At 42.2% G+C, this 144,179-nt stretch overlaps 5 protein-coding genes across 16 annotated transcripts in view; 1 reads left to right on the top strand and 4 right to left on the bottom strand.

Annotated features, from left to right (window-relative positions):
• Positions 1-4,222: 4,222 nt before the first annotated feature.
• LOC137433957 (calcitonin gene-related peptide type 1 receptor) lies at positions 4,223-76,657 on the bottom strand. The gene is made up of 13 exons (XM_068126476.2): positions 76,591-76,657; positions 76,275-76,335; positions 64,760-64,847; positions 63,905-64,018; positions 60,705-60,817; positions 60,367-60,458; positions 45,079-45,205; positions 37,073-37,226; positions 29,679-29,739; positions 25,225-25,291; positions 13,298-13,516; positions 6,830-6,871; positions 4,223-4,792 (listed from the first exon to the last, which is right to left on the bottom strand). The coding sequence occupies exons 1-13, from the start codon at positions 76,593-76,595 to the stop codon at positions 4,607-4,609; spliced, it is 1,329 nt and encodes a 442-aa protein (XP_067982577.1). The 5' UTR covers positions 76,596-76,657; the 3' UTR covers positions 4,223-4,606.
• On the bottom strand, positions 55,832-57,546 carry LOC137416109 (uncharacterized). The gene is made up of 2 exons (XM_078786200.1): positions 57,022-57,546; positions 55,832-56,883 (listed from the first exon to the last, which is right to left on the bottom strand). Exons 1-2 carry the CDS (start codon positions 57,544-57,546, stop codon positions 56,035-56,037), a joined length of 1,374 nt encoding a protein of 457 aa, XP_078642326.1. The 3' UTR covers positions 55,832-56,034.
• A 9,903-nt stretch (positions 76,658-86,560) lies between the features above and the next one.
• On the bottom strand, positions 86,561-115,057 carry LOC137433956 (syntaxin-17). 11 transcript variants are annotated; one of them, XM_078785907.1, is made up of 9 exons: positions 114,905-115,057; positions 114,524-114,717; positions 107,684-107,817; positions 106,386-106,451; positions 103,433-103,664; positions 98,814-98,938; positions 96,917-96,967; positions 96,608-96,694; positions 86,561-87,556 (listed from the first exon to the last, which is right to left on the bottom strand). In XM_078785907.1, the coding sequence occupies exons 3-9, from the start codon at positions 107,804-107,806 to the stop codon at positions 87,317-87,319; spliced, it is 924 nt and encodes a 307-aa protein (XP_078642033.1). In that variant the 5' UTR covers positions 107,807-107,817; positions 114,524-114,717; positions 114,905-115,057; the 3' UTR covers positions 86,561-87,316. The 11 variants fall into 11 exon arrangements, with proteins under 11 accessions (XP_078642033.1, XP_078642034.1, XP_078642032.1 ...); XM_078785908.1 differs by having other exon boundaries at positions 114,524-114,586; positions 114,905-114,928; XM_078785906.1 differs by having other exon boundaries at positions 114,862-114,919.
• A 6,166-nt stretch (positions 115,058-121,223) lies between these two features.
• SEC61B (SEC61 translocon subunit beta) lies at positions 121,224-128,260 on the bottom strand. Of its 2 annotated transcripts, none has more exons than XM_068126470.2 (4): positions 128,134-128,260; positions 124,397-124,497; positions 123,374-123,466; positions 121,224-122,231 (listed from the first exon to the last, which is right to left on the bottom strand). In XM_068126470.2, the coding sequence occupies exons 1-4, from the start codon at positions 128,134-128,136 to the stop codon at positions 122,141-122,143; spliced, it is 288 nt and encodes a 95-aa protein (XP_067982571.1). In that variant the 5' UTR covers positions 128,137-128,260; the 3' UTR covers positions 121,224-122,140. The 2 variants fall into 2 exon arrangements, with proteins under 2 accessions (XP_067982571.1, XP_078642038.1); XM_078785912.1 differs by having other exon boundaries at positions 124,397-124,493; positions 128,134-128,219.
• Positions 128,261-128,309: 49 nt separating this feature from the next.
• Positions 128,310-144,179, top strand: part of LMLN (leishmanolysin like peptidase) — a 64,248-nt gene continuing 48,378 nt past the window's right edge. The window contains exon 1 of the mRNA XM_068126460.2: positions 128,310-128,385. The gene's annotated coding sequence lies outside the window, so the exon portion shown is untranslated. The remainder of the gene's footprint in view (positions 128,386-144,179) is intronic.

Genomic DNA, 144,179 nt, shown 5'->3' on the forward strand with positions numbered 1-144,179 from the left:
TCGGAGGCAACTGCAGTGGTGGAGGTGTGCAGGTGGGTAGACCCACTGGGAGAGGTACACGCCGCAGCCCTGAAATTGTGCGAGGGCACCGAGAGATGAATCGGGGGAGTGAGACCCCAAATTGAAGAGCACCACAGTTTGGCCAATGGGAATTGGTTTTTAGAACCCATAGTGTAAGAGGGCCAATGGTTTGGCCGGAGAGAGACCGCGGGTAGTGTAAAGTTGTTAAAGTCATTTAGGAAATAGTTAGGATTAATGAACCTGTCGCACCATACGCAGCCACTTACCTGTGGTGATGATGATGACTCCACACCTGTGTTTTCTTTGTTTTGTTGCAGGAGATGAATCGCTGTGTGGATTTGTGAGACGCATCACGACGTGGATGAGACATTGGGGTGATTCCATCTCTCCCTCCCTAGGAGGGACTGATGATGAATTGGTAATGGCAAATTATGATGTTGAGTTGGAGATGGCAAATTTTGATGAGAGTTGAAAATGGCAAATTTGATTGGTTAGGAGGGAGAGAAGACGAATTTGGTTTATGGGAGGAACGGGGAAGACAGTAGGGATGTTTGTTGATTTGTAAAGTAGATGTTTATGGGTAGTGTTGTGTTTTGTGGATACAGTAAGGGGTAAGGGAGGGGCCATGTAGGTTACCTGGTGGGGGGGGGGCGTACGATAGGAACGTACCTGTCTCACCTGGTTCCCATGTGCCCCCAGTGTGCATTACCTTATATTGCGTGCACTTTTGCGCCCTTACCACCTTACTCACTTGTTTCTTCTTTTGTCTCCCACCTCCGAGGATCTGGCTTTGGGGTAGAGAGAGAGGAGAGAGAGGTGCTGGCTACGCAGTTGTGGGCCTGCACTTTCGCTGTTCGCTGCCTGGATCGGTACACCATATGGACCGCAATGTTTGTGGCCACCCACAATGGACCGCAGTTCGTTTGCGGCCAAGCACCACCCGGGGATGGACCTATGGGTCAACGTGGCACCTATGCCATAAAGGTGAACCACTGTTAATTAACACCACCAAGTGCACCACAAGAAGAGCAAGAGACACCTGCAGGGTTAGGGGTTGTCGAATTTATTTTTATTCCAATGAACAATGGTGACTGCACCGATTGGTGGTGGGGTGGTGCTGTTGATGCTCGGGAAGGGTGCTCTGCACGTTATTAAAGGCCGTCGGCCACAGAGCACTCGTGGGTTGGTGTATCGATGTTGGCAAGCGCGCTCTCTCTATGCATAACATCTGCATGTGTTCCTCCAAAGACAGGTCCTGGATCGTAGTGTAGATATCAGCGTAATCTTGTAAATAATGCTCCCTACCGGCTGTATGTGTAGTTTGCGAATTCTTTCCGGATTCGGTTATCCTGTGGGTGTGTTTCTGTGAGGAGAAGGGTGCAACGTCGCAGGGGGACATATTTACTCATTTGTGAATATCTGTAAAACTGTCGCACTCAGGGTAGAGTTAATAGTAGAGGGAACTACATTGCGTGCCACACTAAAGTAGGTAAAAATTTATCGGGTCGGGACGCCCCGAGGGTAGAGAAGGGTGCAATGTTGCGAATATGGAATTTGGCCTCCATATCCGCTTGTAAATATTCCCCTATTTTTTCCAATACTCCCCAACTTTCCCCAGTCCCCCATTCCCTAGTCCCATTGCATGTAAATAACAATCAGTAGAGCCGACCTTCCCCTTATTCCCCCATTAAATGTCGTGCCCAGGTCCACCGCACCACACGTAGACAACTTTCGGACATCTTCCTAGTTATTCTTAATCTATGTCAGTTAAGGCCTCGTTTCCATTAATTATGACTCTTCGTTGCACCAGAATGTGATTATATGGCATCAGTAGTGAGTTTAGGACCTTTTCCATACCTCCTTCCATCTTCTTCCCCAACCAACTATGGCTGCAGCAACGGAGGGGATGGGGGCGGCGCGGCGGCGCGGGGGGGAGGATGCGTCCTCACACCGGCTCGATTAGCGCCATTGACCACGCGCTCCACGGGGTTACCACGGAGGGGCTGGCTGTCAGCTCCTCCTCAAGGGCGGAGCCTGGTAACCCCCCGCACCCAATCAGAAGGGCGGACCGATTCCATCTGGGGCGGCGCTAGCGAGCCGAGGGCGTGTCACTCCCCGCCGGATATACGCGGCCCCGCGCCGGATGTGACGTGAGATTCGCCCCCAGCTGGAGAAAGACGGACCTGCGAGCGCTGAAACAGATGCGCCTGAGTTTGGAGAGGCCTGAGAAAGAACGTCACCTCTGAGCGCTGCGACGAGACCTCCCCGCATCTCTGGACCGAACCGTGTACCCTGCTTTGAGCCAAGAGTGCACCTTGAGCCATCGCTATCTGCCTTTCCTAGCCATCAAACCCCGTGTGAGTCAGCGTTGTCCCGTTTATCTGTGGTCTGTCTAGGGTTAATATAAGAGTGTGTCTAAGTGCCTGTCTTCCTGTAATATACCTCTAGCCCTTGTAATCTAACCTTTTTCCGTACGAATATACTTGAGAACTGAACCCCTGGTGTCGTATTGTGTCATTATAACCCAGCCGGGTGTCTTCTCTTTCCTATTGAGCCAGCATAGCGCGATTAGTCAACCCCGGGTGCAATCGGGGTAACTTGTACGGATACGGCGGCCATCCCGCTCGGCCCACCATACCATCAAAGTCGTATCTGTAACAATATATATATATATATATATATATACACATACATACATACATATATATATATATATATATATATATACACATACATACATACATACATACATACATATATATATCAGTATTTTAGTTTTGTCATGGAGTTGCAACAACTACTGAATTTACAAAGAATATAAACTTTCACAATTTTAATTTTAATATTAAACTTGCACTACGCTTTAAGATGATCGTATTAAAATGAATGGTAAATGATGCACGAACATGCAAATTAATTCATCTTTACAGTGACTTCCCATATAATCTGAAAACATTCAGTGCAACGGATGCATTGATATTTAAACTGCGTACACTACAGTTATTAAAACTCAAATACACTACGGTAAAAATATTCACTAATATATGTTAGTAAAAATCTTGAATGCAAGTGTTAATAAATCCTTATTCTTTTAAACAATGAGTAGTAATCGAGGGAAAGTTATAGGCACTTTCAGGAAGGTTATTTTGAGTGAAATCTTACTTTCATTATGGGATGTGTGTGATACGGAATCAAAATGTTGACATCGAGTTCATACATCCACCAGTCGGTGCTCAAAAGATGGGCAGTTTAACCTACCATGCAAAGACGTACCACAGTGTGCTAAAAGAAGCTCAACATGCAGTGATCAGGTGGATTTGAAAAGATTATTTTTTCATCTTCGCAGGTATGGAAAGCCCTATTTTCCACGTTATATCCTCATCAGCAATACAATGCTAAAGAAGCCTAATGCGTGAGCTTTAAAATGACACGTGAAGGTACAAAAATGTTTTTACAGGCCATATACGAGTTCTAACAACTATCTTACTATAATTCACCAAATGTCCGTCTGTCTGTCTGTCCGTTCCCAGGTACCGCAAAAACGGCTGAACCGATCGCAACGAAATTTTGGGTGGGTAATCCTGGGACCCCTGGAGTAAAATAGGCTATATTGTTTTTCCAAGTTTTCAAATTTACCAGTTTTTCCAAACACGATGGAATAATATTTACCGATATGAACAGTGATGTGGCTTTTATTGAAATTCTACAAATACTGTTTAGATTTGATGATTTGCGTGTGATATTTAACGGATGTTTATATAAATCGTTTAAAATAAAAAAAAGCCTTCAATTTCTGATATTTTGCCTTTTCATTTGGGCCTCCCAATTTAAGCCCCGCCAATAGGGCGGGTACCGTTGCTAGTTAAGAAAATTAGAAGATAGAATACCAGACAGGGTGTAATGGTTAGAGCGTCTGAGTCTGGGAGATCAGTGATTCAAACCCCGGCAGAGTCATACGGAAGACTAAAATGAAGATTGGCATCCATGGGGAGGAGAAAATTCATCATTCGGAAATGCTCCGCTGAGGGTGTGGAGACTGGCGGTGCCATTGTTGTGACGTCGCTGGTACCCTGAGTGGCCCGGAAGTGACGGCACGTTCCCCAAGCTCAGTGGCTGCGTTTATCTCATCTAACAGTCATGTGTGTGTGTCCACTATGAGCCGTAAATCCTTTAAAAATACAGAGGAGAAATGGATAAGGAATAAAGGCCAGAAAGTTAAATGTATTTTACAGCCCTTTCATGTTATTGGAATCATTAATAAATGAAGCATTCACATGGAAGGGTGAATTAAAATGGGAGAAGCCTTGACCAAAATGAATAATAAATCTAGAAAAAGATCTCTACAGGGCAGTACCACAGGCATATAGCTTAGGACACAGTATGGCATCTTATGGTCCACTAAGTTGCAGTCAGAGGTAAATGTTCAATACAGAGAACGGGTTTATCAAGAACACCTGCGAAGTGCAATTACATGTAATGTTGCCAGCAACATCATGATCAGTGAGACTATGCATGGCCCTTTTCCGAGAGAGAGGGAGCAAAGGATGGCCAGTTGGGAGTACATTGTTATGCGAGAATGGCTGCGCTACTCGTGGAAAGATACCTCTTCATAAGCATTCCCATTAATGTGCCCCCCATTGCAATGGTGCATCCCTAAACTCGGCATATCGCTGATTGAGGTAGCGGTGCAGGAGGGTGAGCGGCAAGAGTCCTTGGAAGTGCGCGTCCGGTGTTGGCTCTGCAACCAATGTCTCTTGAGCACCATCTGCACCTGTTGGACATCCGGTGAGAACAATACATGTTAAGGTAGAGCAATGGTGAATGTGGAGCTTCGCAGCCATTGAAACGTGCTATATTGTTCCTGTTGAACGTTCACGATTAACCATAATGAGAAAACAAATGACATCATCAATGCAAAGAAAAATAAATTTCACGAGTATTATTATTACCTCTGCTACCGTAGGTGGACAGAGGTTGTGTTTTCACCCCTGTCTGTCTGTCTGTCTGTCATTGAGCAGGTTCTCTCAAAAACGTATGGATGTATTCGGTCTAAATTTGGTGCACAGGCTGGGTGAGTGACAACAGCAAATTGATTATATTCTAGTTTTTTTTAGTGATTAGTGATTTTAGTGATTTAATTACGATAATTTTAAAGGATTTTTCACCTTTGAGAGATAAGGCCAAAAATTATATAGCACAATATCTCAAAAAGTTATGTACGGATTCAGACGAAACTTGGTGGACGAGTTGGTTAGGTGACAAGAACAAGCTGATTAGACTTTGGTTCAGGTCCGAATCCAGATCCTGCCTTTCAGTGGGATACAAAACATAGTGTTCAGCCTGCAGGACGTATGCGCTCTACTGGGTGCCGTTCTAGTTATCGATGCAAACAAAATTCAAAAGTTTCTTTTTATACTGATATAATACTTCCAAAGTTTGCCCAATCTTCAACTTTTACATTCACTACATGGCCAAAAGGATGCGGACACCGCTTCTAATTATGGGATTCGGCTGTTTCAGCCACACCCATTGTTGAGAGGTATATATAATCATTAATCAAGCACACAGCCATGCAATCTCCAAAGACAAACATTGGCAGTCGAATGGGCCGTACTGAAGAGCTCAGTGACTTTCAGCATGGCACCGTCATAGGATGTTCCCTTTCCAACAAGTCAGTTCGTCAAATTTCTGCCCTGCTAGAGCTGCCCCAGTCAACTGTAAATGCTGTTCTTCTGAAGTGGAAACGTCTAGGAGCAACAACAGCTCAGCCGCAAAGTGGTAGGCCACACAAGCTCACAGAACTGGACCGCCGAGTGCTGAAGCGCGTAATAATTGTCTATCCTTGGTTGCAACACTCACTGTTCCAAACTGCCTCTGGAAGCAACGTCAGCACAACAACTGTTCGTCGGGAGCTTCATGAAATGGATTTCCAGGGCCGAACAGCCACACACAAGCCTAAGATCAACATGCACAATGCCAAGCATCGGCTGGACTGGTGTAAAGCTCGCCGCCATTGGACTCTGGAGCAGCGGAAACGCGTTCTCTGGAGTGATGAATTTCGCTTCACCATCTGGCAGTCCAACGGACGAATCTGGGTTTGGCAGATGCCAGGAGAACGCTACCAGCCAAAATGCATAGTGCCAACTGTAAAGTTTGGTGGAGGAGGAATAATGGTCTTGGGGATGTTTTTAATGGTTCGGGCTAGGCCCCTTAGTTCCAGTGAAGAGAAATCTTAATGCTACAGCATACAATGACATTCTAGACAATTGTGTGCTTCCAACTTTGTGGCAACAGTTTGGGGAAGGCCCTTTCCTGTTTCAGCATGACAATGCCCCCATGCACAAAGCGAAGTCCATACAGAATTGGTTTGTCGAGATCGGTGTGGAAGAACTTGACTGTCCTGCACAGAGCCCTGACTTCAACCCCATCAAACACCTTTGGGATTAATTTGAACGCCGACTGCGAGCCAGGCCTAATCACCCAACATCAGTGCCCGACCTCAATAATGCTCTTGTGGCTGAATGGAAGCAAATCCCCACAGCAATGTTCCAACATCGAGTGGAAAGCCTTCCCAGAAGAGTGGAGGCTGTTATAGCAGCAAAGGGGGACAACTCCATATTAATGCCCATGATTTTGGAATGAGATGTTCGACGAGCACATACAGATGTGATGTTGGGGTGTCCACATACTTTTGGCCATGCAGTGTGTATTCACAACACTGTATAGTACCAGTCAAATTAATATGTAATAAATTTATTACAGTAAATAATCATTTATCTGATGAGATATTAGAGATGTGGGTACGTACCTCCCCATTGAAGAAGCAGAATAAGGTTGCCACGAGTAATCCCTGCAAGATGAAAGCAACCTGGTTACTTTGTTTCTGTATTGCTGGTTAACTGAGTAAAGGAAGTTTGAAAGTATAAATAAATAATCAAACTCTGTTTTGGATTTAAACTAAGTCACAATACTATACAAAAAAATTATCAGTCCCGATATTTCAATATATTCAATCATTAAACTCATCACAGAGCTTGAGATAACACAGATGAAACAAAAATAAATAAATCCAGACAGGTTAATACAGGTACAGACGTGAAGTACAGTACAGTAACTAATACAGGAACAGTCCAGCTTTGAAAAGGTCAGAAGCCGAGGGAAACAGGTATTGCTTATTTGAGAAATCAAATTAAGGTGACCTCTATGTAATCAGTATACCTCGGCAGGAGGCCAAGTCCCAGGCTCTGTTTCTCACAATGCGGGCAGTTTGATGGACAGGTGACCCCTCTATGTAATCGGTATATCTCGGCAGGAGGCCAAGTCCCAGGCTCTGTTTCTCACAATGCGGGCAGTTTGAGGAACAGGTAACCCCTCCTCTATGTAATCGGTATATGTCGGCAGGAGGCCAAGTCCCAGGCTCTATTTCTCACAATGCGGGCAGTTTGAGGAACAGGTAACCCCTCCTCTATGTAATCGGTATATCTCGGCAGGAGGCCAAGTCCCAGGCTCTGTTTCTCACAATGCGGGCAGTTTGAGGAACAGGTAACCCCTCCTCTATGTAATCGGTATATCTCGGCAGGAGGCCGAGTCCCAGGCTCTGTTTCTCACAATGCGGGAAGTTTGAGGAACAGGTAACCCCTCCTCTATGTAATCAGTATACCTCGGCAGGAGGCCGAGTCTCGAGCTGTTTCTCATGCCGCACACAGGCAGGTTGACTGACTCTGGATTTTATGCCTCACTCCTCTCACCCTCTCCTTTGTCCATCCACCCCCATCGTGCCAGGTCACACATGTTCTACCAACATCCCACCCCTGGTTACTGTCCCCAATTCGAAGCTGAATGCTCATCTCCATTCCTTCACCCGTCTGTGAAACGGACCCTGTGCCTGTTGTCTTCCCCCACCCCCCATCCAGTCTTTCAAGAGCGTTTTTCCCAATTGTTAACTCGTGCTTTCTCCTATACCCACCTGTGGTCTCTCCTATTCTCACTGACCCCTTCCACCACCCCTTTCCTTTCTGCCACTCGTACAATGTCATCGTCTCCCTGTTCAGTATGTGAACTGCTGCGCTCTGTCATTTAGCTCTTCTGTTGAGCCCATGTTTCTGTACAAATATACCAATAAATAAATAAATAAAACCATTCTTGCACGACAAGTGCAAATCGACATCAGCTATGATACACAAAAGACCGTGGCAGCGAGTTTCATTATTCTTGTTTTGGTAAAAGTGATAAATAAAACGCACCCAACACACAAACTTGAACACACATCAGTCAGTGTTTATACTTTGAAAAAGACAAGTAAACACATTATGGTGGAAGTGCAGATAAGAATATTTTTCCAAGCCTGGAATTAAGCGGAAATGCACCAGGCCCAAGCCTTGGGGAACGAGTAGACAGGAAAGCAGGAAATGGCCCCTAAGGTCCTGAGGTCCTCATATCTGATCAAAGAAAGAAAAGAAAAACGATAGACCACTGGTCCATTCGCTGCTTCAGTTTGTATCTTTCACTTGGGGGCTGATTTTATAAAGACCTGAGTCTTTAAGACCACATGTCATGACCTCACGCATGGGACGTATGAAGCAGCAGCCATATTTCATTCAAGAAGAAAAAGGATTTCACAAAGTTTCATGATCCTTTGTCTTTTTCAGACAACTTATTCCATCCCACGGGAGCCTATCACGTGTTAGACATTTAATACATCTGGCTCAAGGAAGGATTCCTTCCCTCGAACTGCCTTGCACACATCCTGGTTCATTTCATTTTGACCTTCCTCACCATTGCTTTGTTGATTCACCCAGTCCAACGAATTGCGAATAAATAAACAAGATGACGTCATGCGGAGCACGATACTTGCTAAATACGCCCCCCCCCCCCCCTCCCCAAGAAAAAGAAATCCATTGATACAGCAAATTGTCCATTTCATCAAGATTAAAATTGACAATCTTGATCAAAGCTCGGGACAATAGGAAGAAAATTGACGATTTTTCAGATGAAAATGATGATTTTGGAAGGTTGACCTTTGACCTTTTGACCTCAAAAATAGTTGGTTTCCCTATTTATTGACTCAGTGTGAAAATGCAGTTCAATTTTCAAGTCAATCAGATGAAAATTGACGGGTTTTTCAGATAAAAAGTGATGATTTTGGAAGTTTGACCTTGAGTTGACCTTTGACCTTTTGATCTCAAAAATCGTATGTTTCCCAATGTCGTGACTCGATATGCAAATGCTGTTCAATTTTTTTTTATATACTGAATCGAGGCTCGTGAAAGAGCTAACATTTACTTCACAAACAAATCAACCAGACAAACAAAATATATATAAAAAAGGGAGCGGAAGGCAAGATGGGGAGAGAAGGGGAGGCACACAAACACAACATTTGAGAGCAGGGAGATGTGTGGGAGGGAGAGGGCTTGGGGGGAGGAGGCGTGGGAAGGGGGGGCGGGGGTGGGTGGGAGAAGTATAAAACACAAGGACACCAAGGACTTCCAGGACAGAAGTTGGTATTTTAAAGTTGGTATTTTCAAGTCAATCGGTTGAGAATCGACGGCTTTTTAGATGAAAATTGATGATTTTTAAAATTTGACCTTAAGTTGACCTTTGACCTTTTGACCTCAGAAATAGTTCATTTCCCAATTTAGTGACTCGATATACAAATGCTATTCAATTTTCAAGTCAATCAGATTTAAAATGGCGATTTTAGAAATTTGACCTCCAGATGACCTTTGACCTCAAAATCAATAGGCTTCTCAATTGGGACGACTTATACAACTTGGTGAAGTTTCGTGACGATCGATTTAGAATTGTGACGTGTAGGCTGGTGACAAACAGACAAACAAACAAACAAACAGACAGAACCACAAACGGAACCCACCAATATACGTGAAAAATCTTCGATTTTGCAAATAATAAATTAATAATGTGATGATCAATCGATGCTTGTTCAGTTCATGTTTTGAAAACAAAATTTCCCCTACAGTGGCCATGGTTCAGGAAGGAGTTTGGACATATATTCATATGTAGGACAAGGATACGAGCGGGCTCGTCATGGCTAGCCTTTCACCAGGCCCAGATCTGCTTGGGCCACGGCGAGGATTATACGGTCATTATTATTATTATTGCCAAATGATACTACTATTATTATTGTTGTTAATATTATTATTATTATTATTATTATTAACTAGGGCATGCCCGTACTATATATAAGCTAGGACGTGCCCGTACGTGGGTGCCCGTTCCTTGCCAAAAAATAAAAAATAAAAAAAAATTTGTGTAGGGGTGTGTGTGTGTAAACATCCTAGGGCGTGCCCGTACGTGGGTGCAAAAAAACATGCGTGCAAACAACAACAACAAAAAAAAACTTTGAAACCACGTGGCAGTAACGACCACAGAACCCCCCCCCCTCTATTTACATGAATGGTTTGGTCCATTCGCAACGACCACAGAACCCCCCCCTCTATTTACATGCAATGGTTTGGTCCATTCGCAACGCCAAAGCGAACGGCGAACGGCTAAATCGCCATAGCTCGGTAAGTACTTGTCCGATTAATTTCAAACCTTGAAAAGGCACATCCTCGGGTCCCCAGCAATATACCTGGCAAGTTGCAAGTATATCGGACCCGTGGTTGTCGAGAAACAGCGGTCACAGACAAACAAACAAACGTACAAACGTACAAACGTACAAACAAACACACAGAGATTACTGGAATTATAGATAGATTAGTATATGCTTTGGAACAATGTTATTGCTTTTGTTATTACTTGCAAAATCGAAGATTTTTCAAGTATATTGGTCGGTTGCATTTGTGGTTCTGGCTGTCTGTTTGTCTGTCTGTTTGTCACCGGCCTACAGGTCACAATTTTCAACCGATCGTCACGAAACTTCACCAAGTTGTAGAAGTCGTCCCAATTGAGAAGCCGGTTGATGTTGAGGTGAAAGGTCATCTGGAGGTCAAATTTCTAAAATCGCCATTTTAAATCCGATTGACTTGAAAATTGAATAGCATTTGTATATCGTCACTAAATTTGGAAATTAACTATTTTTGAGGTCAAAAGGTCAAAGGCCAACTCAAGGTCAAACTTCCAAAATCATCACTTTTCATCTGAAAAACCCATCAATTTTCATCCGATTGACTTGAAAATAGAACAGCATTTGTGTATTGCCTCACTGAATTGGGAAGCCAACTATTTTTGACGTCAAAAGGTCAAAGGTCAACTCAAGGTCAAACTTCTAAAATCATCATTTTTCATCTGAAAAATCGTCACTTTTCATCCTGTTGACCCGAGCTTTGATCAAGATCGTAAATTTTAATCTTCATGAAATGAACAATTTGCTGTATCAATGGAAGGGGGGTTGGGGGGCGGATTTTGCAAGTATGGTGCTCCGCATGACGTCTTCTTTTTTATTTTGTGATTAGAATGCCATGTCGTGGAAGGACGTGTTAAGCTGCTGTATACACCTTAACATGGCGTGCATTTAAAAAATGGGAATTCTTTTTGGATTTTTGTCGTTAACTTGGCTTAATCAACTCAGGAGATCATGAGGATCATTTGGTATGTCACACTCCATATCAGAAATCTCCAGTAGAATTCCACAAAAAAACATGCCACACACACACACACACATGACTCATATATTTAGAGTGGATTTTAAGGACATTAATGGAGGATGGACAGATTAACAAAATATAAGATTTGAGCCTGGGACCTCAGACTTATGAGCGAGCTGATCAGATCAGAGCTGATCAATCAAATCTTTTAAACATCCCAACAATTTGTTCACTATTCATAAGGCCGACAGGATAGTACAGAGCATACACTTACCTTTTGCTTGTCTTGTATGGATTTGACTCCTAACCCCACGATAAACTGTCAGATTGGTGTTTCGCTAGTAGGACGTTGCATCGCACAATAATGTGCCATCCCTCATATATGGACTGTAGGACGGGAACCCATCTGCTGGTGGATGTAAAATATCCCTCGGTGTCTTTCGCAAAGAGCAGGCAAGTTATTGCCGGCACCCTGACCAAATTCCAAATTCCTACCTCGACTGACTGCTGGGAAGGCATTTTTAAACCATCCAGCATAGCCCTTACCAAGAGACCATGACCACCTCCACACGAGGCTTGTACACACTCGAGTAATACATCTCTTGATCTGTTGTAAAGTGAAAAGGTCTTCAGGTTCTTGTATTTTACTGAAGCAAACTTTGCAGTAACGTTAGGACAAGGGACAACCTCCCCTTGAAATTTCAACCATAAACGATTCACATATAAATCAATGTAAATGTACCGGTACTTACAATTATGTGTAATTATTGTATGAATTTGTAGAATGTTCTAGAAGGGAGGCATCATGCAATATTGTACCATGCAACAAGTACAGAGCCACGATGAACAGCAGGGAAATAACAACTGTTCAACAAATCTCTTTATCTTGTTCTTGCATGATAATAATACTGGGATAAAACAAGGATTCCTTGAACATTTTCTGAGGAACACAGATGATCAACGTAGTCTTATTGAGAAATTGTAGCTTTCAGCCTCAGCCCCACTGCTGACGATGTTTTTGTTAATGCAGGTATCGATGCTCATGGAAGAGCAGAATGAGAGGTGGAGGGGGAAATGGATCAACAGACAAAATGTGGGCAAGTTGCTTATTTTCTCCAGATCAGCAGAGAGGAATGCTATCGGAGCCTGCCTAGCGCAGGGGTGCGGAACGGTTTCCTCTTTACCCCTCTACCGTTATTACCATGACCGTTGCTCTGTAGAGCCATCAGCTGCCGCTCCCCTACCCACGATGTCCTCGCTCCACTCCATTAGCTTCAGTGACCCACCCTTACTGTGTGTCGCTTCAGAAATACAGAACCAATGAACAGACATCTTCTTTCTTTCCTCACACCACTTAACTCTGGAATCAGCAGCCTCAATATGCTTTCCCCATTTCTTACAATCCTCAGCTGTTTAAGACCTGTACCAACAATCTGAACTGATATTGATCCTCCTCATTCCTATCTCACTCCCTTCCCCTATTATAGCAGGTCAATATAATGCCTATTAAGGTCTCTGTTAACGATTTCTCACATCACGAGCAGTTGATTGGCGAAAAGCCAGTGAAAGTTTTTCACGAGGGTCGTTTACAAACCGGTTAAGGGAGTTACGACCCTGTTTTCCACGTGGACCATCTCAACATGGCCTGACAGAACATGATGCTTAAATGAACCAAGTTAAAACATCCCACTGTTTACAAATGGGGTTGTTTGAGCTTTCACTTGATGTACCTGATAATGCGTAAAAATGTTCATGATGGACATGTAGATGTCTCCAGCATCACGATCCTCTGGGCGCCAAGGAACCAGCACAAACTGAATTCCGAGTAATGGCACGAGGATGAGGGTAGCGCGTGCAGCCTTCATGTACATATGGGACTCAGCATGATGTGTGTCCTTCAGTTTTGTCACTAATACTCGCACAATGTTCAGCACAAAGAACAGGTTCACCTGCAGGGAGATGCCAGTCACCATTGTCAGAACTACAGCATATGAGACCTGAACCAACAGACCTGATTAAGTGTTTCACAAGTAGGTTGTCTTTCATCATCCTTTTCATACAACAGTGGTTTGCCAAATTCCCCCAGTTTATCTCATGTTTACCAATACAGCAAACCCCACATTTACAGGGTGTGTATACATGTGAACACAGCGATACTGTGTTCAAAAAGTATCTGACCTTTATTTTTCGTGCGTAAAAAAAAGAAGCTAGGGAGGCGTTGATTGGTGCACGTATGTAGGCGATCCTAATGCGCACGCGTGAATTTTTTCCCACCTGCAGAAGCTGTCATTCGACGGCAGACCGCCGATGAGTGAGGACATGTAAGTGAGCGCCGTCGGATTTTCGTTTTTGACAAAATGACGGAAAAACTTGAACAACGCTACTGCATCAAAGTAAAATACAAGAACCTGCAGTAGCATCAAATTTTCTTTCCCAACCCGAGCACATGTTCAATGGTGGTTTTGGAGGGGATGTAATATTGGCAATCGAGGCTTGGCCATGACGAAAGGGGAAATGGAGGTTTTGGGAATGGGAATGAAGAATGAAGGGAATCTATCTTATTTCACTTGGTGCAATGGAGTGTCATTTTAATGGAAGACAACGCCTTAACCTAATACACAGAATAGGGAAATAAACTACTGAACAGGGATATTATAGTGTCCTTCATGTATGCTTTATGGAACTAACTACGGGAACGCCCTTTGACCTTTATACACACTGGAGGCAGGAGGGTCCAGACTAAAGCAATAATAATAACAACACAATAAAAAAAACTCAATCCTCATATCCGCAACAATATATATATATATATATATATATATATATATATATATATATATATATATATATATATATATATATATATATATATATATACACATACATGCATAGTCGAGTGAAAATGAGTAAGAAAAGTGTATGATGTTTGTTTGCAAGAAAGAAAGGTTGAAACTAGCCCGGTAGCTATAGTTTGAGTGAGACAGAAAGTAAGACCAGCAATCCTGCCACGGAGAGTGCAAGATGGTTCCGGGCACCACTTTAACGCTCCAAACCTATATATACAGTCACGTGAAAAAGTAAGTACACCCCATGTAAAGTTTTGACTTTTTCAACATATTTCAAGATACAGCTATTTGATCTTCATTTCAACAATATTGAAAGATAAAGGTGATATAATACAACAAATATCATGAAACATTTACATTTTGTAGTCCATTGTATAATTTAAATAAACATAAATGCAAATTTCGCGTGTGGAAAAAGTAAGTACACCCCTACATTTATCAAGACTTCAAATACCTAAAATTAGAATCCAGTGCACCAGCTCAGGTGCAAATGATTAGAACATCGCCAGAGAGGATCTTGGAGGAACCTGTCTTATTTAAACCTCAGACATTTAGTTTGGTTTGCTCTTTGTTGTTGAAGTGTGTGGCGTCACCATGCCTAGATCAAAAGAAGGTTATAGATGTCTACGAGTTTGGGAAGGGATTCAAAAAGATCTCCAAACAATTTGAAATCAATCATTCGACTGTCCAGAAGATCATCTACAAGTGGAGAAGATTCCAAACAACTGCCAACTTGTTCAGGCCAGGCCGCCCCAGCAAGTTCACCCCGAGAGCAGACCGCAAGATGCTGAAAGAAGTCTCCAAGAACCCCAGAATGTCATCACGGGACCCACAGGTAGCTCTTGCCACTGTTGATGTCAAAGCGCACGAGTCTACCATTAGAAAGAGGCTGCACAAATTTGATGTACATGGGAGGTGTGCCACGAGGAAACCTTTGCTGTCCAGAAAGAACATCAGGGCAAGACTAAAGTTTGCCAATGAACACCTAGTCAAAGACCAGCACTTCTGGAACAATGTGCTCTGGACAGATGAGTCAACGGTAGAGCTATTTGGCCACAGTACCAGAAGACGTGTTTGGCGAAAACCAAAGACAGCATTTGACAACAAGAACCTGATACCAACTGCAAAGCATGGTGGTGGAAATATTATGGTTTGGGGCAGCTTTGCTGCATCAGGGCCTGGGCAGCTCACCATCATAGAATACACGATGAATTCTTCATTGTACCAGAGGGTGCTTGAGGATAATGTGAGGCCTGAGCTCCTCACCACATACAAGGCTTTCATCCTCAGCTCAATGGAATACTGTTCTCCCCTATGGGCTGGTGCTCCTGCCTCACACCTAGCTCGGCTTCACGCTGTTGAAACCAAAGCTTTCAGAATCATTGGAATCTCCCACGATGAAGCTATCTCCGAGGGCCTTTCACTCACTCACTGCAGGCAGGTAGGTGGTCTTTCTGTCTTCTACCGACTCCTCTCCGGCCTTGCTCCCCCAGCTCTCTCTGTGCTCTGTCCCCCAAATATTCCTACAGGTCGCACAAGATCTGCCAGCAACCTTCTGATGGTTAAACTGCCAAAAGCTCGGCTCTCTGCTCACCTTCACTCTTTCATTCCTCTTTTCTCCCGCCTCTGGAACAAACTCCCACACCCCCTTCAATCCAACTCCTCCCTCTAGGTCTTTAAAACAGCTGTTCACCACCATCTCTTGTCTTCCCCCATCCAAAACCTTGATCTTTTATACCCCCCCTAATTCACCCCAGATCCATTTTGTTTGAAATTCCAACTTCTTTCCTGAAAGGCCTGGCAGTGTCCATATGTTTTATACCTCTCCCACTCCCCCCCTTCCCATGCCTCCCCCCCAAAACCCTCTCCCTCCCACAGATCTCTCGATGTCCCTGCTCTCAAATGTTGTGTTTGTGTCCTTCCCCCTCTCTCCCCATCTTGTCTACCGCTCCCCATGTTATATGTTTTATGTGTCGGTTTGTCTTTCTATGTGATTAATGTTCGCTCTTTCACGAGCCTCGATCTTGTATATAAAAAAAAAGAAAAAAAAAAGGCCATCTGTTGGAAAGTTTAAGCTCAACCGAAGGTGGACCTTGCAACATAACAATGACCCTAAACATACTAGTAAATCCACCAAGGAACGGCTGAAAAGAAAGAAATGTAGGGTTCTGGAATGGCCAAGTCAAAGCCCAGATCTAAATCCCATCGAGATGTTGTGGGGGGATTTGAAACGAGCTGTTTTTGTTTTTCATGCAAGAAACCCCTCAAACATTGCACAACTGAAAGAATTCTGCATGGAGGAGTGGGCAAAAATTTCTCCCAGTCGATGTCAGAGACTGGTAGACAGTTATAAGAAATGCCTACTTGAGGTTGTTTCTGCCAAAGGGGGCAATACCACCTATTCGAGCCAAGGATGTACTTACTTTTTCCACATGCGAAATTTGCATTCATGTTTATTGAAATTATACAATGGACTACAAAATGTAAATGTTTCATGATATTTGTTATATTATATCACCTTTATCTATCAATATTGTTGAAATGAAGATCAAATAGCTGTATGTTGAAATGTGTCGAAAAAGTCAAAACTTTACATCGGGTGTACTTACTTTTTCACGTGACTGTATATATAAATATAAATGTTTAAATAGTATATATATAAATCTTTTTCAATAAATATTTTCTAATTTCTAATAAATCTACATACAGACTTGGCATTTAATATGGGATTTTTTTTTTCTTGACTTGGGTTTACTTTCTGAACTCAGTATATCAATCTGGTGAGTTAATTTTACCCTTCGGTGATGTCTTTGTTGAAAGAACCATGTCACTGATTGTCTTTCGCAGCAAGAAGTCAATAACAGGATTATATCACAGGTGGCGTGACAAAATGTAAGGACAGGTACATTTGACGATTGGCTTCACAATCGGGTATATAAGGGTTGTTGCGTTCTGTATTAGTGGAAAACAACTGCTGCACGTCTACAAAAGTTATTGCCGCTTCCTCTGGAGATGGTTCGTCAACTTGACAATGCTGTTTGTCATGGAGTGGTGGCTTTATGAAATTCTGGCATGAAACAGCGTGCTATTGCTCGGCAGTATGGCATCACTCAAGGTCAGGTGTCAAAGATCCTGAAACGAAATGCTCAGAGGGGTGTCCCTACTCCAATACCAAGGCCAGGACGTCCACGCAGAACCACAAGGAGAGATGATCGCCAGCTGCACCGGTTAGTCTGCAATGGCCGTACCAAGTCAGCTAATTGGCTTAGGGCTGAGTGGCAGCAACTGACAAATGTGCCTGTATTCAGAAGGCTAGTCAACCAACGACTGGTTCAAGCAGGCGATCGTGCCAGGCGTCCCCTGAGAAAGCCACGCCTGACCAGACAACACCACCAGCGCCAATTGCAGTGGGCCAGAGAGCACCGTCAATGGCAGCCAGGACACTGGAATCATGTGACCTTCAGTGACGTCTAGATTTCTGGTCTATCGTCAAGATGGCCGCGTCCGAGTGCGCAGACAAGTGCATGAAGTCCACAACGAAGATTGTATAGTGCCAAGAGTCCAAGCTGGAGGTGGTGGGGTGACCGTTTGGGCTGCTTTTCATGCAGGGGGCAAAACTGACCTGGTTGTTCTGAATGGAAACCTGAACCAGTTCAAGTACAGGGTCATTCTGGAAGAAACATTGCTTCCATTTGCTCGTGCAGCCTTTCGAGGAAACTTTGTCTTCCAAGATGACAATGCACGGCCTCATCGTGCTCGCATGATCCAACACCTTCTTGCTGACCGTGGTATAGAGCATATGGAGTGGCCTGCCATGTCCTTGGATATGAATCCGATAGAGAACGTGTGGGCAGAATTAACGCATCAAATCGACAACTTGGACCAGCAGCCTGCGTCTGTGCGTGAATTGCAGCAGACTATTGTCACTGCATGGCAAGCGATTCCTGTCCAAACCTTGGCAAATCTCGTGAACAGCATGCCTCGACGTGTACGTGCTCTCCTGAATGCTCGTGGGGGTTACACGAAGTACTGAACTGTAATTTTACTGTCCGTAATCCCAGTCATAATTTAGCTTTTGTTTTTGTTGAGAAAAAATTTGGCTAATGTGCAAAATAAAGAGATACGTCTGGAAAACGTACAGAAGTTTAAACCAGTACTGTCCGTGAATTGAGTTCGATATCAGTTTACATCACTTTCAAGGATCAATTTATTTGCTTCGAAATGTCAAATGTGGTTTTTGTTTCTTTTAAAGGTCACATAAACAAAATCTAGAATAATTTCAACATAATTCCAATGAACTTTTGGTTCTAAGTCATCTTGAAAAGTAAGTTCACCCCCACAAAAAAAATATTCCATATTAAATGCCAAGTCTGTATATATAAATTAATATGATTTCATGTGTATAGACTGTGTGTGTGTGACCTGAACATTTCAGAAAGCACATGCATAGGGCAAGGTGGGGCAATATCTCTCCACTACTGCAAAATATGTTACCCCCCTTGGTCTTGGTTATATGTTCAGTATCCTGGGTGTCTACATCAGAGGGCTTTCTCGCTGTCAGTATAATCATATACTGAACTAGAACAGCACTCGGTAGAGAGAATACCTCCGCCAGGCTGAATAGTGTTATGTCTGGCAGGGTAGTGATATGTAGAGCAGATAGATCTGAATAGGTAACGTGCTTCGTCTGTCGCGGTAAGGAATCTGACCTTGTAATAAGTTCATGTGTCGGCGTTTTGTCGGTAAGGAGTATACTTGTGAACCTACCAGGAGGTTCGTTAGTTAAGTAGAGTTAGGGATTAAAGAGTAGCGCCCCTGTGTGTCTCACCTGGTCAGCCAAACCTTTGTCCCTTTTGGCACCGCAACCACTTAGACACTTAGTTATGATCTTTATTGCAACACTAAATAACGCCCTTCCCTGACATGACTGTGAAAGAGAACCGGCAAAAGGAAACCAGGCCAGGACACCGCCGATAATGGCCGCCACCACCTACACCTCCGGCGGGCCTATCCACCTCGAATAGCATGACCTCGGAGTATGACCTATGAATAGCATGACCTATGACCACGGAGTAGGGAGCGAGGTTAGGAGGCACGGTGGGCGTGGGCCTGAGCGAAGCTGGGAGGTTCGGTGGAAGGGACTGATTGGTTGGCAGCGTGCCAAGGCTGACGTCACTGGCCAGCAGATATTAGAAAGCGCCGAACGCCATTTTGGCAGTTGGTTCTTGAGACGGAGTTGGTTGGAGAGAGTTGGTTCAAGAGAGTGAGTCTTGAGACGCAGTTGGTTCTTGAGACAGAGTTGGTTGGAGAGAGTTGCTTCTAGCAGTGAGTCTTGAGACACAGTGGATTGAGTGAGTTGGCGAGTAGTTCAGTTCGCACAGGCAGAGAGTTGAGAGTTGCTTCGTTGGCTTGGACTTGGCTCGAAGCGGCACTTGGCGTGCAGTGGACTTGCGCTCTCTTCCCCTTTTTGCCGTTCTTCGTCGTTCTGTGTTCGTGCTCGAGTTGAGGGTCGACCTTGTGTGGAGCTCGCGGGCCTGCGTTGGACGCGTGGTGCTTGGTGCACGGACCTCGTAGGCGGCGAATCGATCGGAGCTTGGAGCGAGGCCTGGTGGTGCTCGGAGGCGGTCGGAGAGGGCCGCGTGGGACGCAGAACGGAGCCGTATTGGACGGCAAACCATACAAGACTACAGACAGATAAGGCCGAGCTCCGCGTTTACACTGTACACGACGAGACGTGTTATTTTCGTATTCATATTCCCTCGTCTGTGGTTGAGATCTGTCATGTGGGGACGTCCCAACTTAGGCCATTAGTTGATTATTATCATCGCGGTTTTCCTGTCCCACCCTCCTTGTTAATAAACCCTTATATTATTTTTACTAGCGGGGTCACCCTTGGGAATCCCACGAGCATGGATGTGTGTGACATTTCGACATATTGTGTTAGATGCTGCACATTCATTTTTACATAATGGTTACTGGCAAGTCATCAGATCCAGAAATGGTGTAATGAACACAATTTATTTATTTCACATAATATGTGACCCCTCACTCCTCTCCACCCGACACTCTCCTCTCTCCACCTGACACTCTCCTCTCTCCACCTGACACTCTCCTCTCTCCACCTCGCACTCTCCTCTCTCCACCTCGCACTCTCCTCTCTCCACCCTCATGCATCTCCAATCCCACTACTCCTCACACTCCTCTCCAACCCCACTCCTCCTCACACTCCTCTCCAATACCTCCTCACACTCCTCTCAAATACCTCCTCACACTCCTCTCCAATCCCTCACAATCCTCTCCAATCGCCCGTCACTCTCCTCTCCAAATGCTCCTCACTCTCCTCTCCAATCGCTCCTCACTCGCCTCTCCAATCGCTCCTCACTCGCCTCTCCAATCGCTCCTCACTCACCTCTCCAATCGCTCCTCACTCTCTCCAATCGGTCCTCACTCTCCAATCCCTCGCTCCTCTCCAACCCCTCGCTCCTCTCCAACCCCTCGCTCCTCTCCAACCCCTCGCTCCTCTCCAACCCCTCGCTCCACTACAACCCCTCGCTCCTCTACAACCCCTCGCTCCTCTACAACCCCTCGCTCCTTTCCAACCCCTCGCTCCTCTCCAACCCCTCGCTCCTCTCCAACCCCTCGCTCCTCTCCAATACCCCCTCACACTCCTCTCCAATACCTCCTCACACTCCTCTCCAATACCTCCTCACACTCCTCTCCAATACCTCCTCACTCCTCTCCAATACCTCCTCCACTCCTCTCCAATACCTCCTCACACTCCTCTCCAATACCTCCTCACACTCCTCTCCAATACCTCCTCACACTCCTCTCCAATACCTCCTCACTCTCCTCTCCAATCGCTCCTCACTCGCCTCTCCAATCGCTCCTCACTCTCCTCTCCATAGCTCCTCAATCCCCTCTCCAATCGCTCCTCACTCGCCTCTCCAATCGCTCCTCACTCTCCTCTCCAATCGCTCCTCAATCGCCTCTCCAATACATCCTCACACTCCTCTCCAATCGCGCCTCACACTCCCCTCCAATCACTCCTCACTCTCCTCTCCAATCGCTCCTCACTCGCCTCTCCAATCGCTCCTCACTCTCCTCTCCAATCGCTCCTCACTCGCCTCTCCAATCGGCCTTTCCCCGTCTCGTTTCTCTCGTTTTTCTCCCGTCTCGTTCTTTTTCTTGCTCCATCATGTTCAAGTTTGCATTGACGTTCGTCGATGGACTCGTTCGCCCGTCTCATTCGTTTTCTTGCTACATCCTGTTCAAGTCTGCGTTCTTCATCGATCGTCTCATTCATTTTGGAAATAGAAGTTTCGACGCAGCGCATGAATTGTCACGATCCTCAAGAGGAAGTGTCTCGTAATCATCAAATGATAAATGGCAAGTAAATTATATTGTGGAAAATTAAAGATTTCAAATAAACCTATTTAAAGTGTATGCGCACATAACTAATTTTAAAAAACGAAGAAATATCTCTCGGTAATTTCCTGAAACATATTTTACTTCCGGATAATAATGATGAATGAAATAAAAACGAAGAAATATATGTCGGCATCGTTGTTGACGTTTTTGTGACGACTGTCATCAAACGAAAAAGTAATATATCTTAACGGAAAAGCAAAAGCGAATTTTTAATATATGTCGACACGTTGCCGTCGGTGTCATGTTGGGCGGTGTATGATACATCATGACGCGATTTTTAAAAATATATCTCTGCATTTTCCCGCGTGTGTGGAATGTTCTCAATTATTGCTGACACCGAGTCTAAAACCATCGATAAAAATGAAATCAGATGGTGAGTTAGATTGGAGATAAAGGCGTGAGAGAGACTCAATGGCCTTGAAGTTACAGGCCTTTGAGAATTCATTTCGTTCTATAAACGGCAACTTTCATCGGATTTTCTTCCCGTTTTTTTTCAACCGAGTCTAAAACTATGTTAGCGACTGTGAAAAATGAAATGATATATCGAATTTGATTTGAAATAAAACTGGGAGAGAGAGCAAGACACCACGGGCCTACAAAACAGGCCTCAAAGCTATGCGAGTTAATAAAATGGTGGGTATTTGTTTATATGAAGCGTAGGCTCTCCCCAGAATGGGTGGAGCTACTCTGCAAACCGAGTAAGCCACACCCCGGACAGACGCCCAACAGACAGACAGACAGACAGAATCATCTACGGCTATTATAATATAGATATTCCCTGTACACCTGAGCCCGCTTGAGTTGATTTCCCCGACAGGATCGCCATTTCGCAGTTAAGCGCTTCCGCAGCCTCCATTTTCCTTCTCCCTCCCGTGCGACACATAGTAAAATCCGTGTTTGGGTTGTGCCTCCGAATAAGAACGTTTCGGCTATCCGCGACGCTAATGTTAACCGGAGTTGCGCGACAATAGTTTACATTTTCTATCCCACTGATGGGCCATAGCTGGATTCGGACCTGAACCAAAATCTAATCAGTTTGTTCTTGTCATCTAACCAACTCATCCACCAACTTGTGTCATCATCCATCCACAACTTTTTAAATATTATGCCATATATCGTTTTGGTCCCATCTCTCAATGGAGAAGAATCACTTAAAAAATTAAATAATTCTTGTATCCGGATTCGGATCTTCACCAAAATCTAATCAATTCGTCCTTGTCACACACCGAACCTGCCCACCAAATTCCATCCGAATCCATCCATAACTTTTGGAGATATCCTGCACACAAACAAGCAGATAGGGATGGAAACACAACCTCCGTCGCAGATGGTGGAGGTAATAAACACGAAGCTGGGGCAAAATAAAATAACAGGGGGAATGTGGGAAAATGGCAACTCTGCATTTGCTGGCAGATTGGTATCAGGGCATGGCAAAGCTGGTACAGGGATGCGATGGCTAACACCTATCAGTAGCAGATTCGTGTGGGAATGCAGCTGCTTCATGCTCCATGGGAAAACTACTTCCATTCTCCACGTCTCTCTCCAATGACTGACTGCCAACAACTGTAACTACCGATTGAACTGCCCATGCCCAGGGGCTTTCGTCCTATTTTTACGCCCCTTGCACCATGGGCCTCTATTTTATAACCAAACCTGCAGGACAGAGTTTTGTGCCGGCTGAACCAGGCCCAGGTGGCTTTGTCAAGCCTGGATGTGGGGAGAGGGGCGGGGAAGTACCTGGGTAAACACAGGCTTAAAATATGGGTTGCGGTGACTTTAAGAGACTTTAGATTGATTGACATGTGGCCTCGAGCATACACTTACAACCCTCCCTCACCAGGCATATAAAAATTATATATATTTACAGGGGGGACATCTTGCCCCACCTTTTCTGATAGAGGCACTTACCCCACCTTACTCTACAGCACATGCAGCAACCAGTCTTAGTTCTTTGTCTTTTGTCTGCTATGTCTACCCGGTTGTTGCATTGTCAAACTTGATGCATACCATCAACTGCACATTTCTGTGGTTGGGATGCTGTATTTTGCTCTGGCACAGATCTAGTGCCACCAAGGCTTTAGCAATGTTATTGCTGAGATTCAGATGTAATTAGATACCCTGATGTGACTTCCTGCCTCGCTACTGAATTCACTTGCAGTTCCCTGTGGGGATGCAGGCTGCACGTGACTATCCATGAACGTTCCGGCCGGATATCATGTATAGGGCTGTACGATTTGACTTAGCTTCGAAAGACTGCTCGATCACTGTGGAAGACGTATTATGATGTCTTCCTTTAAATGGCCTGTTTCCTGGGCACTGCAACAAGCTAACACTACCCAAATGGACATGTACTATGATGGAACACATTATTTTCCCTATTAGCTTGTACTTTAATAGAATGTACTTGTAATAGGCGTCCACAACCATTCATGACCATGTTGCAGCACATCGGCCGAGGCCCTCACTTTTTAACCTTTAGTCGCTTTTAAGTTAGTTTTCTCCGCAACCTCTTGACCGATTGCTACAAAACTTTCAATATAGGAATGCCTGCCCATGTGTATATATATATATATATATATATATATATATATATATATATATATATATATATATATATATATATATATATATATATATATATATAATTTTAATGACATGATGATTGCATGGAAAATGCGGCGGGCGTTCCAAAAAAAATCCGTTTTCTGCAAGCACGGGCTGCAGGGTGTTTCAGGTATCGGGAATAAACAGCCTCCACCTCGCTTCGCTCAGCCTCGGCCGAATTAATTTGTGAAGTACATTTGTCAAGACTAACAATAAACTATTAATACATTTTTAACAGTTATGCAATGCGAACATTATGGCAGTTGTTATGATTAAAAATCCTCATATAATATATAATGTCAACAATGTACCTCCATATGCTTATAAAGTTAGGTGTCAGCATTGTGCTGGCATCTCACACATGCGAGCTTCGCCAATGGCTTCCTGCCATTGATTGTACCGTGCCAGGATAAGCCTCATTGTGCACACGGAGAATCTGCGGATATTGCATATTATTCGGTGTCAGTAGACCACCGCCAGCATGCTGCATGCCGCCGAGCCACAGCTTTAGAGCACTTTAAATCATATCCAAAAGCAGACATGCATGTCATCTGCTGAACACACAGTACGAGCAACTCCCTGTGCCATCCTGCAAGCTTATAGAAATGTTATCAGTTAATGAGTGGCATGATGTGAACATGCTGCACTGTTCTCACCTTATGAGTGAGAGAAATCCTTGAGGAACCCTGGAGTATGTTATAAAGTAACGTCATTTGAGAGATGTGTGTTTGTGTGTGTGTATATATATATAAAGTCTTGTCAAGTCTCAGGCATCTTACCACCAATGCAGTGACCACAGGTCCATGCACCACATACATGAGTTTTGTATCTGAACTGATCCAGCAACTGCATCAGACACAAAACATTGTCTTCAGAAATATTCAGTAACGTCAATTCAGTAGGAAATAACTCAGAAATTTCACTCAAAACACCAGAACCAAAATAAACTAGAAAGCATCTGAAAATGCAAAGCCCGTCCGCATCTGCTTTGTATTCAGACTTTTTCTTGATGACAAAAACACGATGCTAAATATGATGAAAACAGCTAAAAAAAAAATACAATTTTTAAGTGGTCAAGCTGCTTCAATATTTGGCAATGCTCTTTCTTCCATCCGTCTGTCAAAAATGGAGAAAAAGTGGTTTTAAAGGGTAATTATATTGAGTTTCGTTCATTTCTAGGTTATGTCTATTTCATATTAAAAATGGCAAACTTGAACCACTTCCTACGGACATGGGTGCGTTTTCTTTATATGACTAGGCGACCCTGACCTTTTGACCTGAAAAGCAATACGCTTCAGTGACCCAATATGCAAACCCTGCTCAAATTTCAAGTCGATCAGATGAAAAGTCACGATTTTATGCAACCTTGGCCTTTGACCTTTTGTTCTAAAAAAAAACAAAACAATCCGATACTAGCTTTTGATTGGTGACCCACTTCAGTGACCCAATATGCAAATTCTTTAAATTTCAGGTCAATTGGATGAAAATTGACGATTTTAGGTTACGCTGACCTTTGACCTTCTGGCAATTATTATTTCGTTTTCTCCATTTCATAATAACGCTTTGTTGAAAATTTGATGACAAATCTCAAATGGTAATAACGTTATGGCCCATACAGATACACACACACACACACACACACACACACACACACACACACACACACACACACACACACACACACACACACACACACGTCACTCATGGCCCAGTGAGTCATGAATAAAAGTTTAAAACATTTGATAGGTTTTTGTATTGCACGTCAGGATCTCCGTGCTTGTACATGCTGTGCTTAATTTCTTAACATGGGATCTGAAGTCGTATCCGGATGTTTCTTTGAAACAGCCTAACACTAATTTGTGTTTATGGCCCATCTATTAATCATGTAAGCATGGAAGGGAAAGGGGAGTGGCGACTAAATAGGGAGAAGATAGTTTAAGTTGAGAAAAGGAAGATAAGGGAGGATGATGGTTAATGAAGGTGGAAGAAGTGTGGGAAGCATGGGAAGGAAAGGGAAAGATGTTTGGGAGGAGATGGGAGTAAAGGAAAGGAGGATGTGTACGGAGCACGCAGTAAGGGGATGGAGGTCAAACATTCGACCATATATGCATGTCATAAATAGATGATCCTTCATAATGGTAGTTGTTGCACTTCATGCGGTTTTCTTTATTCGTGGAGGGACAATTAATTATATTATAACACACTACGGCATTACTTGGCCGACAACATCTCGTGATTGATTTGACTCGTTGTTTTGCAACTTATATCAGCAAAGCGACGGGTTCAATGCTAGTTTTAATTAAAACAGATAAAGGTTTTTAAAAAACATCATGAGAGAGGTATTGAGGCTCACGGAAGAGTAGAACAATAGGGGCCGGTGGATTGATCAACAGATAAAATGGGACAAAGGTAAAATAGTGGGACAACAACAAACGGATGCACCACCGGCACAAGGAGAGGAAATGTATGGAAGGGTGGGAGGAGGGTCGCAGGGTGTGTCAGTCGTGGAAATGAGAGATGCACCGCGAATCCATGATGCAGCAGTGGGCAACAGACTTGAAAGACAGTTCCCTTGGAATTTTGTCTGGCGAAGCGTAGAGACACAGGAATAGACAACACGGATGAACAGTTTTTGGATACCCGGGCACTCTCATCTCCAGGCCCAATTGTAGTAGAGTCAAGAGACGAGGAATTTTTCCACCTTGGCAGGAGAGAAATTCACATGCTGTTGTTTTTTTTGATTGAGGTGTTGGGCAGGTACAGGAAAATAAGGATTAGGAACTTTGGCCTTCAGTGCAAAGACCAATTTAAGGCAGCCAACCTTGGCATGAGTAGTGCCCATCATGACCCTATCCTTCAAGAGCAGTTTGAGAGACAGACCACAAAGTTTTTATGGATGGTAAAAGACCTTTAAGTTTTGATCTCAGGTGGATCTTCCACCACAACCTGGATGCCAGCACATCTGAGTATGGAAAAATAATGGTTATATAAGCTTCATGGAGAGACAGCAGGCTCCCATCAGTGGGGTTGGCTTTCCAGGAGGAAAAAGCAAGCTGTTTCTGGCAATTGCCTCACCACATAAATTGTTATACCTGGAACATGATGTTGGGCAGGGAAGCTGGAGGCAGGAAGGCAAGAGGTGATGCAGGAGAGAGAATTTATTTTTGTTAAATAAGTCAGCCATTGTCTGTGTCCAGAGTTGAAGAGAGAGGGAGAGAGTGTCGACCAGTTCGTGGAAAAGACTGCCGGCCTGACCAATCTGTCCGATAATCCTGCCAGACAATGTGGTGCCGTGATAGATCTCTGAAGACCACCAGGGAAACTCTTCCTAGAGTGCATGATCTGAGGAGCCAAGGTGACCAGATAAATAAAAGGGAAGGGTTTGGGGGAAATTGGATATGATCAAGTCAAGTATAGAGTGGCAAGCCAGTAGGGGGGATATGAGTTGGGAATCTAATAGATTGTGTGAGGCAAGAAGTGTCACAAAAGGGCATGGCTGTGATTCCATGGACAGTTGGTAGGGTTGTAGGCCACACACTGCCCTGGACAGCGACATGGGCCCCGAGATATTGTATCGGGATTTGGGGAGTAGTGGAGGTGGGAGGGAGGTAAAGGCCAGGGCATGGACTTCGGGAAAGAGACCTTCGAATGTACGAGTAGATTGCAGCATCACTACTAGCATTACCGATGGATCTGTCAAAATATATTGCAAATGTTATACGTTTAAAATATATTTTTGCAACTTTTTGGATTACTAGTGGGCCCACTGGTCTATTGAACCAAATTTTCATTGCTCTTCATGGCCTTGTAGCACACCTGTCTGCTGTAATCTTGAGCATGAGCTTGCCTTTCACCAAGCCCAGATGTGCTTGGGCCAGGGCGGGGATTATATGTTCGTTATTATTATTGTCAAATGATACTAATATTATTATTGTTGTTAATATTATTAGTATTAATTAATATATGCTTTGTTGCAATGTTATCATTGTTTTTGTTATTTATTTTATTATTAGAATGCCATGCTGTGGAAGGACATATCAAGCTACTCGATACGCTTTAACATGGTGTGCGTTTAAAACATGGGAATTCTTCCAGATTCTGATCATTTTGGTGCATCACACTCCACATCAGAAAGCTCCAGTAGAACTCCACAAAAAACATGCCTCACACACACACACCTCGACCATTTACAGTAGATTCTGCATGAATGAACTCAAATAGTTCATGCACCTATCATGTTTTGGCCTATTTTTTATTTTATCTGTATCACTGTTGCCTACATCCATCATGTTCCCTCCACTCTGTGATGCTTTCCTACCTGAATTATGACTAGATGATGTACGTTGTGTCCAAATTATACTCGAGTGCTATGGGAAAAAAAACCTTTGGAGATGCAATTCATAAATAAGCTATTAAAAGTATTCTATTCTATTTGGCTGATCATATAAACATTACAATATTTGGCTTGAAAGTGAGGGGAATTGGACATCAAGTCGCAAGCATGAATATTGAGTGCTGTGAAGCCCCAAAATCAGAATGCATTAATAAGAAAACAAGCGTCATGAATAGGAGTAATTGTGATGAAATTCCAAAGAACTTTCATCGTTTGTATGTCAGGCCTATTAAAAAGAAAACAAGAAAGAGCAATCGGAGATTGCAGACCCTCGCAAGGATGTGTTTTTAGTGTTTTTAAGGCTTTTGTGTTAAAACAAATATAGCGGCCGAACCATATGACTGATGACGTCATCATTGTTTTTCTTCTCCACCAATTTATTCCTAGATGACGCTGAACAAATTTCATCTTGATCGGATGAAGTTTTGTACTTGTCGAATTATGACATCATAATGGAGGCACCTATGACATCATCATTAACTTATGTTATTCCACATGGAGAGTTCTTTACAATGAGCCATGTCTCAATTTTTTTCTGTGCAGCGCTTTTGGAGATATAGAGGTGCAAAGTTTTTCGTTTTTTCCAAGATGGCGCCCATACCACATGACCTATGATGTCATAATTATCATTTAAAATATATGCTTTGTTGCAATGGTGAAAATTTGAATTGTGGTGAAAATTTCCTGTCAATCGGACCAACGGTTGCAGAGAAAATCATATTTATTCTGCGCGGACAAAACAGACAAACAAACAAACAGACAGACAGACAGACAAACTGACTCAAATGCAATACCGTCTCCTCTGACGAGGGTAATAAACCTTTCCAGGTAGTTCCTTACTTATCGTTGAAGTAGATTGTCCGTGCGACTGCATGTATCAGTGCAGGGATAAGTGGAAATCCTGTGGTGGGAAAAAGGGAAACATATGAACAACCGGACTTTCTTGTGAAGTGCACAATAAGGTGCATCAAAATTGAAGGCCTGCAATTTAAGCTTGAAAATAGAATTTGATGCGAATGAGTTGACAGATATGCCTCCGCCCACGTTAGATGTGAACCCACTGTTACGTTTGATTTGAATTAAAAGTTATGAGAAAAATATCTCGTCGTTGAGAGAATGTTAAATGCAACCGAATTACAGAAACATGTACCTAGCAGACTAGACACCAATTATAATGAAGTCATTAGGCAATGATGAAAACATGGGTCTTACTGTATGTCATGGCACATGACCCCACCAACCCCTTTCCACACAATGCTCCCTTCCTGAGGTATTTAACACCTGATGCACTTTACCCCCATCACCTGCATCATTCTGAATAAAGATCACTGTCGTTGAAATGTCAGACCTGAACCTTAACCTTACAATTGGATACTTCTATATCTGGTTTGGTCCTGCTGACCGGGGAGGAATTGTTGCCAACTGATACTTGAATCAACATCTGCTAGTCTAATATCTGCTAGTCTATTATCTGATAGTCTAATATCTGAAAGTCTAATATCTGCTAGTCTAATATCTGCTTGTCTAATATCTGCTAGTCTAATATCTGCTAGTCTAATATCTGCTAGTCTATTATCTGCTAGTCTAATATCTGATAGTCTAATATCTGATAGTCTAATATCTGAAAGTCTAATATCTGCTAGTCTAATATCTGCTTGTCTAATATCTGCTAGTCTAATATCTGCTCGTCTAACATCTGCTCGTCTAATATCTACTAGTCTAATATCTGCCAGTCTAATATCTGCTTGTCTAATATCTGCTAGTCTAATATCTGCTCGTCTAACATCTGCTCGTCTAATATCTACTAGTCTAATATCTGCTAGTCTAATATCTGCTAGACTAATATCTGCCAGGCTAATATCTGATAGTCTAATATCTGCTAGTCTAATATCTGCTAGTCTAATATATGATAGTCTAATATCTGCCAGTCTAATATCTGCTAGTCTAATATATGATAGTCGAATATCTGATAGTCTAATATCTGATAGTCTAATATCTGCTAGTCTAATATCTGCTCGTCTAACATCTGCTAGTCTAATATCTGCTAGTCTAATATCTGCTAGTCTAATATCTGCTCGTCTAATATCTGATAGTCTAATATCTGCTTGTCTAATATCTGCTAGTCTAATATCTGCTAGTCTCATATCTGCTAGTCTAATATCTGCTAGTCTAATATCTGCTAGTCTAATATCTGCTAGTCTAATATCTGATAGTCTAATATCTGACAGTCTAATATCTGCTAGTCTAATATCTGCTAGTCTAATATCTGATAGTCTAATATCTGATAGTCTAATATCTGCTAGTCTAATATCTGCTCGTCTAATATCTGCTAGTCTAATATCTGCTCATCCAACATCTGCTAGTCTAACTTATCTGCTAGTCTAATATCTGCTAGTCTAATATCTGCTCGTCTAATATCTGCTAGTCTAATATCTGCTCGTCTAATATCTGCCAGTCTAATATCTGCTAGTCTAATATCTGCTGGTCTAATATCTGCTAGTCTAATATCTGCTCGTCTAATATCTGCCAGTCTAATATCTGCCAGTCTAATATCTGCCAGTCTAATATCTGCCAGTCTAATATCTGCCAGTCTAATATCTGCTAGTCTAATATCTGCTGGTCTAATATCTGCCAGTCTAATATCTGCTCGTCTATTATCTACTCATCTAATATCTGTCAGTCGAATATCTGCCAGTCTAATATCTGCCAGTCTAATATCTGCTGGTCTAATATCTGCAGGTCTAATATCTGCAAGTCTAATATCTGCTCATCTAATATCTGCTAGTCTAATATCTGCTAGTCTAATATCTGCCAGTCTAATATCTGCTCATCTAATATCTGCTTGTCGAATATCTGCCAGTCTAATATCTGCCAGTCTAATATCTGCTGGTCTAATATCTGCAGGTCTAATATCTGCTAGTCTAATATCTGCTAGCCTAATATCTGCAAGTCTAATATCTTCTAGTCTAATATCTGCTCGTCTAATATCTTCTAGTCTAATATCTGCTAGTCTAATATCTGCTCGTCTAATGTCTGCTAGTCTAATATCTTCTAGTTTAATATCTGCTAGTCTAATATCTGCTAGTCTAATATCTGCTCATCTAATATCTGCTTGTCTAATATCTTCTTGTCTAATATCTGCCAGTCTAATATCTGCCAGTCTAATATCTGCGAGTCTAATATCTGCCAGTCTAATATCTGCTTGTCTAATATATGCTTGTCTAATATCTGCTAGTCTAATATCTGATAGTCTAATATCTGCGAGTCTAATATCTGCCAGTCTAATATCTGCTTGTCTAATATCTGCTAGTCTAATATCTGCTAGTCTAATATCTGCTCGTCTAATATCTGCCAGTCTAATATCTGCTCATCTAATATCTGCTAGTCGAATATCTGCCAGTCTAATATCTGCCAGTCTAATATCTGCCAGTCTTATATCTGCTGGTCTAATATCTGCCAGTCTAATATCTGCTCGTCGAATATCTGCAGTCTAATATCTGCCAGTCTAATATCTGCTGGTCTAATATCTGCCAGTCTAATATCTGCTCATCTAATATCTGCTTGTCGAATATCTGCCAGTCTAATATCTGCCAGTCTAATATCTGCTGGTCTAATATCTGCAGGTATAATATCTGCTAGTCTAATATCTGCTAGCCTAATATCTGCTAGTCTAATATCTTCTAGTCTAATATCTGCTCGTCTAATATCTGCTAGTCTAATATCTGCTAGTCTAATATCTGCTAGTCTAATGTCTGCTAGTCTAATATCTTCTAGTTTAATATCTGCTAGTCTAATATCTGCTCATCTAATATCTGCTAGTCTAATATCTTCTTGTCTAATATCTGCCAGTCTAATATCTGCTAGTCTAATATCTGCTAGTCTAATGTCTGCTAGTCTAATATCTGCCAGTCTAATATCTGCTCGTCTAATATCTGCCAGTCTAATATCTGCTTGTCTAATATCTGCTAGTCTAATATCTGATAGTCTAATATCTGCTAGTCTAATATCTGCTCGTCTAATATCTGCTCATCTAATATCTGCTAGTCTAATATCTTCTGGTCTAATATCTGCCAGTCTAATATCTGCTGGTCTAATATCTGCAGGTCTAATATCTGCTAGTCTAATATCTGCGAGTCTAATATCTGCCAGTCTAATATCTGCTCATCTAATATCTGCTAGACGAATATCTGCCAGTCTAATATCTGCCAGTCTAATATCTGCCAGTCTTATATCTGCTGGTCTAATATCTGCCAGTCTAATATCTGCTAGTCGAATATCTGCAGTCTAATATCTGCCAGTCTAATATCTGCTGGTCTAATATCTGCCAGTCTAATATCTGCTGGTCGAATATCTGCCAGTCTAATATCTGCCAGTCTAATATCTGCCGGTCTCATATCTGCCAGTCTAATATCTGCTGGTCTAATATCTGCTCGTCTAATATCTGCTCGTCTAATATCTGCTAGTCTAATATCTGCTAGTCTAATATCTGCTAGTCTAATATCTGCTCGTCTAATATCTGCTAGTCTAATATCTGCTAGTCTAATATCTTCTAGTCTAATATCTGCCAGTCTCATATCTGCTAGTCTAATATCTGCTAGTCTAATATCTGCTAGTCTAATATCCCCTCGTCTCACATCTGCCAGTCTAATATCTGCCAGTCTAATATCTGCCAGTCTAATATCTGCTAGTCTAATATCTGCCAGTCTAATATCTGCAAGTCTAATATCTGCTAGTCTAATATCTGCTTGTCTAATATCTGCTATTCTAATATCTGCTAGTCTAATATCTGCTCGTCTAATATCTGCTAGTCTAATATCTGCTAGTCTAATATCTGCCAGTCTAATATCTGCTAGTCTAATATCTGCGAGTCTAATATCTGCTAGCCTAATATCTGCTTGTCTAATATCTGCTAGTCTAATATCTGCTCGTCTAATATCTGCTAGTCTAATATCTGCTCGTCTAATATCTGCTAGTCTAATATCTGCTTGTCTAATATCTGCTATTCTAATATCTGCTAGTCTAATATCTGCTCGTCTAATATCTGCTAGTCTAATATCTGCCAGTCTAATATCTGCTCGTCTAATATCTGCTCGTCTAATATCTGCTAGCCTAATATCTGCTTGTCTAATATCTGCTCGTCTAATATCTGCAAGTCTAATATCTGCTAGTCTAATATCTGCTAGTCTAATATCTGCTCGTCTAATATCTGATCGTCTAATATCTGCTAGTCTAATATCTGCCAGTCTAATGTCTGCTAGTCTAATATCTGATCGTCTAATATCTGATCGTCTAATATCTGCTAGTCTAATATCTGCTAGTCTAATATCTGCCAGTCTAATATCTGCCAGTCTAATATCTGCTAGTCTAATATCTGATCGTCTAATATCTGCTAGTCTAATATCTGCTAGTCTAATATCTGCCAGTCTAATATCTGCTAGTCTAATATCTGCCAGTCTAATATCTGCTAGTATAATATCTGTTCGTCTAATATCTGCTAGTCTAATATCTGCCAGTCTAATATCTGCTTGTCTAATATCTGCTAGTCTAATATCTGCTAGTCTAATATCTGCTAGTCTAATATCTGCTAGTCTAATATCTGTTCGTCTAATATCTGCTAGTCTAATATCTGCTAGTCTAATATCTGCTAGTCTAATATCTGCCAGTCTAATATCTGCCAGTCTAATATCTGCTAGTCTAATATCTGCTCGTCTAATATCTGCTCGTCTAATATCTGCCAGTCTAATATCTGCCAGTCTAATATCTGCTCATCTAATATCTGCTAGTCTAATATCTGCTAGTATAATATCTGCTAGTCTAATATCTGCTAGTCTAATATCTGCTAGTATAATATCTGCTAGTCTAATATCTGATAGTCTAATATCTGCTAGTCTAATATCTGCTAGTCTAATATCTGCTAGTCTAATATCTGCTAGTCTAATATCTGCCAGTCTAATATCTGCCAGTCTAATATCTGCTTGTCTAATATCTGCTATTCTAATATCTGCTCATCTAATATCTGCTCGTCTAATATCTGCTCGTCTAATATCTGCTAGTCTAATATCTGCTAGTCTAATATCTGCCAGTCTAATATCTGCTAGTCTAATATCTGCGAGTCTAATATCTGCTAGCCTAATATCTGCTTGTCTAATATCTGCTAGTATAATATCTGCTCGTCTAATATCTGCTAGTCTAATATCTGCTCGTCTAATATCTGCTAGTCTAATATCTGCTTGTCTAATATCTGCTATTCTAATATCTGCTAGTCTAATATCTGCTCGTCTAATATCTGCTAGTCTAATATCTGCCAGTCTAATATCTGCTCGTCTAATATCTGCTAGTCTAATATCTGCTAGCCTAATATCTGCTTGTCTAATATCTGCTCGTCTAATATCTGCAAGTCTAATATCTGCTAGTCTAATATCTGCTAGTCTAATATCTGCTCGTCTAATATCTGATCGTCTAATATCTGCTAGTCTAATATCTGCCAGTCTAATGTCTGCTAGTCTAATATCTGATCGTCTAATATCTGATCGTCTAATATCTGCTAGTCTAATATCTGCTAGTCTAATATCTGCCAGTCTAATATCTGCCAGTCTAATATCTGCTAGTCTAATATCTGATCGTCTAATATCTGCTAGTCTAATATCTGCTAGTCTAATATCTGCTAGTCTAATATCTGCCAGTCTAATATCTGCTAGTCTAATATCTGCCAGTCTAATATCTGCTAGTATAATATCTGTTCGTCTAATATCTGCTAGTCTAATATCTGCCAGTCTAATATCTGCTAGTCTAATATCTGCTAGTCTAATATCTGCTAGTCTAATATCTGCCAGTCTAATATCTGCTAGTCTAATATCTGCTAGTCTAATATCTGCTAGTCTAATATCTGCTAGTCTAATATCTGTTCGTCTAATATCTGCTAGTCTAATATCTGCTAGTCTAATATCTGCTAGTCTAATATCTGCCAGTCTAATATCTGCCAGTCTAATATCTGCTCATCTAATATCTGCTAGTCTAATATCTGCTAGTATAATATCTGCTAGTCTAATATCTGCTAGTCTAATATCTGATAGTCTAATATCTGCTAGTCTAATATCTGCTAGTATAATATCTGCTAGTATAATATCTGATAGTCTAATATCTGATAGTCTAATATCTGCTAGTCTAATATCTGCTAGTCTAATATCTGCTAGTATAATATCTGCTAGTCTAATATCTGCTAGTCTAATATCTGCTAGTATAATATCTGCTAGTATAATATCTGATAGTCTAATATCTGATAGTCTAATATCTGCTAGTCTAATATCTGCTATTCTAATATCTGCTAGTCTAATATCTGCTAGTCTAATATCTGCCAGTCTAATATCTGCTTGTCTAATATCTGCTATTCTAATATCTGCTCGTCTAATATCTGATAATCTAAGGCAAACCAAACCGAAACTCTAACTTTTATGCACACTTTTATAAAGTTAACAAAGCAGGACATACCTAACTTGAGAGTTAATAGAACATGATACCGCATTGCAGTGTTGAAGTATGTACTTCAATTTTATTAAAATATAATCATTTTTACATTTGTTTAAAAATTATGGAGGTTTAGCGCTATTGAAACGGTGTTATACATCTCCCTTATACACCACTTTATTTAACATATCCAAGTCCTGCAAAACTGGAGGTTCTTGAAATTGAAAAGAAGGAAATTTGTGTTCTACAGTGTTCAAGTATATAATTCAATTTAAATAAAATAATGATTGTAAAAATCGTATAAATTAATTAATTCCGGAATTTACCCTCATTTACCAGTATCTATTACGCCACCCTAGCTAACATGCTATGTTATTTATTCATGCCTGTTGTTTGTGTCCTTTATGACATTCTTAAAAACAGTAAGTTTCCTGTTTGACTGCCAGGCCCAGCAAATAGAGTAAAAACATTATCCAACTCCTCTCTGTGCATGCATGATTGGGACGAATTTATAGACAACGTACTGCTAAACTACAGCTTTGTTTTCCTATTCATGTTCCGATTGGTGTTCAAAATATAACGTTCAATTTAAATTAGTTGTTCCTTGATCATAAACTGACGTTTGTGGACAGAAATGAACCATAGTGCCTAACCCCACTTTTTGCTTCGCACGCGCGGGCTTATAACCACAAAAATAAACCCCAAAATAAGAAAGTTTGGAGTAATACAAACACAATGTGCGGCGGTAAATAGGGAACATCGAGACTTACCCCAACCAAGGAGGTAGTACCAGAGGAGCTGTTGCTCTTCCGCAAAAACGGCAACAACAATGAGCGTGTGCAGGTGTATCCCCTCGCACAGCATCCAGAAATAGTTACTACCCCTAAGGTAGTGCAGTACAAACTGGAGGACTTTGCAGCCCACCTGGAGGTAAGGCGGGAGATTCGGGAAAAGCACGCAGCATCAGCAAAAGCCATTCCACATCGATCTCACTCGTTGCGAAAGAAAAATGCGAAGACCTTTAATAGTTTTGATGAGGTACATGTATGAAAAGCAACGAGTACTTTAGTTTTGTGTTGAGTGAAATTGACAAGACGGGCTAAATGAGATGGTGGTCATGGCCAAACTCCATTTTCCTTGTGTCTATGAAGTACGACACGACCACCATGCCTCATCAAGAAATCCTCTCTGGCCTTTCGTTACTGTGAGTCCTCGTACTGATTGATGTTAGGCATTGACTACTATCGATCTCAATATTTCCATAACATGCTGTGGCTTCAATATCACATTCCCATGAATTCCCTACAAGGCGTCGGTGTAGTCATTACTCATCGAGATGAAACAGCACACCAAAACAATGTACAGTATTCTCGTTGTAGTGTCACCAGCAATGTAGGACTCGAGTCCACTTTTTGGAGGACTCGCACTCGACTTTCAGGACTCGGACTCTGAATGCCAAGAACTAGACCTCAGCTCGAGTCCGGCAAAATTTAGTATACAGTAAAATTTTTAGGGTACGGTAGAAATATAAAGTGCACAGTAAAACTTTTAGGGTACGGTAGAAATAAAAAGGGTACAGTAAAACTTTTAGGGTACGGTAGAAATAAAAAGTGTACAGTAAAACTTTTAGGGTACGCTAGAAATAAAAATGGAACAGTAAAACCTTTAGGGTACGGTATAAATAAAAAGGGTACAGTAAAACTTTTAGGGTACAGTAGAAATAAAAAGGGTACAGTAAAACTTTTAGGGTACGGTAGAAAAAAAAAGGGCACAGTAAAACTTTTAGGGTACAGTAAAACTTTTAGGGTACGGTAGAAATAAAAAGGGCACAGTAAAACTTTTAGGGTACGGTAGAAATAAAAAGGGCACAGTAAAACTTTTAGGGTATGGTAGAAATAAAAAGGGTACAGTAAAACTTTTAGGGTACGGTAGAAATAAAAAGGGCACAGTAAAACTTTTAGGGTACGGTAGAAATAAAAATGGTACAGTAAAACTTTTAGGGTACAGTAGAAATAAAAAGGGTACAGTAAAACTTTTAGGCTACGGTAGACATAAAAAGGGTACAGTAAAACTTTTAGGGTACAGTAGAAATAAAAAGGGTACAGTAAAACTTTTAGGGTACGGTAGAAATAAAAAGGGCACAGTAAAACTTTTAGGGTACGCTAGAAATAAAAAGGGCACAGTAAAACTTTTAGGGTACGGTAGAAATAAAAAGGGCACAGTAAAACTTTTAGGGTACGGTAGAAATAAAAAGGGTACAGTAAAACTTTTAGGGTACAGTAGAAATAAAAAGGGTACAGTAAAACTTTTAGGCTACGGTAGACATAAAAAGGATACAGTAAAACTTTTAGGGTACGCTAGAAATAAAAATGGAACAGTAAAACTTTTAGGGTACGGTAGACATAAAAAGGGGACAGTAAAACTTTTAGGGTACAGTAGAAATAAAAAGGGTACAGTAAAACGTTTAGGGTACAGTCGAAATAAAAAGGGTACATTAAAACTTTTAGGGTACAGTAGAAATAAAAAGGGTACAGTAAAACTTTTAGGGTACGGTAGAAATAAAAAGTGCACAGTAAAACTTTTAGGGTATGGTAGAAATAAAAAGGGTACAGTAAAACTTTTAGGGTATAGTAGAAATAAAAAGGGTACAGTAAAACTTTTAGGGTATGGTAGAAATAAAAAGGGTACAGTAAAACTTTTAGGGTACGGTAGAAATAAAAAGGGTACAGTAAAACTTTTAGGGTATGGTAGAAATAAAAAGGGTACAGTAAAACTTTTAGGGTACAGTAGAAATAAAAAGGGTACAGTAAAACTTTTAGGGTACAGTAGAAATAAAAAGGGCACAGTAAAACTTTTAGGGTATAGTAGAAATAAAAAGGGTACAGTAAAACTTTTAGGGTACAGTAGAAATAAAAAGGGTACAGTAAAACTTTTAGGGTACAGTAGAAATAAAAAGGGTACAGTAAAACTTTTAGGGTACAGTAGAAATAAAAAGGGTACAGTAAAACTTTTAGGGTATGGTAGAAATAAAAAGGGTACAGTAAAACTTTTAGGGTATGGTAGAAATAAAAAGGGTACAGTAAAACTTTTAGGGTACAGTAAAACTTTTAATGATTAGCCGCACGTACCCACACATACAGTAAACAGCCCTCATTGCTTTTCTGCCAAAACGCTCACACCATTTGAAAGGGAAACTACAGACCGACGTTAATGTAAAGATGTGATTAGCGATAAAATGTCGGAATTATAAAATTTAGTATTTGTTTCATGCTTGAGTTTGGCGTTGTGAATGATTGGGGGAAAAAAAAAATTTCCAACGTCGAAATCTAATTTTCTAGACAAGATTTGTTTGCTATCAGAAACTTTGCAGTCTGAAACGAATGAGCAAATTACAACAAGAAGGCCATAATATGGAATAAAATCTTGATGCAAGTAAGAAGTTATACTGTCGGTCAGTTTTGATATTTAATTTTAGAAATGAACAGGATTATAACTAATTTATTGATATATGTGGGAAAATTACACACCCAGACCAGGAATCGAACCCACGTCCTCTGGTGAACTGTACCAGTGCTCTGGGTCAGGGTCACCCATATAGTTCAGATGGCTGGTACTGTTCACCAGAGGACCTGGGTTCGATTCCTGGTCTGCGTGTGTAATTTTCCTACATATGCCAATTCAATATTTAATTGTCTTAATTTACATAATACATAAACACAAATAAATTCGTTTTTTTGCCACTTTCAATATATGTGCAGCACAGGATGCAGACTTGGACTCGGAATGCCAAGTAGTTGGACTCTGACTCGGACAGCTTGGACTCGGACTAAGTGAACTCGATGCAACACTGAGTTTCACATGACTTTGCAAAGCTTTTATGACCACAACTTTGGACTGAATGGTATATTATTCCCCCCGTTGGACTTAGTCCAAAACGGGGGCTTATGGATTGCATCTCATCCCGTCTGTGCGTGTGTGTGTGCATCTACCACAACCATATCTCAGACATGTATCAGACAATCTCAGACATGATTTTGTTCATACTTGGAGAAACACAACACATGATGGAATGCTATGCACATCATTTTGTTTCACGATGCGATCAAAGATGGCTGACTGTCGGCCATTTTAATTGTAAAAAAACACCGATGTTTAACACGTTCTCAACCATTTCTCAGACATGTATTTAATGATCCTGTTAAAACCCGGCAAACAGATAATGAATGATGGTTTACATATGCGCGTCATTTTTTTTCGAGATCAGATCCAACATGTTCGACTGGTGGCCATTTTGTTACTTAAACGAGTACCCAATCATTTCTTGATCAGACATGGTCTGATTTTGTTCAAACTTCGCACAAGCATAGTACATGATGGCATACAGGTGCATCTCACCTTGTTTTGCGATCTGATCCAAGATAGCTGACTGGTGGCCATTTTAGTTGTGAAAAAACCCGGTATTGAACATGTCCTTAACCGATTTCTCGGAAATGCATTTACCGAACCTGTTCAAACTTACCACACATATAACGAATGACGGCTTACATATGCCCCTCATTTATTTTCGAGATCAGATCCAAAATGGCCGACTGGCGGCCATTTTGTTACTTAAACGTGTCCTAAACCTTTGCTCGACCATGCATGGACCGATTTTGTTCAAACTTGGCATGAAGACAACACATGAGAGTGTACATATGCAGAATATTTTGTTTTGTAATCCGACCAAAGATGGCCGACTGGCGGCCTTTAACTCCATACAGCAAAATTGCTAAAACCACAGGGGCTATGACATTTTATGTCTTTTTCTCCTTGTTCCGATGAAAACAAGTGTAATAAAACCTCCTGGGTGACAAGTTAATGTGCAAATGAAAAAGCAAACTGAAACTTAAATTAATTCTCTGCAATACGTGGGATTCTTATTAAAAGTGTTTATTGGCGCTGAGGAAGCGCCTTTAGCGATTGACTTCCAGCCAGTGTAACGCTAATTCCTGTCACAGGAATTCGGAGATCATATAAGTGGGCGTGGCAGTTCCTGATTGGTTTGTGTTGGGGAACGCCTTCTCGCTGCCGACGTGACGTAAATTCGCGCACGCGCACTGGTGAAGCTTACTCGATCTTACTCGATCCCATATTACATGTACTTTCATTGCATACAAATTATACTTCCTCCTAGAAATTCCAAGCCCGAACCTCAGCGCAATCCAAGAGGATTCACTTGTTTTCAAAGAAGATTCATCTTCATACTAAAATATGCAATTTGATGTCTGTTTGTCTGTCTGCCCGCAATACATTCGGTCATTACTTATCCAATCTCAACCAAACTTGTCAGGGGGGAATAATGGTCACACAATGGAGGTTGTAGCGACTTAACTTGCCACTCTCCTAAACTTGCCTTTATCTTGCCCCTCTCCCCTAAGGGCGCACTTACCGGATGGACGTAAAAATTGTTACAACCACAAACAATTCTGTCAAACGTACAATTACATTTTCAAACAGTCGCTACTAAACTGATAGAAGTTTGGAGGAAACTCGACATCCTTAAGACATTCTATACTTATCGCATCCCCCTCAGACCAACAGATCAGAGCTGTCTCGACGTGCTAGGCCTAGGTCTTTAGCTAACAAAGCTGCTTGCATGAATCTTCACACATGAATGATGAATCCCAATGCCTGTCTAATTTTTCTCGCCATCAGATTATATGTGGACAGTATAACATATTTACAACATATATTGGGGCCTCATGCGATTTCTCCCGGCAATGGTTTCAAGTGTGATGTGCGATATTTCCACCGACACCAAATTGTGACCTTTATTTGATGCATACCCATATTCCCGAAGGTTCGTTCGCATTTTGATACTGACCAGAGGGAAATTTGGAGAAAATGAGATGTACTTATACATGGGCGGTGTATCGACACACGTTTCTTTCACGGTGCTTCACGACACGTTACCCTTCCTCTCTTGATTCAGCCAATACTCCTTTGATAGGCCCAATGCTCTGGGTGGTGTTAATACCTTTGCCTCATCCCACCTCCCAAATGACATGAAGTACCTGTGGTAAAACCTTTTTTTTTGTACAATGTTGAATATTCTCCAAATGGTGACAATGACGTCTATGAGTTTTTCTGCCAACATAAACCCTCTGCCTTCCATTCATCCAATCTTCCTGTTCATTATCTGTGATGACTTCAACTGTCATCAAATAGGCTGCCCAGGGGATTGGGATTCAGCCAAATAACATACTATATTATTTTGCTCTTGTGGAAATTTCTGACCATCTGCTCGTAAAGTCATCCATCTTTCTGCCTGTCACAATGTGGCAATTATTTAGCAAGACTGGGGTGTGTTCTGCCTCATCCCACATTAATGGGTCAAGCTTGTCTTCACTATCCAGACGTTGATGGCACTTGCAGATTCTTTCACGATCTTCCACCTCATTCCCCTTGTGGAACACTTAATTCCCTCCCAAACGTCAGTATATTTTTCCCTTTGCCAAAGCCCTGGTACCAAGCTAGTCATATTATCATCCCAAAGCTTTGACCCAATCAAAAACTGCCTGGAACCTCAGGAGGACTAACCAATTGTGACCATCTTTAGACATTCCACCAATACCAGTCATGTCTAAAATCTGAGCTTTCCAATCTGTACCAATCATCGCACACCCGGTGGCACATGGTCAAGAGCTTCGTCCTCATCTCCTCTTTCCTTCACATATGTTGGTATCGTTGGGATGCAGCTAAAGACAAAAGCACAATGTGCCGAAGCTCTATCTTCACATCTAAAACCAACTTTCTAATCCCATCTCTCAATCTTTTGCCTCTTCTACAGGCTCCTCTCTGGACTGTGAGCTTTAACGCCTCTAAAGTGGTTCAGCTCTTGTCAAGGCTTGAACTCATCTGCAAAAGGACCTGAAGACATCAGCACATCATCCTTAAAATCTTGCTCCATGGAAGTGACCTCTCTACCTACAGTCTTCAACAAATCGTTCCCCTCACGTCATATAATCTCTACAAGAAAGGTTGTCTAAGACACACGAATCTGCAAGCTACAACACTGATTCACAGAGAGGAACAAGAATGACAAACTCATTCATAGACCAATTCCATACTGCACATCTTCAGCAAAGTTTTGGAATCTATCATTGCTGCAGATCTATACGCCTTTTTCAACAAAAGTTTTTTCTTCCACCCCTTATTCCCTTCCCTCCCCCATCCCAATCACCCCTCTCTCTGAGGGTATCTAACAAATAGCACACACACATGGCCTGTACACTCCCATATGAACACCAGGCCATAACGGGCGGGCAGGTTTTTCCGGGCCATAACCTTTTTGCCATTTGAGCTATTGTCAGCAAATTTTCACCAAAGCTTTATCTTACTATAATTCACCAAATGTCCGTCCGTCTATCCGTTCAAAGGTACCGCAAAAACAGCTAAACCGATCGCAACGATATTTTGGGTGGGTAATCCTAGGACCCCCCTGGAGTAAAATAGGCTATATTGTTTTTCCAATTTTTCAAAATCTCCAATTTTCCAGTTTTTCCAAACACGATGGAATAATATTTACCGATATTAACAGTGATGTGGCTTTTGTTGAAATTCTGCATACCAGGAGAGAGTAGATCGACTCCTGACAAACTCTTCCGATATAAACGTGCGGCTCCGAAGTAACACGGCAGCGTGTGCTAAGCGACTGAGAAACAGGTTTAGCGGCCGCTTCCGTGTTACAGATTCGGCGCGCACTCTTCACACATAAACGTGCGACTGAGAAAGACGTGTAGCGGCCACTTCCGTTTTGCAGAATTCAATCTTTTTTTCAAAATGGGCGGCATGTACTGTTTAGATTTTGATGATTTGCATGTGATATTATTCAATGGATGTTTATATGAATCGTTTAAAATTAAAAAAAGCCTTCAATTTCTGATATTTTGCCTTTTCGTTTGGGCTTCCCAATTGAAGCCCTGCCCGTAGGGCGGGTACCGTTGCTTGTTATGATAATATGGAGTGGGCATATTCATAATTTTGTCAAAACGTCAAAGGTCAGTGTCACCTAAAATCATCATTTTTCATCCAATTGACTTGAAATTTAAATTTACCATTTGAGTTTTGTCATCAAACTTTCAACAAAGCTTTATTATGAGAATATGGAGAAGGCAAATTAATAATTTGGTCAAAAGGTCAAAGGTCAGCATCACATAAAGTCGTCAATTTTCATCCGATTGACCTGAAATTTTAAGAATATGCATATTGGGTTACTGAATTGATTCACCAATCAAAAGCTAGAAGCCAATTGTTTTTTTTAGATCAAAAGGTCAAAGGTTGTATAAAATCACCAATTTTCAACTGATTGACCTGAAATTTCAAGAATTTACATATCTGGTCACAGAATTGGTTCACCAATCAAAAGCTGGATGCTGATTATTTTTTTTACATCTAAAGCTCAAAGTCAAGGCTGCATAGAATCATCAATTTTCATTTTGTATTTTTTGTTGAACTGTTTTTGTTATTTTGAGCGTACTGAAGAAGAAGAAGACGTCTGAATATAAATGGATGCGGACAGGCTTTACATTTTCAGATGCTTCCTCGTTAGTCTTGCTTTTACCCTTAAATATAACGTGGCCATTTATCACACGTCACAAAATGGCCACGGGTTGCTTCTCAATGCTTTACAGCAGCTACGACATATGTTAGCATTGATGTAAACTTGAGCAGATGGCCTGCAGACAACATCATACAGTATACTTACAATGCAGTGGGGGGCATGGAGAACACTCACCGGATTGGAGGAAACAAGGGCCTCGTTATGAGCAACAGCGATGAGCTCCACAATGGTGGCAATGGAGGTTAGCAGGAAGGAAGAGAAAAGGTTCTTGTGTAGTGTGATTCTCTGGCAGCTCAAGTTCCTGCAACCATGATGCAGAGTATCTCAATTTGTGTATGCCATGTAAAACAATTCTATCAGGTCACTGGACAATGACCGTGATGACGTGAAGCATTCATAATATTGCTTTCCATATGAGTCAATGAGTGTATTAAATATGTTGTCGAGTTTTAGGAGTCATAAGAACTGCCTGGGGTTTTGTGTTTTATTGTGTATTTGGTTCCTATACTGAGCGTTAATGATTGTGTTCATCATTCCTTCATTCTGCTGAACAACGCGTCATATTTATGTGAATGACTGTTGGTTTAAGCTTTGGCAATCACATGTGATCAATAAACATTGTTTTTACGTTTCCTCTCATTATGCAAGGTTATAAAATACGTTTATATTTACTGGAAGTTTCTTCTTTTTAATCTTCTTTTCTCTTGATTATTTTGCTTTTACTTAATTTCTCACTTTCTTTTTCTACTTTTATTTCTACCTTTGCTTCTTTCAAACTCTGTGAGTAAACGTTTTTGTAATTATAGCAACCTTTTGCATTTATGCTGTGCTCCACCTTTTGGAATTGGAAAAAAAAAGAGTTTATTTTGTGAAAGTTTGGAATTAAATGATGTTACGTGTTCCTCTACGATCTCCTGGTCTCGGTACACCTCCGAACCCTGAGAGGAGCCACGGCAGAAAAATATGTTACTCTGTGTTAGAAATTAATAGTGAAACCACACCAATGATTATAAATGAACAAATAATATATTGAAAATCACACAGGAATAACGGTACAACAAATGGCAATTAAGAGTGCACTCTATATACCATCAATAAAGTCAGAACTCACTGCACTCCCAGCGAGTGAGAAGGACACTCCTCAATGTCTCTATAACCTTTTCCAAGGCGAATGTGATTCGCTCCAGCGGTCGCTAGAATGATATCCAGTCGGAGCCCAAATCTCGCTCTCCAGTCGATATTCGAATCACGTACAGTTGACAATGGTGATCACCCCGCCGAGACTGTACAATGGCGCCCTTCAGAGGGGCACCTTCACCGCTCACTCAGCGAACCGCAACGTAATTGGAGACGAAGCGGTCGCACACACACATCCCCGACAAACGGTAGGATGTTGGTGTGAAGATGACGCGAGGCAAAACCTTTGTAGGTGTCCGAAGCGCGGGGTTCACAATGGCTGACGGCTCTTACTTGAGCCGATGCGACTGGGCGAGGATTCGTCGAAATCTCAGCGCCCCAAATCTGACTACGCAGATTTTCCACTCCAGCGATAATTCCTATCGCTGGATGTCCCTTCAAGGAACTCAAAATTCCCTCGCGACTGTCGGTAGACCAGCCTCGCTATTGAGCCTTGACGTCACGCGTCTTCTCCAACTTTGCTCGCCGCCTCTTCCTCTTCACCTCCTTTTCTTCTGGTTCGGTTTCCTGTATCATTTTAAGTTAACCTTTTTAACTTTAGATAGCTGTTCCTGAATAATAAACCTTTTGGAAATAATAATAAAACATAATATCAGAAACATGTCAAGTGGGTGAAAACCACAACAGCGGAAGTGACGAATCCGTAACAATGAGTACAGTTGTATTGCTCAAAAGGATGTTCATCAACAAGAGAAAAATGACCACAGTGTGGTCACCAGCTGTGACGTGTAGAATCATGAGGATATCCGTTGCAATATGCGCTACCAAATTTGACCAGTCATTAAATTATACGCATGCACAAGCGTCTTTTTGTCTTTCAGTTCTGGTCTTGTCCTTTGTTTTGCGACACAACATGCTTCATCAACTGATTACATATAATGTATTGACGTGAATGTTATTTCTGTTAATGTTAATGTTAATTTATCCGTGTTATTTATTAATGTTAATTCTGGGTGGCAGAGGGATAATTTGAAACGTGCTTGGTCGGTAAGGGAAGTCTGAGTGTATGCACATGCGCTATTCAATAATTACACCTAATTTGTGTCAAGTTCTGTGAAACGACATTGATATGAAAACATTCATGATGTCTTTGTTGCTAAATTTATTCTGGTTTCTTCAAACAAATTGCGATTTTAGTCCGCGATGTTCTTACCTCATACGAACGCACGTCCGAGTGTATGCGCATGCGCTACTCAATAATTACACCTAATTTGTGTCAAGTTCTGTGAAACGAGATTGATATGAAAACATTCATGATGTCTTTGTTGCTAAATTTATTCTGGTTTCTTCAAACAAATCGCGATTTTAGTCCGCGATGTTCTTACTTCATACCAACACATGTCCGAGTGTATGCGCATACGCTATTCAATAATTACACCTAATTTGTGTCAAGTTCTGTGAAACGACATTGATATGAAAACATTCATGATGTCTTTGTTGCTAAATTTATTCTGGTTTCTTCAAACAAATCGCGATTTTAGTCCGCGATGTTCTTACCTCATACCAACACATGTCCGAGTGTATGCGCATACGCTATTCAAAAAGGCACCCCAACAACAAGAACAACAACGCGGTCCTCTCATAGAGCTGCTCGTCGCAGCTAAAAACAACATCTCTGTACGAGATTATTCTAAAGATAACCTGATGCAAATCCATGTCTTCATTGCAGATTTCTCCTGCTGTAGATTGGTCAATGGTATATATAGTGTAACGGATTTGGGAAACCGTGCACTGTGTGTGTAATTCATTGTAAATATACCCCCATTGTAAATAATGTAATGATTCCTGTAAATACCTCCATTTGTGTAAAGGTCAAAGGTCGTCCCTTTAGCTAGTCCATCGCATACATGTGGAAAATCATAGGCCCTTCTAAATAGTTATCTCATTATTATATGTCAGTATAAGGCTCTGTTTTTCCACTAGTTCATTGCGTTGCATCAAATGAAATAAGATAGATCCCCTTTTCAAATTCCCCAAAGCCTCCAATTCCAACTGCATTTGCCTCCATTACGGCGTGGTCAACTCGGAGAAGAAGGGTGTGGCCCCACCTCATCATCGGGAGGAGGAGTGAGCCAGCCCCGAACAACCAACCAAGAATGAGGGGTTTGGCCTGAGAGGGCGGAGAGAGAACGATCGAGGAGGTTCGCGAAAGTTCCATGGGCGTGGTTATATAACCCGTCGCGCGGAGCCCCCACCTCAGTCCAGTTGAGGAGGAGCTGAGAGTCCAGTTGAGGAGGAGCTGAGAGTCCAGTTGAGGAGGAGCTGAGAGTTCAGTTGAGGAGGAGTTGAGGAGAAGCTGAGAGAGGTTTTTGAGGGAGGTGCGCTGGACCAGAGGCAGATTCTGTGGAGTATTAAGGGAACGTCGGAGACGCAGGAGGCGGAGGACGAGTGAGAAAGCTGCCGGTGTGAAACCGAATACGTGGAGCTGCCGGCTCCTTGCTGCCAGCCCGGAGCGGAGCTGTGTGCCGGGTTTCGCCTCGACCCCAAAAGCGTGGACCGAAGCACGAGCTTGGAGCCGGACCTCGACGCCTACCATCTGCCTGGACCCTCCTCTGCCGTCCCATACCATCCCTGCCATTCCATCCTTTTGTGTATGTGAGTTTGTTTTGTGTGTCTTGTCCCTGGGTATAAGTTAAGCTTGTTATAAGGATTGCACTGTGTCTTCTTCTTCTTCTGTAAGTTACTTTCGTTTCTTTCCTTCTCCCTTGGTTTCTTTGGTTTTGTACATAATTAGTAATAAATACCTGTGTTCTTTCTTTACCCCTTTTGCTTCTTCACATTCAGTCGCTTTAGAGATTTCCCCATTGAGTTCCTGTGGTGCGATTTCAGCCAACGTTTAGAATCGGGTTAGTCCTTGTTGAACGGCTCGGATTCCGCAGCTCGCTTCGCTCGGCGTAATCCATAATTACACTGCGGTCCGAGCGGGGGTATCTCCTTGCGTACCGGAAGGCGCTGGTACTTTGGTCATAGGACGGATAGGCCTAATACCCGACCCAGCGCTGACTGGGCGTGACGTCATACCCTCAGGATCGGCGACGGCCAGTATAAAGGACAAGGGGTTAACCCCCCTTGGCAAGGGGAGCGCCGTCATCCCAGATCCATAACAATTGGTGTCAGGAGTGGGATTCAGACCCGAAGTGCGCTTAACGCACTCAAAATTACGAGTGGCCAAAATTTTATTTAATATTCTAAATTAAATCGTGCCATGGATAATCAAGGCGACCGGATGCCGGTAGGGGAGCTAGAAGAGGGGGTAGAGTCGACCCAGGACCCCGGGGAGGCAGTGGGAGTAATGGAGGAGGAGCGCAATACGCATTGGGTTGCAGAGAGTTCAGGCGCACAAAATGGCGGCGGCTCGCACGTGGCCGCGGTAGCCACGCCCGCTGCACAAATAGGGGGAATTGATGTGCGGGACCTCATGGCACAGATTAATGCAGCCATACTAATGGGGAATGTAGGATTGGAAAACCGAATGGGGGAGCGATTGGGAAGCCAAATCGGGGAGTTGAGAAATGATATGGGAAGCCAAATCGGGGAGTTGAGGAATGACATGGGAAATCAAATCGGGGGGCTAGAAGCCAAATTTGAGGGTTTAGACAACAAATTTGAGGGGTTAGACAACAGGTTGGAAGGGCTAGAAGGTAAATTGGGGGGCCAACTGAAGGAGGTGGGTAATCAAATTGGGGAAATGAAGGAGGGGTTAACGGGGTTGGAAAATAGAATGGCTGCCCAGGAGAACCAGATGGAAGGGGTGAAGAATGGGTTAGGGGGGTTAGAAAACACCATGGAAGGCAAATTGAGGGAAATAGGGGAGCAATCCGCCCGGGAAATTAAACAGATGGGGAACCAGATAGAGGAGGTGAAAATCGGGTTGGAAGGTAAATTGGATGCCCAAAGGAATGATTTGGAACAGATGAGGGCGGCATCTACCAAAGAGATGGGAGAGATGGGGGAGGAGATAAGGCGAGGTGTGGGCGAAGAGGTCGCGGGGGTACGTGAGGAGGTAAAGCGGGGTGAGGAGCGTATGGAGAAAGAGGTGAGAAATGGGACGGCAAAGTTACAAGGTGGCATAGAGGAGTTGACGCAGGGGGTGGGGCAGCTGACAGTGGGACAAAGGGAGTTGAAGGAACAGGTAAAAAAGAATACGGCCGTGATCGAGGGGTTGAAGGCGACCCAGAAGGAAATAAAGAAGGACGTAGTATTCATAAAGAAGGAGTGTCAGACGGTACATGAGGGACTGACAAAGAGGTTGGACGAGGTGACAGAGGCAATGGAGACAAAAGAACGGGAAATAAGGACGCACATAGAAACGACCAAGGTGGCATTAGAGGAAGAAATTGAGGGGGCGCACCGGGAAATAAAAGAGGTGAAACAAAAATTAGAGGAAGTGGAAGAGGGGTTAAGTGAAATTAAGAAGAGATGGAGGGAAACTAAGAGAGAGATAAAGGAGGAAGTGATGGATTATGTACAAGGTCTGTGCTCAAATCGTGATGATGTGCTTACTGACCAAATAAAGAGTTTGCAGGTGGCGGAGGAGGAGCGAAGACGAGGTGCCGAGGTGAGTGGCGATATAATCGGAAATGTATATGGTGTGAGGGGAGATTCAGTGAGCTTGGGTGTTGGTTTAGACCCGGGCGTTCGTGAGAGGCCGCTGGTGAGGTGTGCGACAGGTGCAGAGTGTGTGGAAGGAGGAGGTGTGCAAGGAGGTCCGACTTTGGGGAATGCGGAAGGTATTTGTGAGCCAGCATGTGCGGCAGTGATCGGGTGTGTGCAAGAATGCACCCCCATGAGTGGTACGGAGTATGTACCGGGAGAGAGTGCGACAGGTGCGCGAGAAAGGTGTGGAACGGAGGTGTGTGTGTGAGGAAAGAGTGTGCGCCGAGGAGTGAGTGTGCTGTCGAGAGAGAGAGTGAACACACGACAGAGTGTGGTGGTGAGAGTGACACGGAGTACGAGTGGGTTGTGGCAGGTAAGAAGGAATGCACACCTGGAATGGTTGAGCGCGTGTGGGAATGTACACCTGAGTTGGTAGTGGCACGGGTGCGAGAGGGCACATTGAAGCGCGTGATGGGGTGTGCAGAAGAATGCACACCCATGGTTGTCACAGAGGATGTGACCGAGGAGTGGGCGTGAAGAGGTGTGTTGATGAGGTGTGCGAATGATGAGTGTGTGCCAAGGTGTGCGGTGGTCAGGTGTGTGACGAAGTCTGTGAGCGTAATGAGTGTACCTGGGTGGTGTGTAAGAGAAGGTGCAATGACGGAGTGTATGGAGACACCTGGATGTGTGAATAAGGAACGGAACGCGTGGTGTGAGCATGCAAGTGAAGCATCGACATTAAATGGAGCAGCGGTTAGTCCGACTTTTAGCCGACGCGAGCCTTCAGTTCGTGCCAGGCTTTGGGTGTTGCGGGAACCAGCGGGGATCGTAATCACGGCGGTTTCAAAGGAACCGCCATGCACAATCCGCGCCGGGCCTCGCTCTGCACCGTCGCGTCCGTGCTCCGCTAAGCGGAGCAGGCGGCCCGGTTCGAGGGCAGGTAGGAAGGGTCGGCATGGCGACCCCTTGTGGTTGCGGCGTTCCGGCCGGGCGAGATTGGGCCATCGAGCGGGAGACCGAAAGGTTCCGCACCGAGGTGGACCTTGGAATCTCGGCCCGAGTAAACCTCCCCTGAACCGAGTGCCGGACGGATCCAACTGCACGAAACGAACCACCGGCATTCGTTGCTCGGCTTTGCGAAGCCGAGCTTTGAAAATGTAACGACGCACCAAGGCTCAAGTTAATGGACATTTGGTAGGGATAGGGAATTGGTGATTGGCAAAAATTGATGAGCAAAAATTTGATTGGCAGATGATTGGCAAATTTTGGATTGGCAAGAATTGGAAGTTGATGGGCAAAATTGATAATGGGAGATGCCCGAGGTGGTGGGATGGCAAATCCACCATCCCTCGCACCCCGGGGCACATGAGCACTAGTTATGGGGTTATGGCAGTGTAAACTCGCCGAGGGAGGGTTTGGATAATTGTATAGGGATCTAGAGGAATGACAATAGGTAACGGTAGAGGTAAATAGCGACATTGTACAGGTAGTCGGGGACATAGAGAGGTTAGAATGGTTGTTAATGACGAGGTATGTGCTTAGTTTAAAGGGAAGACGGGGAGCACCAAGTTAGAAGGGCACCAGGTAGATCAGATGATGCTGTGTGTACGAGCGTGGGAGAATTTGGGTGCCTGAGGCAATGGTTTGGAGAGTTAGAAGTGTATGGTGAAAAGTGCGATTGTGGGTTGTATTGAGCGTGGAAGTGTATGGAGCAGTGTATGAGGAATAATTGTGATTGTGCATGGTATTGAGTGAATGGTGAGCGTGGAAGTGTATGGAGCAGTGTATGAGGAATAATTGTGATTGTGCATGGTATTGAGTGAATGAAGAAGCCTGGGAGGAAGGAGGGTGCAGGTGGCACCAGGTGTGATTGCACAAGTGTGCAAATTCAGGTGAGAATGGTTTTCGGAATAAATGGTCTGGAAAACATGGGGTAGGGAATGGATGGTGTGGAGTGAGTGTGGTGGAAACTGTGGAGTGGAGTGGGTGGTGCGAAGGCAGTGGATGGGGAGGATGGACCCCATCACGAATACCCGGGGAGGGTAGTTTAAGAGTTAGGTAGAGGGTATAGGTAAATTGTGGTTGGATATTGGCATCTGTGGTGCGTGTGGAAGAATGGTGTTTGGATGGGTGCATTAGTGACGTGGAAATGGCTGGGCGTGTGGCCTGTTCGTGTGTGTAGTTGAATGGGCACTCCACCACTGTGAGGATGTCGGCCAGGTGAGGCCACAGGTGGGCTCTGGGAGCCAGTAGAGTTGTTCAGTGGGGCCCGAGGATCCGGAGGACGGACCCGGGTAGCCCAGTGCCAGAGGGGGCACCGAGGGGGTTAAGTGCCAGAGAGGGCCTTCCCCAGTTAGATAGGTTAGGTAAGGAGCAGGTAAGCTCGGAGGCAACTGCAGTGGTGGAGGTGTGCAGGTGGGTAGACCTGCTGGGAGAGCCACACGACTCAGCCCAGAAATTGTGCGAAGGCACAGGGAGTTGAATCGGGGGTGTGAGACCCCAAATTGATGGGCACCACAGTTTGGTCAATGGGAGTTTGGTTTTTAGAACCGCATAGAGTAAGATGGCCAATGGATTGGCAGGGAAAGACCCCGGGTAGTGTAAAGTGTGTTAAAGTCATTTAAAAGGTAGATAGATTGAAATCTCCTCGCACCATCTACATCCACTTACCTGAGGTGACAGAACTCCACACCGTGCCATGGGTTGTTGTTTTATTTCTGTGCAAATGTTTTGGATTGTGAGACGCATCATGACGTGGGTGTGACATTGTGCTTGATGTTCCATCTCTTCCTCCTTATGAGGAATTGATGAGGAATTTGGATGATGGCAAATTTGGTTAGAGGGATTGTGACGAATTTGGTATTAGGAGATATGGGGAAGACGTGACGGTAGCGACGGATTTGTAAATTGTTTGTAAATATGGGTAAGGGCAAGGGTGGAGTAGGTGAAAGGGGGTGGGGGGGTGACGTACGGTAGGGACGAGCTTTCTCACTTCACTCTCCGTGCACACCTCGTTCTGCATTGCCTTGGTTGATGTGTACCCTTGCGCCCTTGCCCTCGCTAACGCTGCCATCTCTGTCTTCCTTCTCCCAACCGAGGATCGTGCTCTCTGGGCACTGAGGGGAGTGTGTGGGAGGCCGTGTCTGTGTGCCCGAATCCCCGCAACTAGCTGCCTGCATCCACGCACCACCATATGGACCACATGTCTGTGGCCGAGCACCACTCATGGACCCCACGGGTTGTGGCATGGCCCCTCTGCTGGGACCGGCCAGGTTGGCCAGAGGAAGATCTTGCTTGCGGACCTCGGTGAGGTGGCATCAAGCCTACAGGTGAACCACCCATAGTTGGCCCTGTGGGCCATAAATAAAAGCAGTGGACACTGGACACGGTTGTGCTTTTTGTTTTATTTCCACCAAATAGGCCGCAAGCAAAGAACACGACAACAACAGGAAGAACAACGGCCAGCAGAGAGAGCAGAACGAGGAAGACCATCATCAGTGTGTTTTATTTATTTATTGTGTTTAATTATTGTGCAATGTCACACTGGATTGGTGTTTGACTGGTGGTGCTCTTTGATTGGTACTGCTGGTGCTCTTTATTGGTGCTGGTGCGTCGATGCAGTGCATGCTGTCTCCTCCCTCCCCACAGGATTTTCTTTGTGTGTCTCCCCAAAAACAATAACAGGTCCTGGGTTGCAGTGTAGATACAAATAATGTCTTGTAAATAAGGCTCCCCACCGTACATGTAGAGTTTGAAAACCATTCCGTAATTCGGTTATTCTGTGGATGTGAATCTGTTAGGTAGGGTGCAACGCAACAGGGGGACATATTTATTTGTGTTTTAAAACTGTCACACTCAGGGTCAGGTTAATTGTAGAGGGAATTACACCTACGTGCCACATTAAGTTAAAGTTTTATCGGCCCGGGACGTGCCTGGAGGAAGAAGGGGGCAGTGTAATGGATTTGGGAAACCGTGCACTGTGTGTGTAATTCATTGTAAATATACCCCCATTGTAAATAATGTAATGATTCCTGTAAATACCTCCATTTGTGTAAAGGTCAAAGGTCGTCCCTTTAGCTAGTCAATCGCATTCATGTAGAAAATCATAGGCCCTTCGAAATAGTTATCTCATTATTATATGTCAGTATAAGGCTCTGTCTTTCCACTAGTTCATTGCGTTGCATCAAATGAAATAAGATAGATCCCCTTTTCAAATTCCCCAAAGCCTCCAATTCCAACTGCATTATTGCCAACTGCATTTGCCTCCATTACGGCGTGGTCAACTCGGAGAAGAAGGGTGTGGCCCCACCTCATCATCGGGAGGAGGAGTGAGCCAGCCCCGAACAACCAACCAAGAATGAGGGGTTTGGCCTGAGAGGGCGGAGAGAGAACGATCGAGGAGGTTCGCGAAAGTTCCATGGGCGTGGTTATATAACCCGTCGCGCGGAGCCCCCACCTCAGTCCAGTTGAGGAGGAGCTGAGAGTCCAGTTGAGGAGGAGCTGAGAGTCCAGTTGAGCAGGAGCTGAGAGTTCAGTTGAGGAGGAGCTGAGGAGAAGCTGAGAGAGGTTTTTGAGGGAGGTGCGCTGGACCAGAGGCAGATTCTGTGGAGTATTAAGGGAACGTCGGAGACGCAGGAGGCGGAGGACGAGTGAGAAAGCTGCCGGTGTGAAACCGAATACGTGGAGCTGCCGGCTCCTCGCTGCCAGCCCGGAGCGGAGCTGTGTGCCGGGTTTCGCCTCTACCCCAAAAGCGTGGACCGAAGCGTGAGCTTGGAGCCGGACCTCGACGCCTACCATCTGCCTGGACCCTCCTCTGCCGTCCCATGCCATCCCTGTAGTCTAGTAGGAAGACTAGGTCCCCCTGCACCCCTCGGAGATATACTTCTAATCAGTGTTTCTAGATTGGAAAAAATGTGTAGAAAATGACTAGCTATGGCCCCAAGCTGAAAAAATGTCCCACATACCATTTTTATGCAAATTACTGCTGCCATTATCAAAAAAACGATTTTTGACATATCTCAGCCAATATTGCAGATAATTGAAAAATGAAGGTGTCTAGACCCATGTTTTGAAGGGCATAGATCATGATAGAACTATTCATAACATGATTACATGTGTCTATGGTATACTAGTATGCTAATTAGTGCTTTATTTACAAAATAATCACAGTTTTACGAAATAATAGACTCATATTAAGGTCCGTCTACACAGACGTTAACACAAAGTTTTATTTTTCTAAATATTACAACTGTCAAAATAGTCCTAGCACTCAATGTGACCACTCTTCTCTTGCTTGTTTTAGATAAACATCATTAGCATTAGTGATTCTACACTGAGTCAGTCATCATCATTTTCATCGAAATCGTCAGAGTCAAACTCTTCTTCTCCTTCCTCTTCCTCCTCCTCTTCGTGCTCTCCTGTGTTCAGAAGATCCACCAGTGAGGTTGGTAGGATGGGACCACTGGACCACATTGGTTTCAACAGTCCTTCATCAGTCCTTATCCATCCTTGCTCCTCATAAGGTTTTGGCTTTTCGATGATAGGTTGATCGGCTCTTTTGTACAATGCTACGCGGTGGTTCACACGCTGGATGTGCGGCTTCAGGGCAGACTGGCATGGAGGAAGGCGAGCCAGATCAACCTTGGACTTGGATGTGAGGGTCTTGTCCTCTCCCACCATTTTTCGTAGCAGCTTGGCACGGACAATGTCCACTGATGACTCGCGACTCTGGCCGTACATCACACAGGTGAATTTTTCTAACTGCCTCTCCACCTCAGGGTTGGCATCCCAGTTGTCACCCAGTTCACCGAATGCCCTGTGAAACCTGGGATTCTTCTCCAGCTTTTTCAAGGGCCCGACTTTTCCCTTCCCTTTGAAGGCACTGGTGCAGTCTTCTCCGCTGAACACATAGTACCCCAGGAGAGTGGCACAGTAGTCCTCTCCCAGGGATTCTGCCAGCTCAGAGACGTTGACAAGTTGGCGATGCTTCCCTGACCCTGTATCCAGGTACACCGTCAGCTTGATGTTGTGGGCATGGTGGAGCAGGATCAGGAGGATGTCTGTGTCCGGTGTTCTGACTACAGCGTTCTTGTATCCGATGGTAGCAGCATGATGGAGGTACAGAACCACCCTGGTATCAGCCTCTTCCTGGTTGCTGTAGATCGTGGGGAGTTCACGTACCTCGACCTGAAACACAAAAAGGCACCGCATTTCAATCACCAGTCACTGCCAGTTTCAGATCTAGACAAACATCACAGGTAATCACCTTTTTTTCAGGAAAAATTACAAATTGAATCGCCATTCACGAAGGGCTTTCAATTTTACCTTGCCATTCGTTGAGGCAAGTTGGTGGGCCTTCCCCTCCACGATCAGCACAGCCATCTCTGTTCTCTCCAGCCTGGTAGCTGCCTCTTGTCCACTCCACACTTTCAGAAGAAGCTGGCACATCTGCTTTTTGTTGTCGTCATTTGCAAGGAACATTTTGAAGTCATATGGCTTCCTGGTTGCTGGTCCAGCCAGAATGATCTTCTCTGAGCTGCCCCGCCTCAGCCTTTCCTGCGCTTTGATTGACTCAGGATGGTAACTGTCAGTGGAGAACAGAAAGTGCTGCTTGGCCACCATCTGATCAAGCACCTGCAAGCATATCTCACCACATGTTGGGGGAAGGTTGGCAAGGGTATGCAGCAGCGCCATTCCATCCTGGATGAACAGGGCATCCTTGGGGTATTGCAGATCTTGTGGTGTGGTGTCCTCTAAAAGGTAGTGCAGAATGGAGGCTTTGTTGGTTTTGCAGAAGAACCCATCTGGTGTCCCAAGGCTAGGAGGCACTGGCATCAGGCAGTACTTCATGAGTTCTCCCAGGTCTAATGGCTCATCTTGACTCTGAGACTAATCTGAATTGCTAATAGCTAAAACATCTAAATTCTTCCACACTAACGTTAGCTATCTAGGCCAATGAAACATTGTGCTAAGTTACTGTAGCTAGCTCAGCTGTCGTGCCTCTTTCTGGTTCAATTCATATACAGAAGTCAACAGATATGTCTCATGTTTGGCATTAACAAAAGTTTAAGTTACACCGACATTAGGAACATACTGTACATAGATGAGGCTAGCTTTAACGTTAGCTAACATGGTGCTAGCTGGCTCAGCTGTTATTCTGCCTGTTTATGATTTCATGCAGAAACTGAAGTCAAGAGTGTGAGTAACATTATAGTTAGCATCTTACCTGGCTAGATTGGAGGATGAATACCAAGAACAACACACAGATGGAATGGAAGACTGAACTTTCAACTGAGGTATTCAATAACATCAACGTTACCAATTGATACGAGCGCGCGACATTACCAATTGATACGAGCGCGCGAGCGCGCATGTTACATGGATGGAAATGTAAAATGGCAGCTATAGCAGCACTAATTTGGATCTCTAGTCTGTCATTTCTGCACTGTGATTGGATAACATAAAAAAATATGTTTGGGAGTTAACAGCAGGAGTTGGTAGATTTTACGTGGGCTGGGTGAGAAACCTTTAAATAAGCAAGTGAAAATCTCTCGCAATACAAAGTCAATGGTGGGAAGAAAAGTTGAGTGGTACCAATGTTACTGCCAATGTCCCGCCCCTATGCAAGACTCAGGAGCATCTTGTTGACATTTAACCTTGAAAATACCTGGGTTTAGACCCCTTATGTACCATGTTAAGTTATCTGCAGTATTAACGTATCCTTATCATTTGTAAAACTGATTATTTTGTAATTACAGCATTAATATGCATACTAGTATACCATAGACACATGTAATCATGTTATGAATAGTTCTATCATGATCTATGCCCTTCAAAACATGGGTCTAGACACCTTCATTTTTCAATTATCTGCAATATTGGCTGAGATATGTCAAAAATCGTTTTTTTGATAATGGCAGCAGTAATTTGCATAAAAATGGTATGTGGGACATTTTTTCAGCTTGGGGCCATAGCTAGTCATTTTCTACACATTTTCTCCAATCTAGAAACACTGATTAGAAGTATATCTCCGGGGGGTGCAGGGGGACCTAGTCTTCCTACTAGACTACTGCCATTCCATCCTTTTGTGTATGTGAGTTTGTTTTGTGTGTCTTGTCCCTGGGTATAAGTTAAGCTTGTTATAAGGATTGCACTGTGTCTTCTTCTTCTTCTGTAAGTTACTTTCGTTTCTTTCCTTCTCCCTTGGTTTCTTTGGTTTTGTACATAATTAGTAATGGGGAGGGGGGAGGGTGAGGGCGAGGGGGGAGGGGGGGGAGAGGGGGAGGGGGAGGGGGAGGGGGAGAGGGGGAGGGGGAGGGGGAGGGGGAGGGTGAGGGCGAGGGGGGAGGGAGGGGGGGAAGGGGAGGGGGAGGGGGAGGGGGAGGGGAGGACGGAGGGGGGAGGGGGGAGGGGGAGGGAAGGGGAGGGCCAGTCAACAATGACGTTGCAGTTCTCATGGTCGGAGAGCAGCACAACAATCGCGACATCGTCCTGCATCTTAGCAACAGCATGAAGTGGATTTTGGAGACTCACCGATCCTGTGACGCCCTCCAGTACCGGCATTGCCGGGTGGGGGAGGGGAGACCCGCACATTCCCAACCCGTACATTCGCCCTCTCGACTCAAGCTCGTATTCGATTCGTATTCGAAATCGAAAGGGGAAAGGGGAAATCCTTCGTATTCGAATTCGTAAACACGAATTTAATTTTAAATTTAATTAATATCGCACAAAATCGACACAAAACACGATCGCATAAAGGTGAAAAACGCAATCGCTTTTCGCCCTGAATTACGTGCAAACGTGTGACGTGTGACAGGATGGAACAGCTCGCTCTGGCACCGGCTGAGATTAGCGGGTACTTCGCTGAAATGCGCTGAGGTAAATATGAATAAAAAATATGGATCTCGTCAAATATGGTCTCGGCCATGTTCGTCCCAGGCTCAATTTCCATGTCTATGCCAAATATCAAGCACGTGAGCCTCTCCGTTTCGGAGTCTATCGGTAACATTACACACACACACACACACACAAACTGTGTTTTATATATATAGATTACAGACTTTGACCTTTGACCTCTTGATCCCAAAATATAATCAGTTCATCTTTACATCATTATACGTAAGTGTACCAAATTTTGTCCGAATCCCATCACGTGTTCACAAGTTATCGCGGTAAAAGTATTTTTGACCTAACATGACCTCTGACCTTTGGCCTTTGACCTCGTGACCCCAAAATCTAATCAGTTCATCTTCACCTCATTATACATACCTGCACCAAGTTTGATAAGAGCCCTTTAGCCATTCTCAAGTTATTGCGGTAACGAAAACCTATCACGGATGGACGGACGGACGGACAACCTGAAAACATAATGCGTCCGGCCACTTCGTCGGCGAAGGCATTAAAAAAACAGCTTTGTTTTATGAATATGTTGAAAAATAACGAAACGTTGGTGCATCTTGGGCTATTTTTAGTCTCTCCTTTGTATCTAGTTGCAAGCTCCATGTAAATATCATACACGTGTTTGTCTGTGTCTCCATCATCTCCTTCCTCATATGTAAGTCGCAAGTACAAAAGCTCGCATAAGCCAAGCACTTTGTTTACCTGTAATTATTTGTCCATATTATCTATTCGTGTTTGTGTTGCATCTCGAATGCAAACGACAAAACTTACTTGAAGTAAAAAAATATGATGAGTGACAGAGTCAGGGATAAAATGGAGATGCTGTTTCCAGCTATTGCCAGATAGTACATATTCAGCGTCATCTGTTGTGAGAATATGGGAAAAGGAGGGGAAGAGGAGGGGGATGTGGATGTGATTGGACAAAATCAATCAAAACAAGTTTCGTTTGTCAAATACACTTCAAATACACTTCAACAGATCTTCGATGACTTGATCCAAAGTATCACAAATATTCCAAGGCACGTAGGCCTGTAGTCTGCCCTATGAGCAGCTAGTATTTGTCTGCGGCTCAATTACTATGCCATGGGCATAAGGTAGGCCTGCGGTACCTGTTGCCTCTGTGCTGTAAAGTTGTTGCAGGATGTGTAGTTGGACCAAGTGCGGTTGCTTTCAGGGTGTCTGAACCAATGTCCATCTTTGTTACAGATCTTGGTCACCTTTTCTACAACACCACAAGCATAGAGTTCAACAACAACAATAACACTCATAACCATTTCACCAGGTAAATCTACATCCAAAATGTGATACTTTAAAAACAGATTAGGATTTTAATGTAATTAAGTAAAACTCGAGCGATGGCCCCAAATATGTTTATAGAGAGGGGGAATCTTTCCCAATTGCGTCACATAAGCTTTGCAACTTTGATATGATTTCTTCAGCGAGTATTTCGAACAAGAACAATCGTAATAACATATACTTTGTCAGCGTAAGCTTTTGGGTCTCACTATCTGCCATGATCTTTCCTGGGAAAACCACATTTCCAAGCTGGCCTCCAAAGCCAGTCGCCGACTGGGCATCCTCCGTCGTGCGAAGTCCTTCCTTGGCACACCTGAGCTCCTCACCACGTACAAGGCTTTCATCCGCAGCTCAATGGAGTACTGCTCTCCCCTCTGGGCCGGGGCTTCTGCCTCACACCTAGCTCGGCTTCACGTTGTTGAAACCAAAGCTTTCAGAATCATTGGAATCTTCCACGATGAAGATGATTGTGAAGGCCTTTCACTTACTCACCGCAGGCAGGTTGGTGGTCTTTCTGTTTTCTACCGACTCCTCTCCGGCCTTGCTCCTCAAGCTCTATCCGTGCTCTGTCCCCCAAATATTCCTACAGGTCGCACAAGATCTGCCAGTAACCCTCTTTTGGTTAAACTGTCAAAATCTAGGCTCTCTGCTCACCTTCACTCCTTCATTCCTCTTTTCTCCCACCTCTGGAACAAACTCCCCCACTCCCTTCAATTCCTCTCCCTCCAGGTCTTTAAAACAGCTGTTCTCCACCATCTCTTATCTTCCCCCATCCAAAACCTTGATCTTTTCTACCCAAGTTAATTCACCCCAGATCCACTTTTTTGAAATACCGACTTCTTTCCTGGAAGTCCTAGCAGTGTCCATATGTTTTATACCTCTCCCACCTCCCCCCAAGCCCTCTCCCTCCCACAGATCTCTCGATGTCCCTGCTCTCAAATGTTGTGTTTGTGTACTTCCTCCTCTCTCCCCATCTTGTCTCCCGCTCCCCTTATTATATGTTTGATGTGTCGGTTTGACTTTTTGTGTGATTAATGTTAGCTCTTTCACAAGCCTTGATCTTGTATAGAAAAAAAAAGAAGAAAAAAAAGCGGCTGGAGCCTTAGGATTACTTACTTGGTTTACAATTGATAATTTCAATAGCATCACATTCATACTTTAACGATACTCATAAGGACTTCCCAGTCCCTCGCAGGAGGAAGTCATTGAAACAAGGAAGTTTGGCACAGGAGGCGGTCATTTGGCCCATCATGCCTGTGCTGCACCAACATATGAAACCATCACCCATCCACACACAAGATCCCTCCAAGTCCTAGCAATATCCCCATTTCATCCAAGTATATATACATATAAATATATATCTGCAATTTAAACCTATCTACCCCTTCTACTGCCACTGCCTTTCTCAGGAAACCATTCCATGCATCAAGTACTCTCTGACTGAAAGACCCCTGCCTTAATACTGTCCTAACTCTTCTTCTTTACCCGCAAGCCATGGCCCCTGGTCCTAACACTGTTGATTTTGCTGAAAGCTGCACTGTACCTATCCTGTCCACACCGTTCGTTGTCTTAAACATCTCAATCATATACCGACATAATCGCCTCCTCTCCAATGTATAAAGTCCTGTCTCCTTCAGCAATCGCATAGGGTGAATCAAAACTAGCTTGAAAGTGTTTCCATCTGATGTCTTTTGATTCTGGCTTCTCTCGAACAAACACCATACTCTGCATGTCCATTGCCCCCTAATGTCCTTGGAATTCATGTTGAAGTACACTGATACCTCGTAATGTCTTTGTCCTGCATGTGATCAATGTAAGAAACCCTCCAAGAGCCTTAGATAAACATAAAAATCAATTCAAAAATCTCCCTTACTCTAATTATAATGAGATCCACCGTTTGGAGACACCAGCGATAAGGAAATCCAAAATTGACCGAGAAATGTGTTCCAAAGAAACAATGAAGACAAATGAATATTAAGTAAAGATCTCCATCTCTCTCTCTCTCTCTCTCTCTCTCTCTCTCTCTCTCTCTCTCTGATGAATTTTCCTCTCATGCCGTGAGGCGCATCCGGCTGCGGAGGCAGTTCCATTCGCTAGGGAGCACAATCCTGGTCAGAGAGGAGACTCTGACACAGGAAGTCAGGGCAGGAAGTTGCAATTTGTTCAGGGTGTCAGTGATAGCTCGCCTACACTCCGCGAAGGAAACTGTGGGATGTTCAATATCCACCAGCTGATACAGACAGACGGGATGTCCGTTAACGTCCATCCGAAGGATGGCACGCACATTGATGAAATACCCTGCCTGTGAAACCCCTGGCTGGGTGTATAGCTGGGCCGAGATTCAAACCCAGGCTAGACATCTTAGAGGCGAGTGTGCATACTTCTAAAGCCCCAGCCATCCTGCCAGTCCAAACATAAGATGGAGAACAAAATATTAGCTAGAGTCTGGTCAAAATTTTAATACGAGAGCGGCACTCGATAGAGTGTGTCCATCCGCCAGGCTGAACAGTTTATGTTTTGTATCCCACTGATAGGCCGGATCTGGATTTGGACCTGAACCAAAATCTAATCGGCTTGTTCTTGTCACCTAAACAACTCATCCATCTAGTTTTGTCATAATCCGTCCACAACATTTTGAAATATCGTGCTATATATTGTGTTTGGCCCCATGTCTCAATGGTAACGAATCACTTCCAAATTATAGTATCCAGATCCGGATCGTCACCAAAATCTAATCATTTCGTCCTTGTCACACACCCAACCTCTCCACCAAATTTCGTCTGAATCCGTCCATAACTTTTTGAGATATCCTGTTCACAGACAAACAAACAGACAAACAGACAGGGGTGACAACATAACCTCCGCCCACCTTCGATTGCGGTGGCAAATATATTAGACATTACAGGTTAAACTCAAAAGCTAACTCGCCAAATTGTATTTGCATTGTTACTAACCAAGGCAAGAAAAGCAGAATTTGAAGGTTATATTAAAGAATGTTGGTGGCAAGACCGACCCGCAGTATCAAAGTCCAGAAAGTAGTCTGGGCAGTTTTGCAAGGCGATCACACCAGCCTCTGTGTCTCCCCAACACATCCACCCGTCCCAGGTGCGTTTGCAAAAAGTATCACCTGCAACAAGCAAACAAAAGCTTCCCATGGAGCACATGAAATCAAAACGACTATTCACACTGTGGCGAATTATGTGAACTAGCACCGGTACCTGCCCTATGGGCGGGGCTTCAATTGGGAAGCCCAAATGAAAAGGCAAAATATCAGAAACTGAAGGCTTTTTATTTTATTTTAAACGATTCATATAAACATCCGTTAAATCATATCACACACAAATCATCAAAATCTAAACAGTACATGGCGCCCATTTTGAAAGAAGATTGAATTCTGCAAAACGGAAGCGGCCGCTACACGTCTTTCTCAGACGCACGTTTATGTGTGAAGAGTGCGCGCCGAATCTGTAACACGGAAGCGGCCGCTACACCTGTTTCTCAGTCGCTTTGCACACGCTGCCGTGTTACTTCGGAGCCCCACGTTTATATAGGAGGAGTTCGTCAGGAGTCGATCTACTCTCTCCTGGTACGTAGAATTTCAAGGAAAGCCACATCACTGTTCATATCGGTAAATATTATTCCATCATGTTTGGAAAAACTGGAAAATTGGAAATTTGGAAAAATTGGAAAAACAATATAGCCTATTTTACTCCAGGGAGTCCCAGGATTACCCACCCAAAATATCGTTGCGATCGGTTCAGCCGTTTTTGCGGTACCTTCGAACGGACAGACAGACGGACGGACATTTGGTGAATTATAGTAAAATGAGGGTTAAAAAACAAACAAGCATAAACATAAAAATACTGACTGTTATTGCTGTGGGACGTCGTCTGTATGATGTTCATGTAGCAGTCATATTGGGCCAGCAAGATCTTCACATTGGATGCTTGTCCCACCTGCATAGGGTTAGGAGACGTTACCAGGACAACCAAATTATTTACAAACAGATATTCCGGAAGCTTTCACGAATTCTCATTTAAGAGAGAAAGACTTGTCCGGCAACAAAAGGTTTGAAACTCGTCCAAAAGCCTTTGCAGTCAAATGTAATTGTTCGGTAGTTTTCTACTACTACATCCTTAATTGGCCCCAATTATTCCCATATTCTTGTGGGGTTGGCCGCAAAACGACTTTGACCTAAATCTTTCATGAACCATCTGGCCAGGCCTGACGTTCGACTGAAGGTGAACATTTGCATTGCTTAATAGGCGAGTTATCACCGGCACCCTGAACAAATTACAAATTCAGGATGCCGGCGATAACTCGCCGACTCTTTGTGGGATCTTCCATATCCACCAATGAAGAGGACTGGCTGAAACGGAGGACCATGTCGAGACGCTTAACGTCCTTTTGATGGATGGTGCCTCGCCCTTCTTGCCTTTCTCTGCACACACGACACCAGGGCAGCAATTTATAGCTGGGTCGAGATTCGAACAGAGGCCAAACAGCTGAAAGGTGAGTGCGAATACCTCGAAGCCATACTGCCAGCCCTCACATGGTTTTCAACTCTGTTTCTAAAATTTGTCCAAACTCATTATCAAGTTCAAACATCCCCCCTCCCCCCTTCCCACGCCTCCTCCCCCCAAGCCCTCCTACTCCCACAGATCTCCCGATGTCCCTGCTCTCAAATGTTGTGTTTGTGTGCTTCCCTCTCTCTCCCCATCTTGTCTCCCGCTCCCTTTATCTTATGTTTTATGTGTCTGTTTGTGTTTTTGTGATTAATGTCTGCTCTTACACGAGCCTCGATCTTGTATACAAAAAAAGAATGAAAAAAGTGAATCATTTTTACAAATGATGAGGTAACGTTGTCGCCCTTCCTTGCTTTTAAACAATAGTTTTATCATATTGTTCAAGTAGATATATTGTATATCATATACCATGGATACTATGGTGGTGGTGGCTAAACCATATACCATGGATACTGTGGTGGTGGTGGCTAAACCATATACCATGGATACTGTGGTGCTGGTGGCTAAACCATATACCATGGATACTGTGGTGCTGGTGGCTAAACCATATACCATGGATACTGTGGTGGTGGTGGCTAAACCATATACCATGGATACTGTGGTGGTGGTGGCTAAACCATATACCATGGATACTGTGGTGGTGGTGGCTAAACCATATACCATGGATACTATGGTGGTGGTGGCTAAACCATATACCATGGATACTGTGGTGGTGGTGGCTAAACCATATACCATGGATACTGTGGTGGTGGTGGCTAAACCATATAGCATGGATACTGTGGTGGTGGTGGCTAAACCATATACCATGGATACTGTGGTGGTGGTGGCTAAACCATATACCATGGATACTGTGGTGCTGGTGGCTAAACCATATACCATGGATACTGTGGTGGTGGTGGCTAAACCATATACCATGGATACTGTGGTGGTGGTGGCTAAACCATATAGCATGGATACTGTGGTGGTGGTGGCTAAACCATATACCATGGATACTGTGGTGGTGGTGGCTAAACCATATACCATGGATACTGTAGTGGTGGTGGCTAAACCATATACCATGGATACTGTGGTGCTGGTGGCTAAACCATATACCATGGATACTGTGGTGCTGGTGGCTAAACCATATACCATGGATACTGTGGTGGTGGTGGCTAAACCATATACCATGGATACTATGGTGGTGGTGGCTAAACCATATACCATGGATACTGTGGTGGTGGTGGCTAAACCATATACCATGGATACTGTGGTGGTGGTGGCTAAACCATATAGCATGGATACTGTGGTGGTGGTGGCTAAACCATATACCATGGATACTGTGGTGGTGGTGGCTAAACCATATACCATGGATACTGTAGTGGTGGTGGCTAAACCATATAGCATGGATACTGTGGTGCTGGTGGCTAAACCATATACCATGGATACTGTGGTGCTGGTGGCTAAACCATATACCATGGATACTGTGGTGCTGGTGGCTAAACCATATACCATGGATACTGTGGTGGTGGTGGCTAAACCATATACCATGGATACTGTGGTGCTGGTGGCTAAACCATATACCATGGATACTGTGGTGGTGGTGGCTAAACCATATACCATGGATACTGTGGTGGTGGTGGCTAAACCATATACCATGGATACTGTGGTGCTGGTGGCTAAACCATATACCATGGATACTGTGGTGGTGGTGGCTAAACCATATACCATGGATACTGTGGTGCTGGTGGCTAAACCATATACCATGGATACTGTGGTGGTGGTGGCTAAACCATATACCATGGATACTGTGGTGGTGGTGGCTAAACCATATACCATGGATACTGTGGTGCTGGTGGCTAAACCATATACCATGGATACTGTGGTGGTGGTGGCTAAACCATATACCATGGATACTGTGGTGGTGGTGGCTAAACCATATACCATGGATACTGTGGTGGTGGTGGCTAAACCATATAGCATGGATACTGTGGTGCTGGTGGCTAAACCATATACCATGGATACTGTGGTGGTGGTGGCTAAACCATATACCATGGATACTGTAGTGGTGGTGGCTAAACCATATACCATGGATACTGTGGTGCTGGTGGCTAAACCATATACCATGGATACTGTGGTGGTGGTGGCTAAACCATATACCATGGATACTGTGGTGCTGGTGGCTAAACCATATACCATGGATACTGTGGTGGTGGTGGCTAAACCATATACCATGGATACTGTGGTGGTGGTGGCTAAACCATATACCATGGATACTGTGGTGGTGGTGGCTAAACCATATACCATGGATACTGTGGTGCTGGTGGCTAAACCATATACCATGGATACTGTGGTGGTGGTGGCTAAACCATATACCATGGATACTGTGGTGGTGGTGGCTAAAACATATACCATGGATACTGTGGTGGTGGTGGCTAAACCATATACCATGGATACTGTGGTGGTGGTGGCTAAACCATATACCATGGATACTGTGGTGGTGGTGGCTAAACCATATACCATGGATACTGTGGTGGTGGTGGCTAAACCATATACCATGGATACTGTGGTGGTGGTGGCTAAAACATATACCATGGATACTGTGGTGGTGGTGGCTAAACCATATACCATGGATACTGTGGTGGTGGTGGCTAAACCATATACCATGGATACTGTGGTGGTGGTGGCTAAACCATATACCATGGATACTGTGGTGCTGGTGGCTAAACCATATACCATGGATACTGTGGTGGTGGTGGCTAAACCATATACCATGGATACTGTGGTGCTGGTGGCTAAACCATATACCATGGATACTGTGGTGGTGGTGGCTAAACCATATACCATGAATACTGTGGTGGTGGTGGCTAAACCATATACCATGGATACTGTGGTGGTGGTGGCTAAACCATATACCATGGATACTGTGGTGCTGGTGGCTAAACCATATACCATGGATACTGTGGTGCTGGTGGCTAAACCATATACCATGGATACTGTGGTGCTGGTGGCTAAACCATATACCATGGATACTGTGGTGGTGGTGGCTAAACCATATACCATGGATACTGTGGTGGTGGTGGCTAAACCATATACCATGGATACTGTGGTGGTGGTGGCTAAACCATATACCATGGATACTGTGGTGGTGGTGGCTAAACCATATACCATGGATACTGTGGTGGTGGTGGCTAAACCATATACCATGGATACTGTGGTGGTGGTGGCTAAACCATATACCATGGATACTGTGGTGGTGGTGGCTAAACCATATACCATGGATACTGTGGTGCTTGTGGCTAAACCATATACCATGGATACTGTGGTGGTGGTGGCTAAACCATATACCATGGATACTGTGGTGGTGGTGGCTAAACCATATACCATGGATACTGTGGTGCTGGTGGCTAAACCATATACCATGGATACTGTGGTGCTGGTGGCTAAACCATATACCATGGATACTGTGGTGCTGGTGGCTAAACCATATACCATGGATACTGTGGTGGTGGTGGCTAAACCATATACCATGGATACTGTGGTGCTGGTGGCTAAACCATATACCATGGATACTGTGGTGCTGGTGGCTAAACCATATACCATGGATACTGTGGTGCTGGTGGCTAAACCATATACCATGGATACTGTGGTGGTGGTGGCTAAACCATATACCATGGATACTGTGGTGCTGGTGGCTAAACCATATACCATGGATACTGTGGTGGTGGTGGCTAAACCATATACCATGGATACTGTGGTGCTGGTGGCTAAACCATATACCATGGATACTGTGGTGGTGGTGGCTAAACCATATACCATGGATACTGTGGTGGTGGTGGCTAAACCATATACCATGGATACTGTGGTGGTGGTGGCTAAACCATATACCATGGATACTGTGGTGGTGGTGGCTAAACCATATACCATGGATACTGTGGTGCTTGTGGCTAAACCATATACCATGGATACTGTGGTGGTGGTGGCTAAACCATATACCATGGATACTGTGGTGGTGGTGGCTAAACCATATACCATGGATACTGTGGTGCTGGTGGCTAAACCATATACCATGGATACTGTGGTGCTGGTGGCTAAACCATATACCATGGATACTGTGGTGCTGGTGGCTAAACCATATACCATGGATACTGTGGTGGTGGTGGCTAAACCATATACCATGGATACTGTGGTGCTGGTGGCTAAACCATATACCATGGATACTGTGGTGCTGGTGGCTAAACCATATACCATGGATACTGTGGTGCTGGTGGCTAAACCATATACCATGGATACTGTGGTGGTGGTGGCTAAACCATATACCATGGATACTGTGGTGCTGGTGGCTAAACCATATACCATGGATACTGTGGTGGTGGTGGCTAAACCATATACCATGGATACTGTGGTGCTGGTGGCTAAACCATATACCATGGATACTGTGGTGGTGGTGGCTAAACCATATACCATGGATACTGTGGTGCTGGTGGCTAAACCATATACCATGGATACTGTGGTGCTGGTGGCTAAACCATATACCATGGATACTGTGGTGGTGGTGGCTAAACCATATACCATGGATACTGTGGTGCTGGTGGCTAAACCATATACCATGGATACTGTGGTGCTGGTGGCTAAACCATATACCATGGATACTGTGGTGCTGGTGGCTAAACCATATACCATGGATACTGTGGTGCTGGTGGCTAAACCATATACCATGGATACTGTGGTGGTGGTGGCTAAACCATATACCATGGATACTGTGGTGGTGGTGGCTAAACCATATACCATGGATACTGTGGTGCTGGTGGCTAAACCATATACCATGGATACTGTGGTGCTGGTGGCTAAACCATATACCATGGATACTGTGGTGCTGGTGGCTAAACCATATACCATGGATACTGTGGTGCTGGTGGCTAAACCATATACCATGGATACTGTGGTGGTGGTGGCTAAACCATATACCATGGATACTGTGGTGCTGGTGGCTAAACCATATACCATGGATACTGTGGTGCTGGTGGCTAAACCATATAGCATGGATACTGTGGTGGTGGTGGCTAAACCATATACCATGGATACTGTGGTGCTGGTGGCTAAACCATATACCATGGATACTGTGGTGGTGGTGGCTAAACCATATACCATGGATACTGTCTGAAAATTATTCCGTAAACATCTCAAACACACAGAGGTTTTTCTGAGGTTTCAGAAAAAAAAACCCCCATTGCAAGTGATGGAAAGGAAGGTGCGTGGGTGGTCAGTTGGTCAGGAAGAATAAATAAGTTTGGCAAAGACAAGATCAAGAGCACTGGCATTGATTCCCCTGAGGAATACTGATACCGCACGCGGGAAGTATCACACCTTGTAACACACTTAGTCTGCGACAAATTTCCTCTTAGGCATTGATGGTCACATGGTGACACACTGACTACACCAAACTGACTGCAACGCTGAGTAAGTTGCTGCCAACTACACCACCATGGCTACCCAGCGAATGACAGGTGATGAGATAAAAGGAAAACACCAAAAACAAAATGCTGAGCCTTGAGCTGGACTTCATACTGATACTGAGCTTACCTTTGGATAATTTTGGAAATGGGATTTATTTTCATTAATCTCATGGGGCTTTGGAAGTGACCTTAACTGGAGCCGATGAACCGGATGTAGGACCGGATGCAACCAATGACTCATGCCAAGACCCTTTCCTTTGAAAAATAAGAAGATTGTATTCTGTATATTATCTGGTGTTGGCTTATCGGTTAAGATGACTGGCTTTAGATCTTAAGGTCCTGAGTTCAAGCCCTTGTTGTGTCATTAACATAACACCAGGTTGGTTGACTCAGCTTGTCGTCCTTTTGAGGTATGAATAGCAGCTTACTCGGAAGAATGAGTCGTTCGAGTATCCTGTGTCGGAGTGGTGACCTACCCATGATTGTTCCCCTTAGTCAAGGAAAACCTGCTTCGGCAGTTCTATGTGTCTGAAGACATGAAAGGATTGTTTCTTCTTCTTCTTCTTCTTCTTCTTCTTCTTCTTCTTCGTTTAAGATTACTTTTTTTAATCAGGTCTATTCAACCTGGGTCCTGCTTAATCAGTTTCAACCTGGGTCCTGCTTAATGACCAAGAAAGTCTCTGTGCTTTCTTTTCATGGCATTTGTTGTCCAAATTTCTTGAAGTGTCAGGTCACTAATTCCAACCAGACCACTAATTCGATCGGGCCGTCCTGTCGCTCATTGTCATTACAAATTTTGCCCATCATGTTGGCAGTCGTCGGCTTTCAGTCATTGTCCCAACAGCTCGGATGAGCTTCTGCTGCCTGAGATCTGCCTGTACAACACCAAGATAGTGTCGCTTAAGCAATTCAATTCGCAGCTGATCTCGGAGGGAAAGAGGTTATGATACCGTATTTCTTAAGCTACTGTTAACAATGAGGCCCAAGAAATCCTTCGTCGGAGCAAAAGGGCTTTCACAGAGACACCGCTCCTTTCCTATGTCATCTCCAGGCGCTGCATGACGTCATTGCCGGGCATCGAAGGGGGCCCGGCGATGACGCGCGCTGAAAGGGAGTACTCGGTTTTCACTCTGTTTGTTTTCTTGCTTTCTTGTTTGTTTGTCCGGGCGATATCTCAGCCATCCTTTGAGCTAGGAAGCTGAAATTTTGGCACAACAGTGTGAGCACGTGCTTTAGCAAAAATAGTATTTTTTGTTTTTTGATTAATCGATTAATTGATTACTTATTTAATTATCATCGGTTTATTAAGTACATATTTATTTTCTTTCTCATCTGCGCAATATCCCAGGCACCTTTTGAGCTAGAAAGCTGATATTTGGACACGACAATGACTAAATGTAAACAACTCGGCTGTAAAGGGTATTTTTGATTTCTTGATTTATTGATTAATCAATTAATCAATTATTTCTTTAATTTTTTGATTAATTACTTCACCAATTAATTTTTTAATGTTACAAATTTGGATGAAACGGTGGTGGTTTAACTATGCAATTAGCCAAATGATTAATAATAATAATTTTACGATTATTATTTATTTATTTTCATTATTAATCACATATTTATTTTCTTTCTCATCTGCGCAATATCCCAGGCACATTTTGAGCTAGAAAGCTGATATTTGGACACGACAATGACTAAATGTAAACAACTCGGCTGTAAAGGGTATTTTTGATTTCTTGATTTATTGATTAATCAATTAGTCAATTAATTCTTTAATTTTTTGATTAATTACTTCACCAATTAATTTTTAAACGTTACAAATTTGGATGAAACGGTGGTGGTTTAACTATGCAATTAGCCAAATGATTAATAATAATAATTTTATGATTATTATTTATTTATTTTCATTATTAATCACTTATTTAGTTTCTTTCTCATGTGGGCAATATCCCAGGCACCTTTTGAGCTAGAAAGCTGATATTTGGACAAGACAATGACTAAATGTAAACAACTCGGCTGTAAAGGGTATTTTTGATTTCTTGATTTATTGATTAATCAATTAGTCAATTAATTCTTTAATTTTTTGATTAATTACTTCACCAATTAATTTTTAAACGTTACAAATTTGGATGAAACGGTGGTGGTTTAACTATGCAATTAGCCAAATGATTAATAATAATAATTTTACGATTATTATTTATTTATTTTCATTATTAATCACTTATTTGGTTTCTTTCTCATCTGGGCAATATCCCAGGCACCTTTTGAGCTAGAAAGCTGATATTTGGACACGACAATGACTAAATGTAAACAACTCGGCTGTAAAGGGTATTTTTGATTTCTTGATTTATTGATTAATCAATTAGTCAATTAATTCTTTAATTTTTTGATTAATTACTTCACCAATTAATTTTTTAATGTTACAAATTTGGATGAAACGGTGGTGGTTTAACTATGCAATTAGCCAAATGATTAATAATAATAATTTTACGATTATTATTTATTTATTTTCATTATTAATCACTTATTTGGTTTCTTTCTCATCTGGGCAATATCCCAGGCACCTTTTGAGCTAGAAAGCTGATATTTGGACACGACAATGACTAAATGTAAACAACTCGGCTGTAAAGGGTATTTTTGATTTCTTGATTTATTGATTAATCAATTAGTCAATTAATTCTTTAATTTTTTGATTAATTACTTCACCAATTAATTTTTAAATGTTACAAATTTGGATGAAACGGTGGTGGTTTAACTATGCAATTAGCCAAATGATTAATAATAATAATTTTACGATTATTATTTATTTATTTTCATTATTAATCACTTATTTGGTTTCTTTCTCATCTGGGCAATATCCCAGGCACCTTTTGAGCTAGAAAGCTGATATTTGGACACGACAATGACTAAATGTAAACAACGCGGCTGTAAAGGGTATTTTTGATTTCTTGATTTATTGATTAATCAATTAATCAATTATTTCTTTAATTTTTTGATTAATTACTTCACCAATTAATTTTTTAATGTTACAAATTTGGATGAAACGGTGGTGGTTTAACTATGCAATTAGCCAAATGATTAATAATAATAATTTTACGATTATTATTTATTTATTTTCATTATTAATCACATATTTATTTTCTTTCTCATCTGCGCAATATCCCAGGCACATTTTGAGCTAGAAAGCTGATATTTGGACACGACAATGACTAAATGTAAACAACTCGGCTGTAAAGGGTATTTTTGATTTCTTGATTTATTGATTAATCAATTAGTCAATTAATTCTTTAATTTTTTGATTAATTACTTCACCAATTAATTTTTAAACGTTACAAATTTGGATGAAACGGTGGTGGTTTAACTATGCAATTAGCCAAATGATTAATAATAATAATTTTACGATTATTATTTATTTATTTTCATTATTAATCACTTATTTAGTTTCTTTCTCATGTGGGCAATATCCCAGGCACCTTTTGAGCTAGAAAGCTGATATTTGGACAAGACAATGACTAAATGTAAACAACTCGGCTGTAAAGGGTATTTTTGATTTCTTGATTTATTGATTAATCAATTAGTCAATTAATTCTTTAATTTTTTGATTAATTACTTCACCAATTAATTTTTAAACGTTACAAATTTGGATGAAACGGTGGTGGTTTAACTATGCAATTAGCCAAATGATTAATAATAATAATTTTACGATTATTATTTATTTATTTTCATTATTAATCACTTATTTGGTTTCTTTCTCATCTGGGCAATATCCCAGGCACCTTTTGAGCTAGAAAGCTGATATTTGGACACGACAATGACTAAATGTAAACAACTCGGCTGTAAAGGGTATTTTTGATTTCTTGATTTATTGATTAATCAATTAGTCAATTAAATCTTTAATTTTTTGATTAATTACTTCACCAATTAATTTTTTAATGTTACAAATTTGGATGAAACGGTGGTGGTTTAACTATGCAATTAGCCAAATGATTAATAATAATAATTTTACGATTATTATTTATTTATTTTCATTATTAATCACTTATTTGGTTTCTTTCTCATCTGGGCAATATCCCAGGCACCTTTTGAGCTAGAAAGCTGATATTTGGACACGACAATGACTAAATGTAAACAACTCGGCTGTAAAGGGTATTTTTGATTTCTTGATTTATTGATTAATCAATTAGTCAATTAATTCTTTAATTTTTTGATTAATTACTTCACCAATTAATTTTTAAATGTTACAAATTTGGATGAAACGGTGGTGGTTTAACTATGCAATTAGCCAAATGATTAATAATAATAATTTTACGATTATTATTTATTTATTTTCATTATTAATCACTTATTTAGTTTCTTTCTCATCTGCGCAATATCCCAGGCACCTTTTGAGCTAGAAAGCTGATATTTGGACACGACAATGACTAAATGTAAACAACTCGGCTGTAAAGGGTATTTTTGATTTCTTGATTTATTGATTAATCAATTAGTCAATTAATTCTTTAATTTTTTGATTAATTACTTCACCAATTAATTTTTAAACGTTACAAATTTGGATGAAACGGTGGTGGTTTAACTATGCAATTAGCCAAATGATTAATAATAATAATTTTACGCTTATTATTTATTTATTTTCATTATTAATCACTTATTTAGTTTCTTTCTCATGTGGGCAATATCCCAGGCACCTTTTGAGCCTGGAAGCTGATATTTGGACAAGACAATGACCAAGTGAGGTGGCTATAAAGGATGTTTTTTATTTAATGATGAATTAATTAATTATTATTGATTAATCAGTTAATACATTTTTTCGATTAAATAATCATATAATTAATTTTCAAAAAGTTACATATTCAGATGAAACTGGTGGTTTAGTTAGGTATGCTATTAGCCAATTGATTAAGAAATGAATTATTTTACGATTATCATTTATTTATTTTAATTACGCAATTAATCAATCGATTATGGTACACCTCCCCTTCCCAATACCGTCTGCATGTGCTGCACGGTGGCATCGCCGGATGCCCCAACAGCGCCCCGGCGATGCTGCGCTGGAGGATACGTTATTTATTTAGTTATTTGGCATGGGGGCGGTGCACTTCGAATGTATCCGCACTTGTTTTTTGTTTAATTCTCCTCGTTGATCGAGCTTTATTTAAAAATTGAATGTGAGGCGTACACAGTAAGAAGGATCCTGATGGCACAAAATATAGCAAGTTCAGTGTATGTTAATAAGAGAGAGGTAATTATTGTTGGCTTTACACATGGATGTGACTCAACATGGGGGGAACTACCAAGAACAAATGTGTGCTCGTCATGTCCGGTTAGGGAGGGCTTGTCATGACATGGACTACACCACTAAATACCAAACTGGCTATTGCGTGATAATTCATGAAGTGTTGTTGAATAAGGGCATGGAAGCTCTCACCTGTATATAAACTATTTGTAGCATGGTGAAAAGAGAGGCAGCGAAGAGCGAAGGCGTCATTCTGTGAAAAGATCGCAAAGTTCTTATAACGGGGCACATTCCATCCTCGGAACAAAACCTCCCATCCAAATCAAGAAAGCAGAGTCCTCAATTCGTAAGCAAGGAAAGTGGAAAACAGATACAGGTATTTCAGTAGAGATTTACAGGCACAGTAAAACACACAAACACACACACACACACACACACACACACACACACACACACACACACACACACACACACACACACACACACACACACACACACACACACACACCTCATGGGAGTATCTTGTTGGTTGTGTGGTGTCTACCTCTTCTTCTTCCTCTTCTTCTTCTTCTTCTTCTTCTTTTACTGCCACAATTATTCCCACGTTTTTGTGGCGTTGGCTCGAGGAAGCTTGACTCAAGTCTTTCACGGAGCGGCTCGTCAGGTGTATGCCGTCGACCCTAAACGTGGGAATGTTCAACGGTCCACTCACATTTCATACACCGCTCACATTGGTTGAGGAATACCAGAGAAATTTGAGTGCTACACCTCGCCAGGTACATCATGCCGCCAAGTAAAAAGTTAAATGTCCGTGACATACAACACGGCTCAAACTGATCAATACAGTATTGATTTTAAGAAGATCGTGTGTTCACAAAAACATGACATATAAGTGGTATTCCTGGAACATGATGTGGATGACACGCTGTAGATGGTGCACAAGGATGAAGCTACCGCATTGGTGCACTAATCCGATATACAACCGCATTGGTGCACTAATCCGGAATATAAAACCACATTGGTGCACTAATCCGATATACAACCGCATTGGTGCACTAATCCGGAATATAAAACCACATTGGTGCACTAATCCGATATACAACCACATTGGTGCACTAATCCGGAATATAAAACCACATTGGTGCACTAATCCGATATACAACCACATTCGTGCACTAATCCGATATACAACCACATTGGTGCACTAATCCGATATACAACCACATTGGTGCACTAATCCGATATACAACCACATTGGTGCACTAATCCGGAATATAAAACCACATTGGTGCACTAATCCGATATACAACCACATTGGTGCACTAATCCGATATACAACCACATTGGTGCACTAATCGTGCACTAATCCGGAATATAAAACCACATTGGTGCACTAATCCGATATACAACCACATTGGTGCACTAATCCGGAAAATAAAACCACATTGGTGCACTAATCCGATATACAACCACATTGTTCTCATTTTATTTGACCACATCCCACGACACTGTGCTGGATGTATTACCATATTGTCGGACATGTTGTTCACCATGCTTGTATCATTTTAACAATACAACCTACGGTAGAATTCCAATAAATAAGAAAGTAATAATGTCGATGTATGAAAAAGCTCATCATTCACGTCTTATTAAAAAAACTTTCATTTGTCCACAGACACCATGATAACTCTTTAAATTGACCCCATTCAGAATATTGCGCTTTGCACGTGGGAATGTCATGTTCGGTAATAAATGCCGAAACAAGCACGTACCATATACTACTTACTATAAACAAGTTAGTAGTAATTCATCCATCAAACTCTAAATTTCCCCCAGATGTTGCGTCCCAGTTAGTACGTTTGTACTTACGGTTCGCGGGTTCACCCTGTAATAACCGGGGATCTTTCCCGCGTGAGTAGCACTTTACAGACTCCGCCCCATCTCGCCATCGCTCCGCCCCATCCCGCCATCGCTCCGCCCCATCCCGCCATCGCTCCGCCCCATCCCGCCACCGCTCCGCCCCCATCCCGCCACCGCTCCGCCCCATGCCGCCATCGCTCCGCCCCATGCCGCCATCGCTCCGCCCCATCTCGCCACAGCTCCGCCCCATCTCACCGCAGCTCCGCCCCATCTCACCGCAGCTCCGCCCCATCTCGCCCCCGTTTTGCCCATTCATCAGGAACCAATAAAAAGCGACACCCACGACAGTCAATTACCGACTTCCGACCTACTTCTGAATGAATTTGCGACTCAAACAAAACTGATATATTTAACAATCAATTGGCTCCACACCTCACACTGACAGAATGTAAATAATTCGTGTATAATATTGCATTACATCGGATCATCGGATGAGCGAAAGTTACCCGAGAATGTAAAAGCAGTGAGAGAAATTATTATGAGATGAACATTCCAAAAACTTATCCATGACACTCTTTAACTCCATATCATATTGATTGGCCTTCCTCAAAGATAGGAAGTCACTGCAGTTTGCAGCAACTTTTAATACCAATTCTCCCATCACGCGCTAACTTTGTTGGTGCCTGAGATAAGCAGATGGTAACAAATTCGTCCTTAAAGACATTTAATATGGATGAAAGCCAAGACATAAATTATTAACATGATAAGAAAAGCTGATTCTAAAGAGCATTAAACATTCTTCCTGGAAGTACATTTCCTGTTGGCTCACATAATAACTATAGGTACCCATCCAGGAAGATACAGATAACCCACAAACTGGTCTTCACGTTTCAAATCGAATTGGATAAATATGATCAGTGATCACGAACAAAGCAACGCATTAATGAAGCTCCATGGTTGATTTATGGTTTCATGGTTGCTAGCAAATACAACCCGTCGCTTCGCTGACGGGAACACCAGGAAAGAAGGGGGTGAGGGAGAAAGAGGGGTGAGAAGGAGGTGAGAGAGAAAGAGAGGTGAGAGAGAAAGACGAGGTGAGAGAAAAGGGGGTGAGAGAGAGGTGGGAGAGAGAGAAAGGGGTGAGGGAGAAAGAGGGGTGAGAAGGAGGAGGTGAGAGAGAAAGAGAGAAAGAGGGGTGAGAAGGAGGAGGTGAGAGAGAAAGAGAGGTGAGAGAGAAAGAGGGGGTGAGAGAGAAGGGGATGAGAGAGAGGGGGTGAGAGAGAGGTGAGAGAGAGGTGGGAGAGAGAGAAGAAAAGAGGGGGGGGGGGGGGGACAGAGAGGACGGGTGGGGGCAGCAAGGAGAAGTGGGAGAGAGAGGATTGAGGGGAGCGAGGAGAGGCACGAGGAATGAGGGGGGGGGGGCTCCTCACTACATGTCGCTATACACTCTGGGAGGGGGGAGTGCGAGGAGATAGGTGGCAGCGAGAGAAACACAGAGAGGGGAACGAGGAAGGGGAGGTAGAGAGTGAGGAAGGTGGGAGAGGCGAGGAAAGGAGGGGGGATGGGGCGAGGGTTAGAACTGACGCCTCAAAAATGAGCGGGATTCTTTCAAATAGCAAATTAATTAAGTTATGATTACAATATTTTCCAATTCTCTCTTGAACTCCATGTTCACTTGCCCTGTTGCTTTACTCATTCTGATCCTCCCATTATATTGATAAATTCTTTAATTAAATCTTTAATTTAATTTATCTTGTCTTCCCAACTCCAGAGATTTGCCCACAGAGAACCCAGCCGCGGCTGCGGAAGTCTTCGCGGCGATCCTGCTGGGTAAATATTGTCGTGTCCCCGGGGTTAAGACCCCAAGGGGACGAATGGCCGAAACGAGCTTTACTCCGAGGCGTATACCCAACTTGGCGGTATTTTCTTTTCGTGCGCGCGGGAAGGTTTGAGGCCTTATCTGATCGGAACACACGCAGGGGTTAATCCGAACGCACAAACACAAAGACGGGACAGCAAAATCCACAATACAAGGAAAGTAAAATTTGACAAATAATGATTTAATGAAAGTAAATGCAAATAACAATGAAAGGCAAGGTAAAAACTAAAATTCCTAATTGAGACGTCTCCATTCAGATTTGTATACGAACACGGGGAAAACGAAAGTAAAAGAAAATAAATGATGCTGTGGTAATCAGCCGGCACTGAGCTTTGCGTCCCCAAATTGCTGGTAAGGCTTGCCGATCGCTCGTTGCCTCCAAACCACCGCATGGAAAACGGACAAAATGGCATGGAGTGCGCTCTTCAATGTCCAGAGGAAACACGGACGACGTCACCCAGTTCACCGCCGACATCGATCCTATGCCTTGTAGTTCCGACTGTTCTGAACCGCTGTTTCTCACCAGCCTTTTCCCAAGAGCGCACATGAACCAAAGACCACAGGCGTCGACCAAGCCAGAACAAGGAGGAAATGTGACTACCTAAAACTAGCTCCAGGACAGAGACAGACCAAGATGGCTAGACCGCGTTCTCTTTTTCCTGCTCTCCCGAATGTTCCACGATGACATCACACTCTCAGCGTGGCCTCCCCTTTACGATTCGATTCGTTGGAGGGCAGAGCCTAATCTCTCTTCGGGAATGTTTGGATGACGTCGAAGGCCGAGAGATGGGGCTTGACTGGCACGATCGGCAAATGTGCCGGGTTTGTCGGGCATGGCGGCACTGTGCGCGACTGAGTCCATTTGTTATAGTTGTTGTGATAGCGGCCCTTTTTGATGCAATAACATCGAAGGGAAAAATCACAGGGCAATTACACACTGGGGTTTATCCTTTAGCCCTACCGAATTAGCATAGCTCCACCCCTTGTATGGAGACACATATACGATCTTATTCTAAACAGATTCCCTACTTAGTTACATCGAGGTGGGCTTCTTCTTCGCGTCACTCGGAACATTCTAAACCGACACGATTCTATCTCGACTCAGTTATTTCTTCATTTACCCCCATAAACGTAACAATATTTTCCTTGCACTCAATGAAGTTAAACTTTCAGCGCATTCCTCAATGTTTTCTTCACTCAATATGATTCTCCGAACAGTAGAAAAAGTTTAATGCTTTGGCAATTTGTAAATATGGAGAAGGAGGGAACACAGCGTTGCTTGCTTAAGGTAAATACGTAAATACAACTTAGCTATGAGAATTGTTAATTTCTTTAAATTTTCAGATTTCACTCCAGATTTTGACACTTTTAGTCCACATGCTCAGATCCTCAAATACGAAGACAGATTTCGATTATACAGTATACTTTAATATCATTTTTTAGCAGGCCAAAACAAATGGGGGCTTAAGAACTCATGGGGGCTTAAGAACTGCAAGGAAAAGCGGGCTGACCAAGGATGAGCCCATTTTTGTTTTTATGCCTCTGCAGACAAAGTCGCCAGAGGCACTATGTGTTTGGGTTGTCCGTCTGGCTGTCCATGACAGGTTTTCATTACCGCGATAACTTGAGAACGGCTGAAGGGATCCAAGCCAAACTTGCTGCAGGTATCTACTATATAAGAGAGCTGTTGGTCTGTCGGTGTGTGTGTCTGTCTGTCTGTGTCGCCATTTTTCTCAGAGATAACTCAACGGATCTTCGTCAAACTTCCAGAGATTCGTCAGTGAGTGCCTGGGAGTGTTTTAGGCAACAAAAAATTGGGGGGGGGGGGGGGGGGGAAGAAAGAAGATGGTTTTTTTTTTACATCACTCTGTAGTGCCAAAGCCTTTTTGATTAATGACAGTTATATACAAGTACACGTTCGCATAGATGATTACAAAACAATTACCAGACATTTGAACACAAATAATCAAACAATTCCGGAATCGGTCGAAGTTGGTGGTAAGGCTTCTTCTTCTTCCTGAAAGTCATCATACTTAACTCAGAAATCATCAGGGTCTGAAATCCAAGCTTCCCTCTTTCGGCTTTCCCTCCTCCACTCTGCCCTCTCATATTGAGCTTTCTCTCTGCCCGCTCTATCTCTAATTGTTGATGGTTCAACATCTCCCTCCTTCCCTATCAACAGCGGTGTTCCTCAGGGTTCTGTGCTGTCTCCAACACTCTTACTTCTTTTTATCAATGACCGTCTTTCTTCAACAAATAAACAAATGCACTCATATGCTGATGACTCGACAATACATTCCTCCATGTTTTTCCCATCTGCTCCATCTTCCCTCACTCAATCTACATTTGGTTTCATCACAGCCAACTCTATAAATTTGGATTTGCACAATATTTCCCAGTGGTCAGGTTCACTATGTCAATAAATTATATTTCGTTCAAAATCATGGTAGATTAGCAAACCTATACATTTTTGGAAAGGTTATAGCATAAGGAAACTAAAAATCAATGTTTACATTTGGAGAGATACCTGTATGGCGGCCATTTTGGATTTTCAAAATGGCCACTGTAAAATACATATTTTGTTCTATTTCTGCCTCTAATTACCCTAAAAACTTTTAAAAATATACTAAACCTATATTTTCAGGGACAAGGAATCCAATGAAAGTATCAAATTAGTGCTATGGGGAATGCTAAGACACGAATTAAAGGTTTTGAATTGCAAAATACTGTCTTTATATTCGCGATAAGTTGCATAATCAAATACATGTTATCATTTTGTACAGGCAGTTAATAACATCAAAATGTGTCACAATAAGTCATATCACCAAACATACACAGGCAGTCAGCAAAATCATATATACACATGCAGTCAGTATAACTTCACATCTACACAGGCAGTCAATGACAAAATATACACAGGCAGTCAATGGCATCAAACATACACGATTACAGAATATGCCATTTAGAGTTCGTCATCACTGTCCTGTGTGTCGTATCCGACAATATAGTCCGCATCGTTTTCACAGTCCGTTCCACACAAGCAAAGGTCGGTCAAATTGATTGGCAAATCGAATTGGTCGAATGGTCGATCGAATCGAATTCGATGAATCGAATCGAATCGAATCGAATCGAATGGTCGATCGAAGCGATTGGTCGAATGGTCGAATTGGTCGAATGGAATTGGTCGATTGGTCGAATCGAATTGGTCGGAATTGGCAAATGTAAACATTGATTTTCAGATTTTCCATGTAATAACGTTTCCAAAAATGTATAGGTTTGCTAATCTACCATGATTTTGAACGAAAAAACATCGTGAACCTGACTAGTGGGGCAAATGTAATCAGGTTAAGTTTAATGCTTCAAAAAACTTTAAAAAAATTCCCATCTCTTTCTCTCTGAAACTCCTCTCTTCTCTCCAATCTCCTTTGAAAGCTCCAACAATTACATCATGCGATTCAATAAACCTACTAGGTATTACCCTAACATCAAATTTATCCTGTAATCCACACATTACACAAATAGCTAAGTCTGCCTCGAAGAAACTCGGACTCCTGTTCAGATGTCAAAGATTCTTCTCCTCTGAACAGTTGCTTCAACTATATAAATGATTGATTTGTCCTTGTATAGAGTACTGCTCTGACATCTGGGGAGGTTCTAGCTCCACATACTTACTGGACAGAATTGAATCCAAAGTAATCCGACTTATCAACTCTCCAAATCTGACCTCAAACTCGACCCACTCGAATTATGCCGCAAATTTGCCTATCTCTTTTCCCCGTTTCTACAGATATTACTTCGTTTTCTGCTCCCAAGAACTTGCTGCTTGTAGCTCTACCATTAGCGAGACCAAGGAATGCGAGACAAGCCACTACATCACATGATTATTGTGTGGCCATTGGCAACACGAGAGGGTGGGCCGTTACGATGTTTGTTTCTTCCCCTCCACTGCCAAACTCTGGAACTCTTTATCTTCTTATGTCTTTCCGAACACTTATGACCTTCCCCTTTTCAAACATCAGATTTTTTTTACCTCCTTCAAAAACTCAAACGATTCTTTCTTCACTTTTCTATCAATGCAGCTTTTTTATTTAAGGCCTGGCCTCAATGAGGACTATATAGTCCATGACTCGAGCCTTCAACATAAAAACACTGTTGTTGTAGGGTTGTGAATTGGGGGTAATGGGGTACAAAGAGGCACTCGCAGAGGTTTGAGCCAGTGACTTGCAAGGTCGATCCTGCGACGGTGTGTGACCTGGTGCGGGTTGCATCGGGAATCAGGGTGTTTGTGTTGGACGCATTGTGGGTCGGCTCAGCGCTCGGAGTTGGCGACTCAACACTTTCAGAGTGGGAGTTAACACCTATGGATATGGGGTTAGAAAAGAATGGCATTGCCATTAGAAAAGGACACGCCATTGTGGGCAAGTGTTCGCTGGAGCCCCATTGGATTTAAGTTTTTGTTTTTGTTATGCAGGTGCAAGAACAGGTATGCAGGTAAGTATACAAGAACAGGAGGCTCAAGACCAGTGGCTGCAGGGAGCACTAAGGAGGCCCATGAGCTATGGGGCCGTTGCTTGCAGTCAAAATTGAGCACCCAAGGCCAGGCAATTTACATTGTGACAGCCTATAGGAGGGACTTGATCCCTGAGCTGAAGTCGGACCAAGAAGGGAAAGTGTGGCCGGTCTCAGTGGAAATCGCCCCCCTTGGAGACTGGGAAGAGCCAGGCGGCGAGTCTAGATGAACTTTGACGTGGGGCCGGACACGGGTGTGGTACTATCCATGTCCCACGGGGAGCCTGGAGGGAATGTTGTAGGGCGTCCCAAATCCTGTAACCAGGGACCTATTAGAATGAAGTTGTCCTTTTCTCATGTATTCTGTGAGATGCGATATCGTTGACAAAGGGATTTTTTTTTTTTTTGTATACAAGATCGAGGCTCGTGGAAGAGCTAACATTAATCATAAAAAGACAAACTGACACATAAAACATAAGATAAAGGGAGCGGGAGACAAGATGGAGAGAGAGAGGGAAGCACACAAGTACAACATTTGAGAGCAGGGACATCGGGAGATCTGTGGGAGGGAGAGGGCTTGGGGGGAGGATTAGATATGAAGGTGTAATTCATACATATCCTCTCTGTAAATCAGGCAAGGCTCATAAATGGTCCACACTCTGGGGGGGGTGAGTTGTTTGAAGAAGAAGAAGAAGAAGGCTTCCTGTTGGAGTTGGAGTCGGAGCAGTAATCCGGGGTTCATCTTTGCCGAATCAGTTCGTCTTTGCATCATCATATAAACTTATACCAAGTTTGGTCAAAATCCCATCCCTGGTTCACAAGTTAACGCAATAACAGAATTTTTCCCAAACGGGACGACTGACCTCATAACTTAGTCTGTTTGTCCTTACATCATTATATTTACCTGTACCAGGTTTGACTTGGATTCCTTCAGCTTTTAAGTTTTCTCAGTCACGAAAACCTATCACGGACGAACAACCTGAACACATCATGCAAGTGGCGACTTCGTTGGCGGAAGCAAAAAAGACCTTTGATCATCAGTTTTGCCTTCATCAGGAACGGAGAACATTGCTCCGTGAATTCACAGCTCGATAATCTCCGGATCCAGTAGATCGCCAGTCAAACGCGACCCCACAAAATGATCATTCTTTGTCGATCGGTTTAAATCGCCATTACAATTGTTTCTCTAATTTTTTAGCTCACCTGGAATTAAGTTCAAGGTGAGCTGATGCGATGGCGCATCGTCCGTCAGTAAACACTTGCAACTTATTCTCTGAAACCGCTGATGGGATTGCGACCAAACTTGGCACTAATGATATTTGTTGTGTTGTGACTAAAGATTGTTCACGGCATTTAAAAAAATCATGGTCTAAGGGGGTCAAAGTGGGTCCAGGTTTGATCCCCCAAAATAGGTATTTGCTTATTTCTTCTCAGAAACTACACACACAATTTCGATGAAACTTCACCACAACCTTCACCACCAGTGATGTACTAACGTATGTTCACGCATTTAAAAAAATCTGCCCCTTTAGGAGTATACGGGCGGTGGGGGAGATTGCCCCCCAAAATATGTATTTGCTTTCTTCTCAGAAACTACACACGCAATTTCGATGAAACTTCACCACAACCTTAATCACCCATGATGTACCAATGTTTGTTCAAGGCATTAGAAAAGTTGGGGTCATAGGAGGTATATGGGGTTGGGGGAAAGGGGGGTTTCCCCCCAAAATAGGTTTTTTTCATGGTTTGTTTGTATAAAGTCTTGCGATTATGTTAGTATTATTCTACATGCTGCCCTGTCTTCCAGCAACCATTGAAATTTGAGTAAAATACCCTTAATCTGTGCAGTAAACTGTTTATTCCAGCAGGTGAGCACCAGAGGTATTGCCCCTATGTTTCATTTGATTATCCTGCATTTGCTTGTGCTTTAATAAAATAGTTATAGCAATCAAAATTAACAATATTGCCAGCTAGATTTTTCCATAATTGCTCAGCTGACGAGGGAGAAAAAGTGACGCCACGAGATGGCCTGACCCACAGCCGTAGTACTCCCGGAAGTGACGTCACCTCCCCTGCCCAAGATCACCAGCGTTGTTTGTCTTAATTTCCGGTGTTGTCTGGTGCCTGTGTGTGTGTGTGTGTGTGTGTGTGTGTGTGTGTGTGTGTGTGTGTGCAAGAACTCCTCTGAGCTCTCCCTGCACAAAAAGGGATAGATACAATAATTCGACCATTATGCTCATTTTTTTTTAATTGGAAAAGCTTATAAAGGTAAAGGCGATTGTCATGAAAACCACAATTTCTTCCACCAAGAGAATAGAGTTAAACTCCCACAAGCTAAAATATGCTTAACTACAAATATTGCACCATTATTCACATTCTCAAAGCGTCAAAGAGTAACATTGTCCAGAAACAACACCATTTCCATGGAAAATATGAATGACTTCAATTTCAGATGTCAAGAGGTAAACACTTCTAAATCTTAAAACGACATGAAATGACAAATTTGTAGTGACAGCGTTATCTGTGCATAAATTGCCACTAATCAATTTCACCACAATAATAGATAATATTGCAATCGTAATATTATACAGCTGTAATCACGGAATATTCATCCAAGAGCAAATGTTTGTTGATCAAAACAAATGGCTATCCAGCAGGAAAGCAAGGAACCACTCAATTTCACTAGAGTGGTTTTTAATCCAGCACTTTTAGGATGTGTCACAGACACAATGGTGTATACACCCTTGAGAGCAAAGTAAAAAAAAACCCCCCAAAAAAACCCTTTTGGCAATTATAACAAGAGAAAACCCCACAGAACTGTCAAGCGATACAAATGGCCCAGGAGATTTCCGTGCCACGGTCTGCCTGCCAATCTAGATGTTCAAAGATGACCTACCTTTAAAAGGAGAACAGTGGCAGAATATAAGTCAATAAGACACAATCTCATCTATAAGAGGTTACAGGCAGAGTGATTTGAATGAAAGTGTTACGTTGGGGAAGAAAATGACGAAGAATTTGACGACGAAAGCTTCTGCAGCTCTTGATCAGCTCGCCTCTGCCGGTGCTTCTGTATGACGTGCCCTCCGGTAAACCCGAGAAGCCCTCCACCGAATGCAGCAATAAGCCCCCCAACCTTGAGGCCAGCGAGCAGTCCTAATGGCCCAGCAACGGCACCACCCAGCACAGCACCAGCAACAGGCAGCACCACTGCAGCACCCCGCATTGCCTACACACACACATGAGCATGCATGGAATTCACAGCTTGAGTGTGACACACACACACACACACACACACACACACACACACACACACACACACACACACACACACACACACACACACACACACACACACACACACACACACACACACACACACACACACACACACACACAGTTATGAATTCATGTGAATTACTATTCAGGTCTTTGCTTATCAATGTGTAGTCGATTAAAGGTTGTTGTGATTAAAGGGTCAGGAGCCCTTCTGGGGAAAAGGAGACCGGAAACGGAAGGAGAAAGACACGAGGTCCTGGAGAAGCGACGATCTTCTTCTTCCTCGCCGAGCTCCGAGGCGAGGGTATCGATATTGAGCAGCGTCTGACGCTGCGTTGGAAAACCCGTCTGGCGAACGGAATTACCCCTTGACACATCAAGTGCCGTGGGTTCGTGCACGGAACCAAGCGTCCTACACAGTTCGCCTCACCGTCTACAAGGACGCGTACGGGTCGCACCTTGGGCCTCGCGCGCTGGACAAGCCGCGCGTTGCTTTGCCCGCTTTGCTTGGCAAGGAGGTGTGCGCTGCAACCGTTGTTCCCGGTACGTGACGTGCACGTTTGTGAGCATGTCAGCCAGGGGTTCGTTCAACCGCCCGTGTGCGGAGAAGCCGACCTTCATCTTGGTCAGGAGGGGCCCAGAGACATTGTGAGGGACAGAGACCAAAGGGGTCGTGAGTACCCAAGGGAGTGGGGAAAGGGGACACACATATGTAAGATGGCCATCTTAGTGATTGATTGTTGTTGATTCCTTGGGGGAATATATTATTGATTACTCCGGATCCTTGGTGTGGGGTTTCTTATTGACTGGAATTCATATTGTTGCGGATATGAGGACTGTATATATTTTTTGATTGTGTGAATTATTATTATTGTTTATTCTGCGCCCCCTGCCTCCGGAGCTGTGTAAAGGTGAAAGGGCATCCCATAATTAGTCCACAAGCATACACGTCAGCCAATAATAGAATACCCCTGTTCGATAGTTATATCTTATTCTGTGTTTTAGGGTAAGGCTGTGTCTCCCATTAATTGAAGTACTCCATTGCACCAGTGAAAGAGATAGATTCCCTTCATTCCCATTCCCAAAACCTCCATTCCCCTTTTCGTCGTTTGGCAATTACCTCCCCTCCAATAACCGCCATTGACCACGAGGCAGGGTCGGAGAAGAAAGGCGTGTCTCCACCTCGTCATAGAGGGGAGGAGTGAGCCAGCCCCACTCGACCAACCATGAGCCAGGGGTTTGGTTAGAGAGGGCGGAGGAAGAGCGATCGGGGAGGTTCGAAAAGGTTGAGGGGCGGGGCCTATATAACACACAGCACGACGCTCCCCCAAGAGTGGAGAAGAGAGAGGGTCCAAGAAGCAGAGCGGAGTTGTGTGGTTTTGGTCGTCAGTGGTTGCGTTGTGGTGGTCAGTGGTTGCGTTGGTTGCGTTGAGTGGTCGGTGGTGAGGAGTGATTGGACCAAGAGAACATCCAAGGAGAGGACATCCCAGAAAGCACAAAGCCTGTTGTAATCCTGGAAGAGCAGCGGCGGCCACAGCAGCAACAACCCCCAACAGCCGCTTGGGGCCTGGACGGCGGTTTTGAGCAGGGCCGCGAAGGAACGGCGGCTGCTAAACGCGCCAATCGTGCTGCATAATACAGCTCCAAGCCATCCTCTCCTTCCAGCCAACTCCTGTCATCATTCCCCGTGTGAGTCTGTCTTTTGTTTGTTCTGTCCCGGGGTTAATTAAGACTGTAGGTAAGCTAGTATTTGCACTGTGTCACCTGCGTCTTATGTGTTGTAAATAAACGTGACTGCTTTCTTTTTGCTTATGTGTGTAAATAGTAAATAAATTTAGTAGTATTTCCAAACCTTTCTTTGCCTTCGTCTTCCTCTTTGCATTCGTCGTTTTAGTCTTTTCCAGATTGGGCAGCTGCGGTGCGATACGGCCAAAGTTCTGGGTGAATCGGGTGAGTCGGGGAACAACTGTTCGGTCGCGGAGCCTTCGCTCGGCAAACAACATCCTAAACCGCGATCAGTAACAATTGGTGTCGAGGAGTGAGATTCGAGGCCCGAAGCGCGCTTAACGCGCTCAAAATTACGAGCTGCTGAAAAATTGTGTTTTAAAGAAATAAAACCCGAATTTTGAAATCGCACCATGGCTGGTCAAGGCGATCGGATGCCGGTGGGTGAGCTAGAGATAGACGGGGTGGAATCGACCCAGGACCTCGGGGAAATGTATGTGGAGGAAGGAGAGGAGGAGAACATTGGCAATGTGGTTGAGGGGGTATCAGGCGCACAAAATGGCGCTCTCGCGCACGAGGTTACGGGCGCGCAAAATGGCGCCTCGCACATGGCCACGGCGACCGCGCCCGTAGCAGCGCCGCTGGTGGATTCGAACCTTTTTATGTTACAAATGGGGGCCCTTATGGAGAGGCTAGAAGCAAAGATGGGACAAATGGGGAACCGGATGGATGCTCAGGGTGAGCAATTGGGAGCAATGAGGGACGAAGCGAGGGGTACCGGTGAGAAGTTAGACAATAATTTTGAGGGGTTAGACAACGGGATAAAAGAGATAAAGAATGGGTTAACGGGGGTGGAAAATAGAATGGCTGCCCAGGAGAATCAGTTAGAGGGGGTAAAAAATGGGTTAATGGGGTTAGAAAATAGGATGGAGGACAAATTGCGGGAAATAGGGGAACAATCTGCCCGGGAAATCAAACGAATGGGGAACCAGATAGAGGAGGTGCAAATCGGGTTAGAAAGTAAACTGGATGCTCAGAGGGATGAATTGGGACAGATGAGGGTGGCATCTACAAAAGAGATGGAGGAGATGAAAGAGGGGATACGACGAGGTGTAGGTGAGGAGGTTTCGGGGCTACGCGAGGAGGTAAAGCGAGGTGAGAAGCGTATGGAGAAAGAGGTGAGGAATAATACGGCTAGGTTACAGGGGGGAATAGAGGGTCTGACGAAGGGAGTAGAACAGCTGACAGTCGGACAAAGGGAACTAGCGGACCAAGTGGAAAAGAACACTGCAATCATCGGGGGTTTAAAAGCGACACAAAAGGACATTAAAAACGAATTAATAGCAACACAAAAGGAATGTCAGATGGTACATGAGGGGTTGACGAAGAAGTTGGAGGAGGTGACAGAAGTAATGGAGACGAAGGACCGAGAGGTGAGGACGCACATAGAAACGGTTAAGGTGGCGTTAGAGGAAGAGATAGAGGGGGCGCACCGGGAGATGAAGGAGGTAAAGGAAAAATTAGAGGAGGTGGAAGAGGGGGTGAGTGAAATTAAGAAGAGACGGAGGGAAACTAAGAGGGAGATAAAGGAGGAAGTAATGGAATATGTGCAAGGTCAGTGCTCAACTCATGATGTGCTGCTCACTAACCAAATAAAGAGTTTGCAGGTGGCAAAGGAGGTGCGGAGACGAGGTGCCAAGGTGAGTGGCGAAATATTCGGCAATGTATATGATGTGAGGAAAGCTTCAGTCGGCTTGGGGATTGGTTTGGATCCGGGTGTTCGTGAAAGGCCGTTGGTGAAGTGTGCGACAGGTCTGGTGTGCGAAAAAAGAGGTGTGCGAGAATGTCCGACCATGGGGTGTGTGAGGAAAAAGTGCGCGCCGACCAGTGAGTGTGCTGTCGAGAGCGAGTCGGTCGTAGCGCGTGTGCGAGGGGGTACATGGAGGCGCGGTGTGGTAAGTGTTACGGAGGAAGTAACGAAAGAGTGTGCGCAAGAGGATGCGCGAGAAAGGTGTGTAACGGACAGGTGCATGGGGAAAGAGTGCGCTGTCAAGAGTGAGGGAGAATGCACGCCTGTGGTGAGTGTTACAGAGGATGTAACGGGAGAGTGTGCGCAAGAGTGTGCGCAAGAAAGGTGTGTAACGGACGGGTGCATGAGGAAAGAGTGCGCTGTCGAGAGTAAGGGTGAGTGCGCTGTCAAGAGTAGAGGTGAAAGTAGTGAGAGCGACACGGAGCGTGAGTTGGTTGTGACAGGTGAGCGAGGATGTACACCTGGAATGGAAGGATGCACACCTGGAATGGTAGAGCGTGTGTGGGAATGCACACTTGAGTTGGTTGTGAGGCACGTGGTTGGGTGTGCGAGTGAGAGCACACCTGTAATTGTCACAGAGGAGATGACCGAGGAAGGGGCGCGAGGAGGTGTGTTGGTGAGGTGTGCGAGCGACGAATGTGTGCCAAGGTGTTCGGTGGTCAGGTGTGTGACCAAGTCTGTGAGCGGAATGAGTGTACCGAGGTGTGTAAGGGAAGGTACGAGGAGCATGGGAACAGCTGGAGGTATGAGCAAGAAAGGGGTAGCGTATGCGTGTAAGCATCCAGGTGAGGCATCGATGGTAACCGGGTTAGCGGTTAGAGCGACTTTTAGCCGAATCGGGCCCTCGGTGCGTGCCGGGCTTCGCGTGCCGCGAGAACCAGCGGGGATCCGAGCCACGGCGGGTTCGAAAGGACCGCCGTACGCGATCCACGCTGGGCCTCGCTTGGAACGGCCGCGTCCGTGCTCAACTAGGCGGAGCGGGCAGCCCGATAGGAAGGGTCGTCATGGCGACCACTTTTTATTGAGACGTTCCGGCAGGTCGAGATCGGGAAATTGGATGGCTCCGCGCCGAGGTGGTGCGTGGGATCTCGGCACGGGTAAGCCCCCGTCCCTGCACCGAGTGCCGGACGTATCCAGCCGCTGGCACAAAACAACCCGCATCATTGCTCGGCTGTACGAAGCCGAGCTTTAGAAGGGAATTGGCGCACCGAGAGGATCTAATAAGGAGACGAGTGATGAGGATAGTGTTTTGGCCCCGAAATTAGAAAAAAAAGCAAAAATTGATGATTGGTACGGTGATTGGCAGATGATTGGCAAAATTTTTGATTGGCTGAAATTTGGTGTGCCAAATTGATAGTAGGACCTCCCCGATGTGGTGGGATGGCAAATCCACCATCCCTCACAGACGGGGGGGGGGGGGGGGGGGGGCAAAGGAGCACTAGCTTATGGTGTGTATGGCAGTGAAAACTAGCCCGGGTGGGTTAGGATATTGTGTGTAGGGCCCTAGAAGATGACATTAGGTAACGTTAAGGTTAGTTAGTGACATGGATACCTGTAGTGGGGACGCAGGTAGAGTAGCGTGGAGGATAATGACGTGGGAGCGCAATAGTTTAAAGGGACGACTGGGAAGCGCAAGTTTCAGAGGGGAGTAGTTAGAAGAGATGATGCCGTGTGTTTGAGGATTGAACAGGTGTGATTGCACAGCTGTGCAACTGAACAGGTGGATGGAGCAGTGTATGAGTGAGTGAAGGTGATTGTGTATTGTGTTGACCAAATGGTCTAGGAAGAGGAGGAGGGTGCAGGTTGCACCAGGTATGATTGCACAGGTGTGCAACGACAGGTGAATTGAGGACAGGTGTATGGAATAAATGGTATGGAGTATTGGAATGGATGGTCGTGGAGTGAGTATGGTGGAAACAATGGAGTGGAGTGGATGGTGCGGAGGTGTGAATGGGGGAAGGGTGGACCCCCATCACGAATACCCGGGGCGGGTAGTGTAAGTGTTAAGTAGAGGGTACAGGTAAATTGTGGTTGGATATTGGCATCTGTGGTGCGGGTGAAAGAATGGTCTTTGGATGGGTGCATTAGTGTTGTGGAAATGGCTGGGCGTGTAGCCTGTTAGTGTGTGTAGTTGGTTGGGCGCTCCACCACTGTGAGGATGTCGGCCAGGTGAGGCCGCAGGTGGGCTCTGGGAGCCGGTAGTAGTTGTTGTGGATGGGGCCCGAGGATCCGGAGGACGGACCCGGGTAGCCCAGTGTCAGGGGGCACCGAGTGGGGTGACAGAGCCAGGAGGGGTCTTCCCCAGTTAGTTAGGTTAGGGTGAGGAGCTAGGTAAGCTCGGGTGGCAACTACAGTGGTGGAGGTGTGCAGGTGGGTAGACCTGCTGGGAGAGCTACACGTCACAGCCCAGAAATTGTGCAAGGGCACCGGGAGATGAATCGGGGGAGTGAGACCCCAAATTGAGAAGCACCACAGTTTGGTCAATGGGAATTGGTTTTTAGAACCCATAGTGTAAGTTGGCCAATGGATTGGCAGGGAGAGACCCCGGGTAGTGTAAAGTGTGTTAAGGTCATTTAGAGGATAGTTAGGATTGGAGTCTCCTAGCACCATCTGCATCCACTCACCTGAGGTGACAGGTACTCCACACCATGCCATGTTTTGATTATTTTTTATGATGCAAATGTTTGGATTGTGAGACGCATCATGACGTGGGTGTGACATTGTGCTTTGATGTTCCATCTCTTCCTCCTTATGAGGATTGATGATGAATTTGGTGATGGCAAATTTTGAAGTAGAGGGATTGTGGAGACTAATTTGGTATAGGAGAAATATGGGGAAGACGTGACAGTAGTGACGAATTTGTAAATGGGTAGATTTTGTAAATATGGGGTAAGGGCAAGGGTAGTGTAGGTGACAGGGGGGTGACGTACGGTAGGGACGAGCTTTCTCATTTCGCTCTCCGTGCGCATTTCGCCTTGCATTGCCTTATTGACGTGTACCCTTGTGACCTTACCCATCCCTTGCTCATTTCTCTTGTCCCCCTTTTGTCTCCCACATGACCTGTGCGCCATTGGGCGCCAAGGGGAGCGTGCGTGAGTCGGCCATTGTGCGCCCGGCACTCTCAGAACCAGCTGTCTGCATCGATGCACCACATTATGGACCACATGTCTGTGGCCGAGCACCACTTATGGACCACATGGGTTGGGGCATGGCCCCTCTGCTGGAACCGGCCATGAGGGCCCGAAATCTTGCTGGCGGACCTTGGCCACAGGGCACCGATGCCCCACAGGTGAACCACACGTAGTCGGCCCTGTGGGCCATAAATAAAGAAAATAAAATGGACACGTTGGGCACACTTTATTGCAAATAGGCCGCCAGTAAGAGAATGAAAGAAAGACAACATCTGGAAGAACAAATAATAATAACCAGCAGAGGGAGCCGAAGAGCAAGAGATCACCTGCAGGGTTAGGGGTTGTTGGTTTTATTTTCTTGAACAATGGTGACTGCACCGATTGGTGCTTGGGGGTGTATTGGTGTGTTTTTGGGTGCTTTCATGGTGCATTGATGCAGAGCAGACTGTCTCCCCCCCAGAAAGAACAATCACAGGTCCTGGGTTAGTTTTGTAAATAAAAATAGCGTCATTGTAAATAATGCTCCCCACCGTCAGTGTGTAGTTTGAAGACCATTCCGCAATTCGGTTAACTGTGGGCGTAAGTCTGTTAGGCAGGGTGCAATGGAGCAGCGGGACACATTTATTTATGTTTTAAAACTGTCGCACTCAGGGTCAGGTTAAAAGTAGAGGGAACTACACCTACGTGTCACACTAAATAAAAAGTTGTAGGCCCGGGACGTGCCTAAGAGGAGGAGGGTGCAGTGTTGCGGATATGAGGACTGTATATTTTTTTTGATTGTGTGAATTATTATTATTGTTTATTCTGCGCCCCCTGCCTCCGGAGCTGTGTAAAGGTGAAAGGGCATCCCATAATTAGTCCACAAGCATACACGTCAGCCAATAATAGAATACCCCTGTTCGATAGTTATATCTTATTCTGTGTTTTAGGGTAAGGCTGTGTCTCCCATTAATTGAAGTACTCCATTGCACCAGTGAAAGAGATAGATTCCCTTCATTCCCATTCCCAAAACCTCCATTCCCCTTTTCGTCGTTTGGCAATTACCTCCCCTCCAATAACCGCCATTGACCACGAGGCAGGGTCGGAGAAGAAAGGCGTGTCTCCACCTCGTCATAGAGGGGAGGAGTGAGTCAGCCCCACTCGACCAACCATGAGCCAGGGGTTTGGTTAGAGAGGGCGGAGGAAGAGCGATCGGGGAGGTTCGAAAAGGTTGAGGGGCGGGGCCTATATAACACACAGCGCGACGCTCCCCCAAGAGTGGAGAAGAGAGAGGGTCCAAGAAGCAGAGCGGAGTTGTGTGGTTTTGGTCGTCAGTGGTTGCGTTGTGGTGGTCAGTGGTTGCGTTGGTTGCGTTGAGTGGTCGGTGGTGAGGAGTGATTGGACCAAGAGAACATCCAAGGAGAGGACATCCCAGAAAGCACAAAGCCTGTTGTAATCCTGGAAGAGCAGCGGCGGCCACAGCAGCAACAACCCCCAACAGCCGCTTGGGGCCTGGACGGCGGTTTTGAGCAGGGCCGCGAAGGAACGGCGGCTGCTAAACGCGCCAATCGTGCTGCACAATACAGCTCCAGGCCATCCTCTCCTTCCAGCCAACTCCTGTCATCATTCCCCGTGTGAGTCTGTCTTTTGTTTGTTCTGTCCCGGGGTTAATTAAGACTGTAGGTAAGCTAGTATTTGCACTGTGTCACCTGCGTCTTATGTGTTGTAAATAAACGTGACTGCTTTCTTTTTGCTTATGTGTGTAAATAGTAAATAAATTTAGTAGTATTTCCAAACCTTTCTTTGCCTTCGTCTTCCTCTTTGCATTCGTCGTTTTAGTCTTTTCAAGATTGGGCAGCTGCGGTGCGATACGGCCAAAGTTCTGGGTGAATCGGGTGAGTCGGGGAACAACTGTTCGGTCGCGGAGCCTTCGCTCGGCAAACAACATCCTAAACCGCGATCAGTAACAATATTGATTGCGTTACGAAAAGCGTATATATCTTTTTTTTTTTTTGGCGGGGTGCCTCCCACGGTCCGGGGGTCACCGAGACCAGGTAGTTACCGGGAGGACCACGTAACTAACACACACACACACACACACACACACACACACACACACACACACACACACACACACACACACACACACACACACACACACACACACACACACACACACACACACACACCTATACCCCCATGGCAGAATTATTAACATATTGTAATTAAAATGTGTTCACAAAATAAACAAATAAAAGAGTAAAAGCCGACTTAAGTGAAATTAACTGAACTGACGAATCACATTGCTTCATAAAGCAGATCCGCAGAGGTTGGCTGACCAATGACAGACCGTTACCTTTCCGAGCTGTTGTGTGCCTTCAGCCACATTATCTGACGCTCGTTCCACGTTCTCCGTGATACTGTCCATTTTCTCCTGCTGCACCTGTTGAACAATAAAGACCTGCACTTAAAATAACATTTTGCATCTGCTATGCCTGCATTCTTTGAATATGTGGCTTCAGTCACATCATACTCAACTTCACCCAAATGCATTTTATCTAAAGCACAACATGATAGATGATGGGCTGTACATGAATGATTCTGTTATTTTTATCTACCCAATGCAATGACTTGGAGACACATTTAACATAAACAACAAACTTACATAGACCACCTGAGCAAATTCCACCACCAAGTTATCCAATTCATGAAGGTCCTGCACACAAGAAAACCCAAAGAACAAAGGTAGTCTCAACTGAGCATAGTGCAAGGAAATAATCTTTAAAAAACTGTTTTGAACTAAAACTGCACTCGGTAGAGTGCATACCTCCCTCCGCCAGGCTGAACAGTTTACGTTTTGTATGCCACTGATAGGCCGGATCTGAATCTGTACCTCAACCAAAATGGAATTGGCTTGTTCTTTTTACCTACGCAACTTACTCACCCAATTTCATCTGAATCCGTCCTTAACTGTTTAAGCCATCATGTTATACATCGTTTTTGGCCTCATCGTGGTGAAGAATCACTTGAAGAATTTAAAAAAATGATCGTATCCAGATCCGGATCCACACCAAATAAAATCAATTCGTCCTTCTGACACACATGTCCACCAAGTTTCGTCCAAATCTGTCGATAACTTTTTGAGATATCCTGCTCACAGACAAACAGGCAATGGCCCAGAAACGGCACCACCCAGCACAGCATCAGCAACAGGAAGCACCGTTGCAGCACCCAGCACTAACTACACACACGAACATTCATGGAATTCACAGCTTGATGCACACACGTACACACACACACCTGGAGCATCTATCTGTACCCCAACGGCAGGATTATTAATAGGAAAACATAACCTCCGTCCACCTTCAGTGGCAGAGGTAATAAAGTCAATATTTTGCATCGAAATAATTCTACATCAATTACTACATGATTATTATCATTATCAATTACCTTATGCTTCTAATAAATTATTATCTGATTCCAAACACATATCTAGCCATTAGCAAGGAGCATCCTCAGTGGGCTGGCAGGATAGCTTAGAGGTATGTGCACATGCCTCTGAGCTATCTAACCTGGGTTTAAATGTCATGCTAGCTATAAACTGCCAACCTGGTGTTTCACATGCATGCATCAATGTGAGCATCATTCCTTGGTAAACAGAAAAATTGGTGTACTGTGTGCTAGCATTAGACCATACGATGTTCTTCGTGAAGTAGGTGAGTTATGGGTGAATTATAATTAATTCCTGTCACCGTTCAAATGTCAGGCCAGGCCAACCCATTTGTGAAAGAATTTGGGACATGAAAATGTTTCCTACCTACCCCCTACGATGATGGGAATAATTGAAGCCGTTGAAGCAATAGTAGTAGTAGGAGTTGTAGTTTGAATTTTTAGGCGATTCCTCACCATTGAGTATATAAACCACCTTTAGAGGCCATTTTTCCCCGCAAAGCGGGGGTTGGCCTTTTTCGGGAACCGTGGTTGTTGTTGTTTTTCGGTCCCCTTTTTGAAGCAATGTTTTACGGCCGGATGCCCTTCCTGACGCCAACCATTTTTGCCGCCTTTAACGACAAACAGGGAATTACCAGTGAACTGGTACTCAATTTGCCGACCTCGGAAGGATGACAGGCTGAGTCAACCCCCCTGGCGTTAATTCAGCGATCGACCGGGATTCGAACCCAGGATCCTAGGATCCTAAGCCGGCACCCTAGCCGCTAGCCCAACACCAGGGATCCTCACCATTGAGTGATAGTCAAAAACGATATACTGTATACCATGATAGTTAAAAAGTTGGAAATTTTAGTTAGGTTTGGCAAGATGAGTTAGTTAGGCAACAAGAACAAGCAGATTACATTTTGGTTCAAGTCCGAAACCAGATCTGGCCTATCAGTGGGATACAAAACATAAACTGTTGAGCCTGGCGGAGGAATGCGCTCTACCAGGTGACAGTCAAGTTAGTTCTGATATTGACAAAACAACAGTGCACATTACAAAATCCCAATGTCGTGGTTATCATTTCCTGACATGTGGCAGTTGCAATAGTATAGGTTTTGTAAGCCCACCTTTGCTAAATGCTCCCACGACTCCTCTATTTGCTGCTGTTGGACCTGCAGTTGCACCTGCTGAGCTTCCTGATCAGCACTCTCAGCGATACAAGCTCCAGCCCCGCAAGGTGCAGCCTCTGTAGCTACGAGGAAGAGAGAGGTTTTTGCTTAGGGTGCGTAGTTAAAGCCAATATTACATCGTCTTTCCTTTCATTATTCCCCAAGTTTATAAAACTTCCAGCAACTATCTAGAAAATTTAAATACTTGGCCTAAATACGAAATTATAGGAAATATTAATAATATGGTCATCTACCTCATACAATTACAAGTCAGGACTAGCAACCGATTTATTCACCTGACTTTATGATAAACCTTTTTTAAACCACTATTTATATTCCAACTTTAAGTTATGAACAGTTACTCCAATATATGGATAAGTAAGATGGATAAGTACTCAAATATGGACAGTTATCAATATTAGTAATAGTAATCTATGTTTTAAACTAGAACGGCACTCAGTAGAGAGCATACCTCCACCTGGTTGGCCATATCACTCAATGGTGAAGAATCACGTAAAAAATTATACGAGATGGATCCGGATCCGGATGTTCACCAAAATGGAATCGATTCTTCCTTGTCACACCCAACCGCTCCACTAAGTTTCGTCCAAATCTGTCCATAACCTTTTGAGATATCCCGCTATGTATCGTTTTTGGCCCTATCTCCCAATGGTGAAGACTCACTTTAAAAAATAAATAATTATCATATCCGAATCCATATTCACATCTTCACCAAAATAGAATTGAATCGTCCTTGTTAGACACCCAACCGGTCCACTAAGTTTCGTCCAAATCCGTCCATAACCTTTTGAGATATCCCGCTATGTATCGTTTTTGGCCTTATTTCCCAATGGTGAAGAATCGCTTTAAAAATTCTAGTAGCCGGATCCGAATCGGGATCTTCACCAAAATCTAATAATTTCGTCCTTGTGACATACATCTCTGCCAAATTTGTCCGAATCCGTCCACAACTTTTTGAGATATTTTGTTCACAAACGGACAGACAGACAGACAGGGGTGAAAACAACCCCCATCCACCTTTGATGGCGGAGGTAATAAATAAGCAGGGTATAACTGGGAATGTACCAGAGAGGAAAAATGGGAAACAAAAGTATGGGGAAGGAAAGGAAAATGAGGTTTGTATGATCAGTAATATTTTTTAAACCACATTGTTATTGAGCAGTTTATATTTCACAAGTCTTTCTGAACTGAAAATATTCCATTTGGTGAAAAATCAAGTTTAATGATTGCAGGATGTTTGCATAAAAGAGAACAATACTATTAAACCACGAAACCAAGGGAATAAATAAAGTATGAATTACATGCCTTTTGCCAATAACCGTGGAACAGATGAACCACTTCTCGCATTTCACCGATTGGATTCACATAAAAAAGCATTGTTTTTTTTTTTGCAAATTAAAGGGAAAAAGAATGATTAATTAGGCTTACAATTATGCAGATTTTGAAAACAACACTTTCAACTTATGAGACAAATAAAATGGAATTAGGAGCCCAAAATACCCCAAGCACATGCACACCGAATCTCGTGAAAGGGGGCAGACAAATGCTGAAGCGACAGCGAGTTCAACGTGAAAATAGGCCAAGGTTGGTAGTTCGAGACCAGATGTTTGCAGTTTTCCTTCACAAGACTCAAAACAACTTCCAAATCTACAAATTCAATGTACAAACCAAATCCTCGATTTTTTAAATTTGAACCGATATGTTTCATTTTATAATGTCCCGTTTTATAATTTTACTGTGGAGAATCTTGCATGTTGCTTGCAAAATGTAATTATTTAATTACCCTCCTATGGTGGAATGAACGAACAACACGGCTCAGTTCACACAACGTGGTACACAAGGATGCATGCTATATTTAAATATCTATAAAGCTCAGTTGACTTTTTGCTCCACCAAATAACAGCTAATAGCCTGGAAGAAGCACCACAAAATGCCCTTTGTGTTTTGAGACCAGGAAAGAAAAATACCGGGAACTTCAAAGCAACATAATGTTTGTATTCATTGATATAGACAAGGCATATAACCAGGTGCCTCTGGAGGAGGTTTGATTTGTGCAATAATTTGTGGAGTCCCTGAGAAGTATGTATGACTAGTACAGGACATACACAAGGAGTGCCAGACAAGAGTAAGAAGCAGTGTGGGGAAATGCCTGAAGAATTTGGTGGCTTCACGGTTAAGGTGGCTTCACTTTTTTTGGGGTGGAGAATGCATAACTAATTTGGTGGCTTCATACTTCAAATGCCTTTGGCATACTCACCCATTTAGCCCTGGTGTTGGGCTAGAGGCTAGGGTGCCAGCTTAGGATCCTAGGATCCTGGGTTCGAATCCCGGTCGATCGCTGAATTAACGCCAGGGGGTTTGACTCAGCCTGTCATCCTTCCGAGGTCGGCTAATTGAGTACCAGTTCACTGGTAATTCCCTGCTTGTCGTAAAAGGCGACAAAAAGGGTTGGCGGCAGGAAGGGCATCCGGCCGTAAAACATTGCTTCAAAAAGGGGACCGAAAAACAACAAAAACCACGGTCCCTGAAAAAGGCCAACCCCCGCTTGCGGGGAAAAATGGCCTCTAAAGGTGGTTTTTTTATACTTCAAATGCCTTGGCTTCACGGTTAAGGTGGCTGTCTTAAGAATCCTTGGGTATTGAGTTCAAGTAACAATTAACACTGCGGCAAATTAACACTAGGCGTGTCGACTCGGCCTCTCATCCTTCCGAAGTCGGCAAAATGAGTGCCATCCAGCTGGTAAGGGGGCATTGCATCAGCAGAACAGCCATGCGCCCAGAAAATGATGCAGCCAAGCAGCTACAGGCTGCATACGAATAAATAAGTGTGGGAGGGACTGAGAGTTTTGAAGTTGAAGTTGGATTGCACCAAGGATTACCCCTGAACCCTTTCCTCTTACCGACTGTCATGGATGTTCGAACTGAGTAAGTGAGACAGAAAGTGCCATCGTCAATGGTGTTTGCAGATGACATTGAGCTATGTGGTGGGGATGATGGCAATATGACTGAGTATCTGAAGAATTGGAGAAAAGCACTGGAAGATAGGGGAATGAAGATCAGTAGATCAAAGACTCAATACAGGCAGTCCCCGGGTTACGAACGAGTTCCGTTTTTAAGTCTGTCTGTAAGTCGAATTTGTATGTAAGTCGGAACAGTTATGTACGGTTCATATCTAGCGTCAATTAGTTAAATGTTTGTCTAAGTATATAGTATATATTTTACCTAAAACATCTATAGGTATAAAAAACATGGAAGAAACATTTCTTAAACTGTTTAGATAGAAAAGAAAAGATAATGATTAAAGGTTAACACTTACTCTCGTTCCAATTGATGTCTTGCAAACCTTGAAACGATCATACCTTGATATATCTCTCCGAGAGGATGGGCCTGGTGTTGGAGAGGATGGACCTGGTGCTGGAGAGGATGGACCTGGTGCTGGTCAATTTTCTTATTGTAAACATCAAGGGTGGCTTGAACAGAACTTTTCTCATATTTCTCTTGTCTACCGCTCCCCTTATTATATGCTTTGTGTGTCTGTTTGATTTTTTTTCTGTGTGATAAATGTTAGCTCTTTCACGAGCCTCGATTCTGTATACAACAAAAAAAACAAAAATCAAAATATTTAAAAAAACAAAAAAACAATTTTTTTAATAATAGGCTTTACGGAGGTCGGTACATAAGTACGGGCGTTCGTAAGTCGGGCGTTCGTAACCCGGGGACTGCCTGTATATGGATTGTCAGTTTGAGTCTCGGGAAGAGGATCGGGCTGGAAGTGTAAAGATTATGGGTGAAGATATGGAGAAAGTGAGTAGCTTCAAGTATCTGGGGGTCAGTGGTGACAAAAGATGGAAATATGGAAATGGCAATTAAGCAACGGATTAGTTCTGATTGGAATAAATGGAGGAAGTGCAGTGGGGCATTGAGTGATAGAAAAGTACTGCTGAAACTAAAAGGAAGAATTCACAAGGCAGTTGTGAGATCGGCTTTGTTATACAATGCGGAAACTTGGGCAACATCAAAGAAAGAGGAACAGAAACTGGATGTAAATGAGATGCATGATGTAAAAAAGTTATGCATCCTCCAAGGTAATGTATTTTTATCCAAAGAAATTATTGCAAACAATTACACTTCGGCAGGTGTAAACTGCTGAGTGATGCTATTTCTCTACCCCAGATATCATACTCGTACTCATGTCACCTTTTTATACCAAAAAAGTCCAAAATTTGTTAGGATTGTTGGAAGCAAAGCAAAGGCATCCATCCTTTCAGTTTTGCTACAAGGTTCATTGGGAAAGAACAACCCATGTGCATGGACATTACTTTGGGAAATGCACAACCTGTTACAATATGAGGCATGGTTTAATCAAAGCTGATAATTCGTTTTAAAAGTTACTTATTTACACCCAGGATTATTACATATTATGCTTTTATTCCCAAACCCCACCCCACATCCCTTCATTAGTTCCACTCATCCCATTTTCCTTTCACTGTGTCGGTGATACCTAGATGTCACATGACCCACACACATTTGAAATTTGCAACATTTGAAAAGTCTTACCATCATCAATAACAACATCGGTTTTGTCAGATTTCAACATTGTGTCCTCAGAGTTTTCCAGCTTGGGGCAGCCAGGTGCTCGTTGCATAGCTTTGTGAAGGCCCAAGAAGTCCTGGACAACTGCCGCAGCTCTGTCCTGAGTCGGTCTCACACGGTCGTCAAAAGTGGGCTGATCAACGGCTCTCAGTCGTATCCGTAGGCTTTCGAGTTCTCTCAAATTGTGCTTGAGTTGCTGTCAGCATGATAGAGAAAGAATAAGAATAGGAAAAAGAAGAAGAAGAGAAACAACAATGGCAAAAACTATCAAATATTTAATCTCAAAAGGCTTGAGTAAAAAAATTGTAATCACATTTTTCTTTCATTATTATCTATCTATCTATAATTCCAGTAATCTCTGTCTGTACGTTTGTACGTTTGTACGTCTGTTTGTCTGTGACCGCTGTTTCTCGACAACCACGGGTCCGATATACTTTTAACTTGCCAGGTATATTGCTGGGGACCCGAGGATGTGCCTTTTCAAGGTTTCATATTAATCGGACAATTACTTACCGAGCTATGTCCAAAAAACGATTCAACCAATCAGAGAGCAGCGAACGATCGCGTGTGCCGAACGTGGCGGACACACTCTGCCTCGGATGGCACATTTGAGAGCGTATTCATTTATTTCACGTTTGCAAACTATGTTGGCGTTAAACTATGTTTTAAAACTAATAAAACCGAATTTGCGATTCATTCGCTTTCCTGCGCGTTTGTGCACGCGATGGCGATTTCTTTACCAAACTCCGGAAGCCGTTCGCTTTGGACCAAACCATTGCATGTAAATAGAGGGGGGGGATTGTCACCGTACTCGCAAGCCGTTCGCTTTGGACCAAACCATTGCATGTAAATAGAGGGGGGGATATAATTTTAGATATAGATATAGTACGGGCATGCCCTAGTATATATAAAACACAGTTTGTGTGTGTGTGTGTGTGTGTGTGTGTGTGTGTGTGTGTGTGTGTGTGTGTGTGTGTAATGTTACCGATAGACTCCTAAACGGAGAGGCTCACGTACTTGATATTTGGCACAGACATGACCATTGAGCCTGGGAAGAACATGGCCGACCTAAAAAAAAATATTTCATAATATTTTTTTACCATATTTTTACCTCAGCGCATTTCAGCGAGGAATATTATGCACGGAATCTGACCGGTGGCAGAGCAGCGCGCTGATTCGCTCAGAGCGATCACGTGATGTTCCTTGCCGCCATTAACTCAGTTACGCGTTCGCACGTATTTCAGAGCGAAAAGCGATTGCGTTTTTTCACATTTCAGCGAGGAACATTGCCATTCACACCACAAAGGTTTTTTTTTCTTTCATCTTTAGATCCATATTTTTTTTCAGCGAGGAATATTATACACGGAATCTGAATCGGTGGCAGAGCAGCGCGCTGATTCGCTCATTCGCGCTCATTGATGACGATCACGATCACGTGATGACGTGATCACGAATGATGTTCGTGACGCGATCACGTGATGTTCCTTGCCGCCATAAACTCACAGCAAGTAGCATAGATTTTAGCATGATTTAGCATGATTTAGCATAGATAGTAGCATGTTTCACATAGACTTTTCTTCAGCGAGGAATATTATACACGGATTCTGACCGGTGGCAGAGCAGCGCGCTGATTCGCTCAGAGCGATCACGTGATGTTCCGAATAAGCACAATCAATTGAGTGTGCCGCATGAGTCTGCGATGTGTTTAAAGTAAAGTAAAAAAAAAAAAGAAAAAAAAAGTTAACGTGCCGTTGTTAGCCTATTCATGTATAGTTTGTGTTGTATTTAGCTGTGGCTGAGCTAAGATGTAGCTGAACTTCAGAGTCGTTGACTCTGGTATCCTTTGACCTCTTAATCACCTTGCTCCATTGGGACAAATCCAAGTAATAAGCGCATCGGCAGGTAAATCCACCGGAGCGAGGTGAAACACCTCTCAGGTTGAAATAATGTGAGTTATTCCATCCCCGCCGCCAGTTGGCTTCACTTTTCACGGAGTATGAGCATTCTCTATATTTTCAATTCAGTGCGCCCGACTCGCTCACGTACTTGATTTGTGGCATAGACATGGCCATTGGGCCTTCACGGTGTAATTTGTGCGAGGCTTTTGTCCGAGTGAGCTTGAGTCGAGAGGGCGAATGCACGGGTTGGGAATGTACGGGTCTCCCTTCCCCCACCCGGCAACGCTGGTACTGGAGGGCGTCACAGGATCGGTGAGTCTCCAAAATCCGCTTCGTGCTGTTGCGAAGATTCAGGACGATGTCGCGATTGTTGTGCTGCTCTCCGACCATGAGAACTGCAACGTCATTGTTGACTGGCCCTCCCCTTCCCTCCCCCTTCCCCCCTCCATCCTCCCCTCCCCTTCTCCCCTCCCCTTCTCCCCTCCCCCCCCCCTCCCACCCCTCTCCTCTCCCATCCCTCCCGCTCCCCCCCTCTCCTCCCCTCCCCCTCCCCCCTCTTCTCCCTCACGTTTATACATAGAATGCCGGGTACTTCCCCCCCCCTCTTCTCCCCCCCCCCTCCCCTCCCCCTCCCCCCTCTTCTCCCTCACGTTTATACATGGAATGCCGGGTACTTCCCCCCCCTCTTCTCCCCTCCCCCCCTCTCCCCCCCTCCCCTCCTCTTCCTCCTCCCCTCCCCTCCCCTGCCCGGCAATGCCGGGTACTTCTGCTAGTCATGGTTATAAATCATAACTACAAAACATTGAAAGTAACTTCAACAACTGAGTACCATTATTTAACTAGCTTTGGAAGCTGACCTGTGTGAGTATTACCAGAGTGTGATGGAAAATGTTCTTTATTTTTGCCACTGTGTCATTACACGTATTGTTTTTGTAATGCCCATCTAATCTCATGCTTGACATGCAAGCAAAAACAGAAAAAAGAATAAAATAATTACAAAGAGGAAAACAGAGACACACCTGCACAGTGCGGCTGGCGTTGATTTGTTCACGATTAACACTCTTCCAATCCTGCAGCTGTCTGGACTGCAAAAATGGGAATTTAAACAAAAGAATTTCATCATTTGCAATTGCAAACGAGAACGGCACTCAGTAGAGAGCATACCTCCACCAGGTGAACAGTTTACGTTTTGGATCCCAGAGTAGACCAGAAAATCACAATACAGAATCACATTTAATCAAAATCATCTGTCCACAACTTTTTTGAGATATCTTGCTTTGTATCGTTTTTGGACCTATTTCCCAATGGTGAAGAATCACTGAAAAAATTATACAAGCCGGATCCGGATCTTCAATAAATTTGAATCGATTCTTCCTTGTCACACACACACAACCGGAACTGGTCCACCAAGTTTCGTCCAAATCCATCCACAACTTTTTGAGATATCCTGCTATGTATCGTTTTTGGCCCTCTGTCCCAATGGTGAAGAATCACTTAATAAAATTCTACAAGCCGAATCCGGATCTTCACCAAAATCTAATCATTTCGTCCTTGTCAAATACGCTACATCTCTGCCAAATTTCGTCCGTATCCGTATACAACTTCTTGAGATATCCTGTTCACAAACGGACAAACAGACAGACAGACAGGGGTGAAAACATAACCTCCATCCACCCTTTGGTGGCAGAGGTAATAAGAAATATGAAAACAACATTGTAAACTGTAACTGCAGCTTGTTAGAGAAATACTGTCTCTTGGATTAGCACAACTTTCTCCCTTGAAAATAGTTTGTTACAACTAAATACACAATTGTCGTCACTGCCAGAATTGGTGTGTAAATATTTTGGCAGCAACACCTGCACATGATTACGGTGACGATGCCGAAGTCGCACGTGACATGACAATTTGGAATTTAGCCATGGCTCTGGGAAACAAGCACCGACCCTTATAAGAAATACCATGGGATCTTTAACGTCCACCAGGCAATTCCAGCAGACAGGTTCCCAGGATAACATCGCAACCAACAGATGGCACACGCTGAGGCAACAATCTCTCTGCTTGCAAAAACACCTGGAAATCGTTCGGTTGGGAATTTAACCTAAAGTAGACATGCTACCTCCGAGCTATCCTACCAGGCCTCTTCATAAGCTGACAATCACAGAAGTTGCCATTTCTTAATTATAAAATCCTCAATTCAAAAAACGAATCCATTACTCCTCTTTTTACAAAGTAAAACTTAACTCCCTAATGCCCAACAAATCATACAACCAAACACATTTAACTTCGACTCTTTTCTGTCTTTTGATACTCACGGCACCTTCTCCATGTTCATCCGGTGCTGATCCAGTCGTTCGAGGTCCGTGGGAATGGCCACCTTGATGAACTTGTTCACAACAGGGTCGAGACGTCGAAGCGATAAAACGTTGGTAGTGTCCTGCATGTTTCTGCTCACTTCAAACAAATCAATTCCAGATAAATCAATTCTCATAAAATAAATCCAGATAATTCCAGATAAATCCAGATAAATCAATTCTCATAAAAGACTTGCCTCAACATCACGAGCTCAATTTCTCTTACAATAAAACTATGAGATGTACATGCAAAATAAAAAGGTACCTGTTGTCTTCTTTTCTTGTGGTAGTCCAATCAAGATACTCATTTTATAGTTTGGAATGCCATTAAACAAAACACCAAGAGATGAATATGAATATAAAACATGACCTGCAAAGTATGCAACTCATTCATTACCGCTACTGCGTTACTGTTCTCTGAATGGCAGAGGTTGATGGCACTTGGAGCTTTCTTAGTCACACAATATCGTGACGGTTCTAGCTTATAGGGGGTAAGAGACACTCATACTCATAGTGGTGGGTGGCTGCTGGTTGCATCATTTTTCTGTGTGCGCGTCTGCCGCTGATGCAATGCCTCTCCATAACCAGTTATCTGGTACTCATTTTGTCGACCTCGGAAGGATAACGGGCTGAGTCAACCCCACCTGGCGTTAATTCAACAGGATTCAAAATCAGGACCTGAGGACCCCAAGCCCGCCACCCTAACCGTTAGGCGAACACCAGGTATACACTCATAGTACAACTCTTAGTTCATTTGTCGTATTTTGATTCGTTAAGTATGCTGTGTTCCTGTAAGCAGATGAGTTGCGAGTGGATAGAGAGGTGCTGAATACATATTATTTTCCTACTTCTACAATCTAATCTAAAGCAATTTCTCACACCTCACAGCGCAAACACAACTTCCCTTCTACAAGCCGTAGAAGCCATTCTTCTTGCATTTCTTCTTCTTGCTTCTTGCATCTTGCCATTCTTCTTGCAGTGCTTTTTCTCGCTTCCCTTCCGACTCCTCTCGCCTTCGTGACTTTGACCTTTCGCTCCGCTTCAAATAATTCACCTCGTCGTTGCCCTAGTGTTCCCAACAAAACCTGCAGCGAGACCGTGCTGCAAACACCACTATTCCCAGGAGCACGGGGAGACACGGCGGTTCGGCGACACATGCAGCGAGGCTGACATGGAGCGAGGAGGACCACAGGACAGGAGGGACAATTGTGCAAGAGTTTCCCGGGAGCATCAGCTCAACCGAGTTAGTGCAGGGTGTGAAGGAATATCTTTCTCTTCTTATTATATCTCTCCTTCCATTGTTGGGGTGATATTGGTGCCAATGATATGAGTGACTGTCTAAGGCATCTAATGTCAGGTGGATATATTCACATAAGGGATAAGGGGAATGTATATTTACCTTGTAAGTTGCTCTTTGTAACTACATGCTTGTGAATTGACTTATTTGTAAATGCGTGCTTTGCTAAATACATTTTAGAAATAATTTGTCCTGACCTGTCCTGTCCATTCCGATTGCGACAACAAGGCAGCTGGGAGGATAATAGATCAGACTAATTAGGTTATCGATTGCAGGACGTGGACAAGGATGGACATTGCAACGCACTGCAAGGTCGCAGGATTTTTTTAAATTTTTGCCTGCGACGTGGTGCAGGTCGACAAGAGCTTCGCATTGCTGTTGTTGTGGTTCTTCTTGGGGGTGTTTTTGAAATGTGGACCCATTGGTCAGACAGCTGCTGGACTACACCCATCATTGCACCAAGATGAAATGATTTGGCTGCCATCTTGGTTTTCTGGCGGGCGTAACACATTAGGCCTGTAGGCGTCTGCTGATTATACGCTGCCTGGGTTTGTTGTGTCAGACTTCCATTGCCTTGATTTGGGTCGAGTGTTATTAATGATGAGGGACCCCAAAAAATCTAATCATATATCGAACTAGAACGGCACTCAGTAGAGAGCATACCTCCACCTGGTTGGCCATATCACTCAATGGTGAAGAATTGCTTTTAAAAATTCTACTATTTGGCTCCGGATCCGGATCTTCACCAAAATTGAATCGATTCTTCTTTGTCACACCTGTCCAACCTGTCCTGTCCAACAACAACAACAACCTGTCCAACAAGTTTCGTCCAAATCCGTCCTCAACTTTTTGAGATATCCCGCTATGTATCGTTTTAAATGTCCCTACCTCCCAATGGTGAAGAATCACTTATAAAAATTCTAGTAGCCGGATCCGGGTTCGGACCTTCACCAAAATCTAATAATTTCGTCCTTGTCACATACGCTACCTCTCTGCCAAATTTCACCTGAATCCGTCCACAACTTTTTGAGAAATCTTGTTCACAAACAAACATACACAGTAGTCTAGTAGGAAGACTAGGTCCCCCTGCACCCCCCGGAGATATACTTCTAATCAGTGTTTCTAGATTGGAAAAAATGTGTAGAAAATGACTAGCTATGGCCCCAAGCTGAAAAAATGTCCCACATACCATTTTTATGCAAATTACTGCTGCCATTATCAAAAAAACGATTTTTGACATATCTCAGCCAATATTGCAGATAATTGAAAAATGAAGGTGTCTAGACCCATGTTTTGAAGGGCATAGATCATGATAGAACTATTCATAACATGATTACATGTGTCTATGGTATACTAGTATGCATATTAATGCTGTAATTACAAAATAATCAGTTTTACAAATGATAAGGATACGTTAATACTGCAGATAACTTAACATGGTACATAAGGGGTCTAAACCCAGGTATTTTCAAGGTTAAATGTCAACAAGATGCTCCTGAGTCTTGCATAGGGGCGGGACATTGGCAGTAACATTGGTACCACTCAACTTTTCTTCCCACCATTGACTTTGTATTGCGAGAGATTTTCACTTGCTTATTTAAAGGTTTCTCACCCAGCCCACGTAAAATCTACCAACTCCTGCTGTTAACTCCCAAACATATTTTTTTATGTTATCCAATCACAGTGCAGAAATGACAGACTAGAGATCCAAATTAGTGCTGCTATAGCTGCCATTTTACATTTCCATCCATGTAACATGCGCGCTCGCGCGCTCGTATCAATTGGTAATGTCGCGCGCTCGTATCAATTGGTAACGTTGATGTTATTGAATACCTCAGTTGAAAGTTCAGTCTTCCATTCCATCTGTGTGTTGTTCTTGGTATTCATCCTCCAATCTAGCCAGGTAAGATGCTAACTATAATGTTACTCACACTCTTGACTTCAGTTTCTGCATGAAATCATAAACAGGCAGAATAACAGCTGAGCCAGCTAGCACCATGTTAGCTAACGTTAAAGCTAGCCTCATCTATGTACAGTATGTTCCTAATGTCGGTGTAACTTAAACTTTTGTTAATGCCAAACATGAGACATATCTGTTGACTTCTGTATATGAATTGAACCAGAAAGAGGCACGACAGCTGAGCTAGCTACAGTAACTTAGCACAATGTTTCATTGGCCTAGATAGCTAACGTTAGTGTGGAAGAATTTAGATGTTTTAGCTATTAGCACTTTTGATGCCACTAAACATGGTTTAGTCAGCTAAAAAGTACCCTAGTGTAGAACATGACTCAGAACCTCTGTTACCTCACTGAAAACTCAGAGCCTCCTTTCACAGGCACTTTTAACATCATTCGTGATTTCTTATTTGTCATTTAACAGTGATGGTAGACATCGACAGCAAGCATGCCCAAAAGAAAACGGAGTGGAGAACCTGCAGCCCAAAGCTCTCCTCCTACATGCATCCTTCATGTACCATCCATGTCTGATCATGGGGATTTCACGCCCCTCCGTAAAATTAAAGGATCTGCTTCAGAAAAACTGCAACTGCTTCAAAAGATCCGGGATAGACGTCTCAACCAACCGCATGACTCCCCATGTCGTATGCAATCAGTATGTGATCAGATCCCGGCAACTCTTCCTGATGACCTAGAAAGAGTAGGATATCACAGCAAGTGTTATAAGCACTTTGTCCGCCACTTTCATCGTTGGTGGCCATGGTTGGTCTTTACACTCTCTGAAAGCCTGTAGAATACCCTGGTGAAGTTGGAGGGCAACATTTTGGTTCTTGTTTGTGCTTCCGAGTGTGAATGCTCGTGCGAGAGCATTGGAAACTGTTATGTTTGAGCTGTGCACAAGCCAGAAAGAAATGACATCACATTTGTCATGATCAACCTTCGTGAAGTGGATATGCTCCTTGATTGGGTCATTCTGTAGGCGTTTCAGTAGTTTCTCTGACCGATAATTTGAGTTCTCATATCCATTCAGTTTCAGTTCCTCGACATAGAGCAAGCGCAAGGAAGAAAGCTGTAGAACTTTATTCTGCTGGATGACCTGGGTTTGAATGTGTTCCAGTACTGAGTTGAATGCCTTTTCATGGGCGGCTGACATGCAAGCCTGCTCCTTTGGTGCTTCGGCTCTGTGAATCGCACGCTCATAGTTGTAGAATGCTGTGCGGAAAGCTTTAAAACATGACGGATGGTGTTTGGCCTCACATGCAAAGAGGTCTTTGTTTTTCACCTTTCGATGGAGTCGATAGAGACCCATTTTCTCAGCCCGTGTTTCGATTTGCTCCCATGCATTTTCTTTGTTTTTAAAGGATGGGAAGGTTGTAGGCCTCTCAGTATTGCGATGAGCATCTTTGGTCTCAACTTTCTCACAAAATATACACTCTGGCGGGAAGATGGGTTCAGCAGAACCTCCTGGTTTACGAGGAGAGTGATGCCATGATGAGGTTGATGGCCCTGGTTCTGTATCATCTCCCAGACGATGAAAGTGGCGGACAAAATGCTTATAACACTTGCTGTGATATCCTACTCTTTCTAGGTCATCAGGAAGAGTTGCCGGGATCTGATCACATACTGATTGCATACGACATGGGGAGTCATGCGGTTGGTTGAGACGTCTATCCCGGATCTTTTGAAGCAGTTGCAGTTTTTCTGAAGCAGATCCTTTAATTTTACGGAGGGGCGTGAAATCCCCATGATCAGACATGGATGGTACATGAAGGATGCATGTAGGAGGAGAGCTTTGGGCTGCAGGTTCTACACTCCGTTTTCTTTTGGGCATGCTTGCTGTCGATGTCTACCATCACTGTTAAATGACAAATAAGAAATCACGAATGATGTTAAAAGTGCCTGTGAAAGGAGGCTCTGAGTTTTCAGTGAGGTAACAGAGGTTCTGAGTCATGTTCTACACTAGGGTACTTTTTAGCTGACTAAACCATGTTTAGTGGCATCAAAAGTGCTAATAGCTAAAACATCTAAATTCTTCCACACTAACGTTAGCTATCTAGGCCAATGAAACATTGTGCTAAGTTACTGTAGCTAGCTCAGCTGTCGTGCCTCTTTCTGGTTCAATTCATATACAGAAGTCAACAGATATGTCTCATGTTTGGCATTAACAAAAGTTTAAGTTACACCGACATTAGGAACATACTGTACATAGATGAGGCTAGCTTTAACGTTAGCTAACATGGTGCTAGCTGGCTCAGCTGTTATTCTGCCTGTTTATGATTTCATGCAGAAACTGAAGTCAAGAGTGTGAGTAACATTATAGTTAGCATCTTACCTGGCTAGATTGGAGGATGAATACCAAGAACAACACACAGATGGAATGGAAGACTGAACTTTCAACTGAGGTATTCAATAACATCAACGTTACCAATTGATACGAGCGCGCGACATTACCAATTGATACGAGCGCGCGAGCGCGCATGTTACATGGATGGAAATGTAAAATGGCAGCTATAGCAGCACTAATTTGGATCTCTAGTCTGTCATTTCTGCACTGTGATTGGATAACATAAAAAAATATGTTTGGGAGTTAACAGCAGGAGTTGGTAGATTTTACGTGGGCTGGGTGAGAAACCTTTAAATAAGCAAGTGAAAATCTCTCGCAATACAAAGTCAATGGTGGGAAGAAAAGTTGAGTGGTACCAATGTTACTGCCAATGTCCCGCCCCTATGCAAGACTCAGGAGCATCTTGTTGACATTTAACCTTGAAAATACCTGGGTTTAGACCCCTTATGTACCATGTTAAGTTATCTGCAGTATTAACGTATCCTTATCATTTGTAAAACTGATTATTTTGTAATTACAGCATTAATATGCATACTAGTATACCATAGACACATGTAATCATGTTATGAATAGTTCTATCATGATCTATGCCCTTCAAAACATGGGTCTAGACACCTTCATTTTTCAATTATCTGCAATATTGGCTGAGATATGTCAAAAATCGTTTTTTTGATAATGGCAGCAGTAATTTGCATAAAAATGGTATGTGGGACATTTTTTCAGCTTGGGGCCATAGCTAGTCATTTTCTACACATTTTTTCCAATCTAGAAACACTGATTAGAAGTATATCTCCGGGGGGTGCAGGGGGACCTAGTCTTCCTACTAGACTACAGGGGGGAAACATAACCTTCATCCACCTTTGGTGGCGGAGGTAATAATTTTAAGGATTAAGCGCACGGTCGCAAAGTGTTACGTTATATAATCAGGAATTACGTTATGCAAATTACTTTTTAAAAAATGGCGTAACGTTATTTTTGAACGGCTCCATATTGGGGTTAAACAATGGTCAATCCGTCAGCTCGTTCCGATATAACCGTGGGGAGGGTGACATGGATAAGACTAAGCGTGTTTCCCAATGGGCCCGTTACCAGATTTTGTCGCAGGTTGTGACCACAGTGCGGCCATTCTTGTTAGATACAGAATGAGTGAAGGCAATACTCGAAAAATAATCAGTGATTTCCGAAATTAAAACATAAAATATACTGTACCGCAGTCGACGTCGAGGCGTTATTTATACCAGACCGTCTTGATGTATATTTCGCCGAAACAATCTGGACAAGAGATGGAAATGCTGACTGCTGATGTTGACATGAAAGGCCCTTTAAAGTTTAACGTTTATCTTTCACTCTTGTACAACTGGAATACTGCTCCAAATAAAAACTTCCTCCTTTCTTCATCAACTCTAAAGTAAAGCATAACATATGGGTTTTGGTGCAACTATTAAAAACAAACGTGTTATTAACCAAAAATGACACAAAAAACTACAAGCAATAAGAAAACACCGAAAGACTATTATGTACTTAAAGTTACAACTACACCAACTGACCGAGTGATCATTCGCCGTGAGCAAAACGCAATGCAGAACTTACTTCCTTCCTTTCTTTAAATGTAACGTTATTATCAGGTCAACTGTATTTATAAACGACAAAGCATTCGGAATAAACAAGGATACCGCTCTATTTTTACATGAAGTTCAAATAAAAAAAATTGTCTGAACGAGCGCGACCAGCACAGGCGTATCTAACACAAACTATACTACCATGGCCGACATACGCCGTACAAAATTAATGCTGTACAACCGGATAAATATACATATTAAATATCGCTTTCCGGATAATAATGCACAGGATTCGGAAAGGTATTCAATATTATCGGCCGGTGTTCAACATAATTTGACAATATTACCTGTTTTTTTCAGCTTTTGCTTTTTAAAACAAATTAAAAGAGAACGTCACGTGATCGAGAGCATCGGCCTCCGCCTGCTCAACAGTTTATGTTTTGGATCTCAGAGTCGACCAGAAAATCACAATACAGAATCACATTTAATCAAAATCAATCACAGGAATCACCATCCATTACTTTTTGAGATATCATGCCATGTATCGTTTTTGGTCCTACCTCCCAATGGTGAGGAATCACTTTTTTTTGTATACAAGATCGAGGCTCGTGTAAAAGCTAACATTAATCACAAAAAAAAACAACGGACACAAAACATACAAAAAAGGGAGCGGGAGACAAGATGGGGAGAGAGATGGAAGCACACAAAAACAACAGCAGAGAACAGGGACATCGGGAGATCTGAGGGAGGGAGAGCGCTTGGGGGGAAGAGGCATGGTAAGGTGGGGGGGGGAGGAGGCATGGTAAGGGGGGGGGGGGGGAGGAGGCATGGTAAGGGGGGGGGGGGGAGGAGGCATGGTAAGGGGGGGGGAGAGGAGGCATGGTAAGGGTAGGGGAGGAGGCATGGTAAGGGGGGGGGGGGAGGAGGCATGGTAAGGGGGGGGGGGGGAGGAGGCATGGTAAGGGGACGGGAGGAGGCATGGTAAGGGGGGGGAGGAGGCATGGTAAGGGGGGGGAGGAGGCATGGTAAGGGGGGGGGGAGGAGGCATGGTAAGGGGACGGGAGGAGGCATGGTAAGGGGGGGGGAGGAGGCATGGTAAGGGGGGGGGAGGAGGCATGGTAAGGGACGGGGGGTGGAGGCATGGTAAGGGGTGGGGGGGAGGAGGCATGGTAAGGCGGGGGGGGGGGGGGGAGGCATGGTGAGGCGGGAGGGAGGAGGCATGGTAAGGAGGGGCGGGGGGGGGTGGGAGAGATATAAAACATATGGACACTGCTCGGACTTCCGGGAAAAAGTTGGTATTTCAAAAAAGTGGATTTGGGGTGAATTAACGGGCGTAGAAAAGATCAAGGTTTTGGATGGGAGAAGATAAGAGATGGTGGTGAGCAGCTGTTTTAAAGACCTGGAGGGAGGAGTGGAATTGAAGAGAGTGAGGGAGTTTGTTCCAGAGGTGGGGGAAAAGAGGAATGAGAGAGTGAAGGTGAGCAGAGAGGGCAGGGTTGCTGGCAGATCTTGTGCAACCTGTAGGAATATTTGGGGGACAGAGCACAGACATTGCTGGGGAGCTAGGCCGGAAATGGTTGTCGGTAGAAGACAGAAATTGGAATTAAGATGTTGAAATTAAGTTGGAATTAAGTTGAAATTATTCTAGATTTTGTTAATGTGACCTTTAAAAGAAACAAAAACCACATTTGACATTTCAAAGCAAATAAATTGATCCTTGAAAGTGATGTAAACAGATATCGAACTCGATTCACGGACAGTACTGTGTTAAACTTCTTTGCGTTTTCCAGAAGTATCTCTTTATTTTGCACATTAGCCAAAATTTCTTTGAACAAAAACAAAAGTTAAATTACGACTGGGATTACGGACAGTAAAATTACAGTTCAGTACTTCGTGTAACCCCCACGAGCATTCAGGAGAGCACGTACACGTTGAGGCATGCTGTTCACGAGATTTGCCAAGGTTTGGACAGGAATCGCTTGCCATGCAGTTACAATAGCCTGCTGCAATTCACGCACAGAGGCAGGCTGCTGGTCCAAGTTGTCGATTTGAAGCGTTAATTCTGCCCACAGGTTCTCTATCGGATTCATATCCAGGGACATGGCAGGCCACTCCATATGCTCTACAACACGGTCAGCAATAAAGTGTTGGATCATGCGAGCACGATGAGGCCGTGCATTGTCATCTTGGAAAATAAAGTTTCCTCGTAAGGCTGCACGAATAAATGGAAGCAATGTTTCTTCCAGAATGGCCCTGTGCTTGAACTGGTTCAGGTTTCCATTCAGAACAACCAGGTCAGTTTTTCCCCCTGCATGAAAAGCAGCCCAAACGGTCACCCCACCACCTCCAGCTTGGACTCTTGGCACTATACAATCTTCGTTGTAGGCTTCATGCACTTGTCTGCGCACTCGGACGCGGCCATCTTGATGATAGACCAGAAATTTAGACTCGTCACTGAAGATCACGTGATTCCAGTGTCCTGGCTGCCATTGACGGTGCTCTCTGGCCCACTGCAATCGGCGCTGGCGGTGTTGTCTGGTCAGACGTGGCTTTTTTCTCAGGGGACGCCTGGCACACCAGCCTGTTTGAACCAGTCGTTGGTTGACTAGCCTTCTGGATACAGGCACATTTGTCAGTTGCTGCCACTCAGCCCTAAGCCGATTAGCTGACTTGGTACAGCCATTGCGGACTAACCGGTGCAGCTGGCGATCATCCCTCCTTGTGGTTCTGCGGGGACATCCTGGCCTCGGTATTGGAGTAGGGACACCCCTCTGAGCATTTTGTTTCAGGATATTTGACACCTGACCTTGAGTGATGCCATACTGCCAAGCAATAGCACACTGTTTCATGCCGGAATTTCGTAAAGCCACCACTAAATGACAAACAACATTGTCGAGTTGATGGACCATCTCCAGGGGAAGCGGCAATAACTTTTGCAGACGTGCAGCAGTTGTTTTCCACTAATACAGAATGCAACAACCCTTATATACCCGATTGTGAAGCCAATCGTCAAATGTACCTGTCCGTACATTTTGTCATGCCACCTGTGATATAATCCTGTTATTGACTTCTTGCTGCGACAGACAATCAGTGACATGGTTCTTTTAACAAAGAAATCACCGAAGCATGAAAGAAACTCACAAGATTGATATAACGAGTTCAGAAAGTAAACCAAAGTCAAGAAAAAAAAAAATATTCCATATTAAATGCTAAGTCTGTATTTATATATATTATATATATATATATATATATATATATATATATATATATATATATATATATATATATATATATATATATATATATATATATATATATATATATATATATATATATATATATATATACACAGTATATATATATATATATATATATATATATATATATACACGTGAGCGTACGCTGGATCAGCACGTCGCTGCGTCCTTGGACGACTCCTCAGCACCATCCTGACACACCACTGTGTGTGCTATGGAATGAGGTGTTTTTATGGTGGCCGGAGTGCAAATCCTGCCACCAACCTCCTTGAGAGAGGACCATGAGCACCCTCATCTGAACCCACGGCTCATGATGCTCAGAACCCAGTCTCAAATCTCGTATTTGATGTAGTTGTCCATCGTCTACTAATTGTAATTCACACTAAAGTACATACTGGTCTACAAATCTCTGACTTGCGTACACGATTTACATACAAGCTCAACTATGCACCAATGTATGAAAAACTTGCTACTTTTTGTTATCGTATACTATATATAAGAAGTGTATACATGTTTGTTTGACTTCTATGCACTCCGAACCCCATGAGTTGAAAGCTGGTGCTTGTACTCGGGGCATTTTGGATTCGGGCAGTTAAGAAAATCATGGTTCCTGTGAGAGGACACCAAATTTCTTCATGTAAATGTGTATTGTATAGCACCACCTGGTGGATGCTGGTATTACATGTCATAAAATATGTCACGGACAAAAGTTGGGAAATTAACCAATCCGCAAGGATGGGTTTTTTGCTAGTAAACAAAACAATGTCATATGCTTTTATTTTTTCGAAAATCCTTTTATCTCACGGTTGGAACATCCATCAAACACACCCTGAGTGCCACACAAACAAGTGGAGGCTTATCAAAACTAAGCTGACGCCAGTCAACTGATTTGATGGTCTTCAAGAGCCCTTAATTTACTGGCAAGACTTTAAATTGTCACCATTTAATTGCTATAGAAAGCAACTACTTGCTTCATCTCTCTGTTGGGGCTTTACTTAGTCTGTACAGATACACTACCGGTCAAAAGTTTTAGAACACCTCAATTTTTCCAGTTTTTGTTGAAATTTACACAATTTAATGTCTCAATGTACTCTGAAATTAAGCATAGAACAAATAAACAATTGGAGATAAAAAAAGAAATCATAGAATCATTTTGTTTAACAAAATTTAATTTTAACTTTTGACTCGGTAAAGTAGCCACCTTTTGCAGATATAACCGCCGAACACACTCGTGGCATTCTTTCTACAATGGAAATCAAATATTGTTCGGGAAGTTCTTCCCAACACTGTTGCAGAAGTTCCCACAAATGTGTTGCACTTGTAGGTTGCTTTGCTTTTACTCTTCTGTCCAGTTCATCCCAAACCAGCTCGATGGGGTTGAGTGGATGAGTCTGGAGACTGTGCTGGCCATTCCATGATTTGAAGCCTACCGTCTTGTTGTTTTCCTCGAAGGTAGTTTTGACATAGCCTGGAGGTGTGTTTAGGGTCATTATCTTGCCACCATATGGCGCTGGCGCTGGCGGTGGCGGTGTTCTCAGGATGGCCTCCCAGGATGAACCCCTGACCAACTAGGCATATACCAGAGGGTATTGCATGGCGCTGTAAAATGCTATGGTAGCCCTTTTGTTTCAGGGTGCCAGTCACTCTGTGCAAGTCGCCGACTGGATCCAGCAAAAGAGCCCCAGACCATCACGCTTCCTCCTCCATGTTTGACAGTTGGTGACACACACTGAGGAACCATCCTTTCGCCTACTCGACGGCATACAAAAAGCCTGCGTGATGAACCAAAGATTTCAAATTTTGATCCATCGGTCCATAAGACCTTCTTTCAGTCTTCAGTCGTCCACTGGCGGTGCTTCATGGCCCACGCAAGCCTCTTTTTCTTATTTTGCCATCTTAGCAATGTTTTTTTACTGCCACTCGACCTGTCAAACCTGCAGCTCGAAGTCTTCTCTTCACAGTTGAAACTGAGACTTGCCTACTTCGACCAGTGTTAAGCTGTGCTTGAAGCTGTTGTCCTATGAGCCGCCTATCACGCAACCTGTTGACTCTCAGCAACTTGTCTTCTGATTCTGTTGTGGCTTTGGGTCTGCCAGACCTCTTCCTGTCAGAGTTTCCTCTAGTTTCCAATATACTACTTCCAGCAGTGCAATATTGTCCAAATAATGCTTCAGAGGGTGTAATAACAGTCTATTCCAATACTGCTTTTATACAGGGGGGGGGGGGGGGGGGTTGTAATCAAGTAATCAGCAGAGTTTGGGACACCAGTAGGAATTGTTTGCATCAACTTTCAAGGCTTAATTTACTTACATTGCTGCAGAACAGCTGTAAGTTGTTTACCCATTACTTGTTCCCTGAAGAAAGTCTTTTTTTTTACAATACAACTGTGTAATTTACATTATTTTCCCGTTTTTGCTAAACTAAACTTTTTTTTTAACCACGTGCAGTTTACTGCTTACCTTTGTACCATTTCAGGTTATTCACTGGACATTAAAGTGTGTAAATTTCAATAAAAACTGGAAAAATTGAGGTGTTCTAAAACTTTTGACCGGTAGTGTAGTTAACACAAAATTTGCAACAGACAAGCCACTGCGTTACTAGGATATCATCCACTAACTTGTGATGAGATTTTGATTTGATGTACAATGTTCTTTACAGAGCGTTGGTGCTGCTAAAGCAGTTTCTTGGCAAGGGTTCCACTAGATGGTTTACCATTGCCTTCTCAGCATTGTTTGTCTGTTCTACCCTATTAAATGCTGAATGTAAAGCAAGGAAGCAGCACGTACCATTTGTTTGAGTCGTTGGTATACTCGGCTGGGGTTTGAACCGACGACGTTCCAGACTCAGAGCAGACGCTGCAACCAAGGCTGGTTTGTGACGAGATACTCAAAGGATTTACACCTACATCATGCATGTATTATGGTGGTAGTTAAAGGCCTAAATACCAAAAATGTCTCATCATTATTATGACATGACATTTCAGTTGTGAAAGAGCATTACCAAAATAACACCTGGATCCTAAAAAGACAATTAAATGTGCACTTTACTCACGAGTTGACAGTACATTTTCAAATAAACACCCCCAAGAAAATCTTGGAATGCAAAACCGAATTTATTAGAGACTTGAGAGAGTAGGCAGAGTGGAATTTGTTGAAATATAAACTGAGAAAAAGGTAAACAAGAATTCCAAAACAGTTGTATTTTGAATTCAGGTGCAGAACTAGCTCTAAATGAGACGCCGTTAGATTTAATATGCAAGATGTCGAAAATACAGCACTGCCTCAGTTTAACCAGGAATGTTTACAAGTGGGGAACGAATGAGGCACATCACTCATTTGCAAATTATAACAAAGCATCAGAAAAACCACAATCAACTCAGGATTCTTCAAGATTTGAGGGACAATGGCTTTCATAGATGCCACAAATGGAGCATTTTCCCCCTATTTCCCCCTCTTGCCTTTGCATCAGTGTTGTTGGGTTCAGGGACAGTATGTCAAACAGTTACAAAGGAAGCAGTTCTAATCAGCATACTAGTTTTGATGAAAGCAAGCAGTACAACCCTGATGACAAGGATGATATATATTAACTGTGTAAAGGATTTTAATTTTGACATAAACTACTTGGATGTCAACTTTTAAATCAACAAATTAGTTGTTTTTTTTGTTTGTTTTTTTTAAACATAGCTCCTTCAGAAATTATATGTCCAATAATCTGATTGCTGCTTTATCTATCGTGCTGAAGGTTTTCCACTCTCGAACGCCAAACTAGATCTTAAAAGAACTATGAACTATGGGTTTCTTAAATACAAGTACCCCCAGGTGCTTTAAATTTTAGGACAACAAACAATGCATTTGAGGTCTTCATTCCCACCCTTGCTGCATAGTCTACATACTGGCCAACACATCCTATATGCCAGCCAAAATTAAAATGTACGAGTCGTATAGCCACCTGTCCCTAATGACAATTTCATAGTCGGTCTCATATCCCTGCCTTGTTCCCAACATGTCTGCTTAGGAGTTCCGGGTGTATTTTCCCCAGATATGCAGCAGGAACACCGAGGCGATAAACAAGAGGCTCATGACGAGCACCGGCACGGGACCCCTGAAAGCAAACAGGCGACGTGGTGTTAGAAAACCGCGAGTTCAAGGGTGTGTTCAAACTCGTCGCTCAACTGCGTCACACAATGCATCAAAACTGACTGAAAAACACAAGCAATGTGGTATATTGGAACTCGGACAATCTTGAATGGTTTATAACCACTACGATCTTCAACATGCTTCTGCTCTCATTTGAATGACCCAGACATCCTAGAGGGTTGCACAAACAAAAATTAACCACAAAATTACATGTGCATGATAGTTAACATTAGAGAGAAAACAAAGTTCTAGCTAGCAATTCTTTCAACTTTGTGTTTCTGTATCTAATATCCATCTTGTCCACTCCATGCCTCCTTCCCTACCCCTCATTCCTCCCCACAGCCATTGTTTGTCTGACAAAAACTGTTACAGCAACTAAAAACCCCCCCAAAAAACCCGGAATTTGAACACATGAATTGGGTACCACCAACATATTAAACATATCGTTCTACACGAAAGGGGGATTCCGAGAATGCACGTGATTACAGGCCTCCCCCGGCCCAACCTTGAAAACCACCCACTCCTTAATTTCATGCACACATTGGGGCCACAATTTAAGTAAAAGACACAATCTTTCTAGACAACTCCATATGAGCCGATTGCAATGGATGACCAAACTTGCTTTCTTAAAACCCATGGTCAAAATGCAAAAAATGGGTTTAGTTCCCTCTGGTATGGTTTACATATTGAAAATTCCACATGTGGTACATTACAATTCTGTGTTAAATTGAATTATCGTTGGACTTGTCCTTTCCACAGCTGAACTACCTTTATATCCACCAATCCACTACTTCCCATTCAATCTATGGCCTCTCCCCAGCACATACGTCCATGCCATAACGCCAGCCACTCCATGCCCCCCGCCCTTCATGTACCACCATCGAAGCTGGATTTAAACATTCCAGAATTCTCATCATTCTACATGAAAAGGCTGGATCAATAATTGAGACTTGTAAAAATATATTGCACAAACCTCCCCCCCACCCCCCCAAAAAACTAGACACGAGCTGCTAATGCAACCAAGACATAATAGCCATGGCACACCGTTTCCTGATCAAATAATTGTCCATTAAGGTGAATGGGTAGCACAGACAGCATCGTACTAACACTTTTAGGCCGGGGGAGTCTTCAGTATAAAAACGCCATACTCCGCCAGAGGTGCTTCCTGTTGTCCGCGCCGCAGTAGTTGTAGTAGGCTTCCTGGAGTTAGGCATGAGAGACAAATACTGATTAACAGCTTGGTTTGGCATATTTAGCTTTCATACCTGAATCCTTACTCATGAGGCTCAAAACTCAGGTTCAAATGCCATTTTATATTTCAATTTTAGCAATGTCTAACAATATCCTTGTAATTCATGTTAAAGTACAGCAATTTCTACTGACATCATACGATTTAATTGCATGCTACAACGAGCCCGGGGGGCAAGGGGAATGTGCGAGTGCTGTAAATTATTAAATAGGGCTTGCTTTGCCCTTCTTTGAATTATCCCACCGTTCCTTCCTGAAATTGCTTTGTGCAACAAAGTGCATGGAAGTTTTTATATTGTCTTGACACATCATGCTCTGGTTTGGTTTGAGATAGCACTTCTAAGAAAAGTAGCTCAAATAACCAATCGGCCCATTAGTTAATAACAGAGTGACGACACGCAGCGTTGGTTCGCTCGGCCAATTGGCAGCTGCTATGCAGCCACAAGTATGGTTCCCCATCTACTTCGTTTATTTCACGAGCACGGTAAATCAATCCTGGGCGCGAAGATCCGGCCAGAGGTGAGGGTTGTAGATGGACGGGGTGTGTGGTCATTCTATACTCATTGGGTTCAGAGTTATCTGACCCACGACAGTCAAAGTGGTGAGGCGTGGGATTTGGAGCGCTCCACCATGTGGCCATAACAATATTTAAGTGCCACATAATCATTTTATCGTCCAGTTGCAGTTTATATTTTATTTTCCTGAACTGCAGTCATTTACTGGTGTGTGGCATCACCATACTGTCTACGATGAGGGGCTGGTGGGAGGATCGGGGTCCACAAAAGGTTAATCTGGCATGTTTATAATGAACAAAAGTGTGGCAGCAGTCTAGTCGTTACCAAGTAGAAATAGAAATGCCCTGATTCAAATAATCGAGCATACCGTTGTCGGACAGGGCCTCCTCCTGCTGATGAACGAGAAGCCCCAGACTTTACAGGAGAACGGCCTGCACCCACAGAAGTCGCACTTGATGCTGGGCCTGGCTGGTATTTAAAGAAAAACAAAGTTTCAACATCTTAAAACCAAAATGCACATTGTCAATCAGAAAGGCAATTCTACATCACAAGAAAAGAATAAGCACACTCGTAGTATTAACGAAACATCTATTAGGACGTGCAACTACTCTCTCCCCGATGAAGCGAGAGACTAACACAGTTCAGGATCAATGATACACCGATGGTGATGTTCCTACAACTGGTTGTTAAATAGGAGGCAGCTTGTGCCGTTCAAGACTGGGAACTGATGAGGTGGAACATCTCAAATGGTTACCACTCAAACCTGACCAAAATTTCAGCAGCAGTGTTATAGTGGTGCCGTGGTGGCAAAGCTGTGGCATTGTGGTGCCCGAGCTGAGGCTGCACCATAAACACAGTTAAATATTAATCAATCGTATATGAGGACCATCATATTGTGCATGGATTTTGGGATGGGACAAGCTGTGCAAGCCTCCAAGTTGTTTGTGGTTTACAGACGGCAATGGATGATGGTAACGAAGACCACAAGAGAGGAAATATAATTATAAAAAGTGAAAAGAAATTGTAATGAGTTGTAATAAAACACAGGAATTTCAATATGAATTAAAACAGAGAATGTTAATGCGAGTTAAACATTCTTCTTCTTCTTGGGTTTGTGTGTTTGTTTGCTTGACTTGTATGTACCGTTAGACCCCCGGCTTGCATCAGGAATGTGTTCCTGAAAAGTGCGGCGATTGAAATGATGTAAATCGAAGCAATTTCTCATAATAATTAATGGAATAAGCACGCGGGGGACGCATTCCTAACATCACCACTTCACGGATCGATTTCGCTTTTGACCTATGATCTTATCCGTTAGTTGATTAATGACTGTTGTATTCAAGTACAAATACATATGACAAAAAAAAGACAATTACCAGACATACTTAAGTGAAAATAAACCTCTTCCAAAAGCGGTCGGAGTTTGCAGTACCTCTTTTTTTCCCTCCTTCAATGAATGATGGCGTTTTATGGGGCCCAACGGAGGCATCATATTTTTAGTCTTGGTATCCATAGTGTCCCACTTTTTGGAAAAGAAAAAATACTTTTGTTTTCATTATGAGGCAGAATTTCAAGTGCTACCAATTGCCAAATATTATGAGTTGGCTACACCGGAAACCATCAGCGATCTCCGATCGCAGCTCTCCAATTACCCCCACCACTGAATGTGGGTGAAGGTTATGTTTTCACCCCGTGTCTGTCAGCAGGAAATCTCAAAAAGTTGTGGGCAGATTTGGATGAAATTGTGAGTGTAAGACAAGGAAAAATGGTGAGATTATGGTGAAGATCTGGATACAGATCCGGGTCCGAGCATTTCCTGAACGATTCTTCACCGTTGAGTCAGAGACAAGGCCAAAAATGATATTTAGCATGATATCTCAAAAAGTTATGGACGGATTATGGCACAACTAGGTGGAAGAGTTCATTAGACGACAAGAACAAGCCGATTAGATTTTTGTTCAGGTCCAGATGCAGATCCGACCTATCAGTGGGATACAAAACATAAACTGTTCAGCCTGGTGGAGGTATGTGCTCTACCGAGTACCATCCTAGTTATAGATGGTACGCATCAAACTTAATAATCCAGCAATAGCAATGTTCACCAGCCTCCATTTCAAACCAACAACATCTAATTTCACTTTGAAGGTAACACTTTTACAATGCCTCTTCGCTATCCCACAGTACAAGAAATTTCTTCATGTGAGACACATAGAACAGTAGTTCTTTCGGTGATTTTGCGATCTCCTAATTTGGTACTTTAGCGATGTATTCTGGAGTCTTTATCAGTCTTGAAAGTTCTGAAAACACGCTGCGTTTGAAAAGCTCAATATTCACTTTTGAAATGATGGGAGAACATGCATGAATAATATTTATGACAAATTTTGTTTCCCAACCAGGATATTTTGCACTCTTTTTAGACAAAGCGAAGCTCCGCCACCCGATGTTGCACCACCATTTCGCGGTGGATGGTTTAAGTAGCCCAGAGCCTCGTCTTTGAGTGAAACCAAGAGTGCAACACAATTAACCTTTTTCAAGGTTAATGACATTCGAATTAGAGGACCTGGGGGAATCTGACAGTCTTTTACCAGTAAATTAAGCTTTAGTAAACTAGTACACCCGCTCACTACGGGAGTGCCAGGAAGGGTCATTCCTCTTTGGGGTATATGTGTAAATATATGTGTGTGTGTGTGTGTGTATATATATATATAATATATATGTGTATATATATAATATATATATATATATATATATATAAAATTAATCCATTTTTAGTTCTCCAACCTTTAATGAGCAAACAAACAACTGCTCGACGTTTCGATCAGCAACACGGATAAACGTGCATCCACTGACCTTTCTCAAGAGTAACGTAAAACAACTCTATACCCTCCCTTATATAAGGGAAAAATGGGGTGGGGACACCGAACCACCAATCAATACCCTTCTGGAACAACTTGTGCCATTCAAATTTAAACCGTACATCAAAACCGTTGCACCACTGAAAGCACACCTTGGGATGTCACATCAAAACAACCGTTAAATCACACGTTGAATCAAACAAAACGTAGCACAATTCAAATAAATCGATGAAAAATAAACACGATTGGTAATAATTTATATGCTTGGTGACGCAGTTTCCCTGGTACGTTTCTGCATGAGAGGGCCAAAAGCTAGTGGCAAGTCCAACACCTCCTCTGCGAGCGACACAACAGACTCCTCCACATGCCATGCCTCCAAAATCCTCTTTCTTCGTTTACTGGGGGTTGCCCCCAAAATGCTGGCATTATCCCATAGGGGAACATGGCCAGCCTTAAGACCATGTTTGGCAATGGCAGATATCTTTGGAAAGTTGCACTCGAAGGCCTTGCGGTGCTCATCGACACGTTGTCTTAATGTTATCCCTGTCTCACCAATATATTCAGCCCCACAAACACAACGAACCCTGTATACCACCCCTGCCCAGTCGTTCCTTGGAAGCTTAAATCCTTAACATGCATTGCCATTAGTTCTTGTTTCATGGTTTTGAAACATATAACGTCTGTATTCGATACAGACGTCTGTGTGTATATATATATATATATATATATATATATATATATATATATATATATATATATATATATATATATATATATATACATATATATATACATATATATATATATACAGACGATCTATGGTCGGGTCTCAAGAACATTGGGTGTGTGTTCGTTTACCAAGTTTGTTGTGGAGAGATCGTCAAGTGGTTTGAGCATTCGAGCAAGGACTCCATTCAAAACCGTTAAAGAACGGCTAGCTTGGCAAGCGCTAACAAGCCGCTTGGTAATACCAATGGCACCTCATACATTACGAGCATTCAGCTTGACATGTATTTTGAGAAACTTAGGCCTAGGGGTTTGTGAATTTTACCAAACAAGACATTAAATAATTAACGAAAATAAAAATAAGCAAACGCTCGGATAAGACTCAAGCACCAGCGACGCGCAGCCACTTAAGTTAAAAGCGTTAAGAGAATGAAAATGTAAATGAAACAAGTGAAATAAAAAGGGTTATACTTATAAAACACAGGATACAGTGGCCGAGAAGATTACGGGAAGATCCACGTACCATGACTGGAACGCGGACTCGATCTCACAGCGAGAAAACTTACAGCCTTCACACTTTGTACACGTCACCGCTAACATCCGGAAGTACGTCACGTAAGTGGATCCCGGAAATACGTCAGGCACGTAAGCGGCTCCCGGAAATACGTCAGGCACGTAAGCGGCTCCCGGAAATACGTCAGGCACGTAAGCGGCTCCCGGAAATACGTCAGGCACGTAAGCGGCTCCCGGAAATACGTGCTTACAGCTTCTGCTGGTTGGTTCACTTTTTTAAAACTTGCTTTCTAAAACGAAGACGTAAAATAATTTATTTGTGCTAAAAGATGCAAATAATGTATCATGGTGACGTTCGATGCCTCCGATTTGCGGACATCGATGACATGTTGTTGGATGCATTTCCATAATGAATAATTATAATGCTTCCAATATTTCAGAGAATTCCCATTTTGTTCTGTAGTTCGTTTGCTTAACTGCTAAAAAAGAAGGAAAAATGAACTGACTATTTACAAAACTGGCAAAATGGCTTAAACATTCGCACACTCGTCTCCAAGCTGTCTGCCCTGGGTTTGAATCCTGACCCAGCCATAGACTGTCATCCAGGTGTTTCACAGGTAGGGTGATTCATCAATGGGTGTGCCATCCCTCGGATGGACGTTAACCTCGGCGTCCTGGCTGCCGGAATTAGTAGGTGGACAGTAGTGTAATAATGTTGCTTCTGGGACACCTCCGTTTAACATGGGAAATCCCTATCTAATGTCATTTACCCCCTTGTCTTTTTCAAAAATCATAAACACCTCTATTTCTCCCACCCTCATCTTTATAAACCTTTTGTCTGTAGTACCTATCCTTAATGTTGTTCATTAGACCACTCAAACACTACAAATATTTGTTTTCTCTTATAGACCTATCATCCTTCTTCTACATATCATCTGGCAGATTAATCTTTGACCCATTCACTTCCATATTAATTCTTTCCCTCCCTCATTGCCCCTAAACACCTATATTTCTCTCACCCTGTTCTTTACGAACCTGCTAACCTTTTGACATGCTATCCTTATTCATTAGACCACTTAAACACCTGTGATCCTTCTGACCTTATGGACCTTTTAACCTTTTACTCTTAATATCATCTGGTGAATATAACCCACTCAAACAACGACCCTACAAATATTTGTTTATGCGTGGGAAATAATTTAATTCTCTTGCCACTCTCTTCACCATCTAATATATTAACAAAAAAGATGATTGAGTTTGGTTCTTTATTAAGATATTTTAACTGAGCTAAGATAAAATGGTAAACCTCCCTCAATGTTCTTATTTGAGCGCCTCCAGTGCCACACACTTTTTGGTAGGCTCTGCCCACCTTTTGTTAAGCTCCGTCCACTTTTTGGAAAAACCCGCCCACTTTTTGGTAAGCCACGCCCACCTTTTACTAAGCCCCGCCCACTTTTTGTTAAGCCACGCCCACTTTTTGCTATGCCCCGCCCACTTTTGCTAAGCTCCGCCCACTTTTGCTAAGTCCCACCCACTTTATAAACTCTTCAGCATTGTATCATTTCCAGGTAATACATAACATCATTTTCAGGGAATTTCCATCACATCATTTCCAGTTAAGACACGCCCAGGGAATTTCCACAGGAAATGACACACACCCAGCCCTTCTTATAAAAGGCACCGACCACACAGGCTTTTTCAAACACGCTTTCTGCTTCACTTGAGAATGGACTCCTATGCCGAAATGGAATGGGATAACTTTGCTATTCCTTGGAGTCCTACTACCTGTGTAGCGCTCAACCTTCAGATTGATGAACTGGACTCGAACCTCTTGTCGATGGAGGAAATTGTATCTGAGCTACGAAATGAAAATTCTACTTTTAACACAACTTGGGATAAAGTTATTTTTTTGTTTGAAGATCTTTTGAACAACCAAGACCCACAGAACGAGTTCTACCTTGATGACCCAGCCAAAGAGTTATACCTTGGAGATCCACAAAATCCTGAAAAAGAGTTCTACCATGATGATACTTATTGTGAGTTATCAAAACAAAACCCACTGAACGAGTTCTACCTTGATGACCCAGCCAAAGAGTTATACCTTGGAGACTCACTAAATTTGGGAAAAACAAATTATGAGGTCTGCCTAGATGGTTCTAACTGTGGAGCCTACCTTGGAGACTCACTAAATTTGGGAAAAACTAATTATGAGGTCTGCCTAGATGGTTCTAACTGTGGAGCCTACCTTGGAGACTCACTAAATTTGGGAAAAACAAATTATGAGGTCTGCCTAGATGGTTCTAACTGTGGAGCCTACCTTGGAGACTCACTAAATTTGGGAAAAACTAATTATGAGGTCTGCCTAGATGGTTCTAACTGTGGAGCCTACCTTGGAGACTCACTAAATTTGGGAAAAACAAATTATGAGGTTTGCCTAGATGGTTCTAACTGTGGAGCCTACCTTGGAGACTCACTAAATTTGGGAAAAACTAATTATGAGGTCTGCCTAGATGGTTCTAACTGTGGAGCCTACCTTGGAGACTCACTAAATTTGGGAAAAACAAATTATGAGGTTTGCCTAGATGGTTCTAACTGTGGAGCCTACCTTGGAGACTCACTAAATTTGGGAAAAACAAATTATGAGGTCTGCCTAGATGGTTCTAACTGTGGAGCCTACCTTGGAGACTCACTAAATTTGGGAAAAACAAATTATGAGGTCTGCCTAGATGGTTCTAACTGTGGAGCCTACCTTGGAGACTCACTAAATTTGGGAAAAACAAATTATGAGGTCTGCCTAGATGGTTCTAACTGTGGAGCCTACCTTGGAGACTCACTAAATTTCATAAAATTAGGAAAAGAGTTTTACCTTGGAGACTTTGAAAACTGGTTTCGTTTTGGAGACTCTGAATGGGGGTTTTGTTTTGATAACTCGGAATGTGATACCTATCTTGGAGACTCAACAGGATTGTGGTTATACCTTGGGAACTTGGAAAGTTGGTTTTATTTTGGAGACTCTACCTGTGGGGTACATCTTGGAGACTCTTTGCATTCTAAAGCAATGAACAATGTTCTTTGTTTAATGACGCTTGATTTAAGCAATATCAAGAAAGTTCGAGGAAGAAAATGCTGGAAAATTCTTTCTTCCCATTTCTACTTCTTCAAACTTGAAAGCCTTGAAAGACAGAATTGGAGGAAGAGGAAAAAAAATAAAAATGAAATACGTATTTTAAAAAAGAAGAAAAAAAAAGAAATACGTATTTTTAAAAAAGAAGAAAAAAAAAGATTATGTTAGGGTTAGGGTGGGATTTTGAATGTGAGGGTTAGGGATTAGGTTGGGTTAGGGATGGAGTTGGGTTAGGGATGGGGTTGGGTTAGGGTTGGGATTTTGAATGTGAGGGTTAGGGTTGGGATTGGGTTAGGGATGGGGTTGGGTTAGGGTTGGGATTTTGAATGTGAGGGTTAGGGTTGGGGTTGGGTTAGGGATGGGGTTGGGTTAGGGATGGGGTTGGGTTAGGGATGGGGTTGGGTTAGGGATGGGGTTGGGTTAGGGATGGGGTTGGGTTAGGGATGGGGTTGGGTTAGGGATGGGGTTGGGTTGGGGATGGGGTTGGGTTGGGGATGGGGTTGGGTTAGGGATGGGGTTGGGTTAGGGATGGGGTTGGGTTGGGGATGGGGTTGGGTTAGGGATGGGGTTGGGTTAGGGATGGGTTGGGTTAGGGATGGGTTTGGGTTGGGGATGGGGTTGGGTTAGGGATGGGGTTGGGTTAGGGTTTGTATATTATTATGACTCACTCACACATACACACACACAAAAGTTAAGCCCCAACTGAAAAGTTGAGGGATTCTGTGTTTGGGGTTCACAGATTTAAAAACGTATCCCCATTATACACATACAAAAGTTAAGCCCCAACTGAAAAGTTGAGGGATTCTGTGTTTGGGGTTCACAGGTTTAAAAACGTATCCCCATTATACACACACAAAAGTTAAGCCCCAACTGAAAAGTTGAGGGATTCTGTGTTTGGGGTTCACAGGTTTAAAAACGTATCCCCATTATACACACACAAAAGTTAAGCCCCAACTGAAAAGTTGAGGGATTCTGTGTTTGGGGTTCACAGATTTAAAAACGTATCCCCATTGTACACACAAACAAAAGTTAAGCCCCAACTGAAAAGTTGAGGGATTCTGTGTTTGTGGTTCACAGATTTAAAAACGTATCCCCATTACATTTTATTTATTTATTTATTATTTTCAAGGGTATTATCTGCTTACTTGTGTTTTTTGTAATTCTTGCGAGTAAAATGAACCCAAGATTTCTTCTCCATTTAAATCATATAATTTGTAGGTCCAAGGAGCTGTATCCATTACATCAATGATTTTAAATAATTCACGAGTCCATTTTTGTGTATAACCTTTCTCAAAATGACTTTTCCATTTGTATATCCTTACAATATCACCAACTTTAAACTTGGGCTTTCTCAAATTAATCTCCTTTTCATATTCTAATTTTGTAAATGTTTCCGATGGTTTTGATTTTGTTGATGAATGAACTGTATTATTGTAATTATCGACAATATCCTGAATTAAATACACCCATTTTTGAGAACCGAGTTCTGTGAATTTTTTATATAATTTCTCTTTCAAAGTACGATTAAAACGCTCAATAACAACTGCCTTTCCTTCATTAAAGGTGCTGTATAATTTAATACCCTTCCCCTTAAGAAATTTCATGAATATTTTGTTATAGAACTCTGTTCCCTCATCAGTCCATAACTTCTTTGGTTTCCTTTTATCCCGATCAAATATTAGCTTAAAGGCTAACATTAAAGTATCACCCCTTTTATTTTTTAAAGGGACAACCCAGGCAAATCTACTCCTCAAATCAATAACGGTTAAAGCATACCTGTATCCCCTGTCATTATTCAATTCAATTAAATCAGCGGACCATATGTGGTCGGTGTATTTAGAATAAACCTTCCTTCTTTTAAACTTTGTGATTATAGGTTTGTGTAATTCTTCAGCCAAAAGCTCCTCAGTCTTGATGACATCATTAGAGCCTAATAGTTTTTTGAGGAATAACCAAGACCAAGTTTCAATTTAGCATTTATCAAATTTCTCACAATAAACCTATCAACTTTCTCTCTCAACGTTGGATTTTGTATCAAAGACAAATTATACAACATTTCGCTGTCGGCTTTATGTTTTTCAGTCAACGTAGTGGTTTTCCCATAAGCAATATCATGCTTCATACACACTTCGTCAACCCTATTTGTAGGTTTAGACCAAGGTTTAGGATTGTCAGCCTCATCTAATCTTTTATCCAAGTTTGTTCCTGGACCACAGAAAGAATACCCTGGAAGGTGTAATTCCCCTGGAATTCCAGTTGTTGTAAATTTACTTCCTGACAGAAACTTTTGTATGTCTCCTCCTCTTTTAGGAGAGATGAATTGGCACTTTTTAGAGCCACATACTTGACATATTCCTTTTTGATAAACTCTATTATTTTTAGCTTTAACATAAGAGATATTTTTAGATTTAGTTTTCTTTTTACATTTGAGACAATAACTCATATTTATTTATCAGAAAAATTCCGACAGAGTATCAAAACCTTTTTGGTTTTCAACATACACATTTCAATCTTTATTTTTAAAACATAAAGAATCCTAAGGAATGCCTTCACTCTCTCCTCCATTTATTTACAAATAAAAACTAACTAAAGTCAATGACACCAACATCATCAATCACATAATCTTTTCCTTCTTCTTCTTCTTCTTCTTCACCACTTTCTCGTTTAAATCTCTGAAATTGAAGACATTGACGTTCTTATTTTTGAAACCATTATCTTCATAAGAGTTGTTAATTCTTTAATTTCCTCTTCGGTGCGTTGAGATTGATTTATTTGCTTTAATACACTCAATCTTTTATGAATCTCAGTGATTTCCATCTTTTTATATTTTTCCTCCCTCTCTCTTTGCTCCCTCTCCTCCTCCTCCATTTTCTCCCTCTCCTCCTTCTCCTTTTTCTCCCTTTTCTCCCTTTCCTCCTTCTCCCTTTTCTCCCTTTCCTCCTTCTCCTTTTTCTCCCTTTCCTCCTTCTCCTTTTTCTCCCTCTCCTCCTTCTCCTCCTTTTTCTCCCTCTCCTCCTTCTCCTCCCTCTCCCTTTCCTCCTTCTCCTTTTTCTCTCTTTCCTCCTTCTCTTCTTCAACTCCTTCCTCATCCCTTGCTACCCTTGAGTTTGAACCCCAAAGAATATTATACATATACTCATCTGGATTTTGAGATATTCTTGTATCTATAATTATTTTTCTCATAATAGGATACCAATAAGATTTGTTGACGATTTCTAAAAGAGTTTTATATTTCATAACTTTGAGAAGTTCATTTTTATTTAATATTTTAAACAAGTCTCTATTTGTGGGTTTAACAATATCAGTATAAGGCCAGTTTTTTATGACAAAATTCCCATGTATATGCTCCAAATCATAAGGTATGTAATACCGAGCACCCTTTTCTTGTAGGTATCCTTGAATACAAAAATTATAATTCTCTTGTAGTCTTCTTCCTGCCATTTATGTATCAGAAATATATGTGAGATTAATATTATGACAGGTAATACCACCCCATCTTCCCACTACCAAATCGGTTTGTATTCCTCGGCTTTCTATCCTTATCTCATTACCTTCCTTCTTTGTCATGCGAACCATCGCTATACTATCATATATTTTTATTTTCTTAAAATCACGTATTTGTTGTTTACTAATTGTACTTCCACATAAATCCTTATCTTCACCAAGTGGATAATATTCTTCTTTACGAGACTGATTTAAATCATGTAGGTCTTCTATGTTTATTGAAAAAGACCAATTATACCCTAAATCAGGCATATCATACCCCCATTTATTAATTCGCATATTAACTAAATGTCCTTCTTTATAAAATTTAATTGTAAGCAGGTAGTTAAATTCAATGAGGAAAGGTGTATGGTCAGTATAACCAGGTGTTGTGGTTGTAAATTTTACTTGTTTCACAAAACGTGCTGTTTTCTTTAAAGATATATATTGTGATAAATCACTGAATCTAATCAAGTCATTCGCATCTGTAGGGTTTGGATAATTGATTAATTTATAAGTATTCTTCATATTAATATTTTTACTTACACTATATTTTTGTCGTTCAGCCTGTGCCTTTGTATAATAATTTGATAAATCAATATCCTGAGAGGATTTTCCAAAGATAGAACCATCTTTTCCAACATAGGTCATTTATATTAGATAAAAAATGATATCATAAAAATTTTCATTATTGTTGAGTTGAAATAATACATATAAACATAATTGGCCACAACATTTAGAATTAATTTCTTGAACTTGGAATGTTTGATAAACACCATTCTGTAAGAATTGTATTACTTCAACAGGTGGTGGCATACCATAACTATCAAAATAATATTTATCCTGACTATTATGAATACAAACCCAATGAGAACCATTCTGTGTGTCTAAATTCATAATAATATTCTTTGTATTCTTATTTATATGTGTTAATTCATCTCTCATACAAATAACCACATTATCAATTTTTAGTGTTTTACAATACTTAGCTAGTTCTATATTTGACGTTGTATTCTTTCCAAATTGTTTAAACCATTTATCCATTTATTTATGAGAAAGATACAATCCATTACCCCGTTTAGTTAGTTTAACACCCGCTTGAGCGATAGAGGAAAGCATATCTCCAACCAACAATCTAGCTTTATCAGGTAGACTTTCAAGTTTTTGAGCAAAATCTACAATTACACCACTTCCACTAATTTGTTTCTCCAACTCCTTGTTATGTCTTTCCAATTCTTTTTGAGCTTTTAGTTGTGCCTTCCTTTCGTTAGCAGTTTTTACCGCTGCTGAAATACCACCAGTCAATGCTCCCGCCGCACTTAAACCAGCAAATAAAGGAATTAGAAACGGGAGAAATCCTCCTCTTGACTCGTCTATTGAATATTTCTTTAACATAGGTTTCGTCATTTTAATTTTAAGTGATCCAACATCATTTAGTGTTTTTACTTGTGTGTGTGTGAGTAAAACATCAATTCTTACAGCTCCTTTTCTTTGAATTGTATTAACATTAATAATACAAGGCTTTTGATTTTGAATACAAGATGTTAATTTATTAAGATTGATTTGATTAACATATACCCCAACCATTTATTTATGAGAAAAAACCTATGTGATATTAATCATAACACCATTATCTGTATTAATCTGTAATTCTGTTTCCTCCAAAAGCAAACAATATGCATTAACCTCTTCACTCTCCCCTCTTTCAATGTATAGAGAAGTATCCACTCGATTAGACTTTATAGTTTCCTTTTGAGAACTCAGGTCAATTGCGTAGATTGTATAAAGTTTTTGAAACGCAACCATATCCAAAATAGGATCATTATTACCATTACTTTCACACACTTTTTGGTAGGACTTGTAGGCTTCCGCATAATCATTTTTTTCCCAATCAATTTCCAATCTATCTCGCGGATAAAATGTGCCATCAAGAGAAACCCGAAGTTGTTTCACCTTTGCATTATCACTCAGGGCATTATTCTTATTAGTACCGTCCTCTCCATCTGGTTTTTTAAAAATGAGCCAGAGGTATCGTGGCTTTCCTTGAAGAACACCTAAATTCCAAGTGTAGGTAGTGTGTTCCAGTTTAACGTGTTGACATCTTCTTTTAAGGTATGATACATTTAGCGGTTTCTTTGAGTTAAGTCTTCTATTTAACATCTCTTCCGTTTTAAGATTAGGAGTATATTCACTGATATACCAACACAAATCATTAATAACAAATTTATTATTTTCTCCAAAAGCATTTTCATCCCCAAAAAGCAATCTATTTACATTATCATTCCTTTGTAGTTGAAATCTAATTTTAAGCCCATACAAAACTTTATCATAATCACAAAATCCAAATATACCTTTCAGAGGTACTGCTACGGTAAAACTATTCTCAGCTTTTGCGTCATCATTATACATTGACTTCCTTTGACTATAACCAGGGTCTGCGTTTGTACCCGTTGACATATCAGGAATAAAACCCTCAACAGCTCCCTTACCCATTCTATCACTAAACGAATATAGTGTAAATTTCATCATTTCAGATGTAGCAGAGACATAATCAACCGCTTCAACCTCTTGTGTTCCAATATACAGGCGGACACTGTCAAACATTTTCCAGAAGAAATCATTTACGAGTGTAGCATTAGTATTATTCGCAGCCTTAGTGAATTTAAATTTACACAGCAAGAAACTATCAGCTATATTCAAGTAAGTTTGTTGATTATTTATTTCAAAACTTTTTGTTCCGTTTGAATTCCAGTCTGTTCCTGTTATAGCATTTACCTTAAAATAGTCTTCCTTTTTAGTGGAGTTTGAAATGATAATCGTATCATCCAAATCATAGATACTATCAATCGCTTCCATACTTGTATTTATATAGCATTAAAATTGTTGAAACCCTGACCCAAGTATTTTAATGATTTTTTGTCGTTCTTGTGAAGATAGTTGAGTTTTACCTTTTTTTATTTCTTTGATTGCTTGTAATTTATGAGACTCCTTTTGAGCATCTTTTATACTCTTTATAGCACCCGCAACGGAGCCCACGGCAGAAGCAGTTGAACCAATTAGGTCTTTATGTTTAAGGATGGTTGAACCAATACCCATTAGAGTATCAATTATCCCATCTCCTTTATTTCGAAATTGATGACCTACACCTCGTTGCCTCTTAGGTTTATAGTATCCTCTACCCACATACCTTGTATAGTCTGGTGAAAGGAACATGCCCTCCCCTGTAATTATTTTATATTTTCCCAACTCGTGTTTTCTCACAATAACCATTATTTATTTATTGAAAAACTTCACGTAGGTGAATTCTGATGGATATAATTTCATCATTAAAGGATATCATACGATTATCTTGGTCGGTTATCCTAAAATTTACTCTGTATATGGTTTTTCCTGACACAGGTAAATAGACAAGATTTTTTGGTTCCATATTAAATTTATAACCAATCGGGGTTGAGTATGCACTGAATGAAAATATTGTATTTGTTCTTATTCCATCGTTATAAGCACCATCAATCAAATCACAATGAATTAATACTGAATTTATACCGGAGGATATTTGGATAACATTATCACTGTAAAACGTCCCGTTATTTTCAATCTTTTTTGAAGAGAAACCCAATAGCTCTCTAAACGAATTTTCAATCGTGAAATCAACTTTATAATTATTTTTAAGTTTAATAGTTGATTTTGAAGTGTGTTTTTGAATATCTATTACAATATTTTTTGGTTCATCACCTTTTTCTTTCATAAGGCGAGAGACTTCTGAAGATATTTGAGAAATCTCGTAAGCTCCAGGTGAAACGGTTATAGTTTTATATCCACTTCCTGGATTATAACTAAACTTGTTGTTTTTCTCTGTGATATTAAAAAGGGTATTGTAAGTTTCCATTGACAACAAAGATGCCTCATATGAGGTAAGGGGGTCAAGTTGTAGTGGGTAAGGGAATGAAGCTGTGTAATCGCTCGTTGTGAAATTAAAACTAAGAATTGTGCTTCTCATCTTATTTAATATCTAATAAAATATCTTTGTATTGACATTTATTAATTATTTTCATGTTCATCAACTGATCTAAAATGGCTGAGGATTCATTAAAACAATTGTTGTTTCCAGCCTTCTTACTACCTAACAACAATAATAGCCTATTAACTAATTGTGATGGGTCATTTGGAAGAAAACTAACACCCGAACCAAGCTTACTTAAAGCATCAATAATATGTTTCTCCTTCTCATTCTTCTTACTTTTACCAGCAACAGAAACTCCATAATCAAGTGCATTTAGCAACTCAATATATACCCTATCTTCCTCTCTTTCCATATCAAGTGGTTCCTCAAAATATTTTGAACCGCTGAATCCGGGGTTTGTTAGAAGAAACATTAATCTTGGAGTTAATTTAACATTTGGTTGAGTAGAACTCAAGAACATCAATTCATCATTAAATATCAATACCTTTTCTTCCACAAGATGAAACACTGCTGGTTCTTCTGTTGGAATGAGACCTGCTCTGGTTTTTGAACCCGCCGAATATTCATTGTTTTGAAGAGCTTCCACAACATAATTAGGGGGTTGATTTACCTCCTCAAGTTTCCGAAATAATCCCTCGTCATCATATTCTAATTCACCAAGTTCTTGTTTTGTTATCTGACTAAAATCTTTGAGCATTTGAAGTTTTTTCGGAGTAAATTCTACCGTGGGAACTGTAGGGTGTTGAGTTTTCAAAAGTGGTTTAAAGAATTTCTCTTGTTTTCTTTCAAAGGCTTCTTCACCAGTTAGTTTCTGTCTCCGTTTCTTCTTTATCTCTTCCTGTTGTTTAACAACTTTTGAAACTAATTGTTGATGTTCCTTAAACTTTCTTTCTCTTTCTTCAGTATTCATTTTCTGTATTTATTTATTGAAAAATATCATTTAGTATCTCATCTTGTTTCACAACAATATATTTATATTTTCCAATCGTGTGTTTCATATAATTTTCAAATTCTTTTTTACTACATAACGTAGAGCAATTATCTCTCCAAAAATTATTTACATCTATTGAATTTAACTTAAATAAAATAAAAGTATTGGCATTGTTTCTTATTGAGCGTCGAGGGAGTTGAAAATATGATTGACTAAGATATATACAATTACAAGAAGAATGTCTCCCTCTTGTATAGTAGCTATCCATTACTGTTTGGTTTCTCTCATTAACACAATCATCAAAGATGACAAGGTTCTTTTTTGATTTATCTAAATCTTGAGGTGAAGGTATATCATCCGTATTATCACTGAGAATACAAGTTATGGGTTTCGATTTTGATTTCTGTGTATCACAAAATAATTGTATTATATCATCAATATTATAATCATTTAGTTTGTTTTGAAGTTTAAATAAACCGATAATGTCTTCCTTTTTAAGACCCGCATTAAAACCCTGTGAGAGTAGTTGATACTCGGGTTGAAAACTTGACTTTGTAAAAATTATTAAATTATCATAATCTAAAAAATTAGAACCAAGGAGCATCTTTAAAAGTAAACAGGTTTTTCCACATCCGCTTGAACCAACTATTAGACATCTCAATGAATTTGGAATGTTTTTATGGTTATTAAATTTTATCTTATTTTCCCAAACGGGTAAAAAATCATTCATTTATATATTTGGAAAACAAGTTATCCAACTTTTTTTGAGCTATTTGAGAAACTCTATATTTTATCCTGAGTTCGGGTTTAATTTCAAAATAATCCATTATTTTATTTATATAGTATCTTGTATTAACATTTCCATTAAAATTATTTTGAATAATAAATATCATTAAACCCTTATACATTTCCTCAATACAATTAGTCTCTTCCCTTGAAAGAAATGGTGTATTATCATCACAATACTTAACATTCATCTCTCTTATTAATCTTGTAAAGTAATTCATTTTTGGTTCTAATTTAAAAGAGTTATATATTTTTTTATATTTCCTATTATCATTAATTAAAATTAAATCACAGAAAATACATTGTTTATATGAATCCTCATCATTAAGCCCCACTCTATCACAAGCCGGACAATTCTCTAATTTATCATATGGAGAGTCTGGAAATTCTAAATATCCTTCAGAACTTATCATATTTATGTGGTAAATTTTTACTTAAACTAAACGCAAGTTTATTCATTAATAAATACAATGTTTCAAAGCACAAAAGACAAATTTCAATCAATCTCTACTTCGGTGGAAGATATAGAAAAATATGTCAAAGATGTTAAATTGAACAAAGATAAATATGGAAATTTTTGGGTAAAACCAGTTATGGAAAATAACATGAGCCCCTCTATTTCATTTAAAGGAAGAGCTCTAACTATACCTGGAAAGACATCCATTAAAGTAAATCTAACAAAAGTTTCTCCTCTACTCCTGGCAATTTATTCAAAGCTTGAAAAAGTGATTGACCACGATACTTTGAAAAAGAATGATAAGACCATTAATAATTCTAGAGGAGACATTTGTATTTTCTTTAATAATCCAAAGGGTGTAGATCTAAGTAAAATGAATGATGTTAATATTTCTGGTGAAATGTCATTTCGTTCTATGATAGTTAGAGATTATTTAAAGATAACTTTTGATATAAAAATTGTAGAGATTGAATCTGTTAATGAAAGAAAGTATATAGATATTGATGGGAATATTTTTCTTGCTAATTAAATATGAGTCAATACAGCAGTGAAGATTTTACTATTTCATTGAACTCAGACGATAGTGATGATAGTATTTCATTGAACTTGGACGATGGTGATGATAGTATTTCATTGAACACAGATGATAGTTATGATACTAATAGTTTGTGCTCAAATGATAGTTATGAGAGTAGCTTTATTGATGACTCTGAGTATGATTCTGAGTATTCATGTGATAGTTATGACTTAGATGATTCTGAGTGAAAAAGTGTTTTAGTTTAAGCACAGCGATATATATAAAACGGAGCTGTAAAGCTCAAAAGTGTTTTATTTTAAGCACAGTGATATATATATAAAACACCACGTTTTCTCACGCTATAAATATGGTTTATTGTGATACTTGCGAGAAGGAAGTAAAATATTATAAACAACATATTCTCACCGCAAAACATACATACAACATTTTAAACAAACTTTCCCCTCTTCCACCTGAAACAAAACACTGTTCTACATGTAATAAAAATATCCTCAAGAAAGGCTTCAAAATACATCTTAAAACAAATCTACATTTATCAAATTTTATCACAACTAAAAACTCTGATGGAGCATTCAAAGGACATATTAAAATAAGAGTCTTTAACTTCAAACCTCCTGAACCAGAGTCTATAGTTGATGCTGTAGAAATAGTTAAACCTGCTGTTCAAACGTTGATTGAAAAAACACTAAAGGAAATGAAACCACTTAAATTTTATATGGGAGTAAAATTAGAAATGACAAAGGATGAAGGAGTTATAGATGCACCATACATGAGAACTGAGCCACACTTTATATCTTCATATCAAGATTTTAAAACATCAGGAGTCTATGATGAACTTATTAAACAAGAGCAAGATGTGGATAATTCAATCGTAGGAAGTGGATTCAATATAGGAAAAATTATTTACATAGACATTCATATTCTTAAATCAGATCCTCTAAAAGCTTCTTCTTACATTGATTTACCCAGTGTTATCAAAAATAGAAAAGCAGTTATCAATATCAAAAATAAAGACAATAAATGTTTTCTCTGGTCTATTTTAGCACACTTACATCCTCCACATTTTCATGATGAAAGAGTATCTCATTATAAAAAATATGAGAATACATTAAATACGAAAGATCTAAAGTTTCCGATGACTTTAAATGATATTCCTAAATTTGAAAAGATGAATAATTTATCAGTTAATGTTTATGGTCTAACAGAAACAAACAACATTCAGGTTTTAAAGCTTTCTGACAATTGTAAACAAACTCATATTAATCTTCTATATTTTAATTCAGACGAAAATTCACATTATACATACATCAAAGATATTGCTAAATTAATAAAACCACAAGTCTGTAAGAGAACAAATAAAATATATATTTGTTTGCGTTGTCTTAACTTCTTCAATTCACAAGAAAGATTAGATAAACATTCAAATTATTGTGGCGAACATAAATCAACGGTAATCAATATGCCTAAAGAAGGCTCAAAGATCACATTCAAAGATGAAAATAAAAAGATCAAACATCCATTTGTTATATATGCTGATTTTGAAAGTATTTTAGAAAAAATTGATACTGCTTCTCCAGATCCAAAAGAATCATACACAAATAAATATCAAAAACATACTCCTTGTGGTTTTTGTTATTATATCAAATCATCCGTTGGTGATAAATATAACAAGTTAGAGATGTATAGAGGCTCAAATACCCCAGAGGAGTTTGTGAAACGACTAGAAAAAGACTGTGTTCGATTAACCAAGATAATGAGAGAAACCAATAAACCAATGTCCTTAACAAGTAAAGAAAAAAGGGAATTTATAAAAAACAATGTCTGTCATATTTGTGAGGAGAAAATTGGTAAAGGTCTAAAGGTTAGAGACCATTGTCATCTCACTGGTAAATATAGAGGTCTGGCTCATCAAAGTTGTAATATTAATTATCAACTCCCCTCTTTCATTCCTGTCTTTCTTCATAACAACGCTCATTATGATACACATCTATTTATCAAGGAACTCTCAAAGACTTCTGGAAGTATCTCAGCAATTCCAAACACGGATCAGAAATACATTTCATTCACAAAAACAATTCACACATCTCCTATTACTCATATCAGATTTCTTGATACATTTAAATTCATGGCAAGTCCATTGGTTAACTTGGTTCAAAATCTAAAAGAGTTTCCATGTCTTTCAGAGTATTTTTTAGATAAAGATTTTCTAACACAAAAGGGAATTTACCCCTATGACTATATGGACTCATTTGAGAGATTCAATGAAACACAACTTCCTTCAAAAGAAAATTTCTATAACAAATTAAACAACAGTAATATATCTGATAAAGATTATGTACACGCACAAAATGTTTGGGAAAAATATAACATCAGGAATCTTGGCGAGTATCACGATTTGTATCTCAAAACTGATGTGCTTTTATTGGCCGATGTATTTGAAGCCTTTAGATCTGTTTGTCGCACTGGATATGGATTGGATCCTGCTCACTACTACACAGCACCTGGATTGGCCTGGAGTGCGATGTTGAAAATGACAAAACAAGATTTGGATTTGATAACCGATGTTGATATGCTTTTGATGATTGAAAAGGCAAAAAGAGGTGGAATTTCACAAGTCTGCTCGAGTAGATACGCAAAAGCAAATAACAAATATCTTCCAAATTATGATCCAACGAAAGAGAGTTCTTACTTGATGTACTATGACGCAAACAACCTGTATGGCTGGGCAATGTCTCAGGCTCTTCCTTATGGAAAACTTAGATGGGTAAAGGAA

This window comes from Myxine glutinosa, chromosome 10 (assembly GCF_964187855.1).
Source record: "Myxine glutinosa chromosome 10, kmMyxGlut1.1, whole genome shotgun sequence".
Lineage (NCBI taxonomy): Eukaryota > Metazoa > Chordata > Myxini > Myxiniformes > Myxinidae > Myxine > Myxine glutinosa.

What these genes read in the sequence shown, in the direction of transcription:
- LOC137416109 (XM_078786200.1), bottom strand. Translation starts at nt 57,546, where the DNA reads ATGAAGTACTGCCTGATGCCAGTGCCTCCTAGCCTTGGGACACCAGAT. An exon ending in TTGCCTCAACGAATGGCAAG is followed by an intron (nt 56,884 to 57,021) that starts GTAAAATTGAAA and finishes TTTGTGTTTCAG; the next exon opens with GTCGAGGTACGTGAACTCCC.
- LOC137433957 (XM_068126476.2), bottom strand. An exon ending in TACAAATAGTTTATATACAG is followed by an intron (nt 64,848 to 76,274) that starts GTGAGAGCTTCC and finishes AACCCTATGCAG; the next exon opens with GTGGGACAAGCATCCAATGT. An exon ending in TTACAGCACAGAGGCAACAG is followed by an intron (nt 60,459 to 60,704) that starts GTACCGCAGGCC and finishes TTCTCACAACAG; the next exon opens with ATGACGCTGAATATGTACTA.
- LOC137433956 (XM_068126471.2), bottom strand. Translation starts at nt 107,854, where the DNA reads ATGAGAATTGATTTATCTGGAATTGATTTGTTTGAAGTGAGCAGAAAC. An exon ending in AATTTGCTCAGGTGGTCTAT is followed by an intron (nt 96,695 to 96,916) that starts GTAAGTTTGTTG and finishes ATTGTTCAACAG; the next exon opens with GTGCAGCAGGAGAAAATGGA. An exon ending in GCACACAACAGCTCGGAAAG is followed by an intron (nt 87,557 to 96,607) that starts GTAACGGTCTGT and finishes GTGTGTGTGTAG; the next exon opens with GCAATGCGGGGTGCTGCAGT.
- SEC61B (XM_068126470.2), bottom strand. An exon ending in GGAGGCCCTGTCCGACAACG is followed by an intron (nt 123,467 to 124,396) that starts GTATGCTCGATT and finishes GCCTAACTCCAG; the next exon opens with GAAGCCTACTACAACTACTG. An exon ending in GACTCCCCCGGCCTAAAAGT is followed by an intron (nt 122,232 to 123,373) that starts GTTAGTACGATG and finishes GTTTGCTTTCAG; the next exon opens with GGGTCCCGTGCCGGTGCTCG.